The following is a 107,778-nucleotide window of genomic DNA, read 5'->3' on the forward strand; positions in this document are numbered from 1 at the left end:
CAAGTGATACGATATTATTAATTTATTTTGTCACAAACGACTCTAGAGCATGTACTTTGAGTAACGTTTTGTGTCTAGCCCCCGCCCCCTCCTTTCCCGAATTCTGGATCCGCCCCTGTATGTAACAGGTCAGTGGCGGTGCGTGGTTTAATATTTTGGGGGTGCACAACATTAAAAAAAATTATGACGCTAAACCACGTTTAAAAAAAGCTCTTTTTGGATTAATAAATCGCGTCAATGTCTGTAGATTACAGATCCTATTTTATTAAAAAACTAAAAATCTAGTCTAGAAAACCAAAAAACTCCGACCCTCCGCGACCATATATTTTTTACGGATTTCTTGGTTAATTTTATGTAGGTACAGGGTGGGTCAAATTGGACGCTTTTAAAGGGAAACACCCTTTTCTATAGAAGATAGACGAAAAATCGGTGTCTGGAGCTCAATTTTTATCAAAAACATAATCGTGAAAATCGCACATGGATATCTTATACCGTTTCGGAGTTACGGGGTGTTTTTCAAAAACATGCATTTTTAACAAATCGCTGTAACTTTTTTGCTATGGAAAATTTTGTATTTTTATGAAAAAATTTCCAAAGCACCTTTTTACGTAGAATTTAATGGTTTAAGTATATTTTTTAAATTAATCGATTAAGAGTTATCAACAGAATAATTGATTTTTTATTTGGGACAATTGGTATATTTTTAATTAACTGAAAAGGGCTTAAAATTACCTTTCTAAAAATATAGCACACTTGTTATTTTGTTATAGCCCCCGCGAAACACAGAATTTTTAAAATTTGCCACTTTTAACTAGTAGGCTTTGGACCTCTTACTGATGATCCGCCCCTAATGGAACTCGAAAACATATTTTTCCAAGACGAGGCACCGCCTCGGAATGCTGAAGTTATCAACAAATTTTTTCAGCCAATTTCGAGAATAATTATTGAATAGCAAACCAAGATACCAGTCGTCGAAGCCGCCGAGGCCGCCGGACTTAGCGTCTATGGATTTTTATCTTTGCGGAAGAATAATAAAGGTTCTTATTTTTATATTGTCCTTATAATTCTAGAAAAGAATTGGAAGTACTTAGCGGTTATGCTAGGGTGTCTTTCACACCCACTGAATTAAATAATTCCGCGAGAAATGTTCAAAAACGGTCCCGTCTGTGCATAACACAAGACGGTTAACATGTCGAACACCTCTGTTGCAAAATCTCATGTCTTGGTTTGCTATTTATTTTTATTGTTATTAAATATAGTTTAAATGCGTTTATGTCGTTAAATATAGTTTAAATTGTTATAAAATTCTGCATCTCTCATTGCAAATATTATTTTTGTTTAAATTGCTGCTCACAGCTAGAATTCTTTTGCATACAGCGGGCGCCGCGCCGTTCAAAGCCTACCTACTGATTCAAAGTGGGCGAATTTTTAAAAACTCTATATCTCGAACAGGAATCGAGCAAAATATCAAGTATGCTATATTTTTGGAAAGGTAATTTTAAATCCTTTTCAATGAATTAAAAATATACAGGGTGTCCCATATAAAAAATCAAATTTTCTGTTGGTAATTCTTAAATTATTAATTTAAAAAAAATATACTTAAACCATTAAATTCTACGTAAAAAGGTGCTTTGGAAATGTTTTCATAAAAATACAAAATTTTCCACAGCAAAAAAGTTACAGCGATTTGTTAAAAATGCACATTTTTGAAAAACACCCCTTAGTTCCGGAGAACGGTAATAGATATCGATGTGCGGTTTCCACCATCATGTTTTTGTCAAAAATTGAGCTCCAGACACCGATATTAGTTTTCGTCTATCTTCTATAGAAAAAGGTGTTTCCCTTTAAAAGCGTCCAATTTGGCCCACCCTGTACATACTTGTCACATTAAAATGTCCAAAAGTTGGACAACCAATAATTTTATCTAAATTTTTAGGATTTTGTGCCGTCATATTGCTTTTAACATTTTCGTATGTTCGAAAACGAGAGTTTATTTTTATGCTAATGTCATTTAGTTATTAGTAGTATTAGTATTAGTTCAAGTTCGTTCTTTTTTTTTCTGATTTTTGTTTTCTTTCAAATATAATCCATGTAGGATTAGGAGACGTTAACTTTAAATACTTTATACAGGGTGTTTCAAAACAAATGCGAAAAACTTCAGGGGGTGATTCCTTGTTCAAAATAAAGGGTAGTTTGCTTTATAAACGTTGGGTCAAAAGTCAACCATTAGGGAGATATCGCGGTATAAAGATGGCGAAAAAATAATGTTTTTATTCTTTATCTTGAAAACGAAAAACGATAGACTAATGAAATTTTATGGAAGCATTACTGTTATGAAAACATACTTTCTGGTAATTTTCTCACTTTTTTAAAATGAGTGGAAGGTGTTGAAATAAACTACCCCTATCATTCTTGTTAACGAAATTAAAAAAAAAGCTTACCAAACACATGCAAACAAATTAATTTGGATAGTTTAGTTTGTTTAGAAACTTTTTTATCTCTTGTGTTTTTTTGATAAAACTCACCGATTTGAAATTAAAAAATAAAATGTAAAGCATTACATATCAGGACAAAAAACATTTTTTGATAAAAATCTAGTGGGCTGCCCTAATTTTTTAGGAAAAAATTTAGTCGGCCGCTGTCACTTTTTAGGATGTTTCTAATATTATTTTATTGACATTACTCTACTGCAATACGTTATTATCTAGATTGTTATTATTATCGTTATTATCACTAGATTCTTTATCTAAAAATGTTTTTGATCCTGACATGTAATGCTTTACATGTTATTTTTTAATTTCAAATCGGCGAGTTTTATCAAAGAAACACAAGAGATAAAAAAGTTTCTAAATAAACCAAGCTATCCAAATCAATTTTTTTGCATGTGTTTGATAAGATTTTTCTTTAAATTTCGTTAACAAGAATGATAAGGGTAGTTTATTTCAACCCCTTCCACTCATTTTAAAAAAGTCAAAAAATTACCAGAAAGTGTGTTTTCGTAACAGTAATGCTCCCATAAAATTTCATTAGACTATCTCTTTTCGTTTTCAAGATAAAAAATAAAAACATTATTTTTCCGCCATCTTTGTACCGCGATATCTCCCTAATGGTTGACTTTTGACCCAACGTTTATGAAGCAAACTACCCTTTATTTTGAACAAGGAATCGCCCCCTGAAGTTTTTCGCATTTGTTTTGAAACACCCTGTATATTTATTTGTTGTTTCGTACATTATCACAATTATCAGTCTTAGTCTACATATCTCAAATATTATCTTTAAGTAGATTGCATTCAAATTTAACTAAGTGGTTTATTATATCAAAATGAAGATGAACTCGAAATATTGGGTCACCAGACAATCAAATTACTCTTGTAAATATACTAAAAATTGATTGGCATATCAGCATGTATAAAATCTTTATTGTCTTAAGCTTCATTCAGAACCTCGAAATCAGTGGAATAAATTAGTAATTTCAATTACCCGTAGATTTGTTTACCTGATTTTAATGTAAGCATTCAGAACGTCATAATTAGTGGTAGTTATTTTCAATTAGTGGAAAAAGTTAACAAACCTTTGACTTTTCCACTAATTATACTTCAAAATTTGCGAGGAATGTCATTTTGGCCTTTGATTATCACCCGCTTCTTATTCAAAGATCACCCGTCAAGAAAAATTTTGGTTAGAAATCAAAAGTTTATTGAGTTTATTGTTTTATAAGCTAAATATTATGCTTTCTCTATGAATACAACAGACTTTTGCAAGCTGTTGCTAGGTAATTTTATTAAGTTTAATTGTGTTTCTTAGACATTGTGAATGATCGTAAACTAAAAAGAGTATAAAGTGTAATTGTAATGTGTAATAAATACTAATTTATTTCACTAATTGGGAGGTTCTGAATGAAGCTTTACCCTTTTGAGTCAACAACTTCATTTCTCGAAAAAAAGACGAACTTTTCTTTTGCAAATTTTTGTAGACTGAATTTTGTACTACTATTATAAAGTACTTCGTGTTAAAAAAATATAAAAATTCTTTGAATTTAGAATTCCAAATCAGATTTTCAATTGGAATTTGACATTGTCACAAATATTTTTTTAAAAAAAATATGGAGGTAGTGTAGATTTGACATAAATTAGTATTCATTTGTTTTTGGTCACTTCCTGCTTCACCGCAAATTACTACAACTTTTGATTTTTAAATGACACCTTCGATATTTTTTTTACTTTCTTCGATAGAAAATGACACTCTGAATAGAATGAGATAAAATCTGTCAACTTTTGATATTCTCGCTTTAAAATCCTACTTTAAAATTCAATCTATAGTGCTATGGCTGTGTTAAGAATACTAATTTTTAAACAAGGAGTATTGGAAAAATAGATTTGATAGTCCAATGTCTTTCATGTCATGTCCTTGCCGGCTATATGTATGTATGTATGTATGGCCGGCTAAAATATGATCAAATCGTATTTTTAGTCATATCTCAATTTTGTGAAATAGAACAAGGGTGGCTTATTAGTATATTTGGAAAAAGCACTTTTTACGAATAGTTTGGTACCACACACTTCGTATTTCGAGTCAATTTGTCGTTATGGACCGCATGTTACAATTTCAAATAAACCATATTTGAAAACGTCAAAAGTTGACATATAATATGTCATTCTATTCAGAGTGTCATTTTCTTCAATAAAGAAAAAAACCGAGTGTGCCATTTAAAAATCAAAAGTTGTAGTCATTTCCGGTGAAACAGGAAGTGACCAAAAACAACTGAATATGTCAATCAATCCTAATTTATGTCATATACCTACTAACATACCCAATCTCGTTTTTTTATCTGAAAAAATAAGAAAGTTATAGGGCTGACTATTGTGGTGAATTAGTGCTTTAGGATACTTGATTTGGAGCTTTTTTGGAATACTGCACTGTGCCATCCTTTAGAATATTAGGGAAATTTTCGCAGAAGGAAAACCGTTGGAAAGGTAAATTTAATAACTGTGAAATAAAACAATATCCACATGTTTAAGATCTTTTAATAAATAAATAAATTCGATTATTTTACAAGGCACTAAGTAATTCGGTAATAGTTTATTATTAACATTAACACATAATAATTTTTTTCTAACCTAATCATAAAATTATCATTTTATTATTTTTAATATTCTATATATATATTTTTTATTTTAAAATATATCCTAGTGAGTATATACAACTTTGGCACTTGCATTTTATTTAACGTTAAACGCTAAAATATTTTGTTTGTAATTCTAGTTTATAATTTCCTGTACATAATACTTCGGATTCAATTAATACCATTTTAAATAATCAGACAGAGAATATCACGGTGTCTATCTACTTTTCCATCTAAAAGTTTTATAATCAATATTGACTATAAGTATACAGGGTGTATCTGAATAAGTGTCCGCTATTTTCAAGTATTTTTAAGGTAAAAATTTCATATAAATATGTGTTCAAAAATGCTTGCTTTGTTTTTAAGATGCTGGATGTCAAACTTGTCAAAAAAATTGTTTTTTCCTAATGTCTTAGGGGCCATATTTTTATGAAACTTTATACAGGTTATCCCATTTTTGTGTAACCTTGTCCTTGTCCCTTTCCGGTGTTTGTCCTTTTCCGAGATACCCATAGAGAACATCGTAGAAAACTCACCCTGTAATATACAGGGTGGTCCGAACTGTATTCCGGAAACTTCGGCAGCATATTCTGCAGATAAAAATAATTAAAAAATTTGTATAAATGTATGTCCTAAAATGCTTAGTTTCGGAGATACAGGGTGTAGAAATTCATTTTTATTTCGATTTTTTCAAAATAATATCTGAAGTAACGTCAATATTTGGATAAAAATTGGTATCCGGAAGTTTTTTGACATGAGAAATTTGATTTTGATGTCAATATGACTCCCATTTGTAGGGGGCGCCATCTATATGCGTTTTAACTGGTTTGAAGAGTAATAACTTTTCGTCCGTACCTGTATAAAAGTACCGAGTGAGAAAATATACATTTTCGTGACTTTCTACGTAAAAAATGTCTCTTGGTAAAAATCGCTACAAGTAACCATTCTCAAGATATTTAGAATGGAAATAGTCAATACATGTCATTATTGACAAAAAATAAACACTTTGAGTTTATAGTTATTTAACTGAAATAATAAATTCGGGAAATTTGTATTTTCTTAAATTAATCCTAAATTTTTCTGCGAAGAAATGATGATAAAAAAGTTTCTGTTGAACTTTTGGCACAAAAACATTTCAAATTTATGATTTCAGTCTAATAACTATTTAGTCAACATGTTTAATTTATGTCAATAATGACAGATATTGATAATTTTGATGATTCCAGATATCTCGAGAACCATTACTCGTAGCGATTTTTCCCAAGATACCTTTTTTACGTAAAAAATGTCGTAAATGTATATTTTTTTACTCAGTAGTTTTATACAGGTACGGACTAAAAGTTATTACTCGTCAAACCAGTTAAAAATATGTAGGTGGCGCCCTGTACAAGTAGGAGTCATATTGATATCAAAATCAACTTTCTCATGTCAAAAAACTCCCAGACACCAATATTCATTCAAATATTTACGTTACATCATAAATTATTTGAAAAAAATCGAAATAAAAATGAATTTTCTACACCCTGTGTCTCCGAAACTAAGCATTTTAGGACATATATTTATACGAATTTTTTAATTATTTTTATCTGCAGAATATGCTGCCGAAGTTTCCGGAATACAGTTCGGACCACCCTGTATATGATAATATTGTCTAGTATATTGCCGCATAAGACTTATCAGCGTGTATCTAATAAGTAGACAATTTAAGATTTTATCAGTCACGACTAAGAATAAATAAAATAAATGATTGTGTCTAGTTGCATTAGGAAATTTTTGTGAAAGGTTTCCTTTTTTATAAATATTTATTTTCGTTTTTTGACACTCACGAGTTCTTGTCATATACCTAAGTCAAGTATATTTTAATTTCTACTGCTGCATTTGTTTTCTTTCATAACTAAACAAATAATTTTCTATCGAGGCGTAAAGTCATAGCCATTCTGATGCGTCCCTGTTAGCGAAGTACTTCTAAAATTTCCATTATTGCCATAGAAACCTTGGTAACTTCCGTACATTCCACGTCCAAAGTTAGGGGATCTCATTCCCTTGTCGTTGGTATAAACCGTATTGTAATTATGTAAAATATTGTGCGGATGATATACAGGTCCGTAATTACATATTTCAGCAGAATACGGCTGGGTGATGGGGCTTAATCCGGCACTTAATATGTTGGACTGGAGAAGTGAAGAGGTAGAATTTTGATTAGTTGGCTGGTAGCGGTTTTGAAATATCATCGAATGATGGTTGTTGTGTATCGAATCAGGCTGGAGGGTTTGATTAGCGGAGTGATGATCGTTTGACTCTTCTTCTGAAACAAAAAGAAAAGAATATTTTTAGAAGATAAATTTAAATCATGCCTAATCATAATCAAATTATATTGGTATCATTGTGCACGCATTTTGCTACCTAAGTTAGCATCTTAAAACACTAAAATTGTTAACGTAAAGTCCATCTGAAGTAACAATAAATAGTTTTGTTATAGTGCGATAAAAGTGTATAATTTTCACAATCAAAAGATTCAAACTACATTGCATGTCTAACCATTCTGACCTATTATACCGGGTGGTGCATTGTCTTTGGGAACATAGGGAATCGCATGCAAATTTCGAACTGTTCAAATATTGGTTCCTCTGTTTATTTTACAGCAAAGTCGTAAATAGGTTTTATAAACGTCTGCGTATGCTGTATATATTAAAAGTTGGAAATCAGTGAATGTTAACAATTACTAGTAAAAGCTCACATTCACTGATTTGCTAAGATTACGCCAGTAAAAGTTCAACAGCTATTTTTGAAACCAACTTTTACTAGTGAACACAGTTAACATACAACTAGTGAATGCTAGCCATGCTAGCATTCCCTGGACAAGACCAGTGAGTTTGAAAGATTCAGTTAGCGCGGTTGCCACACGTTGTAAAATATAAGGATAAATAAGGATAAGTTGAATAATAGGCAATATAGGGATAAAATTAAATTGGGTTAAACTTTGGCAACGTTGACAGACATCTGGCGTAAATTCGCTTTGATTTTTGTTGTTATGTATAATTGTTTTGTTATCGTTGTAAAAAGTGCTGTGCGGTATTTTCTCTATGGAAGAAATTTTCTGTGAAAAATTAAGATAAACTAGACACTGCAAGAATGTAATAGTACTTGTTTTTCATTTTTGCAATATAATGAAGTCATAGCAAGAGTTAAGCATGCAAGAGAAAAAGATATTAAAGAACTTAGTGACTATGAACTTATTAAACGTTTTGATATGGCTTGAAGTAGCGGGTTTGAAAAAACGAATAACTCCAGTTGAAGAAAATTCGGGCATACTTTATTTTGTCTACGATAGTGATGGGCAAAACTGTTATTTTTAGATAACAGTTGAAACTGTTATAGTTATTTATAAAAAACAGCTTAAAATAACAGCTTAAAAATAACATGTTTCTTTATTTTACTGCTAAATATCTGAAAGAGTATGAGACGCTCACCGCCAGGCGTATTAACGCAGTTGCAAGTTGCAACAATGACGGGCTCGGTGGTAGTATTTCCAGGGTGTCAAAACATTTCTAAATATCGATTGTTATCTAAAATACCTCTCTAAAAACGGTGGTTATTTACAAATAAGCGCTGTTTACAAATTGCGATATAAAAAAAGCCAAAATTCCGCCACTCGTCTATACCTACACATTGCGATCTACCTAATGCCCCTCGATCCGCATAGATCCTGAATTGCGTAGCAGTGTACAGGGTGCATCTCACTCGACGGACGAGAAACTCTTAGTTATGATTTTACCATTTGCGGTCAAAAAATAACAATATAAGGAAATGTGTAGTATATTCTTCATAAGTAAACCAACTACACACTAGAGTTCGAATTAATTTTACAGTTAAACTAGCGTGTACCCGCGACTTCGTTCGCGTCAAAATTAATAATTTCTAATGGTGATGATAAAGCAAAACAAGAATTTCCATTGACATACAAACTGGATAAATTTTTTTCACATTTGCCAAAAATAAGCTTTCTAACGTCGAGCAGTTTAAGCAGAATCGTGGTTAATCAATTACTCAACTTTTTGGAACACCCTGTATGATTTTTTAAAAAATGTCAAAATATGTAAAAAAAACAAAATAAATTATGCGTGTCCAGGCGTTTTCCCGAAAGATTAACCGTTTTTTAAATAACAAATATTGTAATATTTGAGGGGCGTTTTCACCCTGTTGGAATTTGAGATTCGAGAAACCCCTCCTTATCGAACCTCAACCCCACAGTCAGTCCGTTTGCAAAAAATCAGCTTTAAACGTCCAGCAGTTTAAGCAGAATAGTGATTACTCAATGGTCATATTTTATGAAACACCCTGTATATAATTTTAAAAAATCTTAAAATATGTAAAACAACATAATAAAATATACGTGTTTAAGAGTTTTTCCGAAAAACTCACCGGTTTTAAATAAAAATATTCTAATATTTCAGAGTAGTTTCACCCCCTTAGAATTCGAGTTTCGAAAAATCCCTTCTTATCGAACCTCTACACACTAAAGTCAATCCGTTTTCCAAAAATCAGCTTTTTTACGTCAAGGGCTTTAAGCAGGATCGTGATTAATCAATGACCAGATTTTTCAAAACACCCTGTATACATTTTTAAAAAATCTTAAAATATTATTCTGAAAATTTTTCAGAATAAATAAATACCTAAATATTGAAACTTAATAAGTAAGTACTGAAACATACAGCGCCATAATATCTCGACCTCCGTCCGTTATGCTCGTAACAGGTTGAAACAGAATGTTCTAAAACAACTGATGCGTTATTCCCCAACCTGTTTCGAACCTCCATCGACAATCGACCGATGCAGCAGCGTTCCTTTCCCACACCGATTATCTCGATCGCCGCCCTGTTATGCTCGTAACAGGTTGAAAAACAACGTATCTAAAATAACTGCTTCTCCAACCCGTTGCGAGCCTCCATCGACAATCGACCGATGCAGCAGCAACCGCCAGGCGTTATGTCCGCAACTGTTTCAAAAAACCTGCTTCTTTTATATCCTATTATTTTTAAGCTGTTGTAAATACGACCATCGACGGTATCGACCGAAGCAGCTACGTTCGCCGCAGCGCTTTCCCCACTCCGTTGTCCGTTGTCTCGCCGCCTGTATCGATGGTTGACGAAATAACATGTTTTCCATCCATACTAGTTGTTTTTTGGAATTGTTTCGAGCAGCATAGAATTTCGTGGTGATGCAGAGCGCCGACTTCGTTTTTCGTTTCACGAGCGGCCGATCTCTAAGTGTCGTTATTTTATATCTGTTATTTTTTAGAAGTAGTAACGGTTGCGTTATGTTATTTATAAATAATTGTTATAAAATAACAGATAGTTAAATAACAACCCATCACTAGTCTACGATGAAGAATTTTATTAAAAAAAAACCTTTTACCAATAAGTAATATTATGTTTATGAATGTTTTTAGCCTACCATACCAATAGGTATGGTAGGCTATTAAGATCGGCAAAAAAAAAGTTTTTTTAATTTCACTCAAAATGAGTTAATTGGGTTATAAATGACCTAAATACAAAATAGTTTCATGGTTCTGTCTGTCTGTCTGTTACACGATAACTCAAAAACCGCTAAACCGATTTTAACCAAATTTGGCACAAAAATACTGTGGCATCCGAGAATCTGGCCATTAGTTTTTTTTGGTAAGGGTGTATGGGAGGGGGCTGAAAATTTTAAAAAATCGTAACTCCAAAATTACAGTACCTAACGAAACGCGGTTTTCAATTTAAGATTAGGAATAATATTTGCAACAAAATTTGTAATAACATCAAAATCAGTCAAAGTCTCAGTTTTTGAGATAAAAAAAAATTGGGAAAATTCCTTTACTTTGAAATTAAAAGAACTGCCTACCAACTTTTTATTAACATTTTAGTATGGGCGTGCCTCCCGGCGCCCATTTTTTTTTAATTGTTTTGTACAAGTGTACAATGAGTTAAAGTAGTACAATGAGTTTAAAGTTAAAATTTTTATTATGTTTTCCCTGTTAATATTTAAAAGGTTATAATATGTGGTTATTTTCTATAATTTTTAATTCATATACTAAAGAAGTAATTTGTAATTTTAAGATAGGTTGAATATTGAGGTGATTCAATATTTCTTAAAATTTTTATTTGTTCTACCTTCCACCAACGTTCTTCCTCACCATACTGACCCTGTACAACAGAATAACTTTTACTGGCAGCCTTTAGTAAGTGCTAATTTTACTAGTAAATGTTAGAAATTACTAGGAAAAGTCGAGAAATCTTTTTAAAATACCACATTCACTGGTCCAATGCGTAATTGCTAGCAGTTCCTAGTGAATGTTAACAATCACTGAATTTCCGGCTTTCACTGTAACATCGTCATTCAAATGTTTCCAACGATGCACCACCCGGTATGAATGTTCACGCATTAAAAAAATATTTATATCGCTTATACACGATGTCAGATATGTCGAAACGAGCAATACATAATTACATGAGAATCACTAGATAATAATATAAATATCTATATTCATATAATTAGACACTATCTTCAAATATTAAGTTAATTCAGATATATTTTAAACTATATTTTCTTGTAGGAAGTCAAAACTTTCTTAGGAAAGTAAACCTAATTGCGGTCTCTGGTCTCTGGTATTACATAAAATTAAGTCATTTCTCGACAGCAGCCATTCCCCCTTTTTGCTTTTATTTGTTTACTTAGCTAACCAACCATTACGGAAAACGTCGTAAAAGTGGAGGCATAAACTGTAGTACCAATTAGGTTAGAGTAAACAAATTCTGATTCGTCTGTTTTATTCTTAATAGATTTGTCGACGACAGATCCATAGGGATATGCTGTGTAAGTTCAATTTAAAATTATGCAATTCAAAAATTATGATGAAAATTTGTACCTACTTTATATTATACAAGGTATATACAGGGTGCCCCAGGGATAAGTGCAAGGTGCAAGTATTTTAAGGGGTGGTAGATCTGGATAAAAGAAACATATTTTCTTTATCGTTTTTCAAATAAGTCCAAAATAACGGTTATTTTTCTTATATGCCATATTATCAAGAAATTATGTTTTTTAACTAAAAACTAAAAAAAATCCAAAAAAATTTTCAAAAAATTCCGAATTTTCAAATTTTTTTTTTCGCGAAAAACACTTCATACGCATGGTTCTGAGGTTGAACTATATTACCAGTTAAATTACTTGCACTTTTTTTTGGAATACCTTGTATAACGAATAGCCTAAACAAATCACTAACCATTACAAGTTCTATAACATGATAATAGCTTTACAAACTACGTATCTTTATTCGAAAATTCGAATTGTGTTATTGTAACATGTTATGTCGAAAAATGTAACAATTTCAAATTCGCCCTGTATTTCAGAAACTAAGGGGCAGGGGTGGATGGGGAAGTGGAAACCGGCCCAAATCCACAAAAACAAAATGACCATAACGAAGAAACATATTTTATTTATTAATATATAAGTAAGGGTGTTTTTCGAAAAGCTCTTTTGCTTCCGGTTTTTTTTTAAATTAAGTTATCTTGATCAACATTTTCATAAAGATCAATATTGGGTCGGACATCTGGATTTTTACTACAAAATGGCTTAGTTTTACAGGGTTCTACTGCTTTATTTCCATTATCGATAACGGTAATTTGATCTTGAATAGGCTACGATTTTCAGTCATGATTTTGAGAAACTATAAAAAGGTGCGTATTCATTATCCGAACGAACGAACGAACGAATGAAAGTGCAGTATATTTAGACGGGGACCGAACGCATGCGGCCGTTCGTTCGTTCGTTCGCTCGCTCGACCATCCGTTTCGAGTCGGTACATCAAAGGCGTTCGCGTCCGGTCCTCTCGTGCGGTTCTATCGTGCGGTCCCCGTCCATACCACTAGCGAACATTCGTTCGTTCGTTCGTTCGTTCGGATAATGAATACGCACCTTTGATTTCCTGATTCATTCAGTTCAGCTGACCCAATCCTCTGTGAAATTCATTATTTTTAGCTTTTAAGATTATATACCTTCTTTACAAATTGTGGAAAGAAATTCCCTCTTTTATGGTACAGCAGCAGCCTCGTCGTGTATACGTGTTTTTAACTGAATGAACCGCGGTCGCCATTAAGACTGCTGCATATTTTAGGTTATTATGTAGTTCTTATCACGAAACTTTTCCTCTTACTTTTCTACATTTGGCATCTTGTATGATAATGCCATGACTCAAACGAAAAAAACCTAGGCAATAACTAGGCAGTGGATATACAGGGTGTCCCAGAAATACGTGCAAATATTTTAATTGGTAGTATAGTTCAACCCCAGAAACACGCCTAAGAGGTTTTTTTTCGCGAAAAAAATATTTTGAAAATTCTAAATTTTTTGAAAAATTTTTTGGAATTTTTGTTTAGTTTTTAGTTAAAAAACATAATTTCTTGATAATATGGCAACATAGGTAATGGATTAAATTTACAAGAAAGAAAATCCAGAAAAGATCCAGTGGTTCTCAAAATTTTAGCAAAAAAACATTTTTTTTTAATTTTCAAAGTAAAAAAACTCCGTTGTTTTGGACTTATATGAAAAACTGTAAAGAGAAAATACGTTTCTTTTATCGAGATCTCCCACCCCTTAAAATATTTGCACTTATTTCTGGGACACCCTGTATAAAGGTGTTCTGATGTAATGCTATGTTACAGTCCATGATAAGTATATTTGGATTTTCGAGACATATTAATATTGTATTACATCTAATCTCGTTTAAACCTTATTTAACTCTTCTCTGCTGTCTCAATAATTTTTAGTAAAATCATTTTAGCAACATTTTAAACAACAATTTAGAGTTGGCTTTTAGTCCGTCCCCAATTCAAACCAAGCATAGAGATCTTTATGTTTTCTCTGTCAACCGCAGAGTTCGCGTCAAATTCGTCTACTTTTTTACAAAGGGGAACTCGAAAAATATTGCAGCGAGGCCCCCAGTTGTCAATCTACGCTACAGTATTCTTAGTATACACTTAGATCAAGACTATTTAAATTTACCTAATAATATTCATTCTTTATTCTGCTGCCAGTCAGTCATATTTATTAGTTATTAATATAAGAATAGTGTTGTAAAGCTATACAGGGTGAGTCTTAAAAAACTGCAAATATTTTCAGGGGTGGTATATTTTGACCCCAGGAACACGTCTGTGAGGGTTTTTTGCAAAAAATATGTTATAAGTGTTATATGTTATATATCGAGCATTTTCTTTTAAATTTTCCTGTATATTTTAGAAAACTTTTTAGCTTCTGTTCACCGCAAATTTTCCCACGGTATAGTTTCTTAATCTCTGATATTACGGCACTAAAAGAGATGCAAATATGGAAAAATTGAGGTGGCTCAATTTTTTTTAAAAATAAATCTTATTTTTTTTTAATTTCCAAACTTTAATAATTCGATTGGGCTTATTTAAAACTCGGTAAAGAGAATATATTATGTTTCTTTTATTGAGATCTACCAGCCATGAAAATATTTGCACTTATAGACTCACCTTGTATAATAAAAGTTTTCAAACAGAACAAACAACATGATGTTTATTAAAATTATAAGTGTCCCAGAGAAAGACATCTTACAATAGTTATTTTATAAATTGGTGTTTATGTTTAAAAGCAACTGACGATTATACTGATGCAAATTGATTAGTTATTATAGTAATGGAATCACTAATAATCTTGCGACACTTTAGTTAGAAGATTAACCATTTAATTTTTGCCCATCTTCCCACCGGCCCACCGGGAATTTTCCCGTTTTCCCATATAGCCCATCCACCCCTGCTAAGGGGGATATGACAAATCTGTGTGTACCATCTTTAGTTTCATAAAAAAGTAGCATAGTGATGTAAAAGCGCAACTTTGTATCTCTACTCATAAAGAAGAAACACCATAAAAGAGAAAAATAGGACACCCTGTACACTTCACCGACAGAAATTTAAAAATTATTCTTTTATCCCAATACTACTGGCAATCTCTAAAATCATTTAGAGCCCCCCTCCGAGCACGAGTCGAACACCAAAGCGGCTTGTTTAGATTAGTCGAGGCCATGTGCATTACGAAAGTCCATAAATTAGACCGAAAAATGGCTCAAAAGAGCGGTCGAATCCCGCGATAACCGTTTTCCAAACTTCGAGGCACTCGTAAATTCCGGCTTGTGTACAAAGTGAAGACCATTAAAACGTAATTATTTCATTGGCCGGAGCCCATTTCGCCGACCGTTAGAGAAATTTTCGTATAAACAGCCGCTTCTAATGTTTTGTTTTTGAGAAAAATCGAATTTTATTTGAATTCAGCCTGATTCGATATTATGATTCTACGAATATCACAAACGCCTACATTTTAAATTAGTTTAAGTAATTCTTTAAATTTACAGTATAGTGAAGTATCCAGAGATTTTTACCTCGGAATTCAATTACTGTACATTCACACATCTTAATGTGAAACCTTCTGTATTGTGTTTTATAGATGAAATACTAAAATGTTTACCCAATTTTTTTTCGTTGCTTTTAATTTTTTTATTTTAGTAATTTTAGTAAATTCTTAGTTATTTCCTTCTTAATTTTTTGATTTTTTAAATTTTTTTGTAAGCAAATTTATTGAAATAAATGAGTCTAATGCATAAGCTATAACTATTCTGCTTACATTCTAATCATTGAAATTTTGATTGAAATCGAATTATACAGGGTGGCGCGTCATATATGACGGGGTTTTTGCAAAAAGAACATAAGATTGCATTGAAGTGAAATTTTGTGAGCTTATATAAGCTAATTTAAAGCATTTTCTAAAATTATATATAGAGTTCTACAGGGTGTTCCCAAAAATATTACACATCAAAGTTGTGTTTTTTTTTGTAAGGCGAGTTTCATTAGAAAACTATGACTAAAATATATAATTTTTAAAATACATTTCACCGGTAAGAAAAATGGATACCTTGATGCCAAAAACTTTGATGTATTTTAAAGTTAAATATATTTTGTTCTAGTGGGCCGATTTTGATGATTTTTTAAATAGTATGTAGCCAAATTATTTGACTTTTTAGTATCTCTTTCTAAATTAAAAATAAAACTCCCCATCTGTTAATTATACGAGCGGAAACAAAATGTTGATATTTTGGTAAAAGTTTGAAACACCCTGTGGAGTATGTTAAAACAGCAAGAAATTTAAAAATAATTTTATCATCTAGATTCATCTTTTCTCGATAGTTTGTTTTTTGGTTCATCTCGTTAGCTTTATTTTTGTTGGAGATATTTGCTTTTGAAGAAGACACTAACATTTTTTCGTAATTAATTAATACAAGGTTAATACATAGTTACCGAAACGTGCGTCCAGTGCAAAAGTAAAGTATTTTGGTGTATTGTGGTGAATTAGTGTTTTATTTTACTGTGTAATACCAAAGGTTCCATCCCTCAACTGTATCTATTAAGGATTTTATTAAAATTATGATCTACCTTTGTTTCCACAACTGTTCGGAGTAGATCGTGAAGTGGTTCGTTGTCTTTGTTGAGTAGTTTGCGGTGCAACTTCTGGTGTTCTGGAAAAGAAAGAAATGCATTGTTAGTAGGTTCTGTGGATTAGATGTCAGAGCTATTTTTGTGTCAATAAAGTCCTTAAGTATATATGTTATATCAGTTACCTCCATTTTGGAACATTTTGGTAAACTTAAGAATAAGAGCAAATATTTTCATATATAGTATCTCGAGATGGAAGTATTTTTCACCCTTCATACATTTTCTTGATTTTTGTGAAAGTCAATTGATAAAGCGCTTAGCAAAATTTATCCCAAATGTTACGTTCCGACTTTAAGCCCCCTAGCTCACATAGGGCCTGAGTTACGACGCTCCAAAGACACATCTCAACTTCCTCATTGACTTACAACTTTTTTTTTCCTGCTAGCTCGTGTGTCACACGTGTCGTGTCACGGCCTTGAATTTTTACTCCCATCGCGCGTAAAGAAGTTTCACTTCAAAAATGTGTTTATTGACACAATGTGATAAACGGAGCACTTTTGCATAGAAGTAAATTGTGTCTAATGAGCTTATTTTCATTGCGATAATACATAGTTGTTCTATATGTCCACCGATATTGGTACACCCTGTACATCAATATGATGTAAACATAATATGAAGTCGCAATTAAGTCAAATCGCTAACTGAAAAATTACGAAAGGCCAGGTTTTACTATATATGTCAACAACAACTACATATGACAAATATTTTGTGTCAATGTAATGCAGTAAATCAATTGCGGTATATTATATTCCCGTAAGGCGTGTTCTTATATTAAGTAAAACGCAATAATATAAAGTTTTGTCCTTTGTCGGAAGTAAAAAAAAGTAAAGTAAAACGAAAGAACTGTATACCTATGTCACACCTATGTTAACTATACTGTATAGTCTGTATAAGACAAATATTAGCTCTTTTGGAGCAAATGTAATGCAGTAAATAAATTGCTGTATATTACATGCCCGTAAGGCGTATTCTTATATTAAATCAAACGCAATAATACATTCAGATGCCAAAAAAATTCTGCAGAACATTTTTTCAAGTTTAAAGTGTTATATTATTATATTTTTTACTTTTAGCTCTATTTTCATTTTTTAGTAAACTGTATATAAATGTATCAACTTATTCCTAAACTCAGTTTTTTATATACTTTAATATTTGGCTTATTATACAGGGTTAATCGGAAGGTTGTTTTTACCTTAATTTTAATACACAATAATTTCGTGAGGAACTATCATAACTATGTTTTCTGAGCATCTTGTTTTTTGATTCATGTCAACACAACATGCCTTGTTTAATTTTTAAGAGCGAGATGACCTAAATCAACAATTTGTAATTTTTTCAACTATCATTACTTTATGATGTTATTTTTTAATATCACAAGGTGGCTTTGGTGACTATTGTCGTAATGTCATATCGACAATTTAAAAAAAAGTTAAAAAGTAACGATACAGGCTTGGTTTTAATAAATATTAGCAACACTAAAGAAAGAATTACGGATGGTAAAAAGAATAACTGTAATAACTAAGTGTACAAACAAACAAAAACTTGTAAAGAATACTCTAATACATTGTATTGTCTCTCCCGGCTGCTATATCTGTCTGTAGACGTCCGTCGCCGTCGGTTCATACTGTTAACGAGGCTGCAAATATATTGTGTTATGTTTTCCCATTCTTCTTCAAGAACCAAGCGAATATTCATAATTTCGGCCATCTTCAACAAGATCATTGCCTTTTGCACAATCTTTAACACTAAGAACCATATTCAATCGTACACAACAATAATCACCAAAGCCACCTCGTCAATATGAATAACACCAAAAAGTAACGATACTTGATTGAAAATATTGCAAAATGTTTGTGGTAAGTTTATTTTCCTCTTTTATGTATTGTGTTATTATACTCTTGTGTTTTAAAGATAAGGTTAAAAACAGCTCTTGGATTAACCCTGTATAATAATCCAAATATTAAAGTTTATAAAAACTGAGTTTAAGGATTAAAGTTGATATATTTATATACAGTAGCGTGTCTGTTATTCACAAAGTTGATAATTTCTCTCACGACGCGACGCCCTCAAAATTTTTAGTTAAATGTCTTAAAAAAATAACAGACCATTGTAAACCCTTAATATTCACAATAAACCTTGTCCCAAAGACGATTCATTTCCCATATAAATTACATAGGAATTTGCCACATTTTGCAAATATTTTTTTTTCTCTCCATCTTGTTCTCTCGCAGCCATGACAATAACATATTCCTGTACAGAATTGAACGCTCTACAAAAAAGGTCTCTTACAATGTTTCGATAAACCTACTCCTTTAAAAGTTATTGCTACCATTTTAGTATACACATTGTTTATTAAAATAAATCATCTTTTAATTCCCAATCTTAACACCATCAGAATTGTATATTTTTACAGTAATAGATTAAATTTTCAAAAATAATCATAATTTTGTAAAAAAAGTTGAAGAATTTAGGAATTTACCGAGTGGTTAACTTTAACCGTAAATAACTTTTGAAGGAGTACGTTTATCGAAAAATTGTAATGGTGCGTTTAGACTTGAGCACGGCATTCGTTCGCTCTCTCGGCTCCGTTCAAATTAAAAAAATATTTTTCGACGAATGAAGTGATCCATTTGTGCGCGCACAGCAGAGTTATGTTGGCGAAAATAATGGATGACCAACAAATAGTCGAGGCTGCAGTCTTTGTTATGCACAGCTTAATTATTAAAAAGGAGAAAACATCGTCGCTGGTGGCAAACCCAAATTTTTAGAAATCGATATAATTTACTGCAATAACTTAGTGTCTGAGGAGGGCTATGATCAGTTCAAAAACTTTACAAGAATGACCAGACCCGACTTTGAATATTTATAAAATTTAATAACACCAAAAATTACGAACAAAAGATACAAATTTTAGAATAGCAATTTCATTACTATCGACATATTCAATATTAATTTTATTTACAAGATCTTGCCATGCGTTTTTTTTTTATTTTTTAATAATACAAAGAATGTTTAACATCCCATAATATAGGCAACTTTTCATATTCTTCAATTAATAATAACGAAGATTCATTGATCCACTCCATAATTTTAATAAAGAAAACGAAAAAAAGTTACACACGCACGCACGAACGGAGACAAAACAAATTGCCGGTGCAAACTGAGCGTTCGCGCACACATAAAATCCCTTTGAGCACGGACCAAAAACCGACACCAAACGACTCACGTCCGCGGCTGCTCGTGCACGGACAGATTCAGAGTGAGCATGCGCGCACAGCCGTTTACGCTTGAGCATTCGCGGAGGATCAGTGCGTGCATGCTCAAGTCTAAACGCACCATAAGATACCTTTTTAGTAGAGCGTTCAATTCTGTATAAGAATATGTACTCATGGCTGCAAGAGAACAAAATCGAGAGAAAAAAATTATTTGCAAAAAGTGGCAAATTCCCATGTAATTTAAATGGGAAATGAATCGTTTCTGGGGCAAGGTTTATTGTGAATATTAAGGGTTTAAAATGGTCTGTTATTGTTTTTTAGACAATAAACTAAAAATTTAGAGGGCGTAGTGAGAGAAATGATCAAGTTTGTAAATAACGGACACCCTAATATACAGTTTGCTAAAAAATTCAAGGGCTCAAAATAAAAAAAATATAACATTTTAAACTTGACTTGAAAATTTTTCCGTTGCATTTTTTTGCATCTGGGTATATAAAGTATTGTCCTTTGTCGGAAGTAAAAAAATAGAGTAAAACGAAGGAACATTGCGACAAAAAGAAATTAGTTCCGCCTAATAACAAGTTCGGAACGTTCGTCTAATTTGTGACAATTAGGACGGGGCTGTATTCGAAAAATGCGCCAATAAGTAGCTCTTCAAAAAAGGAATCATTTGTAAAGGGGAGCAGCACGTGTCGGAATAAGATAGATGCGGTTAAATACTTGGGCGCTATTAATTTGGATCCGCGTGGCAGGTACAGAAATAGAGTCGCTTTTGCACACAACAAGAGGATGATCGAACGGAACCTAAAAACCGCCGGTGCCGCTCGCGACTGGAAAGAATTTTTATTAAGTTGTGGAATTGGTTTTAATTAATTTCTTAGGTTACACGTGCAAATCTGGTCTGGATTCTCATTCTTAATCCTGTCATCCTGTAGTTGGTAGATATTAATCGCAAGAGAAGCATGATGCAAAATAGGTTCAAACTAATGCTAAAGAAAACTAAGACTAAAGTTCCAAAGTCATCAGTCTCAATCATCTGCTGATTTTGCTAACATGGTTAGCGAAACGCGCGTCCAGTGTAAAACTAAAGTGTTTTGGTGTATTATGGTGAATTAGTGTTTTATCGAGTGAAAGTGAAAGTGAAACTTTTTTACGCGCGCTGGGAGTAAAAATTCAAGGTCGTGACACGACACGTGAGAAGACACGTGACACAACTGGCAAGAGGAAAAGCGGTAAGCTCAGCCTACGGCAAGCCTACGGCCATAGTAGAAGGAAAAGAGTAGTTGCACTCTCCCAAATATTTTCTGCCAGTTTTTACCAGGTGGATGACACTTCTTATGGGAGAACTGGCAATGGTTGAAAACTTGACTACAAGCGAATTTCTAGGAATCTTCCTTACCGATAAATTATTGACAAGAGTGACAGATAAAACCTTGACGTTCTTTCAGTATTTCAGTTCTTCTCTTTTTCTTTCTAAAGTGTGCGTTGAAAGGAGACAAAAACAATTTTTGGTGACCCATAATTTGTTATTCGAACACCACTTTTCTCCTTGTCGGGTCGTTGACGTTGATCGTTGACTTGTCGCCATTTTCTTTATTTATTATTATTTCATTTGTTTACACGTTGCATTTTGCTTTGCAGATTTAATACATAAATCATTTAGGCAAATATAGGTTTTTAATAAAACTCCTCGGACTAACGTGTAGGTAAGTGTTGATAATTTTTTTTTCATCTTAACATGCTCATTGTCGTTCTCCTGATTTTAGGTGACAGAAAAGGATCATCAAATCAAATTGAATTTTATATTTTCCTTCCTATTAATCCTTCCTAAATATCAACGAGATGAGCCATCGGAAGAAAGGGACCATAGAACAAAACAGAAAGGTGATCTTTTTTCTTTCCACTTAGGATATTGAAATTATTATATACTGTAGTCGTGTTCGGCATTATGCTCTGAGAAATATAGATAAACAAAGAACAACAGATATAAAGCATCCCAGAGGAAAAGAGACGCAATACCTGTATGTACTCTCTCTGATATTTGTGAACGTTACAGCAAAGTATTGTTGTAAATGTCATCTTTTTGATCGACCTGAAAACTTCTAGCAAAAAGATGACACTTTCAACAATACCCTGACAGATATCAGAGACGATACAGGTTTTTCCTCTCTTTTCCCCTGGAATACTTTTATTATTCTTTGTTTATCTAGATTCCTCAGAGCACTATGAACGAACTCAGCTTGTATGTTTGAAATAATCGTCCAGTTGGCTTAAAAATGATGATCGTAGACATTTCCCATATAATTTTACTTTCAAAATTATGATATATCTTTTTTTTTTATCTAAGCCATCTATGACGCCATTTTTTTCAGTTTTGTTATAATTAATTTTGTCTCTTGATCTACTTGTAACATTATTCTTTTAATTTTATTAATTTATTGTGGTGAAATTAATTTCTGTTGTATATTTGATATTGATATTAAACATATTTTTAAAAAATGGTGTATTTTTTGTGTTTTTGTGTATGTCATAATTAAAAATAAATGAAGAAATAAAATTTTCTATTTTTTTAAACTTCCCGCCATGCGTGACAATTTAGTCCGTAGTTCCTACAAGCGAAATTGGGGGCGCTAGTAGCAGTAGACTTGTCAACAGTGTCAAATTTAAACGTCAATTTCACTTTCCAATATTTAGCAAGGCGCTCGCACTTCTTCTTGTGTATGTGTTTTGTGGTTTTTACAATCTGTCGAATATCAGCAGATTGCAGAGCGTTTCAGTTGAGTTCCGTCCGTCGACTTGCGAGGTTCCAGCTTTGCATCCCAGCACAGAGACAGATTGACAAAAAATGAGCCTTACTGTGTGCTGCTATTGGTTGTAGTAATAATTAAAAAAATTGTGCTTTGAGTTTTTTTTTCAAAGTCATTTGTGATAATGTTTGTGTTCAGGTTAATTTTCTCATGACTGATTACTACTTAATAATTTGATATTATTTCCATTTAAACCTCAATTTTTTAACGATTTTATTTTTGACAACCATCTCTTGCCTGCAGTTTAACGAACTGCACCATCATTAAATACAAATTTGCTAATACCGAAAGTACTGAAAAAAAAACTGGAAATCCCGGTTCCTTAGAGGCATGGTACCGAAATTACCGGTTCCGAAAAACAGCTCCGATTCCGCAAATGCTATAACGTACCATAACCATGAATCGCCCTATACAGGGTGAGTCTTAAATAAGTGAAAATATTTTTAGGGGTAGTCTATTTTGGTCCCAGAAATATGAGGATTTTTTTGCGCAATTTTTTTTGAAGAAAATCTGGATTTTTTTTAGTTTTTAGTTAAAAAAACATAATTTCTTGATAATATGGGAACTAGGGTTCAGAACCGGAAATTCCCGGCTCTTTTGAGATATCAAAGAACCGGGACTCGAAATTATTAATTCCCGGTTCTTTCGGTACCTTCGGGGCTCAGTAACAATAACTAAAAATTATTCTTGTATTACGTGAGAATGTAGTGATGCTATTTCTCATTGTTTCTTTTCACTTTTGAAATTTCTGTTACGTTTATTATCAATTATTGAAGTTTAAATATGTTATTTTATTATTTAGTACAATGTGTTGTTCAATATATTAGTTATCCAATGAAAATCACCTAGCCAATATATTACTACAAAACAAACATATTAATGTTAAAATTAAACTTGTTTTAAATTAAAAAAAAGTTTTAGAAAATCTTTGAAATAGATAATAATATAAAAATATGTCATTATATATTTTTTCCACATTTCTTATTTTACTTACACGAAATGTGAAAATATTTTGTTTTCATGCAAATTTTTACTCAATGATCATTTTTTTTAATTTTTTTTATTGTGAATTCATATTTTCCTAAATACATTTCTGTGAAACTATGACGAGTGCCACGACTATACTTTGCCTAGTTATAGACTACGACTATAATACAGCTACGTCAGTGGTCATGGAAGAACAAGATCATATAAAATGGCAGAAAAAGAACAAATGATTTGACAAGGAGTAAAGCTACTAGTTTCCTTATACTACCTTTCCTTTCCTACAGCTTAGAAAAAATCGTCCGATTTAAATGCAATTTGGTCACTCGATACATTGGGCAAGGACAACTTGACCGTGTAAGACACGTGACAGTTTTGACGTAAGAAACGTCAAAAGTTGGTGGGTATGATCGCGACCAAATTTTCTCGGTAGGCTATGTGAGCGACGATACATACGATCTCACACTGCAAAGTTGGACACGACGCGACGTTTCGTTTACTTCTTCATCAGGGTGGGACTAATGATTTGATATTGAAGAAAAATGTGGGTCGATTTCGGCATAATTAGGGACGGGCTACAGGATGACGCCCTCGAAGTTTCGAACCGATGCCTCTGAATGGACAAAATCATCATCATCAGAATTTTTCTTAATTATGGGTCGATTGGAACCAAACTCGGCGCCTAGATAGAGATTAAAACATTAAAATTAATGACGGCATATTTCGCTGACCATTTTCAAAGTTTCCAGAACTCTCTGTAAACTTTGCCATAATTATCAGTAGATGATTATATTAGAATTAAACCGATATTTATAAAATTAATAATAAATTTCGGAATTACAGCACAACCTTGACCAGGGACAGAGAACTAAAAGGAATGCGGGACCGTTATACCGCTAACGGTTCTCTCAATTCATTGTCTTTACAATTATTTATTTTCATATTATGCTATATAATTTCTTATAAAATTTGTCTTGAGCAATGTAAAATTTATCTGCTTTAACCATTTTAATTAAGCCACAATGCTCTTTTAATCCAGTAATAACTAATCTTAGTACAATATGATAAAAAAAGAGTGCCAGCGATGGCTATGAAATGAAGAACGCTGTCATTTTATATGTAAAATTATATGGGGAATGTCATCGATGTTTATTTCCAAGCCAGACGCCGTTGTTTTTTCGATCATACGGTAGTTTGCCCATAATAAGGTAAGCACAATCCTTACATGATATTTAAATGCCTGATTTTTTCAGTAGTGGTGTTATTTTTTTAGGATTGCTTATATTGCTTTATTAAATATTTTATTTGCACAAGTTTATTATACAGGGTGGTGTCGTTGGAAACATAGGATGTTCTATGCAAATTTTGAACTGTCTAAATATTGGCTCCCTTGTTAATTTTACAGCGAAGTTGTAAATTGTTTTTTAAAGACCTGCGTATGTTGAATACACAACATGCCAAATTTGAACAATTTTGAACAAGTCGATTTTAAACAATTTAAAAAATACTGCATATATTTTTAAATTAAAACTGAATAACTAACAAGGTAAATGGCAACATACCTTAAGTTGTCAACCTATGATTATATCATTGTCAAATGTAATTTGTTGTGCTGTCTACTAATATGGTTAGTGTGCCAGAAATACATTTAGTAATTTAAAACTTGTTCGAATTAAGCAAAGCCTAATGTATAGAAAATACAAACAAAATCATATTTTGACAACTTAAGGTATGTTGGCATTTGCCTGGGTTTGTATTGTAACTAGTGATGGGAAAAACCGATTAATTTCAATAATCGAGTACTCGAGTTTCAAACGATTGCAATAATCGAGCAATCGCTCAAGCGAAATACCGCTGGTGTTTAAAAATAAGGGTTTTTCGCCCGTCGCTTGTTGTAAGTACTCGTTAACGCCAAGCGCCAAGCAGTAAGTTGCGTGCGCAGGCCACATATTCTTTCGGTGATGAATGGCAAGTAGCAAGCGACGAGCGATTCGCTTGATTTAGTTTATTTCAAAATATTGTCGATGTAGATCGTAAAATTTTGTCCCTCAGATACGCAACGGATAACGTCGTATAAATTTGCTACCTGTAATGTATGTAGAAAATTCGCTCGGCTTTTTATCGAGTATGTCACATTAAAATCGGATTTCAATTTATTTCATTCTAGGATCGCTTGCGTTTGTCGCTCGTAATTCGTCACTTGCATCGCTCGTGCATAATCGAGCGATGTCGGTTATTTCAATAATCTAGTACTCGAGCAAATTTTCGCTCGAGTTATTCCATCACTAATTGTAACCTGTTCTGTTTAATTTAAAAATAAATGCAGTCTTTTTTAAATTAGTGAAAAACGAAATAATATTTAACTATAATAAACAATTTGAAGGAAATAATAATAATAATAATAATAAATAATAAGTTTTACTACACAGAAGAACAGTTTTACTAATTGATATTTCTATTCCTAACAACAACAATATACAAAGCAAGTTTACAGAAAAAATAACAAAGTATCAAGATTTGAGAATAGAAATAAAAAATATATGGCAAATGGAATCGGTCCAGGTAGTCCCTTTGATTGTCTCAGCCATTGGAATTATCCCGGTCAACCTGAAAGAACAATTAAAAGTAATTGGAATACCTGAAAATACTTACCGCCTAATGCAGAAATCTGTGCTGCTTGATGCTGCTAACATTGTTCGTTCCTTTCTAGGTGATTAACAATAGCACCTTATCTTGTCCCCATGGACCGATAAGGCAGCTTTAAACCTGTTCTGAGCAGTGAAAAAAAAAAAAAAAAAAATAAATAATAATAATAATAAATAATGTTTATTCAAACTGAGCCAATTACAAGGTATATACAAGACTTATACATAACTTACGAATACAAAATAGTGAATAAACATAATATCCTCTTAAGGTAGAACCTTGTCTGAGGAGTTTTATTTCTACAACAATAACTACAATATTTTATTCTAAATTCTTAAACTATATCTAAATGTATCAAATTAATTTATTTCATTGTCCAACACTTAAGCACGCTAAAAAACAAGTTATTACACAGCGGTCAGATATTGACATAGGGTAGATTGCAAGTTCTAAGGCATATAAGATTACATTATTTTTTTTCAAATATTATATTTATTGTGAATGGTTTTTAATATTTCACATTTTGCTGAGTATAAATGTATGCATTTCGGTTAATGTTCTACCAAGTATCCATTCTTTTAATCTTTTTTTAAAAATATTAATGTTTTGACAATTAACAATTTCTTTAGGTAAAACATTAAAAATTTTAGGTCCTACATATAAATGACTTTTTTGTCCGATAGTTTTATGCATCCGAGGTACATTAATAGTTAATTCGCGTCGACGTAGTGGGTATGAAAGTGGGATTAGATTATTTTTACTTCTGTTGCTGAATGTTATAGATAATGTATTAAACCAAAATAATTGTTTAGCGTCAAAAATGGCTGCTTCTATGTATAAGGCATCAGAGGGATATCTATAGTTTTTATCGTGTATTATTTTCAGCAACCATTTCTGAACTATATTTACACTTGATAATTGATTTTTGCTTGCTGAGCCCCAGGCCACAATACCGTATTGTAAATGGCTCTGAGCTAAAGCAAAATACACATTTCTTAGTAATTCTATAGGAATTACACTTTTTAAAAACTTAAATATTACAATAAGTGATCTTAACTTTTTAGTCACAAACTGAATATGATAATTCCATTTCATGTGGTTATCAAAGATGACTCCAAGATACTTAAATTTGTTTGTTGAGCTTATTGTCACTAGCTTATTGTTATAAGTTATATCTAAATTGAATTTTGGAAGAGTATCTGAATAGCAGGCAAAAGGTAAGAAGAAAGTTTTCTTAAAGTTAACAGTAAGAAGATTATTATTAAAGAAATTGCACACTATTTCCATTGATTTTTCTACTTTTGCTTTCAATTGATTCCAACACGTTGATCTGAAGAAAATTGCTGTATCATCAGCATAACTCAAAATGTGTGCATCGAGTTTCAAGTTTAGTAACTCATTAATGTATATACAAAAAAGTACAGGGCCCAGTACAGTCCCTGAGGTACACCATAGTTGACCACCCTTTTATCGCTTTTAACACCCTGGATGGACACGCTTTGCTGTCGGTTATTTAGATAGCTTCTAAATAGATTGTTGGTCCTTCCTCTAAAACCCATATTACTAAGTGTGTATAACAGGATTTCATGGTGAACTGTATCGAACGCTTGTGCTAAATCTACAAAAACACACAAAGAAACCTCGGATGCATCAAGTGCCTCCGAAGCCAATTCTGATAGTTTTATAATAGCATCACTTGCGGATTTGGACTCCACGAATCCATATTGATTTTCGGAAAGGAGTTTAAATTGTTTCAGATACAAACACATTCTTTTTTTAATAAGTTTCTCAAGAATTTTGGAAAAGTTACTTAATAGCGAAATTGGTCTATAATTTGACATACTTGTTTTTTCTTCTGATTTAAACACTTCACATGATTTTTTTTAAATTTAATAAGCATACATAAATATGTTTAGTTTTGTTTTGTATCGTGTTTGTTTTGTTAATAATAATGCACTTGTACAATTTATTTCATATAACTATTTTCGGACATTTCTTTAAGCTAAAGTCATATATTAACAGTATTTATGTACTACTATTATAGTGTTAAATGTATACAGGGTTCTAGTTCTCGAGATAAATGGGTATGATTAAAGTTTTGGCAAACATCAGCTGCTTATGTAACGGTAATCTTCTAGTAAATTGGTTTCATTTTCATCTAGTGTAAAACACTATTTTTCTCTTTTTGAGGGACTTAAATAACATTTCAATGAAAATGTGAACTGGCTGATACAAAAGTATATTTCGTTCATATTTGCCCATTTTAAGTAATTTAAGAAAAACTTCATCTATCTTTAAATTAAAAATAAACAGATAACAATGCAAAACCAAGCAAATGCCAACGAATCTTAAGTTGTTATCCTATAATTAGGTAGTTGTAATTAATAAGTAATGTCAAAAAATTGTATTTTCTAAACGTTAAACGGCTTTTGCCTCATTCAAACCAGTTTTAAATTACAAAATTACATTTCGGGGACACTAAGCGTAGGTACTACAACGCAGTAGACAGCACAACAAATTACATCTCACAATGATAAAATCATAGGTTGACAACTTAAGGTAGACGTTTCACTGTTTCTTCATTGTTACCTGTTTAATTTAAAAATAGATGCAGTTTTTCTTAAATTACTTAAAAATCGGCTTGTCCAAAATTTGTGAAATTTGGCATGTGTATTCAGCATAGACAGGCCTTTAAAAAAACTATGTACGACTTAGCTGTAAAATTAATAAGGGAGCCAATATTTGGACAGTTCAAAATATGCATGAGATTTCCTGTTTTCAACGACCGACGACGGTATATAAAATTCAGAACAACTGTGGATTACCATTTCTAGATGTATAATTTCGTTATAGGTATTATAATTAGGAGGAATGTAAATTAGGGATTTAGTTGGGACTTGAACCTTTAGTGTTACATCAACAAAATAAAACACGTAAATTAGTGTTTTACCGTTGGTTTTACACAACTCATCAACACATTGTTTCACTAACAATGTTTAAATAATAAAATTCAGATAAATAATAAAATATTTGAAAAAAAACGAAGGTATATGTCTATTATTTCTGGTGAACTTGATCTTTCAAGTGAAAAAAGATATTACAAATATGCCGATACCTTTACAACAAGAGTTAATCCAAAAAGTATTACAAAAAAGTATTTAACGATAAAAGTAAGCTCTTCCAGGCAGAAAACCATGGTTGTATTGAAAACTACAGATTTCTTATAGAAAAAATACGTGGATTTTTTAAAACTCAAAAGTCAAAACTACAAAATCGCAACAAAAAGGCCAAGCCAAAAATCGCCAAAACTGAAACGACGTCAATGAGTTGACATTTTGTAATTATTGTCGATGCCGATTAAAAATCAGTACTTGCCAATATTTAATGCTAAAATCTCCAGGTTTGCCAACTAGTTCAGTCATTGTGACATGATACTTAGGAGTAATACAAAATAATTTGAATACCTAAATCATCATTCTAATTCTACACTCAGATGCAAAAAAAACGAAACGGAGAAAATTTTGGTCAAATTGAAACTGTTATATTTTTGTTATTTTTAGCCCTATTTTCATGAATTTTTTAGCAAGCTGTATATAACTATATCAACTTTAATTCATAAACTAAGTTTTTTATTAACATTAGTATTTGGCATATTATACAGGGTTAATCGAGGGGTTGGTTTTTTACCCTAACTTTGACACATCCTGTGCATTAATTTTGTGAGCAAATTTTCTTAAAATACAATTTTACGGTCAGATCCATGTCTTCTGAGCATTTTGTTTTTTGGATCATGTCAATACAGGCCTTGGTTAATTTTTAAGAGCGAAATGAACTTCCCACCAACAATTTGCAATTTTTTCAATTATAATTTCTTTTTGAAGTTTTTTTTCAATATGACAAGGGGGCTTTGGCGATTATTGTGAACTATATACTACTATGAACTGCCCATCATGGTCGACGTTTGGGAAATGCTTGGCGGAGGGTTAGAGGTCACGAAGCGGTACCAGCTTCATTAAATAAACTTCGCTTGGTGCTTAAAGAAGAATAGGAAAGCATAGCGCAATATGATATTTGCAGTCTCATTGACAGTATGAACGGACGTATAGAGGCAGTTATAGCAGCCAGGGGAGGCAATACAAAGTATTAGGGTATTTTTTACATTTTTTTTCTGTTTGTATACGTCAGTATTAGAGATGTTTTCTTTAATATCGTTCTGTTATCGATATTAGTGTTTATTAAAAACCAGGACTGTGTCGTTAGTCTTTAACATCTTTTTTTATTTATTATAGAGTATCCGATGCAGCGTAATATGACGTTACGACAATAGTCACCTAAACCATCTCGTCGTATTAAAAAATTACATCAAAAGTAATGATAATTAAAAAAAAATGCAAAATAGGTAATCATGATCAGTTCATTTCACTCTTAATAATTAACCAAAGCATGTATTGACATGATCCAAAAAACAAAATGCTCAGGAGACATGGTTCTTACCGTAAAATTATATTTTAGGAAAATTTACACACGAAATTATTACACAGGGTGTTTTAAAGTTAGGATAAAAAACAACCCCTCAATTAACCCTGTATAATATGCCAGTTACTAGAGTTTATACAAAAAACTGAGTTTACGAATATCAGCTGATATAATTATATACAGTTTGCTAAAATATTCAGGAAAATAGGGTTAAAAATAACAAAAATATGACACTTTAAAGTTGACCAAAAATCTCTTCGTTACGTTTTTTTGCATCTTTTGATAGTGATGGGCAGGGCCGATCCTAGTAGGTGTGCAGCGCGTGCACCGCACGCGGGCGGCCAAAAAAAGGGGCGGCCGCAGACCGCATCTACCTTTATACTTTTATTAATCAAGCAAAATTTTTCAATTATTTTATTTCTCAAGCTTACCTATTTTGAAAGGGTTTACAAATTTAGTGAATATGCACTTAGGAAATAAATATTTTTTTGCAGATAACTTTCTAGTTCAACTTTCTTATCGCTTGCATTTTACACCAACGATGTTGGTTTAGAGCTTTTGTTGGAGTCAAAATATTGATGCCCTACTATACCGGGTTCGTCTCAAAAGTGGCTCACCTCTATAACTTTTTTATTTTTATTTTAGATAAAAAATCGAGATTTGGTATGTTAATATATGCCATAAATTAGGATTGATTGACGTATTCAATTGTTTTCTGTCACTTCTTGTTTCACCGCAAATGACTACTGTTTTTTATTTTTAAATGGCACTCTAGGTGTTCTGTTGCTTTATTCGATGAAAAATGACACTCTGAATAGAATGACATATCATATGTCAACTTTTGACATTTTCGAATATGATTTATTTGAAATTGGAACATGCGATTCATAACGACAATTTGACTCGAAATACCAAGTGTGTGGTACCAAATTAATTAAATATGATTAAACTATATAAACGATATAACCTATTATTTAACTGGCCAGGACCAGACACGAATAACATTAGACGACCAAATCTATTTTTCCAAGCCTACTTGATTAAAAATTAGTCATTTTAACACATCCATGGCACTCTAGATTGAAATTTAAAATTCAATTTTGTTTTCAATTTTCAAAAATGTGAAAAGTTGACATATGATATGTCATTCTATTCTGCTTGGGTAGCCAATAGCCAAATTTATAGTACCTAATATTCGGCAAATATTATAGAATTTAATTCTACCACCCACCACTAGCTATCATCTCAGCAGTTTTTATTTTCATTCATTTTGCATCGTTATATAAAATACAGTATCTGTGTGTTTTACTGCCTGCCCTTAGACAACAATGCCCCTGTAATGTTTCTGGCTTTGTTGATTCTATTATTAATGATATTGTCGCTTTTTCCATTATTATGTATGTTAGTACCTAGGTATGTGAATTCAGTACACGATTTTATTTTGTTTCCGTTTTCCATTTCTAGGTCTTGTCCTTTGTTGCACACGCATAGATATTCTGTCTTTTTAAAATTTATTTTTAAACCCCATCTATCATACTCCTCATTTAATTTTCTAAACATGTACTCAATGGCATCTACAATGGTATATATTGTTTGATTTTCGAGTGGTATGCCCATTCCACTACATTTTCGACTCCATTGTTCCAAATGCTGCATCTAAGTAAATATTGAATAAATTTGGAGACCACATCCTTGTCGGAGGCCCTTACTTATATTACATGATGTTGTGAGTTCGGCTCCAATTTTAACTCGTGCTAGTGCGTTCTTGTAGATTTCCTTTATTGCTTTTTGGTTTTTAGATTTATTTTATTGCTTTTATTAGGGTAATATTTATTGGTGACCGGTCGAGTACGTGAAAAAGTTGTTTTATTGGGATAGAATCATATGCTTTGGTTAGGTCTACAAAAATCATGTGTATCTCTCCACCTATAGCTAACACTTTCTCACTTAGTTGTAATGGGTATAATTATTAATATTATATAATGGAAAATAAATTTCTTGCAGTTTTTAGGTATATAATAAAATTATATAAGAGTTTCTTGCCTTGAACTGCTAATATAGAAATTAATTCCACGCTGTGTTCGACATAATGTGGATCAACCTGCTCTCACTACCGGTTTCGGGGCCCTACCCCATCATCAGGTGAGTTTGGGTCGTTTCCACAATATGTCGAGCACAGCGCAGAGTATATAAACACGACTTGTCGTAAAGTAGCGGTAAGATATTAAGTCCCGCATCGCAAGATAGCGGCCTGCGTGCAATGGTAGTACTTTCGTACCACCGAGGCACAACTATCGATAGTAAATAAAGGCTTTTTTCGGCTAGCCCTTATATAATGGAAAATAAATTTCTTGCAGTTTTTAGGTATATAATAAAATTATATAAGAGTTTCTTGCCTTGAACTGCTAATACAGAAATTAATTCCACGCTGTGTTCGACATAATGTGGATCAACCTGCTCTCACTACCGGTTTCGGGGCCCTACCCCATCATCAGGTGAGCTTGGGTCGTTTCCACAATATGTCGAGCACAGCGCAGAGTATATAAACACGACTTGTCGTAAAGTAGCGGTAAGCTATTAAGTCCCGCATCCCATAGCGGTAAGAAATTAAATCCCGCATTATTAATATTTTTACAAACTGGATCAATAGAATTGCAAAAATGACATAAATTATTTAGCATTTTCCAAATTTTGTTATGTAGGTATGTTACATATCGTCCTATTGCTGCCAAAAGTCACTAACTAACATTTTTCCGAACAACCAAATTCAATCACTAACTATGTTTTGAATCGGAGAATCGATTGCAAATGTCATTAATTACGATTTCTGGCTATTTATGTTTTATTTTAATACCGAATAGTTACTAACTATAACATCTTTATGCAATGCAATTCATCTTTAGACACATTTTTCTCGGAAGTAGTAAAAAGTAAGTTAGTGACTTTTGGCAGCAATGGGACGATATGTAAAAAAATGTAATAAATACAACACAAGATATAAAGCTAGTTTTTTCTTAAAAATTGATTTTTAAGACTTTTGGGGCAATTGTATAAATATATGATAACAGCTGTACCTTCATTTTATTTGTAATTATTTTGAAAATAGAATATTTTATCAACTTACTTTATAACTTATTGAAAACTATATATTTTTTATTTATTTATTAACATCTCTGAAACTATCCAAATATATTTACATCTTATCTTAGGATTATGTAAAGTGGTCAGAAAGGAAGCCAAAATGCAATAATATACAGAGTGTTCCATTTAAAAAAATCATCCCGGTCCACTCACACTTTTTTGAGCCACCCTATAGAAGTTAAAATATTTTCCTGAAATACATTCTCGTACATATTTTAGGTCTGCACTTAAACAAAATTCCCAAGTTTTTTATTCTAGGAGTTACAGATGCCTGAAGCACTATTGCCGGACTGTGCGTCCAACAGAACAATATGCTCTACCACACAGGGTGGCAGTTTGGAGTAGATTTTTTTTGCGCGGCATAAAAGTATAAAGACCACCTATGCGAATGACATGTATAAAAAAATACGATATTCCTATATTTTTTTAAAATCGTTCATAAATTTAAAAGTATTTTTTTTGAAAAATATATTTTAACATAAATGACCCTAATACAAATATGGGAAAACATTATTAAAATGTGAAAGAGGCGGAAAAACAGTGAAAACTTACCTCTATTATCTACATTCATCATAAAAAAAAATTGTAAAATATACGTTTTAAAAAAATTACAAAGTTGAAACTCTTCTGCCGCCATATAGCATTTCGCAAAGTTTACTATCAAGTGAAGCGATTTTCGACATGTTTTGACGATTCCATCGTTCATTTGTTTTTGTTTTGTGATGCTCCAAAGCCTACTTGTTGTAAATTGATAACAAGATATATGAAATAATAATATATTTTTTTGGAGATATTCAATGTTTTCAGTGACTCTGGCCCTCTGTAGGTGCCCCTAACGACTCGTGTAACCTTTGCCCACCTCTACTGTACCGTAATTTCCTTGCATCACAATTTCTCTTAGCAATTTACCCACTTTCCAACGGTGACAAATTATACGCAGAAACGCGACAGAAAATCGGTTTTTAATTCGAACCATGCGACCCCGTAATTGTCAGGCGTCGCTTCCAAAACCATAAAGCCCATCGTAAAGTCGGTCGGCTCTCTTAATAATTTCCTTTAATTTGCTCATAAACAGAGGAAAAACTTAACTTATGGGACGATGTTAAGCCAAAGTGACGTAGTAAATCCCGCGTGAGACGGGCGCGATGGCTCTGGAAGAGTTGTGGAATACAAACCGACGGCGACGCCTCGGATATTTTTGGATGACTTAGCGCCCTAAAATTAATTTTTCTGACGCCACGAAAACAGTATTTCAATTTATACCTTTTCTTCAAACCTCGTTCTTGGCCTCATTTCTAGAAATTTAGGATATACATATACTACTACATATGATGCAGTAGAACTGTGATAACCCGAGTGTCGGTTGAGAAAGAATCTTTTAGCAGTTATTGATTCTATAAGGTTTAGACACAAGAATAGATATCAACCAGAAGCCTAACTTAGAGTTTGCGCGGGAAACATTGCCTAACCTAAAAATAGCGGTAGAACCTGTCAACCAGGTGGATGACACTTCTTATGGGAGAACTGGAAATGGTTGAAAACTTGACTACAAGCGATTTTCTAGGAATCTTCTTTACCGATAAATTATTGACAAGAGTGACAGATAAAACCTTGACATTCTTTCAGTATAACTGTTCAGCTCTTTTTCTTTCTAAAGTGTGCGTTGAAAGGAGCCAGTTTTATTGGTTTATTTCAAAAATGACAGATCATATTTGAAGTAATCACTTGTAACTCAAATTTTAAATACATATATTAATTTCCTGCTATGCGTTCCAATTGTACCAACTTTCAAGGATCTTGTGGTTGAACAGACTATCACAAAATCAACAGTCACCTCGCCATATTGAAAAATAACATCAAATAGTGTTACCAGATATCCGGATTAATCCGGACATTCGAACATCCGGACATCCGGATTTTCACTACATCCGGTTGGGTCCAGGCGGATTATTCATAAGCGTCCGGATTTTAACGTTTTTCTTTTTTAGAAATATCACAATAATGCAAAATAAAATATTACTTTTAATAAATTTCAAAAACGTCACAAAAGTATCTATTATTTTTTGCGATGTAATTGACAACATAAAAAAGTAATTTTAACGCCTAGCCATAAAAGTAAAGCACTTTTACTCCTAAGCCCAAAAGTACGAATCATAGGTACGAATATATTATTAAACTGACATAAAGTGTCAAATACAACAAGCGTAACCATAGTTTCTCGATATATAATTACTTAAAAGGTATTACCAGACGAAAAATTACGTTTTTTTTTGGACCTGAGTGTATTTTTAAAAGTTAAAGGTTTTTTAAAAAATTAATAGATTTTTATCTCCATTCAGTAGCTAGATATTTCTAGATTCAATGGCCTTAGATATTTTGCACCTAAAACATAAATCAAATCACAACACTGAACAGGTCTAGGCTTAGCTGCTCTATTACTTCTCTAGCTTTCTCTTATTTTTCCAAAGTATCACTTCAGTCTCTATATCATAAGTTCTCATTTACATCGAATGTTTTTTAATTTTGACAAATTAAATTCACTGGAAGTATAAACCTAGTAAAGAGTCCCCAGTATTCATTTTAAGTTGCATTCCGCTATGAAAGTCGACAATTATTGTTCTAAAGAACAATTATTGTCGACTTTCACATTTGTCGAACACATCATACATGTTCAGCTATCTAAAAAATTACGAACTACATCACACAAAACATTTTTTAAAGATTTATAAAACATTAAAGAAACATTTGAGGAGCATACTGTCTAGATGCATTTTATCAATTTTTTCGAATTATGGCAAACATAGAAATACTGCTACGCTTTTTGCAAGAAACTTACCAAAAAACTAGTACCTATACTTGAAAAATGAATAAAAAATCATAAAAATAGTACACCTTCATGTGAAAAATATAGGTTTGATAATATATGAAAAAATTGAAAAAAACTGTTGACTCCTTTAGACGTGAAATTTATCTTTATTTTTCTGCTACCACGGTCCGTATCCCCAACTGCATGGTCCCCAGTCGTAGTTTTATTTATTATTTTAAGTAGTATTATTCAAAAAATAGAGAAGTGTGTCTGGCAATAACAAACAAACAGCACAAGGACATACTTCTGTTTGTTATACTACTGTTTGTAGCACCCAGGAAGTCTAAGGTATTTTCGACATTTAATTCGAATGGGATAATAGTTATTTACAGTACGAAGTGTGTTTATGAACATGATTACAACAACGAGTGTGAACGATTAGAACGACGAGGTCGTAGACCGAGTCGTTCTAATCACACGACTTGTAATCATGTTTAAACGCACGTGTCATGTACAACGTTTTATCTACAACCGAAAAATAAGAAAATGCTGTTTTAATTTTCGTTTATTAGTCGCCCACCTTTAACACCTTTAACTATGACATTTGTCACATTTATGCTGAAAATTCAGTTTGCCCTGTCAAATAAACGCGAGCACTTTTTGCCCAGAAAAATCATTTTAAAAATTACGATGAGCGATTCCGAAAGTCTCCCTTCAGATGTAAAATTTGCCGGAGTACGTGCCACGGAATCATTATTGCCGGAAAAGTTAATATATTTATATGTTCGTAGTTGTTTTTCATTATTATAGCAACTAGTTGTGTTATAGATTCATAACACTACTAGTTGTGTTATGAGTCTCATAACGTAACTGAAATACTAAAAAATAGTGATGTAAAAACGTTATAACTAAACGGTTGTAGATAAAAATAAATTTAGAACGTCGTTTCTGATATTATAATATTGTAACTCTGTGTATGTAGTTTGCAATGCCACCTTTTTGGTTGAAAGTCTTAAAAAAGGACAAAATGCATTTAGTAAGTCTGCTCCTCATTTTAATTAGTAAAAAGTTCTACCATTTCAATTACTACACAAAAAGACAGACGTTTTTTTATAGGTAATCACTTTTTAAGGAATACTTAGGTTTATTATATTTTGTAGTAACTAAATTGAAACATTATTTGTTTATAATCACAAAAAAATAAATGCATAATAATTAAGGTCGACAACCTCTAACAATAAACTGAAGGCGGCAAGACATACAAAATGAAAAAAGTTTATGCAACTGAATCTTGACATTGACATTGATAGCACGATAATTGTCAAGTCGTCCTTCTGAGAATTGCAACGGATACCGTTATAACTGTGATTATACCCATTGATGGTACCCATTCACATGTCTGGATTTTTCAACCATATAACTCGATTTGCTATGTCTAAGTGATTTCTTTTGTGATATATAGAATATATCATAAAGTATATAAAGGTAAGTGTATAATTCTGTCTTTTGAATAGTTTTCTGCCCAGAAAGTCCGCTAAAAACTGAACACTAAGTATTATTATTGAACGAAACAGCACTTTTTAGTTTAATTTTGATTATTACATATTCTAGAATAAGTATTATTATTGGTGCTTAAACTTATCTTATAAATTGGTACAGAATACAGAACGCGTTCGGTAGAATTTAATTAAAGCATAAAAGATGCTATAAGGGATGATAATTTCTAGTGTAGAATCCTCCAAAGTGCAGTTATACATATTTAAGTTCTATAAAAATAATTTGACATGTAGTTAAAATACTTGTATTTATTTAAGGTAGGTACACCCTACACCCTGTATAGTTAAACAGTGTTCTTACATATTCTATGACATTCAAATATAACTACTAGAAAGAAAGGACAAATTTGTATATGGTAGGCACACTTCTAATATATGCAGGGTGCTACAAATTCGAGGTACGAGCATTGTTATCTCGGTAACCGTAATAGATACGAAAATGGTTAAATTGGGGCAAAGTTGCGCTTTGGGTGTGGCATATCATTGTACTCAGGAGACCGAGTTCTTTTAAAACCTGAAATAAAAAATGCAGGTCCGTATTTAAAAAAAATTAAGTTGGCCTGTATCTCACAAATTATCAGCTAATTTGAAAATCCAAAAATACTGTCAGATAGCCCTAATAAAATTGCTATGAGAATGTGCAATCAGTTTTTTGATTTTCTAAATACTAACGACAGGAAAAAATAAAATTAATTTTCCAAACAATTCGTTTTTTCAAAAAACTGAGCAATCCATGAAATTTTTAAAACTTTTTTGACGGCGTCTTAGTGAGCATCCCAAGGCGCAACTTTGCCCCAATTTAACCATCTTCGTATCTATTACAGTTTCCGAGATACCAATGCTCGTACCTCGAATTTGTAGCACCCTGTATAGAGGGAACTATTTAAAAAATATAGTTGACATGATTTGTGGTATTTAATAGCCTATGCCGTTTTTGGTAATATGTATGTAAACTTAACTAAAGCTTCTATAATTTGATTTTGAATGAAAGTTTTAGCTCAGAAATTACGCCTGCTAAAAGTGGGACAAAATAAAATGCTAACACTGTATGGCACAGTTTTTTTTGGCTAGATTAAATTATTGTTCTCAACCATTTCGAAAGTATTATTGGGGAAAGCTAATATTAGATCGTCAGTTAGGTCTAGGCACCATCAGTTTAGTGTAGTACTGTTTATTATTAGTTTTGGAGGTATTATAATTGTATTACATTACAATACTTTTTAACTGCTTGATCTATGCTTTAGGCCTCATTCATACTTCTGATCTTAACCCTAACATTAAACAATTATCTATCTATCTATTATGAACGATCCATTAGTAATTATATCTCCAGAAATAGTCAATAGCTATGAATCCGCCAATCTTTCATAAATATCCTACTATTACCGGAATATTAGTGTTTTTATAAGGCGCATTATTTTTGGTACCAAATAAAAATATTGACTGAATTTTATCGCCCCCACGTTATCTTAAAGTACTTGAATCCCCGGATTAGTATATGACGGCTAGCTAATCTTTTTGATGTATCTACAACGTAATCATTTCTTAATTTAGCGTTAAGCGACAATCGCAGTTTTGGGGAACGTAAAAAAACAATGCGCATTACATTGTTAACGTAATTCCCATGGAACGATGTAAATCAATATATACAGTATGTCCGCGGATTGTCTTTACAAGAGGAAAAACTATTTTATTATTGACATTTTCAGAAAAATGCATTCTTCATAAAAGAAAAATTGCATCAAGTTGTTAATCTCGTTTATACTTTTCCAAAGTACTATATTACTGTTTTAGAAAAAAATAAAGAAAACATGAAAATATACTTGCATTTTTTCATAAAAAATGCATTCTTCATAAAAATTTTTGCTGGTTCTAAAATGGTTAATCCCGTTTACACTTTTCCATATTTTAGAGAAAATTAAAAAAAAACATGAAAATATAGTTGAAGTCCTAAAAATCAAAAGGCGTTTCTCTTTCTCTGGTAACATAATTTCGATTTCATTCTTTGATAGATGCAATGACTAAAGAATCCAAGGACAAATAACACCCGAGAGCAAATTGTGACGATGTCACCAAACAGTGCCGTGGCACATATTTTTCTTAACCTAGCTGTTTGAAGAGATATTTATATTTTTTGATAAATGTTTTGACTACGCCTATGGTTTATACGGTAGTATCATACTAATTAATTACGAAACAAACGTATTAAAATGTTAACAAAAGGTACAAAATTAGTATCGACGTATAGCACACATCAAGTACATATAATATCAGAAAAATAATTATCGAATTCAATAAGAAAACGCTAAAAAGGTCGAGCGGACTGTTTATTTACCTATGAAAACGTAACTCCTGGCTCTTTCTTATCGCTGCTGCTTTTACACTTGAAAGCTGAACAACTAATCACCATTGTAATAAAGTTTATACAAAGTTCATTATACAGAATCTATTAAAAATCGCTAAAATTGTCGCTGGTTACCAGATGACTCATTGTTTGCCATCAAGAGAATGCCGTTTAAGGTTACAAATTCTGCTGCAGCCCGTATATGGGCGTTATATGTCCTTATATTCTTTAGCCATTGGATAGATGATTATTATTAATTTTGATTAATGCCAAATGTTTTGACGTTGTTAAAGTATCACATTTTCCGAAAGGTCACTCTTTCCGTAGCATTTAACTAAATAAATTTTGTGCTTATTTAACATTTTAAAACAGCAGAAAAAATGAGTTAATCAAAAATTCTCTCAAAAACAATCTATTACAGAGCCACCTGGTGATCCGGAAGAAACTAATGGAGAGTTTTGGCATAACATGATTTTAGCGTTCTGTTAGGTACTTATTAACGGTAACTAAAACGGTAACGTTATTCAAGCACAAAATTATTCCTTGTAAAACATAAAATAATAAATTCAGACTTTTTACTATATTTTATGTTTCATTAGATCATTAGAAGTGAAACATAGTCAAAATAAATTAAAATTATGAGACATAATATATTTTAAACACCAACAATAGAGAGTTTAAATAACAAAAATTAAAGAAAAAGTTTGTCCTCCTGTAAAAAACAATCTGGAGACATACTGTACAATATAGGAAAAAAATAATAGGATATGCTTAATACCTTAGGCGACTGATTGTGTTTTTATTTTTTTTATTATTAATAACACATCAACGGGTTGTTGTTAAAACTCATTCAAGTCAATATTTTTTCGTCGTTTTAGTATTAGTATAGCTTTATACTACAAAAAACATAATGTTGTAACCCTGGCTAGGTTTAATTAGATTTAAATTAACTAATCTAATCAGGTTTAATTAGATTAGTTAAGTTTAGGCTGCTGAATTAAGAATTTGTACCGCATCCATGGGCGCCGGACGGGGGGTACCGTATTCGAAAGAAAAACAGCGTCCAGTTGGCTTGGAAATGCGAACAATGACATTCATCGTATAATATTATATATATATAAAATGACAGCGATCTTCAGTTCATAGCCATCGCTGACGCCATTGTATTAGCATATAGGTCTGTTTTAAATTGTATAATGTAGAAATAATCCAATTAGATTTATTATTATAGTATACCTTATCTAGATAAGTGGTAAAGATTGAGGTTTTTTTTATAAAATATATTTTTAAATTGATACGGTTTAGGTTTAAAAGATTAGAACAGCATTGCGTTATTTAGAATGAGTTGATTTGTTTAGAAGATAATGGAATGTTTACTTTAAAAATCAGACTGATTATTTGGAACTATAAATTTGATCTTCAATTCAACTAGAAACAATGGAAATACTTACAGATATTGTGTGGAATTATAACAATATTATTTATTAACTCGATTTTATTGACATATCTATTCTCATCACTCATAAATAAATAAAACTTGGCAATGAACGAGAACTGTCATAAATATTTTATTAGAGGTATTCATAAAATATGATAATAATTATTACTGGATTAAGATAAGCTGTAGTATTTTAGGATTCGGAATTTTTGCTTTATTGTGAAAGTGAATCTATATAGTATACTAGAAGTAAGCACGTTGTTGTTTCTTATAAGTACATATTTATGTATTAATTGATTAAGGAATTTTACAATAATATTATTATTAATTATGCAGAAATTCTCGGCAATGCAGTTCACTTTAAATAATAGACAATTATATCTATGCCATATTATATTTTTCTAATAATTTAGTTATATAAACGTTTCGACCACAATCCTGTCTCCGGTCTTCATCAGTTTCTCTAAATTGGTAGAAGAAAAAGTAGAAGAAAAAAAATCACGAAATAACACATTAACCAATTTTTTATATTGACTTACCTACATGTCATATTTATAAATTATTGTAAATCCACACACATAGTTATACCACAGCTTATACAATAACACAAACTAACTTATAAAATAACGTAAACTATAAATAAAATATAAGGTTATATTTATCCCTCAATACAAGTTAAAATCGCACTGAGGTCTCCGCATATCTACTTGGTACCAGCCAGGAATTATTTTTTGAGCATTTTTTAGCGTTTTTTTTATATAGGATGTTAATATATTAATCAATTTACATTTACTAAACGTTCTCTAACCCAGTGTGAGTACATATTATCAAAGCAAACCTTTGAAGGAGGGTAAAAGGACAATAACTCACAATAATAAACATCTTAAAGATTGTGAGTTATTGTCCTTTTACACCCTCCTTCAAAGGTTAGCTTTGACAATTTACGTTTTTTTGTGTTGTTTCTATTTTTAATTAATAATATTGTAATATAACCTGCTTAATTGTCTAATATCTGTTTTGTCATTTTTTTGTTTTTTATTATTTTTTATATAAATAATTTCCAAGAAGTCCCTTTTTTATTTTTCTCGGTTTTTGAAATTTTAGTATCTTGGAATCTAAAACTATGTCCGTCATGTTTATGTAGGGCGTTTTTTTTTATCATATTTGTTTCCATTTAGACGATTTTGTAATAATTGTGATGTTTGCCCTATACGAGTTTCTGCATAATTTATAAATATTACAGAACAAGAAATTAAGCTAAATTAATATTATTATTTATATACTTGTATAACTTTCTAATTTGGACACGGTAATTATCAAAATATTATAGTTTTTCATAGGAAATTGGATTTTAATATTATATAGGGAGTAGGTAAAACAATAAGTACAAAAAAAAGGAGAAAATGTTATTTTATGTAAAATGTTTCGATTTGTCGTTTTCATAAATGCGGCGCTGATAGCCAGCTGATGTTAAATTATGTAGGGTTTGGTAGGGTTTTTCGATAAAATTATTATCTGAGTATATACATTATTTGGGTATACCGGGTGCGTCTCAAAAGTGGCTCACCCCTATAACTTTTTTATTTTTTCAGATAAAAAAAACGAGATTTGGCATGTTAGTATATGACATATTGGGACTAATTGACGTATTCTATTGTTTTCGGTCACTTCGTGTTTCACCGGAAATGACATACAACTTTTGATTTTTAAATAGCACCCCCGGTATATTTTTACTTTATTCGATAGAAAATGATATTCTGAATAGAATGACGTATATCATATGTCAACTTTTGACATTTTCATATATGGTTTATTTGAAATTATAACTTGCGGTTCGTAACGAAAATTTGACTTAAAATACAAAGTGTGTGGTATCAAATTATTCGTAAAAAAATGCTTCTTCCAAATATGCTAATGAACCATCCTCGTTCCATTTGAAAAAATTGAGATATGATTAAAAGTACGATTTGGGATTTGGGCATTTTTTAACAGGCCAGGACATAAGACACTAAAAACATTAGACGATTAAATCTATTTTTCCAAGGCTCCTTGATTAAGAATTAGTGTTCTTAACATAGTCATGTCACTCTAGATTAAGATTTAAAATATAATTTTTTTATTAAGAGAGAATGTCAAAATTTGACATATGATCAGAGATGTCATTCTATTCAGAATATCATTTTCTATCGAATAAAGTAAAAATATACCGGGGGTGCCATTTAAAAATCAAAAGTAGTAGTCATTTCCGGTGAAACAGGAAGTGACCAAAGACAATTGAATACGTCAATCAATCCCAATTTATGTCATATACTAACATACCAAATCTCGTTTTTTTATCTGAAAAAATAAAAAAGTTATAGGGGGTGAGTCACTTTTGAGACGCACCCAGTATATTTGTGGCCAAATACACGTTTTTTAAATAGCTACTTCTGTATCAATATTTTACTATATTTTTATCTCCGACTTTAAAGACAAAAATTTTCTAGCGAAAACAGTCAATTTAGAAACATTTTTCTATCTATAATTATTTTTTTACATAGAGTACTTAGCAAGGAAAAAATCATATTAGTAATGCCATTAGAATTGCATACTTAATTGGTAAAAAACAGTATTGGCTTGTCATAATTTTTTTCTATAATTGATATAATAATATGACAAATGAATTACACTCTTTGCGTGGTGAACGGGCTTGCGAAAATTGAAGTTGTTTATTGTATTTGTGTCAATATGCTTGACTCACCCTGTATAATAAAGCAAAATATAATTTTGAAAAATGATCTGTAGCAATACCTCTATATTTAACAAAAAAATAAGTGAAAACTAGAAACTAGGATAGACTCAACTCATTTTTTATCTGCAATTGTAGCTTTATTATTTGTTTACATAATTTTAAGATTTACGTAATGATTACCAGTCCTTATAATAGTCATTATTATAAACTATTTCATAATTTTGTAACACTGACACTCTGTGAAAGTCTTTTTAAGACATAACATTTTTACTTCAATCCATTTTCGCCATTGTATTCGAACTGAAGGATGCTCTCTTTTGAAAGAAGCATGCGCAGTAATCTTTCCACCCCCGTATTATCGACAAAATTTCGTCATCCATAGTTCTCTGATACTAATTGTAATTTTGTTGTAGATTGCGTTCCTAGCTTTGCGGCTGATAACAGCCTATGAAACAAGATAACTGCCAGGCTGATATTAAATAGATATCGAGGAAGTTGAACCAGTCATCGGCGAAGGTTGCCCTGGTGTGCCGCATATTCTACTCGAGTTCAACCACTTTCTCCGAGACGATGTTACGCTGCGTATCGTCATCGCGTCGTTTATAATTTAGTCTGAGTCTCGCCGCGTGTACTAACAATTTATTTCGGTCGCGGTCAAATACGCTAAAATGTCCAGCGACATTATCGGTGGAATTGAAGGCGGCGCGTCACACACGTACGTGGTATTAATGAACCCACAAGGAGAAGTGATAGGGGTCGCCAAAGGCTTGGGAACAAATCATTTCCTGATTGGCATGGACGAATGTCGAAAAAGGATTGCCGAACTCGTCGATAAAGCTAAAACGCACGCGGGAATCCCAACAGATACTCCTCTGGCCGGTCTAGGGCTAAGTCTCAGCGGCTGTGAAGTCGAAGAATCCAATCAGAAGCTGGTCGAAGGATTCCTAGTGACGTATCCGAATCTATCGCAGCGATATTATTGTGCTTCGGACACCTGTGGATCCATAGCCACAACGAGCAACAAAGGAGGTGTAGTTTGTATAGCTGGCACCGGTTCAAATACTCTGCTCATTAATCCAGATGGTAGCAGGACGCAGTGCGGGGGCTGGGGAAATATACTTAGTGACGAGGGTAGTGCGTGGAACATAGCATATCTAGGGATTAAGTACTGTTTCGACGATTTAGATAATTTTCACAAAGCTCCGCATCCGATCGACAAGGTTTGGACTTTAATTAAGAGACATTTTAACATCCGGGACCAATTCGGTATGCTGGACATTGTATACAGAAATTTCGATAAGTCTAGAATAGCTTTACTGTGTAAGTATTTAGCCGAGTTAGCGACGGAAGGTGATCCGTTGGCTAATAACATTTTTAACACGGCTGGTACAGATCTTGCCAGAAGCATAGCAGCAGTAGCGGATAAAGCGGCACCAGAATTGATGAACAAAAAAGGCGGTTTAAACGTCGTATGTGTCGGTTCAGTGTGGTTAAGTTGGGACTTATTAAAAGATGGGTTTGTTACATATTTAAACGAGAACTCAAATATTGAAAGACTAAGTTTATTGAGACTTAAAACTGAAATGGGAGTAGGTGCCGCGCTGATGGCATCTGATAAATTGAAATTGAGATTGGACAGGGACTACTCCAAAAATTATACTATTTTTTACTCGTATAGTAAAAGAAGTGAGTGTAACTGCAACAATAAATTATAATTTAATCAATTTACGATAATTGCATTAAAACATCGACATTTTGAAATCCGATACTTCTTTGAAAAATTTTGATTCATTTAAATAACTGAAGAACGCTATTTTTACGCATAATACAGGGTGGTCCGAACTGTATTGCGGAAACTTCGGCAGCATGCTCTGCAGCTAAAAATAAATAAAAAAGTTCGTATAAATGTAAGTCCTTAGAAATTTCATTTTTATTTCGATTTTTTCCAAATAATTTCTGAAGTACCCTCAATATTTGGATGAAAATTGGTGTCTGGGAGTTTTTTGACATGAGAAATTAGATTTTGATGTTAATATGACTCCTATTTGTAGGGGGCGCTACCTACATGTGTTTTAACTGTTTTGAAGAGTAATAACTTTTCCTCTGTACCTGTACTGAGTGAAAAAATACACATTTCCGTGACATTTTACGTAAAAAAATGTCTCTTGGTAAAAATCGCTACACGCAACTGTTCTCAAGATATTTAGAATGGAAATAGTTAATACATGTCATTATTGGAAAAAAATAAACACGTTGAGTAGGTAGTTATTTGACTGAAATAATAAATTTGGAAAATTTTTATTTTTTTAAATAAATTTTTCTGTGAAAAAATGATGATAAAACAGTTTCTGTCGAACTTTTGGCACAAAACAATTCAAATTTATGATTTCAATCTAATTACTATTTAGTTAATACGTTTAATTTATGTCAATGATGACAGGTATTGATAATTTCGATTTCAAATATCTCGAGAACCATTACCTACTCGTAGCGATTTTTACCAAGAGACCTTTTTTACCTAAAAGACGTTGCAAATGTATATTTTTTTACTTAGTAATTTTATACAGGTACGGACGAAAAGTTATTACTCTTCAAACCAGTAAGAAATATGTAGGTGGCGCCCCCTACAAGTAGGAGTCATATTGACATCAATTCAAATTTTTCATGTCAAAAAAAGCTCCCATGCAGACACCAATTTTCATCGAAATATTGACGGTACTTCATAAAATATTTGGGAAAAATAAAAATGAAACTTCTACACCCTGTAACTAAGCATTCTAGGACATACATTTATAAGAACTTTTTTACTTATTTTTATCAGCAGAATATACTGCCGTAGTTTCCGGAATACAGTTCGGACCACCCTGTAGATTCAAATCTTTTTTATAGATTTTACGATATTTTATATGATTATAGAAATAACTAAAAGTCACTAGTGTGTCAAATAGGGCTTTATTACAATTTTAAGTAGTGTTTTAAAATGTACAGCTTTTACATTTTTTTAAGTGAATAAATCTAAGTGAATATCAATTTAAAAAAAAAATAGATTTATTGGGGACATTAAGATTTTTTAAAATTTTTAACAATGAGAAACCTGTATGTTTCATAATTTATATTTTTTATATGTTGTATATTTTTTAGAAAAAAAAATGTTATACCAGTATAGGAATATTTTATTCAAGGAATATTATTTTTCAGGAATAAATTGAAAATCAAAATATGATAAATTATTTTTTTATTCTTTATGTATTTATTGACCGTTTAATTAACTTCCTGAATATTTAGAATTTTATAATCAACGAATATGTATGTATATTTTGTATATAGTTGCCCTAAATACAAAATGAGTTATCATGTATTATGCCATAGATTATTAAGCTTCGACAAAAATATAGTTATATATTATTAAATTTTAACTCTAGATTTGTTGATATTTTTAATAAACATTTTCATTAAGAGATTAGTGTATTTTTTATGTTATTATTGTCCGAATGAAATAAACAAAACCATAGATATGTATAAACATAAACTAAAAACACACATTGATTTATTTTGACCGAACATATACAGGAAAAAAAATATAAACATATACAATTTGTTTATTTACAGTTTGACCACAGACCTGATGTGCGAGTGTTAAATAAATAACTTTATTTATAGCAAAATCATTTAGGAATTACATACACCCCGTTCAGAACTGTATTATCTTCTCGATTATCTCCGAAAAAATGATTTTGAAATTATTTCAAAAACAATACCCTTTTAATCTGATTTATGCCCAGAAGAATGCCAGTAAAATTCTAAAAGAACTCATTTTATAAGAGTCATTTTAACATCCGGGACCAATTCGGTATGGTCGATATTGTATACAGAAATTTCGACAAGCCTAGACTAGCTTTATTATGTAAGTATTTAGCCCAGTTAGCGACGGAAGGTGATCCGTTGGCTAATAACATTTTTAACACGGCTGGTACAGATCTAGTCCAGTCATCTTAGGGGTTTCACCTCGGAATTCGAGATAACCGGCTGTAAATTCGTATAAACCTTTATTTTAACATCCTAAAACATGTCTCAAAACTTACATATGATAGCGTGTCCGCGACTTGTAGATAACTGAGGTCAAAGGTCAAAAAATCGATTTTTTGTGCATTTTTTGCAAATATCTCGTTCCCTTTCACATTTACGCTATTTATATTTATTATAAATATTGTAGAGGATAAAATTCTCTACAAGTTTTGTTTAAAATTTTTTTTTACCTCAAACCGTTTTTGAGATAGAGTGCAGTGAGCGCGCAGTCTTTCATTATGTACGGTATCATTCAAGTTCAACCTGTAGTCTCGGTCAAAAACACGCCGGCGCCGTATAAAGTCCGTTAATTATTGAAAAATATATAATTATAAATAATTTACATTTTTTCATAAAAGATCATATTGAATATAATAATTTTGCTGAACACAATATTCTGCAACTGCAAGAATGGTTGTGGTTCGCGATGTAGATGCAGGAAATCAGGGTTGCCGTGCTCTTTAGCTTGTGGCTAGTGTAATGGGCAAGCTTGTCTCAATGCTTTACCCTATCAGAGTGATGTCAAGGAAGATGGTACATTTGACTCCGAAACCCTAGAAGACTTGGAGACAAATGTCGTTGAAGATGAAAATGAAGAAGAATTTGAAATTCCACAACGACCAGACGACGATGATGAAGAAGAAGAAGAAAACTAAAAATAAGAACATGGAGTTCTTTTTATTTTTATTCAATTTTTTTAATTTCAACCATGAGAAATGTATGAAATCGTACTTTTTAATAGACATATAAATTAAAAATGTATTTCTTGTCTTTTTATTTACTTAAAATGTAATTAGTGCCTATAAATCTAACTATAATTAAAATGTAATTAAAGTATTTCTGTTAATAATTTTCTAATTGTACAAAGAGGTAAGTGTTATTAAATGAAGATATACTTAATTTATGAAAAAAAATATTATATTCAATATGATCTTTTATGAAAAAATGTAAATTATTTATAATTATATATTTTTCAATAAATAACGGACTTTATACGGCACCGCACCGTGTTTTTGTTTACTACTAACTACTAACTTTTGTTTTTCACAACTAAATTTAGATTTGTTGCTTTAAATGCCAGAAACAGATAGCCCAACATTTTCAGATTGTTTACAAATTTATTTTAGGAAATTTTCCTCTATTATGCACAGAATTGGTTAAAAAAGTAACAGAAAATAGCAATAACATCATTGTTTATTGAATACCTAACAAAATATGTGCTAGAAAACCTTAAAAATATGAGAAATTAAGAAAAATTCGATGTTAAATTAATTTTCCGTTTTTCTGAAAACCGGTAAGAGACAGCCAAGAAAAAAGATCATTCAGATTCGTAATCTACGACCTCAAAATAGGGTGTATACTAATTTTGGTAAAAATCTGACAATTTCCAGTTTTCCCAATAATTACCGAAGACTGTAATATACTGTGATATTTATAAAAATTGTTTTTAATAAATATTGTATCCATAATGATTACCTTTTCTTGAACTTCCAAAAACACACAGCGTATTCTCATTTGTTGAAAACTCTGCTGATGAAACACAAACTGTTTTACAACCTTTTTCGTGTAGAAAATCAATTGCCTTCCATATATCATTTATATTTTCAATTTTTATGTTTGTTGTAAATTGGTTTGTGACCGAGACTACAGGTTGAACTTGAATGATACCGTACATAATGAAAGACTGCGCGCTCACTGCCCTCTATCTCAAAAACGGTTTGAGGTACAAAAAATTTTTTGAAACAGAAGTTGTAGAGAATTTTACCCTCTACAATATTTATAGTAAATACAAATAGCGTAAATGTGAAAGGGAACGAGATATTTGCAAAAAATGCGCAAAAAATCGATTTTTTGACCTTTGGCCTCAGTTATCCACAAGTCGCGCACACGCTATCATATGTAGGTTTTGAGACATGTTTTAGGATGTTAAAATAAGGATTTATACAAGTTTACAGCCGGTTATCTTGAATTCCGAGATTCCTACCCTATTTCGACTAAGATGACTGGACTATCGCAGCAGTAGCGGATAAAGCAGCATCAGAATTGATCAACAAAAAAGGCGGTTTAAATAAACGTCGTATGTGTCGGTTCAGTGTGGTTAAGTTGGGACTTACTAAAAGATGGGTTTGTTACACATTTAAACGAGAGCTCAAATATTGAAAGACTAAGTTTATTGAGACTTAAAACTGAAATGGGAGTTGGTGCCGCGCTGATGGCATCCGATAAATTGAAATTGAGATTGGACAGGGACTACTCCAAAAATTATACTATTTTTTATTTGTATAGCAAAGGAAGTGAGCGTAACATCAAAAATAAATTATAATTTACCCAAATTACGATAATTGTATTAAAACATCGACATTTTTGATTCAAGTTGTGATTCATTTAAATAACCGAAGAACTCTTTTTAAAGTAGATTTTAGGAAATTTTATATGATTATAGAAATAACTATGTCACTAGTGTGTCAAATAGGGCTTTATTACAACTTAAGTAATGTTTTAAAAGTACAGATTTTAATTTTTTTTAAGTAAGTAAAAAAAATAGATTTATTGGAGACATTAAGATTTTTTTTTAATTTTTAACGATGATAAATCTGTATGTTTCATAATTGTTATTCTAGTATAGGAATATTTTATTCAAGGAATATTATTTTTCAGGAATAAATTGAGAAATAATTATAAACTATTTTTTTAAACTTTTGCATTTATTGATGTATATTGACTTCCTGAATATTTAAAATTTTATAATCGACGAATATGTATGTATATTATGTAGTTGCCCTAAATACAAAATGAGTTATCATGCATTATGCCATAGGTTATTAGGCTGCGACAAAAATATAGTTATATATTATTAAATTTTAATTCTAAGATTTGTTGATATTTTTAATAAACATTAATAGAATGGCGTTTTCTTTATGTTGTTATTGTCCTAATGAATTCGGACAATAACACAAATCGAAATAAAACCATAGATATGTATAAACATAAACTAAAAACACACATTGATTTATTTTGACCTATAATACAAGAATATAATATAAACAATACAGATTGTTTATTTAGTTTGATTTGATCACAGACCTCCTTTTTCAAGATTTTAGTCACGTAACTGTTTCGTAAAACAGAAATAGAGTGTAAAATAAATAACTTTATAGCAAAATCATTTAGGAATTACATCCACCCTGTTCAAAACTCACAAAACTGTTTCTATTATCTCCAAAAAATGGTTTTGAAATTATTTAAAAAACAATAAGTTTTATCTGATTTATGCTTCAGAGGAATGCCAATTAAAAATTCTATAAAATCTCCCCTATAGCATTATTTGGCTATTCATACCCAAAGAGCATCATTATGTCTTAACTTGTTTTTTTATTAACTTTGATTTTCATATTTTGAGTTAACACAGTTTTGAGTGGGATGCGTTATATCATGATATACATCATAATTAGCGTTTCCAATTTTTGGGAATATAATTTTATAAATGAATGAATTTTTAACCTAGTCACGGATTTGAAATATGTATAGGCCAGGAGAAAATTCGAGAGATGACGCTCAAAAAATTACAAAAAATACCTGTATAAAAATTGAAGTGACAATTAGAACTGTCATTGTCATGTATCCTCTGGTTGTAGTGTATGGTCTAATAAATAAAATATGTACCTATCCTAACTGATATGATTGACGCTGCCGAGAGACTTTTTAAAAATTATTTCAAGTACGGACATGTACGGACATTGTAAATGTTAAAATATAAATAACACTTCTCCATGAACGTTGGGAGATATCAGAAATAATATTTGGTTAAATAAGGTCAAAGAATAGATTCTTTGATTTTTATTCTGTAATATTTGTCATCTTGTATAAACGGGTGTGTATTTTCTATCCCATAGACATATAAGTATAAAATATATAATATTACAATTTATGTATTAATCAAACAAACAATAGAAATATCTTTATAACGATTTGAAATATCAGAAATCCTAATAATGATAGGATCTGTACACAAGTTGCGACATATTGACAGGATTGTCTAATGTTTGCCCAACGAGACCAGAGTCTATAGAATATAGAATACCATAAATATGTCGTATATAGATCTACGATCAATAATTTTGACAAAATTAATAAACGTAAATATAATATGAACAAAGATAATGGTCCAATTCCTTCCAAATATAATATGGACAAAAATAATGGTCCACTTCCTTCCAGTTCTCTGTTCCTATTGCTCTAATCTCGGTAATTAATTGTTACGCTCGGTTGGTTTTAACTCGTTTGGTTAGGTTAGGTGCCAACTGAGCGCCTATATAAACGCTCAAGTTGTATAGATATTAGTTTAGTGTTAATATCTGCTGAAATCATGCTAATATTGTCAACGAAATGTGCGTCAGATGCATACAGTAAAGTGCTGTTTTGGTGTATCATGCGTGAATTAGTGTTTTATTTTTTTGGACACAATGAATACAATATGAAATGGGAATACAATGTTAAATACTGTTGCCCAAAGACTGTTTTAGTAGAGATTACCACTACAATTAGTAGGTAAGGTAAGTATGTAATGTATGTAGAATAAAACTATCAAACATATTTAATATCTTAGGATTATACAGGGTGTTTCAAAAAACATGTGCCATCTCTCGTGGGGAGATTCCTCACGTAAAAATAAGATTTATTCTTCATATCAACATAGGTCCGATTCTGCTTCGTTTCGTAGCTACAGGGTGTTAAAGTTCAAATATTTTTTTGATTTATTATAATTTTCTTCCAAGTACTTTTAGCGTTTCCAATGAAATTTTGATGGTAAAAGTTACTGTAAATGCGACATATTACAAAGTTAAAAAAGACATATTCACCAGGGACGTGCGTATGGGTTACCACTGGAATATTTTTCTAAAAGAAGCATGTACGCCACTGATTTTTTTCCTCTTATTAGCAAAATAGTGTAAGCAGTTTAATGCCGATTAAAAGTTGTCTCTTGATATTTTGTCGATTTTGGCCAACTTTATGAGATAAACGCAGTGTTATTAATTTGCCTTTTCTATAAACGTTAGTATGAAAATGTATAGTTTTAGAGTTACAGGATGTTAAAACTTTTTAAAATTAGGTTTTTGGTAATTATCTTAAATACCATTATTTTTTTATTTGAGATTGCTGTATGTTGGACTAATAGTAATAATAAATAATAATAAATTATATAAAATATATAATTTATAATTTTATTTTTATTTTAATCTTATTAATTGTGATAAATAAAATTGCGTTTATCTGATCAAGGAGGCCGAATTCGATAAAATATCAGATAACTTTTAATTGGCATTAAAGGGCCTACACAATTTTGGTATCAAAACAAAAAAAAATCAGTGGCGCACATGTTTTTTTTGAAAAAGATTCCAGTGATAACCCATATGCACGTCCCTGATGAATTTATGGACACTTTTTTAGCATTAAAATATGTAACACATATAGTAACTTTTACCCTCAAAATTTCATTCAAATCACTAAAAGTACTTGGAAGAAAATTATAATAAATCGAAAGATTATTAAGACTTTAACACCCTGTAGTTACAAAACAAAGCAGAATCGGACTTATATTGATATGAAAAATAAGTCTTATTTTTACGTGAGGAGTCTTCCTACGAGAGGTGGCACATGCTTTTTGAAACACCCTGTATAAAGTGATCAGAAAGTAACAAAGTGAACAAAAATGCAATAACATACAGTGCCTTATTAAAAAAAATAATTCCGATCTACTCCTACTACTACTACCCATTTTTGACCCACTCTACAGAAGTTAAAATATTTTCCTGGAATACATCCGAATACATAAAATACGTTAGGTTTGCATTTATACAACATTTCTATGTTGTCTATTATAAGAGCTACATATTCCCGACGCACTATTTCCGAACCCTGTATACCAAAAACAAATATTTGGCAAGTACACGAGTCGTCAGAGCCCGACTTATATTCGTTAAATAAGATATCAATAACTAATTGAAAAGCAAACAAAAGAGAATTTGAAAATTTTATTTAAAGTATCTTTATTAAATCTTATTTTTATTAGATTATAAGTACTATTAAGGTGGGTATTCACTTGCAACAAAACACTCCGAACGAACCAAACGCGCCGCGCGCGCTGTGACAAGTTTGTGTAGTCAGTACGTTGCGCCGAACAGAACCGAACGCGCCAAACATTTTCCGAAGTTTGTCGGTAAACGGGATTTGCTCAAAAGAATTTGTTCGTTGGCCGGTGTTCAGTGGATACGGCAGTTTTGAACGTTCGTTGTGTTTGGGGTGTTTTTAAACTGTACCTAGCTATGGAGTGGAACAGAGAAAAGTGTTTAGAGTTAATTGATGAGTTTGAAAGGCGGCCTATTTTATTAAATTAATTAAATTCTTCTTATGCATATAATCTAGGTCACTAAGTAAGGCCATTGACGGCGCTAAAAGAGGCGTCTTGCCCACATTTTTCGTCCTTTCCTTTTTTTCTCTTTTTTGTTACTCGCTAATGCCTCTATAATTAAAAAAGCACCAGCGGCTATGGTAATATCAGATGCATCCTTATCGTCAAACACACTAACACTGATTCACACACTGATTACTGGTGGGAACGCAGCGAACACCGCAAACAGGCGGAACCATAGATAATCAGAAAAATTAAAAGACTGCCAGAAGACATACGACGCGCAGGCAAATGTTCCTGTAGCGCATCGACGCAAGTGCCGAAATACGTCCATCTAGCTATCTGTGTTTCGACACTAGTCCGTTAGTCTTAGCATATTCAGAAAGAACACGCTAACCTCCAACGTTGCCAATTTGTGGGGAATTCCCCAAATTTTGGGGAATCCGGAGCCGATTGGGAATTTGTGGGGATTGTAGCAATAGGGGACGAAAATAAGGGGTTTCAACATTTTATTGCTGATTGAAAATGGCGTAAAATTTTTAGCTTTAAAAACGGAGCGGGACGATATATCTTTCCCAACTTAAAAATTATAATCTGCTTTTTACTTGTGCCTCCCTTTGCAAATGCTTCAGTTGAAAGAAAATTTAGTGACCTCAAATTATTTAATGACTACTAGGGAAGGGATTAAAAAACAAGGAGGTAATTTACAGTTTAATCTCTCTAACATATATAATAAATATTGTATTTTTATTACAATTATTTTTTTTTGTTAAAATAATCATATGGGGAATTTTTGGTGAATCGGGACATTTTTCTCCCCAAATTGGCGAATTTAATTTAGATTTACCCACAAAAATTTTTGGGTAGTTTAGAAAATTGACATTGGCAACGCCGCTAACCTCATTCTTTTGTTTGTTGTTTGTTCAAAAACCGGCACACGGCCTAGTACAAGACTTGATCATTTTTCAAGAAATTTTTGATTGTTAATTTTATTTTTGTGCAAACTAAACAGTTGTTTTTTATTAAAAAATAGCAGACAAAGGTAAGAAAGGTAATGTCCATGCAGAAGTTTTTATTTCACAGGCTATTCTTTCTAGAAATTATACCATCCAACCCTCCTATTTAATTATTAAATGAAAGTGTGAAAGAGATATCAAGGGCTATTCTGTTAAAATATCATCCGGCCAGTCTAGGCCCTGTTGTGAACCAGAAGGTCTGCTAAGTTGGATGTTGGATATAGAATGGAAGGAATATCATGGCCGAGAACAAGGCATAATTGTATGTCCCATGATGTAGGGGGTAGGTTTGTTTCTAATAGGCAGTAAAACCAAAAATTCTACTGTGAATCTTCATATTCTAGGCCTGTAAAGATAAATAATTCCTGGAGCCATCTCGAGGTATAGTACTCAAGTCGGAGCGAATCAATTGATAGCACGATGAAAAGAAATAATAGCCATCATAAAACTGTAAATATGTATATAACTAGTACAATGTAGCTATTTAACTGTAAGTACAATGTAGCTACATATTTAGTAGAATAGGGTATTATAAAATAATACAAAATACAATAATTGGTCATTCTTTCCATTCCCATTCAATTCTTCCCATTTAATCGTTTTCCCATAAAAAAAGGAAAATTAAAATTAAGAATGCCCTTAACCAAAAATAGTGAAATAAATGGAGATAGTCAAATTTTATATTAGCGTGTAAGACTTTGAATAAAAAGGTGTAAAAGGATTATAAATGCTGTATTTATATCCTTTAATATCATGATAATATAAAAATTGAGTAGGTATCTCCATTTATTGCACTGTTTTTGGTTAAGGGCACTCTTAGTTTTAATTGCTTTAAAAATAATAAGTATAATAATAATTTAAATCTCCCGCTCTTTCATAGTTCGTTCCTGTAGCCAACCAGAGGGCGCCAAAAGCGCAATCTCCCAACATTTTACCACGCGATTTACCACTCTCTAAACTATTAACTTTCTCTATGGGCGGAACGCTCCGCGCAAAATGTTTTGTTGCAGGTCGTTCAGAGCGCTCCGGGAAAATGTTTTGTTGCAGATTGTTTGGAGTGCGCGGCGCGTTTGGTTTGTTCGGTGTGTTTTGTTGCAAGTGAATACGCACCTTTAGATGTTGTAATAAGGCTAATGCATGAAAGATATGAGAAATGATACTAGTACCATTTTGGTTGAAATCATACGGTATCTCCGTTATTCGTGAAGATAGACGGGTGCGGTTTGCACAAACCTGTACCACTTTTTCTCAAACGGAAGATGCTGTTAACAAAATTTTCATAGCCCTCTTCGTTTCTGAGCTACAGGTACAGGGTCTTTTCAAATATGTTGCAATTTGGGACAGCCCCCGTATCTCCGTTATTATAGATGAAATAAAGAAGGTGAAAACTGATTCTTGTGGAACTTTTTACGTAAAATACAGTGGCGTAGTCTGTTTCTCTACGAAAATATTTTTGAAAATATGAACTAAAGTTATGTTTTTCTAAATGGAACACCCTGTATATTTTTAAACTATATTTCATCGAAATTTTAATATTTTCGTTGTAATTTACTTTGTGAGGGGGAGCTTCATCTTGCTGAATGTATATTTCACGTAAATTAGCTAAAGGAATATTTAAATGTTCCGATACGATAGCTTCCAAGATTTACAAATAGCGGTAGAAATTTAAGTTTCCCCAATATATAAAGTATTAATTAGTGGCTCTCAAAAGAAAACAAGAGACAGATAGGAGTATACTTTTAATAATTCTTTAGTTTCTTTTATTATCAATCATGGCCTACTGATAAATATGATGTTTTAATATTTTTTTAATATTGCATTAAATAGTGAAATTAAATAGAGAGTGTTATATATTTTTGAGACGCTTATGGCAAGCCAGATCATATAATTTATAAATATACAGGGTGTTCCATTTAAGAAAACATAACTTTAGTTCATATCTTTAAAAATATCCTTTTAAAAAAAAGTTCTACAATAAACAGTTTTCATCGTCTCAACACCTTTAACAATAACAGAGATACAGGGGGTGTCCCAAATTGCAAAATTTTCAAAAAGACCCTGTAACTCAGAAACGAAGAGGGCTATTCAAATTTTGTTTACGGCATCTTTCGTTTGACAAAAAAGTGGCACAGGTTTGTGCAAACCGCACCCTTCTATCTTCACGAATAACGGAGATACCGTATGATTTCAACTTAAATGGGACACCCTGTAGTTGTGATTGAGTATTAAATATAAAGATGGCACATTTTCCTAAATGTAACTTAATATAAATTAAATAAAATGTTATACTAATAAAAATACTAACGTATAAATAGATACAGTGAGAGTTATTTTGTAATTTAGGTTAAAATTTATAATACATTTCTAATCTAAATAAATAAATCGCTTGTAATAAAAATTAGTTGTGAAAACGGCACAACGACAGATCCTGTTTTCGATAGGCCTTTAAACTTAAAAGAAAATTTAATCTTTTCCATAAATTTTAAAACGTTTATTAAATGAAAAATAGTAAAATAAATAAAATCAGTCCTTAATGATCGACAGATGAAAAATACCTCTAAATTTCAATTTTGCAAACGCTGAAAGCGATTTATTTTAGATATATAATATACACACTGGATTTTAATTAGAATGTTATGAGTTTAACGAACATATTTTAGAATGCTTTATAGCGGAAGCTGAATAAGTGAGAGGTTATTGCAATGTTAAAACAGGGTTGCCAGGATATTTTTTTGAAAATCGAATACCTACTTAGACTTAATTTTAATTTTTAATCAGAAGAAATGAAATTACAACTACTTCAAGTTAGATTTCAATAGTTGAATACCAGCGTTTATCGATAGGAAATAAAATCACATGACTATCGTCCCTACTATGCAATTTTACTTAAAAAAATATGTTAAAATTTCTAATATACTAATATTTAATCTAAATAAATAAATGGCTTGAAATAAAAATTAGTTGCGGAAAAACACAGCGACAGATCCTGTTTTCGACTGGCATCAAAACTTAAAAAGAAAATTTTATCTTTCCCACAAATCAAGCGTTAACGATGGACAGATGAGACCTTTAAATTTCAATTTTGCAAAAGCTGAAAGCGATTTATTTTAAATCTATAATATATACAATGGGTTTTAATTAGAATATTATGAGTTTAACAAACTTAATTTATAATGCTTTGTAGCGGAAACTGTATACGCGATAGGATATCGCAATGTTAAAACAGGGTTGCCACGTGCTCTAACTATATTTTATCAGTCATTGATGTGTTATTTTTTGAAAAGAATAAATTTTACTAAGAAGATATGATAAGGTAACAAAAGCTCAAAGATCTATGGAAAGACAAATGCTACATGTAAGGCTGGCAGATAGAAAAAGGAACGAGTGGATCAGAGGTAAAACAAAAGTAGGGGATGTTAGAAGTGAAGTAGCAAAATTGAAATGGAAGTTTGCCGGTCACAATGTCAGACAGAAGGATGATCGATGTAACAAATGCATCGTAAACTGGAGGCCCTGGGAGAATAGAAGAAGTACAGGAAGACCTCAGATGAGATGAGCGGACGATCTGAGGAAACATGCAGGATGAGCACGGCGACAAAGAGAGAAGAGTGGAAGAGATTGGGGGAGGTCTATGTCCAACGATGGACCGAAGAAGGCTGAATAGATAGAATAGATAGAAGAAGATATGAAATTAGAACCATCCAATCATCCAATATTTGAATAGCAAGTTTTTTGGATGGTCATATTTTGACAGGCTTACTTAACATTTTCCTATTTTTTAGTTTTGTTAGAAGTTAACTGTTTTGAGTAAAATCTCAAATGAATTGGATAACCTAAAGACTAGTTGATTTACATCAGCTGGTTAGTTAACAATCAAATTACGTTATGGCACGAATGGTTGTCGTCTCGGCGCACTCAGTAATGAGGTTTTCTGGTGTTCTCCCATTTTTCCGACAAAGTCTGCATTCGCCGTTGTTTCTTATGCCGGGTTCAGACCAAGGTGACAAAAAGTAAACACGTCACAAAACAAACTTGTCACAAAATATGGGGACTTCTGACAAGACAAACTTGAGACAAATTGTCCACACCGCAATGACAAAAGTACAAAAACTCAAAAGTTTAGTTGCTGCGAATGAGTTTTATAAGCCATGTGTGATTTCAATGGATTCCTACTGTTGGCAGCACTGCGCCGACAACTTGTCGAAAAATATACGAACAAAACATAGACACTTTGATCTTGACCAACTTGAGACGGGACATTGAAAAGTCTCCGAATTTTGAAACAAAACAAAAATGAGACAAAAATGTCCCAAAAATATATTGGATTTGTCACAACTTCGTCGTAAAACATGAATGTTTCTGTCTTGTCACTGTTTTGTCTGCTTGGTCTGGACCCGGCATTAGCTTCAATCTACTGAGGTGTTCATTTAGGAAACAGTGTCCTGTTAAAATCCGCGTGACATCCGAAGCAGTGGCGGATACAGGAATTTATTTTAGGGGGAGCCCAAATAAAAAGTAATGTAGAATATGCTTTTTAGAGCGCAATTTTTAACCCAAAAGCCTAATATTTAACCCAATTTATAAATTTTAGGGAGGGCCTTGGCCCCATGGCTTCCCCCTGTGTATCCGCCCCTGATCCGAAGATTGTTCTTACTTAAATCAAGGAAAATCTTTGATTTTTCTCGGTCATAAGTCTTGAGAAACTTCGAATGTCTTAGACCGTTGGAGAATTCCCATTACAGATTTATTCCATTAGTCTTTCAGGTTTTTGAGTTCCGTTTTAAGTTTGTCTCCCATTTGGGAACCAGAGTTCAATTAATGGAGTGTTTGCTCCTTTTTTAGCTAGATCGTTTGCTTTTTCATTACTTTCTGTCCCTTGATGGGCGGGCACCCAGAGTATGAGGACTTTGAGATATTCTTTGTCTTATTTGTTCAGCTTCTCTAGAGATTCTTTGACCAACTTCGAATTGATGGTTACAGAGTGGATCGCTTTTAATGCTTCTTGACTATCGGATAAGATGGCTATTTTTTGTTTCCGATAGTTCCTACTTAAGATAGTTTGTACGCATATTTCAATAGCGTAGATTTCTGCCTGAAGTATGCTGGGGTGAGCTGTTGGAGGAGTGGAATTCTGTTTTTGATGGTGGAATACCCTCAAAAGTTCTGGAGCTGACAATTCTTCCGGTACTGTTTCCGTGAATGACCATTCCAATCATTGTAGAAAGCAGAAAGACTGAAATCATACTGCCTCCTTGCGGGCCGATAACCCTGCATATGTTAAATTTATTAAAGAACAAGTAGATTCAGAAAACTACTAACTACAATCGAATCTGACATAAATCGGCGCGATGCGGCGATAAGATGAAAAATGACAACCGATTAATTAATTCATATGGTCAGTGTTTTGATTTTCAAAATTGCTCTAAATAATCACCATCGTCCAAATATTTGCTCGCAATAAATCTAGCCAGATATCGAGGATCCTATTAAGATTATGAAGTATTTATTTTGATTTCGTTCGACTTTTTAAATTTCACTGCGTTCGCCGAGCTATTTCGGTTCAAAACCAATAAACACATCACTAAGGCGCGATTTTTAAATAAATATAAATCTCCCGACTGTATAGTTTTTCTTTTGACGCGTTACTTCCATATATATTTTTATTTATAGTCGTATACTTCGGCTGTTACGGCGCAAAGAGCGTTTGAGTGGTAAAGAATAGCAGGGTATGTATAGGTTGTAGCAATTTATAATGTAAATATAAAAATAGTCAACGTTTAACGGTTTTCTTCATGTATCTAGTTGGTATACAGAGTGGTCCGAACTGTATTCTGGTAACTTGGGCAGCATATTCTGCGGATAAAAATAAGTAAAAAAAGGTCGTATAAATGTATGTCCTAAAATGCGTAGTTTCGGAGATACAGGGTGTAGAAGTTTCATGTTTGTTTTCCATTTTTGCCAAATAATTTCTGAAGTACCGTCAATATTTGGATCAAAATTGGAGCCTGGGAGTTTTTTGACATGAGAAATTTGATTTTGATGTCAATATGTCTCCTACTAGTAGAGGGCGCCACCTACATATTTTTTAACTGGTTTGAAGATTAGTAACTTTTCGTCCGTACCTGTATAAAACTACTGAGTAAAAAATATACATTTACGACGTTTTTTATGTGAAAAAGGTCTCTTGGTAAAAATCGCTACGAGTAATGGTTTTCGAGATATTATAGGAATCGAAATTATCAATACCTACCTGTCATCATTGACATAAATTAAACATGTTGATTAAATAGTTATTAGAATGAAATCACAAATTTCAAATGTTTTCGTGCCAAAAGTTCAACAGAAACTGTTTTATAATCATTTTTTGTAGAAAAAATTGTGATTAATTTAAAAAAAAATATATAAATTTCCCAAATTTATTAATTCAGTGAAATGACTATCTACTCAACGTGTTTATTTTTCAATAATAACATGTATTGACTATTCCCATTCTAAATATCTTAAGAACGGTTGCTCGTAGCGATTTTTACAAAGAGATATTTTTTTACGTAGAAAGTCACAGAGATGTATATTTTTTCACTCGGTAGTTTTATACAGGTACGGACAAAAAGTTATTAGGCTTCAAAACAATTAAAACACATGTAGGTGGCGCTCTCTACTAGTAGGAGTCATATTGACATCAAAATCAAATTTCTCATGTCAAAAAACTCACAGACACTAATTTTCATCCAAATATTGACGTTATTTCAGAAATTATTTAGAAAAAATCGAAATAAAAATGAAATTTCTACACCCTGTATCTTTGAAACTAAGAATTTTAGGACATAAGTATATTTATATTTACTTTTTTACTTATTTTTATCTGCAGAATACGCTGCCGAAGTTTTCGGAATACAGTTGGGACTAGCCAGTATACACAATTTAATACAGAGTGGTACCTTTCATGCCACCTTGATTCTACAGGGACAAAAATAATTTTTATAAGAGTGAATAATATTTATGTATAGAATAGAGATATTATGTCTTACAAACGAATAACGTGGGTCTGACATTTTCGTCTTTTTAATTCTAAAGTAAATTGTTTTTCTCTGTCAAGTTTAATTACGTCGTTTGTTAAAATTGCCCCTTTTCTCGTTACATAGACTATAGATTTATTTGTAACTCATTTGTAAATTATATGGTGTTTTGCAAAGGTTTTTTAAGAAAAGTTATCCGTCAAGTTCTATTTTCTTGGAACACTCTATATGTTAGTCGGTATATCTATGAAAAAACCAGTGAATATACCGGGTGGTGCATCGTGGTTACAAACCTAGGAAATCCCATGCAAATTTTGAATTATCCAAATATTGGCTCCTTATCAATTTGACAGCTACGTCGTAAATATTTTTTTAAAGGTCTGCCAATGCTGAATATATACCGGGTGCGTCTCAAAAGTGGCTCACCTCTATAACTTTTTTATTTTTTCAGATAAATAAACGAGATTTGGTACGTTAGAATATGACATAAATTGGGATTGATTGACATATTCAATTGATTTCTGTCACTTCCGGTTTCACCGGAAATGACTACAACTTTTAAACGGTATTTTTTTACTTTATTCGATTGAAAATTACTCTCGATACGTATTTGTATATAGTAAAAATGTGTTAATTGTTGTTGTCATAGTTACCGATCGGTCCTATGGCAGATATCGCAAATTTGTACCGACAAAAATCGGTATCTCTACCGTGAGGTTGACAAGGGCACGGTAGAGATACCGATTTTCGTCGGTACAAATTTGCGATATCTGCCATAGGACCGATCGGTAACTATGACAACAACAATCAACACATGTTTACTATATACAAATACGTACCGATAGCTGTCGGTAACTTACCGATACTGACGATTGTACAGAATAGCGCCCCAGGGGCGGGAAAGTGAAATAGCAAAAGCGGTTCCACCGTTTCCACGGAAATCTCAAATAAAATAGTTCCAGCCCTAGCCACTAGGTGGTAGTGCAATTAATTTTTAGGTTAAGAAGTTGCTACTAGTTATTGCCAGATGGCGTTAAATCAGAATTTTTTTGTAGTTTCCATAGTTTCCAACGGCCATTGTCATATTATTGTCAAATTCTCAAAAAATATTGTCGTTGTCATAGCGCCAATCATAATATTATCAAATAAATGATTATCAAAACGTTTTTCAAACTATAATTTGTTATATGTGTTTTAATTAGACAATTCCTTTTGTTTGTGGCCCTAAAAATATAATGTAAGTCTTTTATTTTTGCCATCATTTAAGTACATATTTTTATTTAGTCCATTTACAAAACTTTGGGCGTATTACGTTGGTCTTGTTTTATTATAATAAACGATGTTTAAATATTTGACTTATAAATAAAAACTTTAAATAATAAATAATATTTCACATGTTTGGCTTTAATTTTATTTAATAATTGTATAAGTTATACTGTTAAATGTTATTTTTTACATGTCACAACGATACTTGTTATTAGTATTGTTGAATTTGTGTAAAAAATAAGATTTAATAATCAAATTTAATTATTTTAGAGTAGAATTCAATAAATACGCTCATTTAAAAAGCCCGCGCTTCGATCCATTTAAAACAAGCCCTACTCAATAGATGGCGCCACTTCTGCAGGACCATTTTTCAGTATGGCAGAGTCCATTCTTTTTCTAGCTAGGTATATTCTTTGGTCTACACTACTACGTTATAGTACCTAAGCTTAGAGTCCCCAAAATGTATTTTTGTAATTTAAACTGGTTCGAATGGGGCAAAAGCTTAACATTTAGAAAATACTACTTAAAATTACAGGATGATAACTTAAGGTACGCTGGTATTTGCCTGGTTTTGCAAGTTACTTGTTCAATTGTAATTTAAAAACAGATGCAATTTTTCTTAAATTACTTAAAATCGGCGTGTCCAACATTGTTTAAATTTGGCATGTGTATACAGCATGCGCAGACCTTTTTTACAACTTCGCTGTAAAATTACCAGGGGAGCCAATATCTGGACAGTTCCAAATATGCATACTATTTCCTATGTTTCCAACGACGATGCACAACCTGGCATAGCTAATTTTCAATGTGATTGGTTTATCCGTTAACTGTTAAAATCGTGTTATAGTCCAGTCACATCTTAGTCGAAATAGGGTGTAAATCTCGGAATTCAAGATAACCGGCTGCAAACCCGTACAAACCTTTATTTTAACATCCTAAAACATGTCTCAAAACCTACATATGATAGCGTGTGCGCGACTTGTAGATAACTGAGGTCAAAGGTCCAAAAATCGATTTTTTGCGCATTTTTTGCAAATATCTCGTTTCCTTTCACATTTACGCTATTTGTATGCATTACAAATATTGTAGAGGATAAAATTCTCTATAACTTTTGTTTCATAAATTTTTTTGTACCTCAAACCGTTTTTGAGACAGTGAGCGGTGGGCGCGCAGTCTTTCATTATGTACGGTATCATTCCAGTTCAACCTGTAGTCTCGGTCAAAAACACGCCGTATAAAGTCCGTTAATTATTGAAAAATATATAATTATAAATAATTTACATTTTTTCATAAAAGATTATATTGAATATAATAATTTTTTTCATAAATTAAGTATATCTTCATTTAATAACAATTACCTCTTTGTACAATTAGAAAATTATTAACAGAAAAACTTTAATTACATTTTAATTATAGTTACATTTATACTAATTACATTTTAAGTAAATAAAAGGACAAGAAATACATTTTTAATTTATATGTCTATTAAAAAATACGATTTCATACATTTATCATGGTTGAAATTAAAAAAAATTGAATAAAAATAAAAAGAACTCCCCATGTTCTTACTTTTAGTTTTCTTCTTCTTCTTCGTCATCGTCGTCTGGTCGTTGTGGAATTTCAAATTCTTCTTCATTTTCATCTTCAACGACATATTTGTCTCCAAGTCTTCTAGAATTTCGGGGTCAAATGTACCATCTTCATTGACATCACTCTGATAGGGTGAAGCATTGAGACCTTAATTGAGACAAGCTTGCCCATTACACTGGCCACAAGCTAAAGAGCACGACAACCCTGATTTCCTGCATCCACATCGCGAACCAAAACCATTCTTGCAGTTGTGTTCAGCAAATTTTCTGGAGCTGGAGGTAGAATAGTAGCGGTAGGTTCCAGGAAATGATATTGGATTAATATTATAAAAAAAGTTTACGGATTTTATGGAAAATGTACTTAATTATTTTCTACTTAAAATGTAAATAGTATAAATCTGACTAAAATTAAAATGTAATTATTAATGTAATAAATTTAAGTATTTCTGTTAATAATTTTCTAATTGTACAAAGAGGTAAGTGTTAATTAATGAAGATATACTTAATTTACGAAAAAAAATATTATATTCAATATGATCTTTTATGGAAAAATGTAAATTATTTATAATTATATATTTTTCAATAATTAACGGACTCTATACGGCGTGTTTTTGACCGAGACTACAGGTTGAACTTGAATGATACCGTATATAATGAAAGACTGCGGGCTCACCGCCCTCTATCTCAAAAACGGTTTGAGGTACAAAAAAAAATTTGAAACAAAAGTTGTAGAGAATTTTATTCTCTACAATATTTGTAATAAATACAAATAGCGTAAATGTGAAAGGGAACGAGATATTTGCAAAAAATGCGCAAAAAATCGGTTTTCTGACCTTTGACCTCAGTTACCTACAAGTCGCGCACACGCTGTCATATGTAGGTTTTGAGACATGTTTTAGGATGTTAAAATAAAGGTTTGTACGAGTTTACAGCTGGTTATCTCGAATTCCGAGGTGAAACCTCTAAGATTAACTGGACTATTAATATAATGGCTTGAATTTTAAATATTACTCAATAACACAAACTCTGCTGTGCAAAAAAGTGTATATTTTAATAATTAATGATTATATGCATTTGTTTTATAATATAACCATATATGTATAAATAACCTATTGTGTAGTAACCTTGAATGTGGCAATTTGTTTACTATAGTAGGGGTGCCGAAGTGGGGATTTTAAGATTTACTCCAGCCAGTAAGATTAACATAAGGGGAGTTAAGTACCCCCTCCCCCCTTGTTAAGTACCCCCACCATTTATGAACCTTTTATACAGGGTAGTTTTGAAGAACATTTAAAAATGACGGGAATAACGTAATCAGCCGATTTCCAAAGCCAAAGTAGTTACAATCTTGAATGAAGAGGTTCCGAAAATTATGTATTTTCTGTCATGAGTTTTGGTCGCGTCAAAATCGTCAGTCTTTTGAATAGGAGCTTCACTTAATTCGCCTTTTGAATATCTGACACATTCGAATAATTTTTTGTCCCATTTTCAATGCAAATTAACGGATTAATATTCTTCCGTTATAAGAAACACGTGACGTTTTTTACATTTTTAAAAACCTTGGACATGCTCTCACAACCAGTCAAAAGGTATACATCATATATAAGCTTTTTTTCTTTTTAGCATCTAATTTTTACAATCCAATAGTAGATACCCATTTAGTTTTTTTGCTCCCCTACTATTAACTTTTAATTTTTAGTTATACGTATTTTACGGTTGGGTGGAAATTAAAATTTGAGGTCAAAGTAATTGCTATGGTATGTTTCTAAGTATTTAAAATGTCTATACGTATTTGGTACATTAAAATAAAATACTACATACGTCGTTTTATCATGGATGCGTGGTAATATGGTTTTTTATTGATATCATATTATACAGGATGTTTCGCGGCCATGGTAGTAAGAGACGTTTATGGAGAACCGGTTAAATATTTTTTATGAACATTTGGAATTTTGCACCTAACCTAACCTAACCAAAGTCACCTGCTTCATCTGCCTAAATTATTTTCAGCCTTACTATGTTGCCGCTTCATACTAAAACTGATAGCATTTTCGTTATTTTAAATGGACCACTAAGTAATCCCATTACATTTTTCGAAACTACTCTATCTCATTTTTTTCTATTATACTAACCTATGCCTACCTATAATAGGTTTTGAGATAAAAAATAAAACATGTGTAAAATTGACAAAAACCGTATTTTGAATAAGAATTGTTTAAATCATAAATTCGGAATATTGAAAGGTGGTTTGTAGGTTAAGTAAAGTCGAAATATTTGATCTGTTTAAATCAATCGTTTGGATATCAAATATGAAGGAGAAACAAAAATTTCCGTTTGTAATAAAATCGCTCAAATTATTGATATTTTAAATTAAAGTCAATGTACCGGGTGTCCCACTAAGAATAGATCTCGGTTGTATCTCGGAAAGTATTAGTCGTAGGGTTTACGGAAAAAAATATTTATAACTAAAGGGGCTATGAGAAATTGCTGGAAATTATTTTCAAGTTTGTAGAACGACCGCTAGGGGGCGCAACTGCAACAAAAAATATGAAAATGGAGTGTTTACACATTTTGCCTAGATAAGGTGTACTATAAGTAATAGCTTCATAATCTTCATTTTCCCCTATCTACCAAAATAAAGTGGTGGGGGAAGGTTAGATCTGTTTTTATTTAAATATTAATAACTCTGGGCTGGATGATCGGAATCCAACAAGCGAGTGTTCGTTTAAAAGAGCGTTTCTTACTCTATATTGTACTATATGAACAATAATAATAAGCTTTTGAACCTAGACTCTAGGGGGCGTTGTCTTACAATTTAACAAAAAATTAAATGCAATAGTATATGTAATTTTAGCTCATAGTAAAGAGTAGTAAAAGCTTAAAGAGTCAGCGAAAATCGCATCTTGATATCTTCTTTCAAACCGAAGATATTAGCAAAATTATAATAAATACAAAAAAATCAGCCCTTAATTACCTTATTTTGACAACACGGTATCAGTAGCCCTCTTAATTATGCCCATTCTAACAAAAAAATAAGATAGAAATAGTTAGTTTATTTTAAAATCGACGAAATACCAGAATACCATAATACCCGAGGTATTAATATCTAATAATTAAGATATTAATAACAGTGAACAAGAAACGATGATTCAGTGAAGTCATGGTAGGCTTTGGTAAAAAGTTGTTTTTGACGTAATGGTATAAACGTCAAATTGTTATTAGATCAACATTTTGATAGTCTTTTCAACGTTTTTTTATCTTTTAATTGCATTTTCAAAATGCCTTTATTATTTGAAATATTTGAAGTTGTTGGTATTTTGAAAAAGCAATCAAAAGATAAAAAACGCTGATAAGACTATTAAAATGTTGATGTAATAAAAATTTGACGTTTATACTATTACGCGAAAAGCAACTTTTTTCCAAAGCCATGACTTCACTGAATCATCATTTACTTGTTCACTGTTATTAATGTCTTAATTATTAGATCTGTTATTATGGTATTCTGGTATTTCGTCGATTTTAAAATAAACTAACTATTTCTATCTTATTTTTTTTGTTAGAATGGGCATACTCAAGAGGGCTACTGATACCGTGTTGTAAAAATAAGGTAATTAAGAGCTTATTTTTTGGTATTTATTATAATTTTGCTAATATCTTCGGTTTGAAAGAAGATATCAAGATGCGATTTTCGCTGACTTTTTAAACTTTTACTACTCTTTACTATCAGCTAAAATTACATACACTATTATATTTAATATTTTTGAAAAAAGGTGCAATGTTTGTTAAATTGTAAGACAACGCCCCCTAGCGTCTACGTTCAAAAGCTTATTATTATTGTTTATATGGTACAATACATATACGTATTATTTACAAATATACTCAGGGTTCCCTATTTAACCCCGTGTGCAATTTCTGTGCCGTAAGAAAAAGACAACATAACCCAGCTCCATATTAGAACTGCATAAGTCTATTTCACCCGGATATGGATTGAACTGCGATTGCGCCAAACTCCGATTGTTGTTGATTTTGTTCTGTTTGGATTACTTTTTATTTGTGCGCGTAAAAGAGTGGTTTTGTTTAGTTTATTGTTTCCAACTATTTTTTGATATTTTTCCAACTCCATGATAATGTGTTATAAATAATAAAAATATAAATAAAACTGAAGGTTAGGTGAAATGTCAGTCAACCACTTCCCTTTAACAACATCGACCAATGAAAAGTTCTTCAGGTGAGGCATGCGCAGTTAAATGAATATCCGGGTGAAATAGACTTATGCAGAATTCCATATTGTTCTTTCACTGTTTGGGCTTCACTTTTTGGAGATTAGGATTGGTATATTTGTAAATAATACGTATATGGTACAATATAGGGTAAGAAACGCTCTTTTAAACGAGCCCTCGCTTGTTGGATTCCGATCATCCAGTCCAGAGATATTCATATTTAAATAAAAACAGATCTAACCTCCCACCACTTCATTTTAGCAGATAGGGGAAAATGGTTCTACAAAAAAAGATCCAAAATTTACTGAAGATTATGAAGCTATTATTTATAGTATATCGTGTCTAGGCAAAATTTCTTAAAAATTCCATTTTGTTATTTTCCATAGCAGTTACGCCCTCTAGCGGCCGTCCTACAAAGTTGAAAATAATTTCCAGCAATTTCTCATGGTCTCATTAGTTATTAATATTTTTTTCTGCAAGCTCTACGACTAATACTTTCCGAGATACAGCCGAGAGCTGTTCTTAGTGGGACACCCTGTATATTATTTAAAAATTGAATCACAAATAAAAAACAAGAATAAGGTTTAGGTATACGAACATGATATATCGTTGAAAAGCAATTTTATGAGTATTTTGATTTTTTAACTATTTAATATAAGAGTTTAAAATATGTAACAGATATGAGCAATTTTATAAGAAACAGAAATAAAGAATTTTTTATTTTCTCTATGCAATGAACATTTGTTATTTTACTATTCAAACTTTAAAAATGTTCAATTTTTGATTTTTTCGATGCTTATTTTATTGAAGAGGATGTTTTTTTAATGTTACACATGTTTTATTTTTTATCTTAAAAACTATTGGAGATTTTGAGATATGAAAGTAGTTTTCAAAAATGTAATAATATACTGGTAATACTGGGTGTTCCATTTAAAATATCAAAGATGCTACTACTTTTCAAATGATGTAGCAACATTGTAGGGCTGAAAATATTTTAGATAGATGGAACAGGCGGTTTTTATTTAAAAAACCAAATTTTTCAAAAAGTCCTATCACTTGTTCTAATCTAATCTTCTCTGTCACTAATCTGTTCATAAACGTCTAATCTATAGCAGTAAACACTAGCACAGTTTTTAAGCGATATTCATAAAATATAAATATAACAATATAACGATATATTTAAAATGGATTTAGACAACTGACAACTATGATCTAGTGACCTAACGCCTTGTGTCGTAAATATCGTATAAGTCTATAGCAAATAACAATATAATTATTAATGCATTTTTATAATTGCTTATCTGATTTGGTTTTTGTAAATGTGTTCATAATTTGTATGAGTATAGCGAATGACAGTATTGCACATGCAAATGCGATCTTTGTTACTTTTCGAATAATTTATTAGTAATTTAACCTTGTGGGACTTTGGATAGACGAATATCTAATAAAGAAAGTCAAGGTAGCTTGGCCAAAGCCAACAGTACAGTTATTTGATAATAAATATAGGTATAGTTATAGGTTTAATCACAGTTTTAATCTGTTAGTGGTTCAAATATTTAACTTCAGAATTATTAATATACAGAGTGATCTGAATCATAATCGAAAAACTTCGGTTATATTGTTCGGATATTTGGTATGTTAGTATATGACATAAATTTGGATTTATTGGCGTATTAAATTGTTTTCCGTCACTTCCTGTTTCACCGGAAATGACTACAACTTTTGATTTTTAAATGGCATCCTTGGAATTTTTTTACGTTATTCGATAGAAAATGACACTCTGAATAGCAGGACATATCATATGCGAACTTTTAACGTATTCAATTTAAAAAAAATATCATTTTAAATTTCAATTTAGAGTGCCATGGTCATAAATGTAACGAAAAGCCTTGTCTAGTAAATATTAAATATGATTTCAATGCTTTGCGAAATGAAGAAAATGACGTTATGGATTTGATTTGAAATGGCAGGTGATTGTGCATTTTTTTCGAGTTGTATAATATTGAACTTTTAACTCTGAGCGTGGGGTAAGTAGATAAAGATCTTGTTCCGCGTTCCTGAGTGGATAAGTGTGAAATGGCCTTACTTGAGGAACTGATACATGCTTACGTATTAGTCAAACGAATTCAAATATAAATAAAGAAGGAAAAGTTAAAATTTTTATTTTTTTAAAAAACTCTTGACAATGAGTTCTGCTGTTTAGTCCCAGTGAATATCGAACATGTCTCTTCTGGAGCTTGAAAATGCGGTCAAATTGAGTCGCACAACACGTGCCCCAGAATGGAATGGCATATCTGAGGTGCGACTCAAAAAGTGCATAACAAACAGTTCTAGCCACTGACAAGTTAACCTCCTTAGAAACAGATCTTAATGTAAAACAGGCAGAGCTTAATTTTTTCGACAAAGCGTCGATATGCATATCCCATTTTAGAGAATTGTCTACAACAAGCCCTAAGAATTTTACAGATTTTACGACGTCAATGGTGGTGTTGTTAAGTACCAAAGGGCTGCAGCGAGTTTTTATACGACAAAGCTTTAGTTTTAGAAATGTTGAGACTCAGGAGGTTCAAATCGCACCAAGATTTAATGGTGATTAAGTCATTTGATATAATCCTATGAAGTGCCGTGAGGTCCTTGTTGCTCCAAGTAAAGCTAGTGTCGTCCGCAAAAAGACATATTTTACCACTGATGTTTATGTTAGCAATGTCGTTAATAAAAAGAAGAAACAAAATAGGGCCTAGTACTGAGCCTTGAGGTACTCCACATTCTATTGGCTTGCTAGAAGACAACGGTGTATCCACCCTCACAAATTATTCATAAAGAAACGCTTTTCAAAATATACTAATGACCTGACCCTCGTTCCATTGAAAAAATTGTGATATGATCAAAAATACGATTTGGGCATCTTTTAACCGGCCAGGACAAGACACGAAAAACATTAAACGATGCGATCAAAACTATTTTTCCAAGGCTCCTTGATTAAAAATTAGTGTTTTGAAATTTAGAATACGGAATAATGTAAAAAAATACCAAGGGTGCCAAAAATCAAAAAGTGTAGTCGTTTCCGGTGAAACAAGAAGTGACCGAAAAAAGTAGCATGGTGTTGTGAAAACCGCATCTTTGTACTCATATAATATGAGATACCCTATAAAACACACGAAAATGGGACAACCTGTACGTTTTCAAAATAATGTTCAGATCATAAAAATTTCACTATAACTGTTTACCATTATCAATTTATAAATAGCCCTGTACTCCCTACACACTAAATATACGAAATATCTACTAGGTAAAACTTGTTAAAAAATTTGACACTTTTTACTCGCACGTGAAAGAAGAGATAAGGATTAATGCACTCACCCATCATCTGGATCGCAGTCTCGGAAACCCTTGGCAAATGGATTGCTTGCTATTTTTAGTTGCGTTATCTGGAAATAAAAAAGTGCCTGTTAACGAGGTGCAATAAAAATGTAAAGAGGTGTACTTTCTACTTTAAAGGGAGGCGGGGGGGGGGTTAGTTAGTATCAAGATAACTTTTATAATTTTTTATATAACAAAATTATTACTATTTTTGTTGTTTAATGACTCAACTAAAGAACGCTCCGGATTTTTTATTTGAGCACATACACAATATGTAAGGAGATATACAGGGTATCCCATTTTAGTGTGTTTTGCATTGTCTCTTGATTATGAGTAGAGCTACAAAGATGCGGTTTTCACATCACTACGCTACTGTTTCTCAATGTTTCTGAAATACAGGTGAAATTAAACATGTCGCAACCCTTTTACCGTTTTCACAAACTTTTTTTTTCAAATCTTAGTAGTTTCTTCAAGTTGGGTAAAGGGTATATATGAAATTGGAATGCTTGGGAAATGCTTCTAAATGAACTATTCTTCAAATTATAAGTTCAATCATAAGTAAGAATAAGTAACAATCATTCTTCAAATTATAAGTCGGAGCATCTACGGCAGACAACTGGAAGCTTATATTTTTGCTGGCTTTTCATACACTACCTATAATTTAGGTACAAGATGGATTGAATACTTGCAGTTTTGTTATTAGGTATTTAGTTAGCTAGATTTATAGTGTTCAAAGTTAAAAATAAACACAATTAATATTGTTTGCTATATTATAGACAAGAAAGAAAAAATTACACTAACCTACCCAGAAAGATTGTGTAACCTAGTGAGAAAGTCTTTGATATTAATTTAAGAATGATTTTGATTTAGAAAAGTATAAAAGGGACGACTTTAATCAAATCTTTAAATCATACGAATTACGTTTAAATTAAGTTTATTTATCTGGAATCACGTATTTGTCATTTACATATTTGGAATTATCAATGTGTTAGAAATCGTTCTTCTGTATTCTTCTTGCAAAAGTTTATTTTAGATATACAGGGTATCCCAGAAATAAGTGCAAGTATTTTAACTGGTAGTATAGTTCAACCCCAGAAACACGTCTATGAGGTTTTTTTCGCGAAAAAAAAAATTGAAAATTCCAAATTTTTTTGGATTTTTTTTTAGTTTTTAGTTCAAAAACATAATTTCTTGATAATATGGCAACATAGGTATTATATTAAATTTACAAGAAAGAAAATCCAGAAAAGATCCAGTGGTTCTCAAAATTTTAATAAAAAATATTTTTTTTTGGAACTTTTCAAAGTAAAATAACTCCGTTATTTTGGACTTATTTGAAAAATGATAAAGAGAAAATATTCTTACGTTTTTCGTCGGTTCCGTGTGGATAGAAAGTCACAATTTATTTAAACACAATTTATTTAACACTAATTAACAAACAATAACGATTAAAAAAACTTAAAGAACTATTTATAACTTATTTACAATTTATCTAACTATTTACAGTACGTCTGTCCGTTCTGAGGCTACGGGGTATCCGTGAGAGGGGAAACGATATTCTCTCGATGTTTTTCGTAAAACATTAGACGACGCGTCCCATCAATAAAAATTCGACAAATTTGCAAGTAGCCAATAAAATTAGTGGGCGGAGCGATTTGCGGTGACGTACTTGTCAAGTCGACGTATAAAATATATTGCTGTTTATTTAAATGTTTTTTCCGCATTCCTTTCATAGACACAGATCCAGCAGACGAACTGTATCTAACAGGTATTTATTTTGAATTAGCGCGCGGCGATTGTACGCATCGACCGGTTGTTTTTCTCTGTCCTTCCTCAGGCCTCAGGCGTCGGCTTATATATGAGAGCAACAGACAATCCAGATTTGTCCCGACAATTCTTAGCCGTTCTAGAAGGTCGGTGTCGTCGGCGTATGAATCATAGCCGAGTGGCCAAGCCTAAGGCCGAGTTCACACGGTACGAGTCCGCAACAATATGTTTCTTTTATCGAGATTTACCACCCCTTAAAATACTTGCACTTATTTCTGGGACACCCTGTATAAGTAAAGCTCACTTACCCGGTGGTTCTGGTAGGCAGTGACGGCGGTAAAGGATGTCTCCGAAAAAACAAAAGTCTTGAAATTTTCATTGCAATTTTCTTCATTTGTTTGTTGAGAATTTTTTGGAGGTAAATATACTATATGGAATCTTGGTTGATAACGGTGCATTGAGTTTAATATAATCTGAAAAACGGAACGTATTTCAAGTTTAAAATTCTGATATTTACTATACCAAAGTTTACAGAATAAAATTATACTGTGATATTGCTATAATTGTTATACATCATTGAAGATATTTAAGAAAACTACTTACGTGGCCGTTATCATCTAACTGATTATTGGTGAGTTTCAGTTTATCGAAAGATACAGTCTGTTTCATCCATTGTGCACCAGTTGCCGGACTGTCAGGATGCACATGAATTCTTGGAGGTGAAACTGGATCTGCTTTTCCAGCAACCACCCAACTCGAACTGAAATAATAAACAATTTTCTTGTATTTTATTCCGATTATTTAAATGAATTTTAAGTTTTAATCTTGTTTTATCATTAAGGCAATTAACTATATACCCGGTGCGTCTCAAAAGTGGCCCACCCCTATAACTTTTTTATTTTTCAGATAAAAAATACGAGATTTGATATGTTGGTATATGATATAAATTAGGACTGATTGACGGTCAATTGTTTTCGGTCACATCCTGTTTCACCGGACATTACTACAACTTTTGATTTTTAAATGACACCCTCGGATTTTTTTACTTTATTTGATAGAAAATCACACTCTGAATAGAATGATATATCATATGTCAACTTTTGACATATTTGCATATGATTTATTTGAAATTGTAACAAGTGTGTGGTGCCGAATTATTCATAAAAAAATGATTTTTCAAATATGCTAACGAGCCACCCTTGGAAAATTAACTTAAAAAGTTTTTATGACCAACTGAGCTTTATATTACTTATTTTTGACAGAAATTATTGAAATAAAATTTTCTAAAGAAATATTTATGTCATCCAATAAACATTCTTAATAATAAGACTTTTCGGTCAGGCTTAAATACATTTTCTGATAGTAAAAGCAGTAAAAAGAGTTGCCCAATAATAGATTAACGGCAGTGACATCTGTCGTTTTATTTAAAAAATATATTGTGTTTTGTATCATTTTTTGAATGTCGACGAATAAATGACGCGTTGATGAACATTAGCGTAACTAGCAAGCAATTCATCCATCCGGGGGGGGGCTGGTGTTGAGCACACGGGGGACCTAGGTCTTTTGTTCTTTAAAAAATGAAGACACATTTTTTGAATAAAACTTTTACATGAATTTCTCTATCAATAAATTTCATAGACTTGGTTATCAAACCGTGTTCCTGTAGATTACTTAAATACCTACAAATTTTCTAAAAAAATAAAAATTAACACAATTTTTGAACACAACAAAATAATTTTAACTAAAAAAAACTAGAAAACGTCATTGTCATTTTTACTACATCACAAGCAAATAAAAATTAATACGTAGCCAAGAGTCATAATTCAAGATTTCTCTGGGGGGTGCCCAGCAGTACCTGGGGGGCCCGGCACCCCCGGGCACCACTGTAGTTACGCCAATGTTGATGAATCACATCGATGAACTGCATCAGCGCATAGTGAAAATGGGGCTTAACTCTGTCTTTCGGAATTATAACATTAATCATTAGCGTTTCTGAAGGGATAGTAATTAATAGATAGAGTAAATTGACAAAAATATTGACAAACAATAGAGATGATTAATTTAATTTATTCTTATTATTATAGTTAAAAAATAGCAGGTTTAGTCGTGACTGACTAAGTTAAGAAAAAACTCAAAATTTAAGTGAGGATGCAGTCAGTAATCACCACACAGGATAATAAAACTATGTTTTCAAATTTGTCAAGCTTTCGAGAATTTTATTTCCATCATCAGGACAGTTTCTAAAATGTATAAATAAAAAAGGCATTAATATTTTAAAATTGTATAACAGAAAAAAACAGCTTACGACTGAGTCAATTAGCAAAAAAAACCTCCTTTGCACAAAAAGGCCTTAAAACTAGCATCATATGACATTGGAATACAAGGACATTTCCTTGATAAAATATTAAAATACATATCCAGCGACATTACTTTTTTTTAAATAAAAAACAAACAATTTTCAAAATTTACTAAACTAACTTCTAGATTGTATTTTATTAGCCTGTGTCACAACTGTGTGGTGATTATTGACTGCATTGAGTTTTTTATTATAGTTAAAAATAATAGGAACAATAAATAATACATTTTAATAATATGGTTACCTGTGAAAAGCATATCGATATCGCTTATCGTCAACAGGTACGAAGTCCATCATGAGCATATATTCAGAATGTAAATCTAATCCGCACAGTTTCACTTGAAAGGTGGGAAACATTCTTCTGCCAGCTTTAGTAACGATCATCTCTGTACCCAATGAATGAAACTCATCCCATAAATGTTTCATTTCAAGTATGGCGCCCGCGTTTGATAATGCAGGCGTAAGGGTATTTAGACTGAAATAAAATAATACAAAATGAAGTGACTTCTTTAAAACTTGATACTTATGATTAGTTTTTATTTATAATAATCCTTCAGATAAAATTCCTTTAATTGCAATGCTGTTTTATAGAAGAATAACGCGATCATAAATGACGGGTTCAAACTTAGTAGTTAATACCGTATGATTGAAAAAAAAAACACCTCCACGGTTGGTTTGAAAATGACTATCGATGACAGCCCATCTGTCAATTATACGGGGGGATAATGTTAAAAAAACCGTGGAATAATGTTAAAAAAACGAGGAAGTTAAAAATAATTTTATCATCTAGGTGTATTTCTTCTCGATAATTTGTTGTTTCGTTCATCTCAATAGCTTTATTTTTTTTGGAGATATTCGCTTTTGAAGAGAATATTTTTTCTTAATTTTTACATTAAAACCATGCCTTTGCTTTTGGTCCTGTAACGGTAACGTTACTGTTACTGAAAAATCATATTAGTATTGTTGTCTATTGAAGTTATATCCACTATAGATTATAGATGCAACATGATTGAAGATGATAGCACAGATTAGGTATACTATATGTATATAGATAAAAATCTTGTCCCTAATTCGTGGTACGAAAATTGTATTTTATATGACGATGAGCAAACGAGTAAAGTTTCCTGTGCGTAAAAAACTCGTTTAAACTCGCCTTTAAACAGCGTAATAACTGAGCCGGTCAGGCGCTGTGCAGAATTTTAGTAAACTAGAAACCTAACTAGTGCGCGACTCCGAAAATTGAAACCACGAAAAACAATGCTTTTGACGATAAGTTTATAATCTGCATAATCTGTGATGATAGAGATCAAAATTATGGCGTTGACAGATGTAGATGCGCACGAAGTAGTTCATATACCAGACGTCCAGGAACCTTCGTAGATCTCTGAATTGAGACGATCGACTTATTTAAGATTATCGCTAAGAAACCGTTGTTTGCGAGCTTTAAAAATTTCTTAAGTTTCTTTTATTCATGTAAGCCAACGGACTGTAAGAAGAAGATTAAACAAAGCAAATCTTATGTAAAGAAGGCCTGCCTGAGGACCCCAGCTTACTAGGTCTGTTGACTAGGACCAAGACCAAAAGCAAAGACATTGTTTTAATGTTTAAATTACGAAAAAATAGTAGTGTCGTTTTAAAAAACGCATATCTTCAATAAAAATAAAGCTAATGAGATGAATTAAACAACAAACTATTGAGAAAAGATGTACCTAGGTGACTGCTTTGTTAACATATTCCACAGGATGTTTCAAATTTTTACCAAAATATCAAGATCTTGTTTCCCCTCGTATAATTGACAGATGGAAACTTTCATTTTCAGTTTAGAAAGAGATACTAAAAAGTAATAGCTACATATTGCTTTAAAAATATCATCAAAATCGGCCCACTAGAACAAAATATATTAAACTTTAAAATACATGAAAATTTTAAGGTGCCCGTTTTTCGTGTTGGTGAGTGTATCTTAGCTATAATTATATAGAGTATAACAACAAAGCCGCAACATGTCATTACACATATACTTACTTGTGATTTTTATTATGCGTCGTATTTCTATTATTGTTTTCAGATCTTTCGTTCTCATGTTCTAAAGTTAAGGCGTCAGCTTGGTCTAAGGGTGAGTAAGCTTTTCTGTCTTTTCCTGCACTCTGCAAACAAGCTGAAAGAGATTTTTGTAAAGGTAAATATATAATCTTTTATATGTTTTCTATTTTTAGGGATATTTTTAAGAGCTAGCTTGCATGAAGGGTTTTCGATTGCTCTGGTTTCAACCTTTTTTTTTGGTGATTTTTTTAAGGGGGCAACTAGATCTTGACCGATCATCTGAGTTGAATGGCAGGCTTTATCTGCTGATAATTATTGTTTTATATTATATATAATAAAAAAACCAAAATTTAAGTGGGTATACAATCACCAAATAGGCTAATAAAACTACTTTTTCAAATTTGTCAAGCTTTCGAGAATTTTATTCCTATCATCAGGACAGTTTGAATGATTCAATTAGCAAAAAAATATCCTCTGCACAAAAGGGCCTTAAAACTAGCATCATATGACTAGGAATACAAGGACATTTCCTTTATAAAATATTAAAATACATATCCAACGACATTACTTTTCTTTCAGTCTGTCACGACTAACCTGCTATTTTTTATATACTATAATATATACAGGGTGGTCCGAACTGTATTCCGGGAACTTCGACAGTATATTCTACAGATAAAAATAAGTAAAAAAGTTCGTATAAATTTATGTCCTAAAATGCTTAATTTCAGAGATACAGGGTGTAGAACTTTCAATTTTATTTCGATTTTTCCAAATAATTTCTGAAGTAATGCCAATATTTGGATGAAAATTGGTGTCTGGAAGTTTTTTGACATGCGAAATTTGATTTTAATGTAAATATAGCTCCTATTTGTAGGGGGCACCACCTACATGTATTTTAACTATTTTGAAGGGTAATAACTTTTCGTCCGTACCTGTATAAAACTACCGAGTGAGAAAATATACATCCCCGTCACTTTTTACATAATAAATGTCTCTTGCTAAAAATCACTACGATTAACCGTTCTCAAGATAATTAGAATGGAAATAGTTAATACATATGTCATTATTGACAAAAAATAAACACGTTGAGCAGATAAATTATTTGACTGAAAAGTAATAAATTTGGGAAATTTTTATTTTTTTAAATTAATCATAAATTTTTCTGCAAAAAATGACGATAAAACAGTTTCTGTTGACCTTTTGGCACAAAAACATTTCAAATTTATGATTTCAATCTAATAACTATTTAGTCAACATGTTTAATTATTTATGTCAGTAATGACAGGTACTGATAACTTCGACTCCAAATATCTTGAGAACCACAACTCGTAGCGATTTTTACCAAGAGATCTTTCTTACGTAGAAAATGTCGTAAATGTATATTTTTTTACTGATTAGTTTTATACAGGTACGGACAAAACGTTATTACACTTCAAACCAGTTTAAAAATCTGTAGGTGGCACCCTCTACAAGTAGGAGTCATATTGATATGAAAATCAAATTTCTCATGTCAAAAATTCCCAGACATCAATTTTCATCCAAATATTAACGTTACTTCATAAATTATTTGGAAACAATCGAAATAAAAATGAAACTTCTACACCCTGTATCTCCAAATTAAGCATTTTAGGACACACCTGTATATGAACTTTTTTCCTTATTTTTATCTGCAGAATTTGGTGCCGAAGTTTCCGGAATACAGTTCGGACCACCCTGTATAATATTCGTACAATGCAAAAAGAGTACATCAAAATAATAACCAACACAAAAAAACTCTTGCGGAAGTATACCCGTTTTCATTTATTTATAAAATATTCTAAAATATAGCAAGATATAAAAAGTACTCGGCAATTGGAATGCGTAAACAGACGCGTTTTAGCTTACAGCGTGTTTTGATTGCTCTGGTTAGGTATGTTTTGGTTTGGTTTGTTGGTTCATTTTTGTTTATTTTCGTTTTTTTCCTCTGTACGGTATTAACTACAGTCTAAATTATAGTATCTACTACACACCTACACACATGACTGAAGAATATAAGGACATGTAACGCCCATATACGGGCTGCAGGAGAATTTGTGACCTTAGAGGCCATTCTTTTGATGGCAACGAATGAGTCATCATCTGGTCACCAGCAACAATTTTAGCGATTTTTAATAGTTTGTGTGTAGTGAACTTTGTATACACTTTATTACAATGGTGATTAGTTGTTTAACTTTCAAGCGTAAAAGCACCAGCGATAAGAAAGAGCCAGGAGTTATGTTTTCATAGATAAATAAACAGTCTGCTCCACCTTTTTAGCGTTTTATTAGTTTTCTTATTGAATTCGATAATTATTTTTCTGATATTTTGATGTGTGCTATACGTCGATACTAGTTTTGTACCTTTTGTTAACATTTTAATACGTTTTTTTTTCGTAATTAATTAGTATGATACCACCGTATACACCATAGTCGTAGTCAAAAGATTTATCAAAAAATATAAATATCTCTTCAAACAGCAAGGTTAAAATATGTGCCACGGCACTGTTTGTTGACATCGTCACAATTTGCTCTCGGGTGTTATTTGTCCTTGGATTCTTTAGTCATTGCCTATACAAGAAAATGTTCTTTAAAAACAAGAAAATGTTCATTAATAAATAAATACGTTTAGCAAGATTTCCCGCGGCGCACTTCCTGACTGGTAGACACGAGCAATCGGTGTCACATAGGAGGCATTTTAAATGAGTTTACGAACGTTAACACATTCAATTATCTCCAGTTTATGACTGCACCATTCTTGCATTATCACATATTTTTTTCTAATTTAAGAGTAGCAATATATATTTCCTTAAGAAATTTTTACCAATAACACATTTTCCGACAGCGGACGCCTAATCTGAAGCTAATTGCCGATGCGTCGGCGTCGCTGAGTCTTGCCTCTGCCGGCACCGCGACGCTATCCTTGGCGGACATAAATCAAACGGTCTCATTAGTTAAGCACACAGCGCATTTGTAGCACTCGGTTTGATTTATCTCAGGCGCGAAATATATTTATGGCCGATAAAATTGACGAGAATACGGTTCTGGGTACAGCCTACAAGAAACTGGAAAAAAGAGTGCCTCTGGCGTATATACCGTAAAATCAAGAAGTTTCATGATAAGGGACAACACGATGACAGTTAAAAGATTTGTAAAAAATGGGCAGGGCTTTGTCTCCATATTTAACAAAAAAACATTCGAGTGAAAATATTAAAGCAGAAACTTGATATGCTTTTTCGGAACTCTGGGTTACCCTGTGTATAGTATGGGTTGCATAATATTTTTATGTATAAGCGATACCAATTAAACTTTTAGTTACGTAATCGTGGGCGCGATTTTTAAATTCATTGTTACCAACCACGGACATACTCGGCACCGGTCCGGCCTGACTAACTGGAATTTAAATTTCCCGCTGGGGATTCAGGTGGTAGCTCTGCTATAAAAAATGCCAAGTTGCCACATTTATTTATTTATTTCCTGAAATTGTCATTCGTTTTGACATTGTTCTTTTTAGAACCTCATTTAGTGCGAAGTGTACAAGATAACTTAATAGTCGTTGCAAAAAAACTCATCCCAAATTTATCAGAATATTTGGAACGGAAAAGCGGTAGTAATGACCCTTTATGTCCCTTAAGTGCTGTTAAGGAGGTGAATTTTGTTGATGTAAATAATAACTGTTTATAATATTTATTATTTATTTTTGCTTCCTGAAATATTTTGACTAAAAGAAAATATGTAAAAGTGGGCAACGCTGTGCCAGTCAAGCTTAATCACGCGATTAAAAGTTTATGTTTGATCTATAGCAATAATTCATAAACTTTGAGTTATCATTGTTACATTGATATACAAATAAAATCAGAGAATATTAAATCGATTAATTCTAGTTTTGTAACCTTTTAGGGGGGGGGGGGTCAAAAGTACCGTGAGTTGTTTCGAAAAAAGGATGGTGCGATCAAAGTACGTACAGCTGTGTTCGACTTTGGTTCGACTTAGCGGGGGCACTGCCGATGTCGTGGCCTCAGATAATTAGTGATTTTAAGGTTAATTTTAAATATTGGCCAACAATAACAATAAATTTAGAAAAGCTAAAGAAAGACGCACAATTTTACAACTGCATAAATCATGTAAATGGTTTAACTGCATATTCCTACTGAGTATCCCATTTCGATCGCAAATAAGGATTTTCTAATAAGCAAGAAAATCCTTATTTGCGATACGAGTAAAGATACGAGATACAACATTTATTAGTAAGGTTAGAGCCTCTTTTCACGACCCTGAGCTGCATTTATTTGAAACCAAAGATGCAAACAATAAAATTGTGATATAGTGCTTTAATTTCAAAATAAAACACTAATTCACTACAATATACCAAAACACTTTACTTACAACACTACCATACGTAACTATTAACTAACCATGTTACCATCATCAGCATATCCTTAATTTTCAGTAGTTTTATTCATTTTATGATGATCCATAACATGGTTAGCGAAATGCGAGATCAGTGTTTAAAGTAATGTGTTTTGATATATTGTGATGAGTTGGTGTTTTACTGCTGCGGCAACACTAAAAATTATTTTAAAACCACAACTGTAAGCTCTTTAATTGGCAGGGTTATATTGAAAATGTTGCAGCAGTTCTGATTCTTATCGTTTAATTGGATGGAAGTGACTTACGGATAGTTTGTAAACTTTGATCTATATGCTTTGTCAATATTGTATGTTTTTGAATTTGGTTGCAGAAATAAATGTTATGGCAATAAAAATCGAAATACTCGGTATGGCGATGTGTTCAAATTTCAAATTTGGTTTTAATTTACAAGATCGAGCATGGCCTGTTGCCTAAATATCTTGATGTGTTTGTACTCTATAGAAATGAGTGTCACAATTACATATACAGGGTGATTCTTAAATAAGTGCAAATATTTTCAGGGGTGGTATATTTCGACCCCAGAAACACGTCTATGAGGTTTTTTTCGCCAAAAAAAAATGTTGAAAAATCGTGCATTTTCTTTTAAATTTCGAGCTTTGTCGAAAAAATTGAGCTCTGCCTGTTTTGCATTAAGGTCTGTTTCTAAGGAGCTTAACTTGTCAGTGGCTAGAACTGTTTATTATGCACTTTTTGAGTCGCACCTCAGGTATGCCCTTCCATTCTGGGGTACGTGTGTAGCTCCAGAAGAGAGCTGTTCGATATTCACTGGGACTAAACAGCAGAACTCATTGCCGGGACTTTTTTAAAGAATTAAAAATATTGACTCTTCCTTCCTTATTTATATTTGAATCCGTTTGCCTAATACGTAAACATGTATCAGCTTCTCAAGAAAGGCCATCTCACATTTATCTACTCAGGAAAGCGGAGCAAGATCTTTATCTACCTACCCCACGCTCAGAGTTAGTTAAAAGTTCAATATTATACAACTGGAAAAAAATGCACAATCACCTGCCATTTGAAATCAAATCCATAACATCATTTTTTTCATTTCGCAAAGCATTGAACTCTTATTTACTAGACAAGGCTTTCTACGCCGTAAATGAATTATATTTTGAAAATCGAATTTGATCTTGTAAACACTGGTCTAATGTTTGCTATTGCTATATTTACTAATGACTTTGAAATGAATTTATTTAGAGGTCACTGATATTTTACTATAAACTAGTTAAATATTTTTGAATATTATTTTTATTTTTTTGTTCTTTGACATTGTAAACATTTATAAATGTTTATTTTAACAATAAGACTGACAATATTATTTGTATAATGTTTTGTATTATCTTTTGTTTGTTTGTTTGTGTACCTTGTTTTTTTACTTTGTTTGTTAGTTTACCTTTGTCTACAAATTGAAAAAATTTTTGACAATAAAGGCATTAATTTAATTATTTATTTATTTACTCAGGATCTGTCTACATTCTCTTTCCCAACAATATTAACGTAACTAAGTCACGTCCAAAACCTACAGAAGATGCTGTGCCTACAATTTTTCCAAATCAACCCTCTCATATGACTGTGCATGTTCGCATAAAGAGAAAACGTCCCGATGAAAGAAAACAAGATTTGGAAATTCAGGATGAAATAAACATTGAAAATTATTATTGTTATTATGAAATGGCAATATATTTTAAAGAAATTAAATGAATTTGTACTTTATTACAGTATTTTATATAAAAAAAATTATATCTTTATCTTTTTATTTACGATTTATGGAGATGGTTACTTGATGAACATCGAACTACAAATTACTTAATGTTAATAGTTAATTCTATCTGATATCCACATTTTTTAAATATGTTAGGCACATTTTTACAATTATTTTTAATTAAACTTTAAAATGTATTCTGCCGTTATCATATACAATACATTTTCTTAACTTGTCGATAAACCTATAGTTTTCAATTTTTTTAATATTTGAAAACTTTTTATCACAGGTATATTATTACTAGTTGCTAAATACTCGCTAACGCAATTTTAGGACACGCTTTTTATCTAGATTTTATTTTGTTCATCTTATGCTGTAGTTTGTTTCATGTTAATATTCGTGCTTTAGATTTAAATTTTAATGCTATTCAATTACTTTAACGCGATAAAAACATAGATAAAAAGTTAATGTTATTTTTTAATACCTTTCTTTATAATATTTTTCATATTTATATCTGGCAAAACTATCAATAAATTCTATTATTTATGCAAAAACTATATGCAGTACCATATGGCACAATACAAAAGCCCGACTAGTGCCGTGACGTCACAAATCGATGTCTCTGGCCTGTATGTCATGTTGGTTATGCTCTATGGTTACGGCACTAAAAGGGATGCAAATATAGAAAATTTCCGGTGGCTCTCATAATTTAAAAAAAAAAATAATAATTTTGAAACTTAAATAACTCGGTTATTATGGACTTATCTGAAAAATAGCAAAGAGAAAATATGTTTCTTTTATCGAGATCTACCAGCCCTGAACATATTTGCACTTATCTAAGACTCACCCTGTATAATTATAGATTTAAGAAACTAGTTTTAAGTGTTATGCTAGTAATTTAGATATTTAAGTGAAACTATAGGTAAAATGTAAAATTTAACAAAAACACAATAAAATAAAAAATTAAAATACACAAATAATGACCCTGAATAGATTACAATTTCCCAGAATTTCACAAGAGTTTGTAGAATTATCTCAATCTATTCCAAAAATATTTGACACTTTTTTAAGTACATTACGTTATTTATAATAGAAAAATCGATCTGTCTTTTATATTATTCATTATCTAAATAAAACAAAGTCGAATTAGTTACTCTTCTGTATATGTATGAATAAATAAGTATTACACCATTTATAACTTAAGAACGGCTGGACCGATTTTAATGATCTCTGATTTGTTGGGTTCGTCTCAATGACAAGATCGGTAAATTCACAAAAAATATACAGAAAATGATTTTTAAATAAATTCTGTTTAGAATTCCGCCATCTTCTGCAATTTACGCTTATTTGTAATAATTGATACAGGGTGACCCATATACTTCAAATCAGTGGCCTACTAGACATTATACCATAGTATAAGGAAACTAGTAGCTTTACTCCTTTTCAAATCCTTTGTTCTTTTTCTGCCACTTTATATGATCTTGTTCTCGCATCCCGTGACCACTGACGTAGCTGTATAGTCGTGGTTAATAACTAGGCAAAGTATAGTCGTGGCACCCGCCATAGTTTCACAGAGATGTATTTAGGAAAATATGAGTTCACAATAAAATAAAATAAAAAAAAGTATTTCGTGTAAGTAAAAATTCTTCTGTATCTGAAAATCTTCTGATAGGAAGAAATTCGGAAAAAACATATGACTTTTTTTATATTATTATCTATTTCAAAGATTTTCTACTAACTTGTTTAATTTTTTTTAAGTTAAACAAGTTTAATTTTAACATTAATGTGTTTGTTTTGTAGTAATATATTGGTTAGGTGATTTTCATTGGATAACTAATTCATTGAACAACACATTGTACTAAATAATAAAATGACATATTTAAACTTTAATTATTGCTAATAAACATTACAGAAATTTCAAAAGAGAAAAGAAGTAAGAACAATGAGAAATAGCATCACTACTTTCTCACGTAATAAAAGAATAATTTTTTAGTTATTGGTTACCAAGTCCCGAAGGTACCGAAAGAAACGGGAATTAGTTACCCTATTATCAAGAAATTATGTTGTTTAACTAAAAACTAAAAATATTTCCAGATTTGTTTTCAATTTTTTTTCTGGGGTCAAAATATACTACCTCTAAAAACATTTTTACTTATTTAAGACTCACCCTGTATAGGGCGATTCACGGTTATGGTACGTTATAGCGTTTCCGGAACTGGAGCTGTTTTTCGAAACCGGTAATTTCGGTACCATGCCTCTAAGGAACCGGTACTAGCAAATTTTTGTTCAATGATGGTGCAGTTCGTTAAACAGCAAGCAAGGAAGGGATTGTTGTCAAAAGTAAAATCGATAAAAAATTGAGGTTTAAATAAAAATAATCTCAAATTATTAAGTAGTAATCAGTCATGAGAAAATTATCCTGAACACAAATATGATCACAAATGACTCTCAAAAAAAAACTCAAAGCACAATTTTTTGATTACTACCACCAATAACAGCACACAGTAAGGCACTCAGTTTTTGTCAATCCGTCTTTGTGCTGGGACGTAAAGCCAGAACCTTGCAGGTCGACGGACGGAACTCAACTGAAACGCTCTGCAATCTGCCGATATTCGGCAGATTGTAAAAACTGGCAGAAAATATTTCGGAGAGTACAACTACTCTTTTCCTTTTACTATGATTATACAGTAAAAATTTTACTGAAAGTAGCATATTCAAGTCTAGAAAGATATGAAATATACAGGGCGATCCGAATTGTATTGGGAAACTTCGGCAGGATATTCTGGGGGAAAAAAAATAAGTAAATAAGATCGTATAAATTTATGTCCTAAAATGGCTTCATTTGGGGCGTCATTTTTATTTCGATTTTTTTAAATAATTTCTGAACTAAAGCCGATATTCGGATGAAAATTGGTGGTCACTTGGGTGCTTTTCGAATTTTGATTTCGATGTTAATATGACTTTTAGTTGTAGGGGGCGACATTTACACATTTTTCAACTAGTTTCAATAAAATAGAATTTTTGGAAGAACTTTTCGTCTGTACCTGTATAAAACTACTGAGTGAAAAAATATACATTTTAGCCGTTTTTTACGTAAAAAGGTCTCTTAGTAAAACTTACTACTACTAATGGTTCTCGAGATATTTGAAATCGAAATAATTAATACAGGGCATCAATAACAAAAATTAAACATGTTAACTAGATTAATATTAGACTGATATGACATCATGATTTTGAATAAATAAAATTATTTATCATTTCAGTCAAATCACTAGCTAGTCAACAGGTTTATTTTTTGTCAATAATGACATATTTATAATTCAATAATGTAACTCATTCCAAATATCTTGAAAACGGTTAGGCGTAGCGATTTTTACCAAGAGGTTTTTTTACGTAGAAAACAGCGCGAATGTATATTTTTTACTCAGTTGTTTTATACAGGTATAGACAAAAAGTTGAGACAACACCAGGAGGCATTAGCAAGGAGACAGCCTTAGTCCCTTTTTATTCAATCTCTTAATGGACATCATTATCATCATCATAGAAAAGGTGACCTCGATGAATATCGGTTATCGAATGGGACATAACAGAGTTAGCATGGTGTGTTATGCTGATGATACAGCCATTATCGCGGGGACAGAGGACGATATGTCGAGAAAGCTTCATAAATTCTATCAAGTAAGCCGATAGTTAAATATGATTATCTCTACAGAAAAAAAACTAAATGCTTAACTTTCTCTAAAGAGCCGGTAAGATGCAAACTGGTAGTAAAAAACAAAATTATTGAGCAAATATCACAGTTCAGATACCTAGGAATATATATGTCGTACTAACAAAGCAACGGCCATGTCAAGATGTCTGAGGCAAATAGTGTGACCAAGCCCCTTCATGCGACTTCATGAGACAGCAAAATTAAAATTTATAAGACCTGCTTCAGACCAATAATGACATATGGCATAGAAATCCGAGAGGAAACAAACAAGACCAAAAGCATGTTAAGAGTCGTTGAAATGAAGAACCTAAGAACAATAATGGGGAAGACTAGAAGAGACAGAATTAGTAACACAAATATCAGACAACAATGTGGAATACAGGACGTTGTGAGATGGGGTAGGTAAAGAAAAAGACAATGGCTCGCGCATGTAAAACGCATGGAAGAAACCACGCATAGATCTTGAAGGGAAATCCATGGGTATGAGACAGCCGAGAAGACCTCCAAAATGATGGAAAGACAGTTGGCAGTCCATCACCCAAGAACTCCTACAGAGGCAACCTTAAAACTAACAGATCGACTAGATCTCAAACAAGTAAAAGAAGAAGAAGATGACAAAATGTTATTATTAATCTTCAAACTAGTTAAATAATATTATGTAGGTGGCGCCCCTTACAAGTAAGAGTCATATTGCATGGAAAATTTCTCATATTAGAAAAAAACAAATACCAATTTTTTTTATCCAAATATCGATTTAGTTCAGGAAGTTTCCCGAATACAATTCTGATCACACCCTGCACAGATTATACAAATATATGGTGAGCATATTTATGACAACAATTTTCAAATAGATGGGTAATCCCAGATCACATTGCCAAGTAGCCCTCCACACCACAAGACCTACCATTAATAAAAAATACTCTTACTTCTGTTTACTGTTAAGCCACATATAAAGCAAAAAAATTCACAGTCCTTTACAAAGATGCAACCGGGGTGGCATTGAAAATGATGAATAAAAACGTAAAAATATGATTAGTGTTAATATGAGTTTATTACATACATATGTTTAAATAACGAACTTAACAAAAAACAACAGATTTAAAGATTCACTGAAAAAGTAGTAATGTTAACATTAAATATAACACTATCAATAATAATTATGCGATCGCACCTATCCGTAAAACAAGCAAGCAAAACAACCTCGAAAAAAACAAAATAACATACAAAACATCAGGTTAACATGATGACAGATCATGATCAATGACAGATAAAGAATTCTTACGGAAAGTTACACTTTACAATATAACTTTTTACCTGTTAAAGGCAAACCCCATTTAAACACAAAACTTTTTAATACCTACTACTGTATCTAAAAGACTTTTTTTTAAATTACTAAACTCCTAGCCACGCTTCTGTTTTTCTTGGCTGTTGTGCGTCACGTCACAGATTAACAGGCCCACGTTTGCACCACAAGGCGATGCTGCAAACAACTAGGTACACCGGTCGTAGAAATTTATGTTATACAACTTGTAGTCAATCTACATAAATATTATCAAAATTTTTTTTTTCTTTTAAAATGTGTTCAGATTTTGTAAAAAGTATAAGTCAAAATCGCAAAACTTAAATTTGATATGAGTTTCTTAGTTTTTAACTAATATAGTGGCGAATTACAAAAATTCCTTTTCAGTGAAAATTAATGAGTTAAATAAAATAATTTAATAAATTACTAGCTTTTTCTCGCAACTACGTTCGCGTTACACCTCGAATCGTTTATGCATTGATTTAAATGATTTTTTACTTCTTTATAGAGAGCTAGTGAACATATAGATGTTTTTTATTTTTCATCTTTTTTTTATTTATTAAGAGCACTAATACTCTCTTTATAGGTTATTTTTTATTCTTTGAAGGATAATTGAGGAAGATATATTTCCTTATGATGTCACTAAATAAACCCTTGTATAAAATTTTATACTGTCTGGTTTATAATGTTATAGTATTGCATTTTCGTACAGCAAACTTTCATTCCCTATTTTACTCCCTAAGGGTATAAATTTCATAAATTCGCTTTACCTTTGTGCCAATTTTTATGTGTATAATCCAGACGTCACCAAGTTTTATATAAATTTTTACTAACTTTACCCATTTGGTTGATGAATTTCAAAAATTTCTTCTAATTCTTTTTGTAGGATTTCATTCTTCTAGACGAAATAGTAAGGAATTTTCATACAACAAACTGTTCCGAGATAATTTTACTCTCTAAGAGGATGAATTTCCTAAAATCGCTTTGTGTAGCTAATTCACTAATGTCGTTTAAACGAACCTTTGTGCTAATATTTATGTATCTAAAGCTGGCGGCATCAACTCACTCTAAAATATCTAAAAACGTAATATATAATCTAACTGACACACCACTGACAATGACAACTAATTTATTTCTGGAGGTATTGTGTGTAGGTGTTTTCAGGTATGTTTTAGTATTTAGTCGTTTTACACAAAGAAATAGCCATTAAGCACTATAAAAATACTTCATAACAAATCTACACATATATACCTTTCATTTAAAAAAAGAATCATCAAGATTGGTAAAGCGCTTTCGGCGGGATGGATGCAACAAAAAAACCCTTTGAGCTTTTATATATGTATGGACTAATTATTTTTCCAACATATTTTACTTTGCAAATTTTTATAAATATTCAGACTCGCCAATATCGTACTCCACCGTGTCCAGCCTGTTTAGCCAAACGTAGGCCGATTCCTCTTCGGCGGCGTCGTGACCCTGGCCGAAGGAAGAGTCTTGAAGACGCTCATCCGCGCATAGGAATAAGTTGACTGCGTAGCGTATTGCGTATTAATCGATTCTGAAACTTTCTATCTCGTGTATAACATGTTACGCAAGTTTATTATTTTAATCTCGATTTTAATAGATAAATGTGTGAAATGCCACCTGAATATCTTCCGCCATGACATGTTTTTACTTTTTTGTTATGGTAAAGTGATTTGTATAAACTTTATTCAATAACGTATATTTTCCTCCATTTGTGATTTTTTAATTTTAAGCGAAAATTAAGTATAACATTTTAGGAAAAAGAAACACTGTAATATTTAAAAGAATAAGAAGAAATTAGTCTTATTTTGAAAGGAAAATATAGAAAAAACTCTTTCTATAGAAAAAGTCTTTATACTAACCAGAATCCGGTGACATATACGCGGTCTCACCGGAAACATTACTTATTACTTCGCATAACTTGAAGAATATCTACTTTTAATAATGAACACTTCAGAAATACACCAGTAAAAACATTTATTATTTGAGATTAAAACTCGAATTAAATTATAAATATTAGTTACCTATGTTGTTATAGCTTTTATAGGCCTGTTTAACGACTTAATAAGTTACCTAGCGAAAAAATCTGTGCGCGTACCTACCACTATTGTTACAGGTTAATTCGTTAAAGAAATATGTTACACAAGTTAAAAACGCTAAAATTTTAATGGTATTACTTGTGCATTATTGGCCTTATAATGTAATTTGTTGGAATTATATCTTCTTTAAATATAATTAGACTTTTTAACGACTTTTAAGTTACCTAGGAAAAAATCTGTGCACGTACCTACCAGTATTGTTACAGGTTAATTCGTGAAACAAATGTGTTACATATTATTCGTGGTATTAGTGGTATTATATTGGAATCAGCTTGGCATTAGTGGGGCATTATATGAGAAATTTTGGTATTTAATTGTATTTTTGGCATTACTTTGGCATTAGTATACAGACATTTGTCAGCGGTTTACTCCTTGTAGATAATCAAAAAGTTTTTTGATAAAATTTGCTTTTCATGTCAGATCATTTCTATGAAAAATTACATTAGATTTTTATTAAAGACGCTGGGTAATTAAAACATTGACTAATAAACCTTGTCCACTTTAAATACGGGGTCACGAAATATCCTCCTTGGAGTGTTTGGGTTAAGGGGTGTATAATAAATTAATCGTTGTTTTATAATAAAAACCATAAAACATTTATTTGTGAGTAAAATAATGCAATGGTTGGATATCTCTCCTTTATAATTCGGTGACTAAAAATACACTAAAATAATTAGAAAAAAAATCTTGTACTTATTTAGTAATTACGTCAATATTAATTAATTGACTTTCTAGTCTATTTTATTTTATGTACAAATATATTATTAAATTTTAAGCATTAAGTAATAAAACACTTTGTGCCCTCTTATATCGTAAAAGGTTACGAAATATACTCCTGGTTACACCCCTTACAGAAAACAGTGTAAGGGGTGTAAATAAATTGTATAATCACTGTTTTTTATAATAAAAACTATAAAATATTTCTTATTTGTGAGATTAAAAAAACAAAACAATGCATTGGTTAAAATAAGTACATTCAATACTGTTTTCAATTGTTAATTCAATAATGTGTTATAACATAATATAGCCATTACTATTATACTATTATTATTAAAATAATATGTGTGTAACATATTTCTTTAACGAATTAACCTGTAACAGACATTTATATGCCCAGTATATTTTTGTTTAACAAACCAATCAGGAAAAATCCAAAACCTACCGTTATAGGAGGTATAAGACGATTAAACTTATATAATGACAACTACTTATCGGATAACAAATTAATTACTACTGTCAGCTAGTTCAGCTACTGTCTAGGTAGAATTTACCTAGAGTACCTACACCTACCTATGATGATGTAGGTAGATTAAAGCTTATTTTGACGTTACCTCTCACTTCGGTGTCACAAGCTGAATTTTTCAGGGATGGAAGTACAGTACATCACAGTACATGATATGGGGACCCTTATTCCGAAAGTAGTACAAAATTAAACAGGGTAAAAAGGCACTATCATCAAAAATCGATATATTAATACCACCGTATAGAGAAAACAAATACTTATTTTTTGATCCAGTACAGAATAAAGTCTTCGTAGGGAGTAATTTTTTATAATTATTTACAAAAAAACATTTCCATTAGCGCTTATGACCAAAAAAAAACTTTAAACATGAATAATCATTTCAATCATGCGAAAATTTGGTTTAAAAATAGAGATTTTTTTTTAATATAACTTTCATTTAACGAAAAACGAAGGCCTAAATGAAAAAAAGAAACAATTTAAAAGTTTCGCTTATGTCTTGACAAGGTATCAAAGCAAACCCCATATTTTTTGCTTTTAAACTAATAAAGATATATCAATAAACAATTAGCGATGTAATGGTTTTTGCTGGCGCTGGCCGACTGCCGCCGCTGCGCCGAGATTTCCTATACCCTTGTATATATGACGTCATGGTGTGGCAAATGTAGCATTTTAATTCGATTTGGGCTCCCTTATATAGGATAACAGAAACATTTTCAATGTTAAAATACAAACCTTCAATTTGTTTCATCGGCGTAACTGACGAGCTAGTGTAACTCCAATTATCGTTGGAGCCGTAACTAAATTGCGAATGATACGAAACCGAAGAATTGTCCATTTGGCCACTAACACTATTGTCTTTTTGCCCGAATTGTTGCTGATGCATTTTTAAATATTCACTAATTTATAAATGTCCTTATCTGTCTTCTTACTTTTGTGTCGTCGTCTTATTGCATTGTAACTTCTGAAATTAAAAATAAATTTTATTTAAAAACAGGATATACCCACTACTTACTTATTAAATAATCATAATTTAATAATAGATATATTTTCAAAGATGTAGAATGTAGAATGGTAGAATGATTGGGAGGAGGGTTAGAGAGACTAAGTGCGGGTTTATATGCATTCGTCTTGCGTCGTCTGTCGTTGATTTTATGGAATTTTATTGGCCTATTTCAAAAATGACAGGTAATACATTAAATACGATTGGTGTGACGGATCGACGGACGACGCATGACGGATATAGGTAATCTCGCCTTTAAGTGTTTTTATTGGGTATGCACATTTGTGGATGTGCATATTATTTTGAATTTTTTTCATTGTCTAGGAAGTATATCCAGATTTTCCATTAATGATCAGTTTCCAAAAATATCGACATTAATTTATCAAATTTTCTGTTGTAATACCAAAAGTTTCAAGTTAAAATTAATGTGATATATTCAGTGTAAATCTATTAGTTCCAAACTACCAGCGCTTTCAGATGGAGCGGACCGTACGCGCGGAGCGTCCGAGCGGATGTTTTTTCAATATAGCTTATCCGGACGGAGCATACGCGACCCATGTGAAATCGTTCATATAAACTCATAGTACTTGCTCGAAGTCGCGGACGGTCCGTTTACAATCAACGGTCCGTTTACAACCTTTCAAGTTTACAGCGTTTACAGATGGAGCGGAGCGTTCGCGACGGACCGTCCGCGACTTTGAGCAAGTACCATGAGTTTATATGAACAATTTCACATGGGTCGCGTATGCTCCGTCCGGATGACCTATATTGAAAAAACATCCGCGCGTACGGTCCGCTCCATCTGAAAACGCTGTTAAATATTTATTTATTATGTTAAAAACCAATCAAAGTCCCATTAAATTATATCAACCAATACCATGGATATACCTACAGATTACGACAATTAACTTATACGGATAATTGATTAGAATTATAGTTATAGAAAATAAATAGAATGAGTTATGTAAATGAGGCATGAGGCATGTATTTATGTTAGCGTTTAAAAATTTGAAATTTTTAATTGCTTACATCATGGTAATTTAGAGTTTTTAAAACCCACACACGTACATTCCTCATATTTTGATTTTTTTCTACCTGAGCTTTTTCTGCTTTGGACAACGGCCTAGCTACATCGAAACACTGGTTCCCATTAGAACACCGAAATTAAGCGACGTAAGGCGATATTAGTGGATAGACGGGTGACCGGTTTGAAACTCTTTATCGTGCTGTTGTCCAATAAAGGCAAAAGTGTAAAATCTATTGACACGGGGCCGGATGAGATCGGTTATCTCGTGAGTAAGAGTTGTCCAGATTAGCCCTGGCAGCAAAAAGAAGACGTTAACTGAAATCTTTACTTTACTTTTTTTTTGCTTTGCCTGAGCTGAGTTGCCTGAGCTTGAGAGAACAACTAAATTACCATTTACAAGAAATTACACTTATTACACATTCAGCATTAATTTTGTATCATTTATAAATATAAAGAAGTATGTCCCAGAAATTACTTTTATATTCTATAACAAACTTAAGTAAATTACAATTACAGAGCTGGGCGACGATGGAATGTAGATCTAGAATGTTTAGGAGGGGGATAATCACCGCAACCTTAGAGATCTATTATGTGTGTTCCCTTTTCTTGAGTTATAACGAGATATAACTCATCATACAGTCTCAGGGCTTTGACAAAAGCCAGTATCTGAAACGGCTCCACAGTGGCCAGCTTTCCATGTTCGACATCGAGGAGACAGTGTCCTGTGAGAACTCACAACAATTCAAAAATGGTTTTTACTTAAATCAAGGAAAATCTTTGATTTTTCTCGGTCGTAAATTCTGAGGAACTTTTTCTAGTGTCTTAGACCAATGGAGGATTCCCATTCCAGGTTACAAATAAAGTCTTCCAGGTTCTTGATTTTCGCTTTGAGTAGGTTTCCGCTTGAAAAGCAGAACGGTTCTGGTCCAGTTAGTGGAGTGTTCGCTTCTTTTTTAGGTAGATCGTTTCCTTTTCCCAGAGTATCTTCTCTTTAATTTCTTTGCGTAATTTGTTCAGCTGCTCTCTAAGCACTCTTGGACTAACTTCGAATTGACGGTTACTGAATTGATCGCTTTTAGCGCTGCTTGACTATTGGATAAAATGGCTATTTCTTGTTTTCGATAGTTCCCATCTAAGATAAATTTTATTGTACGCATCTTTCGATAGCGTTGATTTCTGCCTGAAGGATGCATGCTGGGGTAGGAATTCGACGTTGATACCATTCAATTGTCGACGTAACATTTTTGGCACAACCCCCCCTCGCACAATTATGGTAAATTTATATTTAAAGTAAATTTAAATAAGCCAACATCTGGCCAAATAAGCTTTACTAACCAATTGGGATTGGGATAACATCTTAATTTATAATAGAAACAAAATAATTATTACTAGTGCATGACGAGTCGTAACTAGATAATTTATTATGGTTTGTTTTGAAAATAGCATTAAATAATTACAAAATTGAAGCAATAAGAGACACAGATTTACTCAAAACGTTATTAAATTCGAAACCTTTAATAAAATATGTCAATGGTTACTAATAGTCAATTTTCATAAAATTTATAGGAGTTATCACTCGTCCATCTCATTATTAATATTAATTTTGTCGAGTGGGATGAACCTGATGATAAGTTCAATAAATGTGAATCTATAAATTCTCCATCCTTTACCAACTTGCTGATTTGTTTAAATTAGTACTGCGATGATTTGAAACTGTCCGCGTGTCTTTGAAACAGTTTAAGCAGATTTTTTATATTTTATTTGCGTTATGATTTATTTTGTTTATATTCTGGTTGCTTTAAAATTTATATATTAGAAATAATCTTGTCATTAACAAAACTTACGAAAGAAAACCAATTAAATAAATATAATAGTAATAAATATAATGGAATTTATGGTTTAAACTATTTTGAAATCAGCTTTTGAGCTACCTTACTCTGAGGTACAATTTTTTTTCTTTATTGCTTAAATTGAAATTTATGCTGAATATATTTTCTTTATTACATTTTTAGTCAAAGTCTCTCCAACAAGTTAAGGAAGATTTTGACAGAGGACATTCAAGTAATTACAAAAAATACATATCTGTGAATTAATATGACATACAACTGGTTGATTACCATCGTGTATTAATTTTTTCCTTCATTAAGTAAGGACAATCTTCGGATTACCCAAGGAGGTTTTAACAAGACATTGTCTCCTTAACGAAAATCTTAGTAGATTGAAACTAAGAAACAACGGCGAATGCAGATTCTGTGGGAAAAATGGGGAAACGCCAGAACACCTCATCACTGAGTGCGCCGAGACGAACATTCGTGCCACGAAGTTTGGTACGACTGATATCGGAGATGGAGAACTAACCTCTGTAAAACCGTCTCAGATACTGGCTTTTGTCAAAGCCCTGAGACTGCATGATGAGTTATAACTCGTTGTACATGTAGAATATCATTCTACATCTATAACTCGTTGTATTTCAAGAAAGGGGAATACAATAGATCTGTAAGGTCACAGTGATTATCCCACCTTCCATACATTCTACATTCTCTCTCTATTATCATGTATCCCCTCGCTGGACAGACTATAGCTGTTTCCCAAAAAAATTCATAGGCATTAAATCCGGCGGCATCGACGGCCAACGGCTGGGACTCTGGGACTTTAGCTATCCAATTATTCTTGAAATTGGCTGCAAATGATTGCTGATAATTTCGGCGTAGTGAGGCAGTGCCCCGTCTTGCTGGAAGAATATGTTTTCGAGTTCCATTAGGGACAGATCACCAATAAGGGATCCAAAGCCTACTAGTTGACAGTGGCGAACTTTTAAAAAATTTGTATTTTGAAAGGGGCCTGAACAAAATGTTTTTGTTTGTTTTAAGTTTTTTAGTTTTTTAAAGTTCTTTTCAGCGAAGGAAAAATATACAGGGTGTTCTATGTCAAAATACATTCTTGTGTTGATAACTCTTAACCGTAACAAGAACATCCTTCACACACAAACTATAATTGATCGATTTTAACCCACACTAAGACAATGAACACCGAACAACAAGCAAACCATGTTATATACAAAATACAAAATATCATGTGAATGTAATAAATTTTATATTGGCGAATTAAATCTAAATCGTTAAATGTTCGAATTAAAGGACATTTATTACAGATTATTTAAAAAAGGGTAGACTTGACCAGCATTCATGAAATACATGACACAGAATATGTATGTATTATGATGCAGAGTATGTATATGTATACCGGGTGCGTCTCAAAAGTGGCTCACCCCTATAACTTTTTTATTTTTTCAGATAAAACCATGATATTTGGTATGTTAGTGTATGACATAAATTGGGATTGATTGGCGTATTCAATTGTTTTCGGCCACTTCCGGTTTCACCGGAAATGACTACAACTTTTTATTTTTAAATAGCACCCTTGGTATTTTTTTACTTTATCTGATAGAAAATGACACTCTGAATCGAATGACATATCATATGTCAACTTTTGACATTTTGGCATATGGTTAATTTAAAATTGTAACATGTGGTTCATAACGACCAGTTGACTCAAAATACCAAGTGTGTGGTATCAAATTATTCGTAAAAAAATGCTTTTTCCAAATATGCTGATAAGCCACCCTCGGTCCATTTGGAAAAATTGAGATATGAGGCCAGGGCAAGACACTAAAAACATTATACGATCAAATCTATGTTTCCAAGGCTCCTTGATTAAGAATTAGTGTTTTTAACACAGCCATGGCACTCTAGATCGAAATTTAAAATAGAATTTGTTTTTGAGTGACTCAAAAATTGACATATGATATGTCATTCGATTTAGAGTGTCATTTTCTATCGATTAAAGTAAAAAAATACTGAGGGTGCCATTTAAAAATCAAAAGTTGTAGTCATTTCCGGTAAAACCGGAAGTGACCGAGAACAATTGAATACGTCAATCAATACCAAATCTTGTTGTTTTATCTGAAAAAATAAAAAAGTTATAGGGGTGAGCCACTTTTGAGACGCACCTGGTATATAATAAATGTAGGTAATGGGGTGGGGGGCGTAGGCATCTGTAGAGGTTAGTAATGTATGACTATTGTTTTTTTTTTAATTTTAATAAAGATTAAAAAGAGATAAGTAAAAATTGAAAACGAACAAAAGAAAAATCATACTTATACAGGAAGTTTAAGCTTTTTTTGGTTTTAGGTTGTGTATAATAGACGCTTCTGCTAAAGGAACTAATGTGTTCTTGGATATTTAGACACTTTAAATAGTTTTTCTTTGGTTTTTGCATCTAACGATGAGAGGAGATTTATAGAATGTTCAGCCATTGTTCAACGTCACGTCATTTATTGTCAAACTCTCTCAATCACTTTCCAACCAGATAAAAGAGATTGGTGACGCCGTTACGGCAAATTACTGCATATTCTTTTTAATAATTGGTATTGTCTCAAAGGTATTGATTGTCATTTGGTTTCCGGTTATAATTTTATTGACGGAAATCGATCAATGTCAAAACTAAAATTTGATTGTTCCTGTAAAACAAAATTCAATTTTTTTTTATTCCAAAATAGTCTCAAATATTTAACCAAAATGAACAAGAGCTCATTGCTAAGTTTATAAATTCTTTTTCTCGAGAAAGAGACGCTGGTAAAACATTCTTGGCCTGTGGACGCAGTATATAAAGTAAGTAAGTACAATGCAAAGGTACTAAAGGTGTTAAAGGGATCGTAACTGATGAAGAGTTCAATAAAAAAATAATAAATGTCGAAAAAAAACGGAACTCGCTCAATTAAGAATATAGGAACGTACTTAAAATTTTCTAAACAATATGAAATGAAGAAACAATATGAATATTTGACAAATAATGTGATCGATGGCTGAACAGTCTTTTACCCCCTGAAGGGGTTATTCAAATTTGTTTTACTAGTGAAATACCACTGACAATTTGATTTCCGTTTGGATTGAATGCAGCGGGGTTACAAAAAATAAATTTTTTTATTTTGTAGATTTTCTTCTGATGGTGAAAAATCCAGAATTCTTTTCAACAAACATTAATCTTCCCAAACAATTTTTTTACCATTTATTAATGATATTTACCTACCTTGTCTGTCTGGAATTTTCCCAATTATCGATATAATTAATTGCCCGTTCAAAAGACGTTTCGAGAAGTGCATTACCGTAACCGCGAAAAACTAATCACCCAGTTGACATCCGCTTTTCTCGACCGATTTCGTTACTCAAACGAAAGAAAAACTATTCGTACGCACGGCCGCGTGCCTTTTCACGAAAATTCACCAAATTTTCACGGCCTGCCCGAATTTAATGAACATCGATGACTGACTAAAAGTTTTCACACATGTTGTCAACGTGTGCCATGACAGTGTCTTAGATGTGTATTTGTTTTCGGGGATGGTTTTCTCCCTACCACATCTTTCTCAGTAAAAGCGACTTAAATCCAGAACATGCTGTTTTCTCTCTTTAACGTGTGCGATTGGATGGAGAGAGGGAGGTATCCAGAGAACGCGTCGGAGTTGTGGCCTAAGCTTTTTTGGATGCTGTTTCAGGTTAGTGGGCGGGGCGTACACTGGTTTCAGTGCGGTTTCAGCTGAAGTATAGTCCCAGAAACAACGACGACGTAATAAGTGACTTAAAATAATTAATTTGTTGAAAAATTTGAAAATTAGGTAATTAGTTTATGAATATTAATTAACGAAAATAATTAATCATAGTAAATTACTTTAGCATAAATCAATTTAGTAAAGATTAATAGGTACTATATAACACCCGTTATATGAACTTTGGATGCCAAAACAAGAATATTTTTACTTTTAACACTATATGGGAATGGAGACTAAATTGGATTATATATTTTTCTCGTCACTTCGACTTTTTAATGAAAATCTCAAAAATACTTAAACTTCTCATAAAGCTTATGGCTGTGCTTATGGTCTTTTGGAACCTCTTATCTCCAATACCACTTCCACACATACAGGGTGTCCCACTTAAGATGGATACAAGCCAACATCTTGGTTGTTTGTTGAGCGATCTTTTTCATTTTTGGCAGGAGGCTGTATGGCTATAAGACTTATATTTTGCCCAGGGTAAGAAATGCGATACGTCATAGACGTACGTTTTAATGGGGTTTGATATTTTTCTAGTCAAGGGTAAACTGACAGGGAAAAAAAAGGGTAATCTGAAAGGGAGTACAGTATTTATATTGCAAATCTGATAAATTATATAGAATCCTCCTTACACAAGATACTTAAGTTCTAATTTTGATAAATATTGACACAGGGTGTGTTATTAAAATAAGACATTTTTATTTTTATTATTATTTTTTTAAGTACTTACGACGCCACTGGATAAACAACTGGTTTATTATCAATAACCAATTATAACCAATTATCAATTAATAATCGTTTTAAGTTTTCAGATAGCTTCCATAATAATTAAGATACGATACAAAAAAACTAAATATTTTCACTTCATTTTGTTTACTTTAAAAAATTGTTTTTTAAGTTTGCTAATACCGATGAATAAAATGAGTTACAAAATAATTTAAAACCCCATTTTTTAATGGAATCTGAAATATGATTTTTATAAGCTTTATTGAGGAATATTTTTAAAAATCCAAATAGTTATTTAAATCAATCACTATTAACTTTGAAAAATATGCTCTAAACAAAGATTTATAAAACTATAACGAACTAAAAATCAACATCTTCGACCGTCTTCGACCAAACTTAAATCGATTATTAATTGATAATTGGATATAATTGGTTATTGATAATAAACCAGTTGTTTATCCAGTGGCGTCGTAAGTACTTAAAAATAATAATAAAAATAAAAATGTCTTATTTTAATGACACACCCTGTATCAATATTTATAAAAATTAGAATTTAAGTATCTTAGGTAAGGAGGATTCAATATAATTTATCAAATTTGAAATAAATACTGTCCTAAAGGTAGTTGACTCTTGACTTGAAAAATATCAAACCCTATTAAAACGTACGTCTATGAGGTATCGCACTTCTTACCCTGGGCAAAATGTACGTCTTATAGCCATACAGCGTCCTGCCAAAAATGAAAAAGATCGCTCAACAAACAACCAAGATATTGGCTTAAGTGCGACACCCTGTAGGTAAAATATAGCAGAATTATTGTATCTTACATTCCTCGAGAAAATGTTTCGTTGCTTTTTCGTTTAACTAAACTAGACTAAACCAAGTTTCTTCACATAAAACTTATTTAGATATATAAAGTTAGTTTATAATATTTTTAGCGATTTTTTTTAATAGAAGCTTTAGACCAGTTGAAGAAGAAATTAACTCCCTTTTGCGAAAGGGAATTATTCTTCTGAAAAAGTGTTGTTTAAAGTTTATATGGTAGGGCAAAAACAATATATGTTTTAGACAATAATTTACTTAGTAAAGATATAAACCACATAAAAGGAACTTGAATAAAATTGATTATCTACAATCATTTATTGGCACATTAAAGGAAATAAAAATCAAAAACCATAATAGAAAACACACAACGAAGATACAATTTCATACGTACCGAAAAATAAAAATTCATTTCCAAGCCAATTGGACGCCGTCATCTTTTTTCGATCATATACGGTATCATGTGAATGTGATAAATTTTATATTGATCTTAAACCGTTAAATAGTCGAATTAAAGAACATAAATATTATTTAAAAAAGAGGAGATTAGACACTAGAATATAGAGACAACTAGAAATAATATCTTCTACATATATATAAAATGCTAATGTTTATCTGTATCGTCTCTACTGAAGTAACGACTTGCTCTAGAAAGTTGATTTTTTTACTAAAAGATAGCTAATTAGCTCTTCTAAAAACTGTCGTCGCCGGATTTTTTGTTTTTTATTTAATTAAAAAAAATAAAAAGTATTTTTTTCCTGATGTCGTGGCGGATGCGCCAGGCTTCAACTAGTGATAATATAATTAATAATATTAAATATAATATAATTTAATTCCTCAAGTGAAATGTGACGACAGCTACTATATAGCCTACTATAAGCGATACCAATTAAACTTTTAGTTACGTAATGGAAGGCACAATTTTTAAATTTATTGTTGCCAACCATGGAGATATTCGGCGCAGAGCTGACTAACGGTACCTAATTTAAATTTCGCGCTGGGGATTCAGGTGGTAGTTCTGCTGTAAAAAATGTCAAGCTACCGCATTTATTTATATATTTCCTGACATTGTCATTCGTTTTGACACTTTCTACAGTTTTGTATTACGAGTTTTTGGTTTAAATAAATAGTGTTGTGATACGTGATACTTTAAGCTTAAAAATGTTTACTAGCAGATCTTGCAGTCGAAGATTGTTCTTTTTTGAACCTCTTTTAGTGGGAAGTGGGTACAAGATAGCTTAAGAGCCGTAAAAAACTCATTGCAACTTTATTAGAATATTTTGAACGGGAAAGCGGCAGTAATGGCCCTTTATGTCCCTTAAGTGTTGTTAAGAAGGTGAGTTTTGTTGATGTAAATAATAACTGTTTATATGTTTATAATTAACTTATTTTTGTTTCCTATAATATTTTGATTAAAAGAAAATATATAAAAGTGGACAGCGTTGTGTCGGTCAAGCTTAATCACGTGACTAAAAGTTTATTTGGTATGAACTGTATATGAACTATCCCAATACTTAGTAATATTTGTAAATAGATTAGTAGAGGGGCAGTTTTTGTTGATCTAAAGTTGTAGAGATTGTTTACATACAATTTCTGTACTATTTGCGCATAAATACATATTAGCAGGAAACTATAAGGCAAATTTAATATCTAAAAAATATAGCGCTCCCTATAACGAGAAAAATGTGTAAGATTTTATTTCTAAATCTATTGTTTATTGTTTTCTGTGTTTTGCACATTGATTTAAAAATTAGTGTTATCAAATTTTGCAAATTAGGGAGACGTTTTTTGAATCCTCTTACTAATCGGTGAACTATGATCTATGATAAAGTTTCTGTTAGTGATGGGAATAATCGAATTATTTTCACCATCGAATAATTAGTAATAATTCATATTTCACAATCGAATTAATAATTCGAATTATTTAGTAGAATTATAAATTTAACCTAAAAATAAATTCGTCCCAGCTAGTGCTCGTCTAGGGGCTATTTTAAACAAATCGGAACCATTCCATTGCCAAATTGCCATACCTATATTCTATCATTGAATAAAGAATAAAAAATATATTCTTTATTCAATGTATTCTATTAACTGTGCCGAAGCCGTTTAATAAACTAACCTAACCATAATTTATAGTTTTAAATTTAAAAGTGCCGAGTTTATGATTGTTATTGTTATGGCCTTTTATAAACATTTCAATTCCTATTGAAAACCTCCTCTCTAAAATAAAAGCTTCTTCTAAAAAGATATATGTATGTCCTTGTTTACGTGTGGTTCGTATTTCTTTTTATTTTATTAGTGGCAATCAATAATTATTTAGATAAAAGAAGAAAATAATTTTAGTGTTCGGCAGGTGTTCGGTGAAATTTGGGTGAGATGGAAATGAACCAAATAATAGTAGTATTCTTTCGTTCTGAATGAAATGAAAATTTTCACTTAAACTGATTTATTCCTACGTGGTATAGGAAATAACAATGATTTCTGGATTTTTCTATATCGGATCGTTCCTTTCTTTTTCGATTCCCTTTATAAATCAGTTTGAGTGAAAATTTTCAGTTGGTTCAGAACGAAAGAATACTACTAATTACTAATATTCGTCCATAAGAGGTTATATTTTATGTTCATTTGTAATTCGGTTACCACAGATATAATATAAAATACTACTAATTTTTATCTCGATTATATCGAAAAAGATAATCGAATTAGTTAGTTTTAATTTATTATCGAATTAGTCGAATTATTTAATTCGAATTTTCCCAACACTAGTTTGTTTCTGTCAAATTAAACTTATTGTTACTTAATCTTAAATTATAAATCTATAAACTACAAAAATGAATTTAAATATGCATTATGGATGGTTTCAGGAAACTTTATAGAGTCCAGCGACAAATTCCAGCATCTCACGGCGACATGGACCCGTATCCTGAAAATTCTTCCGCTGACTATACAGGGCGGGTCCAGGAGCAACTCCCTCCCACTCGCGGTACTATTTTGGTCCACAGGCAGTGCTGTTCGAGGCTACCGAGCTCCGTTTAATCAAACATTGTGTAAACAGTCAATAAAATTTTTTCCACTGTCGACTTCGCTCGGCGCCGAATGCCTGAAACCCATAAAATCTCGAATATTTTATACAATATAAATCAGTGCACTTTATGGGCAGAGTACTGCCGGCATAGAAGAGAGAAAAAAATGTAAAACCGATGGACTTGAAATACATTTCGGTTTATATGCTTTAAGAGGTGCTTTGCCGTAAAACGTGTTGACTTGTATATTAACTGAAAGTTTACGAATGGATTTTGTAAATCAAGTGGCTAAATCTGCGCACCTACTTAACTAAGAATTTATTTAATGTTGTTCTGTGTTTATGGATAAATCAGGCAGGTTTTATTAGATATAGAGAAATGTAATAACCTTTTTCTATTTAAATTACTAAAAATAAATAATACCAACGGTAATGAAGGATTTTGTATTTAGAAATTCAAGTACAGTATAGATATTATAAAAATACCAGAAGAGAAAAAATATGTACAAGAAAAATAGCTGCAAATTTTAGGTATTCATCTTTTTTCTACACAATTCATAAACACGATAGCAGCAGGTACTATATCTTTTTTACTTTTAATAAGGGTTGGTATCTGCGGATAATATGTTATAGAGAGTGAGTTTGCTACGATGTTCTCTATGGTTATCTCGGAAACTACTGGAGATAAAGAGTCGGTTAAATGCGGAAAGAATTGCAGTTTTGTGGGGTCATAAATATGCGCCTTTCAGATTTTTGAAAATCAGTTTTCAGTAATTTTTTGACAAAAAACATATTATAGCTTATATCGCTGAAAAGCTTAAAAAATGGCGCTTTTTATGAAGTCATGGCCAACTGTGGTTTCCATTAAAAGAACGTATGTTTGTGTCATATGTCAAAAATGAGAGGCTTTAGAAAAAAACGGAGAACACAATCGCATTAAGGATATGATTATCTAAAATTTTTATCTGAAAACTTTTGTCTAAAATAGATTATAATGTAATTAGCGACAATTTTTAAATTAGCCGAAATTTGTATTTTTCGAAATATCTAGTAAGCTATGAACTTCTGAAAAATCTGAAAGGCGCATATTTATGACCCCACAAAACTGCAATGGGCTCTTTCACTATATTTTGG

At 31.9% G+C, this 107,778-nt stretch overlaps 2 protein-coding genes across 2 annotated transcripts; one reads left to right on the plus strand and one right to left on the minus strand.

Moving 5' to 3' along the window:
* Window positions 1-6,716: 6,716 nt before the first annotated feature.
* Window positions 6,717-101,816, minus strand: LOC115876015 (T-box transcription factor TBX1-like). Its single transcript, XM_030891679.1, has 9 exons — window positions 101,557-101,816; window positions 95,174-95,402; window positions 79,899-80,031; window positions 78,121-78,351; window positions 76,124-76,280; window positions 75,829-75,993; window positions 73,754-73,821; window positions 16,609-16,691; window positions 6,717-7,427 (listed from the first exon to the last, which is right to left on the minus strand). Exons 2-9 carry the CDS (start codon window positions 95,322-95,324, stop codon window positions 7,033-7,035), a joined length of 1,383 nt encoding a protein of 460 aa, XP_030747539.1. The 5' UTR covers window positions 95,325-95,402; window positions 101,557-101,816; the 3' UTR covers window positions 6,717-7,032.
* Window positions 45,054-46,738, plus strand: LOC115876016 (N-acetyl-D-glucosamine kinase). Its single transcript, XM_030891680.1, has one exon. The coding sequence runs from the start codon at window positions 45,481-45,483 to the stop codon at window positions 46,525-46,527; it is 1,047 nt and encodes a 348-aa protein (XP_030747540.1). The 5' UTR covers window positions 45,054-45,480; the 3' UTR covers window positions 46,528-46,738.
* Window positions 101,817-107,778: the final 5,962 nt, after the last annotated feature.

This window comes from Sitophilus oryzae, unplaced genomic scaffold, assembly GCF_002938485.1.
Source record: "Sitophilus oryzae breed Bouriz unplaced genomic scaffold, Soryzae_2.0 scaffold_1396_pilon_pilon, whole genome shotgun sequence".
NCBI classification, from domain to species: Eukaryota; Metazoa; Arthropoda; class Insecta; order Coleoptera; family Curculionidae; genus Sitophilus; species Sitophilus oryzae.

Excerpts from the sequence above, each read along its gene's own strand:
- LOC115876016 (XM_030891680.1), top strand. The coding sequence starts at position 45,481 with ATGTCCAGCGACATTATCGGTGGAATTGAAGGCGGCGCGTCACACACG.
- LOC115876015 (XM_030891679.1), bottom strand. The coding sequence starts at position 95,324 with ATGCATCAGCAACAATTCGGGCAAAAAGACAATAGTGTTAGTGGCCAA. Across the intron at positions 80,032-95,173 it reads GCCGATGAAACAAATTGAAG|CTTGTTTGCAGAGTGCAGGA; the intron begins GTTTGTATTTTA and ends AATCTCTTTCAG. Across the intron at positions 73,822-75,828 it reads CTGCCTACCAGAACCACCGG|ATAACGCAACTAAAAATAGC; the intron begins GTAAGTGAGCTT and ends TTTTATTTCCAG.